The sequence below is a fragment of the Polyodon spathula genome, chromosome 15 (genome assembly GCF_017654505.1).
Source record: "Polyodon spathula isolate WHYD16114869_AA chromosome 15, ASM1765450v1, whole genome shotgun sequence".
Taxonomy (NCBI): Eukaryota; Metazoa; Chordata; class Actinopteri; order Acipenseriformes; family Polyodontidae; genus Polyodon; species Polyodon spathula.
The window spans coordinates 16,732,098-16,876,276 of record NC_054548.1 but is presented as its reverse complement, the minus strand read 5'-3'; the positions used below and the strand labels follow the sequence as shown (position 1 = coordinate 16,876,276).

The window sequence follows — 144,179 nt, the reverse complement described above, 5'->3', positions numbered from 1 at the left end:
AAGTATTAGGTCCTCTGCTCTTCCTAATCTACATTCATGACTTAGATTCTAGTATATTAAGCAAACTTGTTAAATTTACGTGTTAAGTTCTGGTCACCATATTGCTGCTCTAAAAAGAGTGCAAAGAGCTTCCAGAATTATTTCTAGTTTAAAGGCACATATGTAGACAGGCTAAAAGAATTGAATCTATTCAGTCTTGAACAAAGAAGATTACGCAGCGATCTGATTCAAGAATTCTAAATTCTAAAAGGTATTGACAATGTCGACCCAGGGGACTTTTTCAACCTGAAAAAAGAAACAAGGACCAGGGGTCACAAATGGAGATTAGATAAAGGGGCATTCAGAACAGAAAATAGGAGTCACTTTTTTACACAGAGAATTGTGTGAGTCTGGAACCAACTCCCTAGTAATGTTGTTGAAACTGACACCCTGGAATCCTTCAAGAAGCTGACTGATGAGTTTCTGGGATCAGTAAGCTACTAACAACCAAATGAGCAAAATAGGCTGAATGGTCTTCTCTAATTTGTAAAATTTCTTAAGTTCTACTGTCTGTCATTTGACAGATGGTGATATGTTTGACAGATGGTGATATGTTCATACACTGTCACAACAGTGATTAGGGAAGGGTCACAGAGAGAGCTATTTTTGTTGCCAGCCAATCCCCAGTGGTGAAATGAGCTGCCTCACTATCATCATTTTTCTGAGAAGTCCAGACTCTTCTATGGGTTTAGTCATTTCATTAGCTGAAATTTATGATTGTGTGCATTAATTCCTACATTCAGTAGCAGTGGTTTAGCTCATAACACCCAAGGACCACCTTACATTATTTTCCTTCATGTTGGTTTGTATCTACTACAATATGCCTTGCTTTTGTAATAATGTTTAAGCTGCTCAATGTGTAACTCTACTATGTACAGCAGCACTGTAGAAAGTAGCTTGTAAGTAGGAGAGGTGTGGAATTATTCATGTTATCTTTTAAAATCCCTTTAATAATACATCTCCAAACTAGGTATATTACGTGCATAAATTGTTCAGTGAAGCTATTTCTTTAGGGCAGCAGTCAGGCAACCTTTCTTTTCTAATTCACATTACAATGATAAAATGTACTGTATGTAAAATCCCTGGTGTTTTTCACAGTACCAAAAAAACTCCACAGTACAGTAGTACCAGTAGGCCAACATAAAGTAATATTATGAGTAGGAGTTAGACATGTGATCGAGATTACCACTATAGAAACAACCCATAATAGTACTTAGTTGAATATGTTGCTGCTGGCTTCGCACATCTCAAGAACCATTTTTTTCCAAGTAAAACAATGATACTACTGTAGAGTTTTTAACTTTTTTTCTGTTATTGACACTCCTCTGTTAAATTCCAACAGGACCTAGGATTAAATGGGAAAACATGGGTTATTTGCTTTAAATAGTATCAGTTCTGTGTCCTGTGCTGTTGATAAGCCACATCAAGAAGATTTTCCAGGTTGGATCATTCATCCTTTTGATACCAGACCATATGCTGTGTTGCAAAATAAATAGCTGCCTCGTTATCTGATGCCCTTGAGTTGTTCTCGGAGGAACCAGAGGTATTTCAACTTAAAAACTGAAATAGTTCAAACAGTGACAATCTGGTATAGTAGAAAACTGTCAACATTAATTGCAGTCCAGTGGGCAAAAAAGAAGCAATGTCACTTGTGATGAAATGTACACAAGTAAAATCAATGCCAACTAAGGGTTGTGTATGTGAAACCACAGAGTTACCTATACTAGTATACTGTAGATGGGGTACTTTTCTTGGATTAAGGGGTACCCATTATATTAAATTCAGTTGTTATTTATGGCCATATTCAATTAGCTTTTTGCCATAAGCAAAAGGAAATATGTATATAAAAGCAGTACATATAAACAGTTGACCTCTTTTCCTGCAGTCTACTTTAGTATTGGAGGTGAGAATTTAGCCTGACTGGTCTCAGCTTGACCTCCTCTAGCACATGTGAGGCACTTCCTATGGGTCCCCAGCCAAGAATGTCAACTCTGAAATTTAACTGGAATGTGGCTGTGCCTTAATTAAGTGAACCACTGTGGAACCCTACATTTGAAACATTTTGCACGGTTGTCTTTATACAGTAGCGCATTTGTACTGGTATGATTACTGGCAAGTACAGGTTGAATACAACCTATGATACTGGTATGCCAAAATATGATTTTATTTGGTCGGTGTAGTTATTACAAGTCTATTTAGGCATTGAATATTTATTTTCTGTAATGATCAGAGTACAACGTATAAATAAGGAATACCCTTAAAATTGTTACCAATATTGACGCAATAACACAAATGTCTTCTTTGGCAATAGTCCATTGCCAGCTTTTTTGGCAATGGTGAAAATCTGTGATTTATGGCTGTGTTGTTTTCCGATGTCTTGACTTAAACCCATTCTATTTTATGCATCTGTAGTAGGGACAAAGTCTCCTGTTGTATGAAATGACTGATAACTCAGATTGGAAGCAATTCAAGAAGTTTATTACAATGCGTGCAAGGGAAGAGAAGCAGTTACATGAACAAACCGCAGCAGTAACAGGAACACACTCTCTCTTAGCTTTAAGACGAGGTGACCCAATACTTATACATGTTTAGCAGAGCAACATTGAGCAGACTAATACATCACTACACTCTCACACAAATGCAGCAACCTTGAACACATTCTTTCCCTAATCTTTTGCAAGTACAGTTGCATCAAAAGCAAAACAAAGTCACTCTGCACTAGAACATTTTGAGCAAAAGCAATCATCTTGCACTAGAATGTTCTGCCTCAAAAACGTCACCAATCCTCCTTAACCCTGCAAGTGCCAACTTGGGTATTGGCTGCCACTTCACATCCTTTTTGTTTGTAGATGTTTGCGAGAGGGCACTGTTTAAGGTTGGTGGTATGCTTCCTCCTAGAAGGGCAGATTCGACAGTAGGCAGAAACCGTTTGATGACCATATTAGGGGGAGTGCATAGCTGCTCATACACAGAAGGACTCCGTTGCAATCAGCTGTATTTACAGTATAATTGTAAATCTCGAAAAACTACTCACTTCTAAATCTTTTGTAGTCATCTTTGTATTACTTTAGTACAAATACATGTTAATTTGGATTCATATGTTATTTTTTCTGACTTTATGTGAACGAAAAGACACACATTTGCCCATTTTCCCATTGGAAATAGTGATATTTTGAAATATCACTGTCCTGGTCACAAAAACAAAGTTTGTGGGGAATAATAGCCATTTTCTATACTTTTGAGGCATAAGCAATTAGGAAATAACACTTACTACCCAGGAACAATTTTTTATTTTATTTTTTTTGTTACACAGTGTTATTTATTATTTGTGGTACTTTATTAAATATGGATATTTTTCCAGAGATTACTGTTTGGACATTGCCTTTGTATACCACACCACTCATATCCTTGTCACAATGTGCCATTATGATTAAATATCATCTATTTATCATAGTTTTGTTTTTTTGTTTCTTGGGTTCTCTAAAAAATTGAATCAGAAGATGGGGAAGTTACTTTTAAAAAGTAATCCATTACATTTACAAGTAGTTAAAGTAATGTATTACCTTGGAAAAATGTAACTTCAGTAGTTGCAGTTACAGGTAGTTACTTATCAGGAACAGTTTACATTTTCCAGATACATTTTTAATTTAGTTTGGTCAGGCTGCAGCTTGAAATATTATTTGAATATATATATATATCTTTCAGTTTTGTAAAACATTTGCTTAAAAGATTAGGATTAATCTTGAATTCCCTTTGGTATTTCTGTAATTTTATTTTTACACTATCAATATTTTTTAAATCTTGAATTCCTTATTTTCAAGGTAATATTGTATATACCTGTACACCCACCCCTCGTTACATTTCTCCCTCGCTATTCTGCGGATTCGGCTATATTGCGGTGCTCGAGTTGGCTCCCAAGTTTTACAGTCTATATTGCGTATGCCTTAGCTGCAATATACATAGACAATTTCATTTAGAATTATTGTTTGTTTTATTTTGCAGAATAACACAAAGCAAATTAAATAACTACTTGCTGAAGTGGTTTTTATTTTAGCCAACAAGGTGTTCACTTGTTGCAGCAATACACTAGCAAAAGTCACAGGGCAATGATGTTGGCTCCCTAGCAACAAGTATTAAATGTTGAGAATGGGATTATTTCAATGCAGCTGGTTTGGGCATTTGAGGAAGGAGAGAAAGACTGAAGCTGATGAGAAGAAATTACCCTTCGCAGTACGAATTAAAACGGTGGTCTGCTTTTTATACAAAAAATGAGAAAAAGCGGGTTGTGTACAAGACTTATACTGGACCCTGACACATATCATAAAATGAGGGCATGGTTCTGTAGTATTTGTTATTAGCCTATTTGTTATTCTATGGGTCTCTCGCTATATCGTGGCCCTCGATACATAGCAGATTTGTATTGGACCCCGACACTCGCGATATATCAGTGGGTTGTGTATTTGTTTATATGGCTATATGAGAGAACCCCAGTGTAGGGAGGGTTACTGGCAGTCCTGATTACCGTGCTTAGAGCACTGTAGTCAAACTGGAAAATTCTGTTTTGTTATTTTTTTTTTTTTTTTTAATTCTAAAAAAGGTAATCCAAATACATCAATTTTCCACTTTATACCTCATTACACCCTACATTTAATACAACAGGTGTAGCTTGAAACTAGTTAAAAAAAACAAAAAACATGTACCAGTCAAACCAGGGTCATATGTTGACGTTGCCATTTCTAGACACCTGTAAAGAAATATATGCTGCACATATTTTTATTAAATATATTTAATGGTTGTTGTGGTTATACAGAATTAAACTACTGTAAGTCAATAGTATTATTATTATTTTTATTTATGTATTTATTTTACTGTACATCAACCCTACTGTACTGTCTGTGCTAAACTATACTTCTCGGCCCTGTCAGAAGACCCTCCCTCAGTCTAAGCAGCACATTACAGGTTCCTGAAGAACAGCCGAGCAGCTGGAAGAGATACTGTAAGATAATTATTTAGCCGATTAAGCACATCAGCCTGAGAACAATGTAAGCAGTTTCCTTTTATTCAATATGTATGGTATAGAATGTCCCACTTTACATACTAACCAGTACAAGAAATGAAATTGCTTCTTAACTGCATAATACTTTCCAGTGTTTCCATTTCCAGAGCTCTCTGTCTAAACTGCTCAAGGGCAGACATTTCTGTTTTGCACTTGATCACAGCTGCTTGTTCAAGCAACTCACCTTTCTTTAAGAAATGAAAACCAAGGCTTTAAAATTTGAAAAACACAAGAAACACATCACTGTCCCTAAATATAGCTTTTTTTTTTTTTTTTTTTTTTTTCCCAGCATCTTATATATCTAGCCCATTTTGCAACTCTTATGTTTATTTTCTCAGATCCTCTCATGCTTCTTCACAACAGTTAAGGTGAGATATTGGAATCATACCAAGGTGCCTTCATAGTTTGTTAGCTGTTTACTTAACACATATTGCAATGGCAAACAGACTGCCCTATACACTATGCATTGACAACAAACATTTCAAATGTACACTTTTGTTTAGTTCACAGAGATAGGGGAGGTTCTGCACACACAGCTGTGCCAGCGGTTGCTTAAGAGGTATGTAAGGTATGTAAGAGGTAAGATGTATGTGTGCTTACCTGATATAACTGCTGTGCATCGTATATTTAATGGTACACATTATATCATAAAGGGTTATCATGACATACTAAGTTTTTTTTGTTTTTTTTTTTTTTTTTCACAATGTTACTTTAGGTGTTCCATAGCTTTTGCTCTACTGCAAATCTGAAAAAAAAGAAAAAAAACTACAAACGTTTTGCAGATCAAATTAGCAGCAAGAAGCAACCCACAAAATCTGAGTTGTTTATTGTTATTATTATTATTCTTACAGTATTCTTTTTACTGTATGTATAGATATAAGTATTTAATGCAAACTTTGCACTGAAGCAAAAAAAAAAAAAAAAAAAAAAAAAAAAAAAAAAAAAAAGTAAATTCACAGTAAACGCATGGAGAAAGTATCCCGCACAATTACTATACAAGGCAATCGTTTATAATCTCAGTTAGTATTGGTAATATTCCGGTCTGGTTATTCCGGTAACTTGTTGAACAAATATAGTAAATTAAATATGAGCGTCTTAAATATTTTTTGATATTAACTATTATTGATATCCTTATAAAATCGATAAAGCACTTGCTTTTTCCTGTATGTATAATAAGTAACTAATAAGGTATATTACATTTTAGACTATATTTGAAATCTTTAGCGTCTGTATTATAACAAAAAAAAAAAAAAAAAAACTGAAATAGTAGTGTCCAAATTGATCACTGTATTTTTACTTAACAAATTCTCACCGTTTCTATTTTCCAAATCAATACTTTATCACTACAGTATTACTGCGCTTTCTAACCAACAAGAATGAAATGTAACCCAAATTTTGTGATAGAAACCGGAGCGACTGAGGTATTTCACAGCCACTCTCTACGGCAATAAGATTCCAATGTTAAAATATACAATATGTAAAGTACTGAGAAAACAGACATCGGAATTGGTATTGAGAAATTTCACAATGAAAACAAAAATATACTTATTACACTTCCTTTACTACCGGTTCTGCGTTCTCCTTTCTGCCCCATAATGCATTGCAAATGCTGTCTCAGTTAATTGCCGTTTCCGTTGGGTCCTAAAGACCAACTTTTATGTTTCACAAATACATTATTGAGAAATACATGATTTAGTACTGCGGCAATGTGAGGAGGGCATTTCGTCGTCATTAAAAAAGTGAGGGGGGCATGTCCCCCATATAAATTATGCCTATGACTAGAAGACAGAGGTATTATTTTGCAGAGTACAAGTTATTCATTGCAACTGAAGCATATTAATTGTATTTCATATAAGCAAGACAACTGCAAATAAACACATTTATACATAATTAACACAATGGTTTACTTGATGCCATAATTGCTACCAGTGATGTAATAGCCTATTTTCCTCAGAATCCACTTTGTACTGCACATAAAGAATGCATATAAGCCTTATCAAAAACTGTGAAATGATGTGAAAAACCTGAGCTGCGTTCAAAGAAGCCAATTAATGAATCTAATTTAGTGGTCATTGCAGCAGTGGTCATTGGCTTACTTTAATCAACACCTCTGTAAAACAATCTTAACAGAAAAAGTGTTTTATTTAATTCAGTCTCAACTCTGTTGACATGCACCAGTCTTAAACAAAAAATAGTCTCACTGGGCCACAGCATTTGCAGACCTACACATTTCTTCAATAATATTTAAAACCTGTTTCTGCACAGATGGCCTAGCTGAATCTTTTTGTTAAACATCTTAATTAACACACTAATTGCACTGTGTAACACAATTTTTGTTCCTGGGTATTAAGTGTTATTTCCTAATTGCTTATGCCTCAAAAGTATAGAAAATGGCTATTATTCCCCACAGACTTTGTTTTTGTGACCAAGACAGTGATATTTTGAAATATCACTATTTCCAATGAGAAAACGGGAGCTTTTGTGTCTTTTCGTCAGAAAAAAACAACATATGAATCAAAATTAACATGTATTTATACTAAGGTAATACAAAAATGACTACAAAAGATTTAGAAGTGAGTAGTTTTTCGAGATTTGGGATTACTGTAAATGTATAGTATAATACAGCTGCAAACTGAATGACGGGAAACCCTGTGTTGAGGTATTTTCTGACAAAAATATATTTGATCTGAGGACATCAATGGGTTCTTTGCCAGACTTCGAGAAGGATCTTATTTTGTTAGGAAAAATCAGCGCCACTATCAGCAATGACCTAATCAGCACTAATCCTGGACTAGCTAATGTTAACTGAGGTAAGGTAGTCCAAGATATGTATTTCAGAATATGCAAATACCAAGTGAAATGTAAATGTAAATAGTTCAGCTCTTTTAATTTAAAAGCATTTACATTTTTGTTTAAAAAAAAATAGCTACGAATTGTAAAAAAAAAAAAAAAAAAAAAAAAAAAAGAATTTTTCTATGTTTCAATAAATGAAAAATAAATATTTGTATCATATAATTTCTTTGTCATATTTTGCAGAAAGGTATGGGGAGTTATTGGTGAACATTTGGTGTATGTGTCAGAATTCTAACATAATGGTTGCTACGGAAATAGCTGGAAAGTAGGTGTCCCATGTTTCAACTTAATTTTCTCAAAATGGCTTCTTCTGAAGAATTTAAGAACGGTATTTTTCCATACAGGATGTTAATTAAGGTTAGGTGATTGGATTTATTGGTAAGAAATGTTTTAAATGTAGATACTTTACATACCTTTTATATAGTGACATTCCTTTTATGTATCTAATTTTGAATTTTTTTTTTTTTTCACTTTTTACTGAAAAGATTTCTCAAGCGTATTCAAATTGGTTTTGTCTTTGCCTGAGTACAGTAACAGGTAGGTAGGCAGGACCGCTGAAAACTGTACTACAGAGCAATCATGAAAATATTGGATTTCTAATGGCTGCTCTGTATGTCACTCACAGACAAAGCATAGCAACACCTTTTCTTCTAACAGCATTTTAACACAGTATGCAAATGATATACAGCACTGAATATCAGCCTTATCAAAATATCGCTTTTCTGTTTTTGCAAAGCATTGTGTTAGTTGTTATATTTCCAACAATGAATAATGGAACACAACTGAATAAATTCTCTTATATGGTATCCACGTTTTATTATAGCGACATGGTTTCAACTTCGCGTCAATGTTAAACTCTGATTTTCGATCATTAATTGCTACTATTAACTTTAACCTTGTATTCCCTGTATAATATACAGTATATATATATATATATATATATATATATATATATATATATATATATATATATATATATATATATATATAGTATACCACATTTAAGTCATACAAGGCTTCTCTGGTGTCAGTTTCACTCAGGCTGTCATTGCAGTCAATGTTTGGGAGCGGGAGCGGGAATATGCACAAAGGAAACTAATCTGCAACTTATCTGATGGATGAGTCTGGAGAAATCAATAATGCACTGTGATATATGAGTTTCAGGATTTAGGATTTAAACTTAAGTCATTTAAACATAATTTTGTTTGGTATTACTATTCCAACCCTGTTACCATCCTGGAGATAAGACTACAATGTCTTTAGCTGGCAATCGCCTGAATGATCGGTCTTGTAAGTTCATCACGTTTCTAAAACGAATTACAAATTATACTGTCTCATGGCTATATTATGACATGAATGATTGAATTTTGCATGACATGTAGCTTTGCAAGTGCATTGTCCATGATTTTATTTTTAACATGCTTTTGTAAACTGTCCCAAATAATAAAGAGTAGCAAGCAAGTGTATAGATGTTATGTACAAAAAGTCATACAGGTTTTATCCCTGGTTCTTTCTTGCTGTTACACACAGTGACAAATAACAAACGAAGATGTAAATTAGGTACGGGACCTTGTTAAAAAAAAAAAAAAAAAAAAGTGTTATGAGAAAACGTGTGTAAATCGAGTTCTAATGAGACTTGACTGTACAATTAAACCTGTGTGCGCTGACTAACAATTGATTAATATGCAATAAAGTACTAAACAATGCTACAAATAACACCAATGTCTAGTAGAGCGAGATTGAAGGTTGCGTATGAAAAGAACAATTGCTCTCAGATTTTGAAGTGGGTGCAATAAGTAATAAAGTAAATACAATTACAATAATTGCAGACATCAATGTGTATTAAAATGTGAGTAACACCCAGCAAACAAGCCTGTCTAACTGGTGGTGAGAATAAACAACAGCCTGGCATTTCAAATTTAAAGGTGCATGCAGAGTGTCATTATTGTCAACATACATACCAGTGTGTATAAAAACATGTAAGTAAACAGTTTTATTCTATGTTTTTCTTTACAGAAACAATTCAAGCTGCCAATGTGATGGACAGTGTAGCATTCAGTGATGAGGGGAGCAGTGAAAATGGCAGAGAAATTACATTTTAAAATTAAAAGGTGTTGTTGCTAAGGTTTTAAAATAAATAGTCTTACCTGTGCCACTTTCACTGCTCCCTTTATCATTGAATGCTAGCCTGCCCATCACATCTCAATATATTTTATAGAAGCCTAACTTGGATGCAGCAGAGCTATGGTTGGCATGACATTATTCTTTTGTGTCTTCAAGCTGCACCATTGAAGTTCATATAATTGACTATTTTCTTGTAAGCGTCAAACCTAAATGCTAATGACACTTTTTCAATCTAAAATACTAATGGCATTTTTTGATAGATGCAAGTGAAGGGTGAAAAAAATGTTTTACAAGATAGAATGGGATGAAATTAGATATATTTTACCGTAGAGTATGTTGCAAGGTGATTGCTGTGGCTTCATCGTCAGCCTCCAGTAATCACCTAGTAGCTGCTCATTTGCTAAATGAAGTATTTAGAAAAATGGTCTTCTTGTTAAGCTAGCACATTAAATAGTGAAGAACTCTGCCTAAAAATAGCACAAGCGACTGATTTAGAGAATCGGTATCTGAAGCATTCCAGTGGAGAGGTGCCTTTATTTATTTGTAGGGGGAAAGACAGATCCTTCAAGGTATTGGAGGTGTGTGTGTGTGTGTGTGTGTGTGTGTGTGTGTGTTTGTGTGTGTGCGTGTGTGTGAGGTGGATAATTATGATACCCCTCTCATACACAATGACAGAAATATCTCTGGGGAATTGACAGTGTTGTTAAATGAAATGGTGATAATAATGAGCCTCAAAGTTACGGAAAGTGAACTATATGTCATTTTTTATGAATGTTGTTGAATATTTAATTGATGTTAAAGCCCTTTAGCTGGAATGTTAGGAATCAACTTTCTACATTATTTAACACATACTAACTCTGGCATCCCATAGGGCATACTGTAATTCCTAAATCATCCAGAATTAAATGGGCATTCAGAAATCTGCTAAAAAGGATTAATTATTAATTGTTATTGGGACACTTGGTTAAAACTCAAGGGTTTATCCTTGAGTGGTTTTTTTCTCAATAAACAAATAAAGTAAATGAACAAATGCAAAACAATTTTCTATAAAAAAAAAGGATGAAAAGGCTACTATAGTATATTGTTTTCTCATACTGTTGTTGAGTGAGGATCTATATTTGTTCCTTCCAGGACTTATTGGTATGAGGCACAGTGACCCACCATTGTCTCTTAACCCCTGATTATGACCATAATTTCATTGCTTGGTTTAGCTGTCTTGTACAGTATGTGTTTGATAAATGTACACAATTATATACAAAATCTACATTAGGATTAAAACATGATATATTGTAGGTGCTACATTTGCTCTGTTAGGAATACTTGTTTGTACTTGTTAGTCGGCACACCTCTGCTTAGCTGGATAATTTAACAGATCTGCCAATGTTATTATTACAACTGAAACCCTGGTGATACCAGCAGCTGCATCTACATGTGAGGATCAACCAGACACCTATAACGGAGACCCCTGTAAATATTATTAGTAAATCGTGGTAGATTATAAACATTTGGTAACACTTTATATAAGGTGTTGCTTATTAATATATATATTTTTAAAAAATATATAATAGATGTTTAATAAATGTTATATGGTGTTAATAAAGCATTATATATGGTTTATAACCATGTAATAGCCATAGACAGAATTACATTAAACATCCCAAAGTAGAATAGGTGGCTAACCCTAACCCTATTATACTTTGGGATGTTTAAACGTAATTCTGTCTATGGTTATGGCTATAAATAGGCTTGCTACTATTCGATTACAATTTTTTTTTGCCATATTGACTAATTGATTAATAATTTGTTTTTCAGTTCAAGCAGAGTATGGGTGAAATCAATCTTTATGCTTTAAAAGAAACCCAGACTTTTTATGCCATTGAGAAATTCCTTTATCACATTCAACATGCAACAAAACCATGGTTACCGACTTTCTAATTGAAATAACATTTGGTCACAGCGTAGCTATACCTTGTAAAGCTGAAGTTTTATGCGTGCTGTTTAAAATATATATTTTTTCGGAGTAAAACAGGTTTAAAAGGCCTTGCATAGCAAAAGTACATCAGTACTGCATCTCCAGCCAAGCCCCACCCCTTGTTCGCTGTATTTTTCACCTACCTCTTTATAGACATGCATACTGATAAATACTCTCCTGATCACTTGTTTTATCACCAAACTCCTCAATAATCTGATCCAAGTAATTGTCATTTTATTACTATAACATCTCAAAAAGCTCTGCAAATGTCTGTGATATTCTTTGAGCGCTGGATGCAAAAGCAGTTTGTGGTGCAGGGGCTATGTGTATTGCCCAGATAGGCCCCCTTTTTTTCAGCTTCATTCAGCTCCTATCGGTTTCACTTAGCTATTGAAAGGTTTTCTCAGCTTTTTCTGGAGAAAAAATTTCTACAGACCTGTGCTTGAAAGGGTCCGACATCAGACTGGAAATCGAAAATTGTCTGACATAGAACCACAGTGAGTTAATAAGTAGCACCTTAATATAAAGTGTTAACAAACATTTTAATGTAAAGCAATTTGGGTATTGGGTATTGTGCATTGTTTTGATTTAGCTTTGTAAAAAGTAAAAAGCATACATGTGTACAGACCTCAGTTGATGCGACTGGGAAAAATCTCTTGAAACCTTTTTCTTCAATCCATGATGGCACTACCACTACCTCAGCAGCAGGCAAATCAAGATGATGTGGTTGTCATTGTAAGTTAGATCAATACTAACCTCATGGAAATATGAAAAACACAGCATGCTATAACAGTGTGATCCAAACACAGAATCATTTTCAGGGGTTTGGTTGTGTTACCCATTCAAACAGGCATTCACCCTTTTTCCAAGACATTTTTTTTTTATGTCAACATGGCAGCAATATATTGCTCCAACTACACAGAGAATGAGGCATGTTATAAAATTCCTGTTCAATCTTCAGCTTCAGGGAATTTATTGAACTGTTTCATTATTTACCTGAACAGTTGTATGCCATTACTAATTGTGGATTGTGAGGCACCCAATACACCCATCTGGAAAGAGCCACAGGCACAGGCCAAAGCAGCACTAATCATTCCTTTCTCTGATTAGCGGCACATGTTTGTGCTGTATCTTTGTGCTGGAGTATACACAGGTATGGTCTCCCTATCGTATCCGTAACAACCAAGCCCAAAGGGGGTCCGGAAGATCAAGATAGATTATGTGGCTTTAGTCTGTCTCTCTTTATCATCTACCAGGAGTGCCTGAAATGCATTGATATCTGTTGTACTATTTGACACTGCAACTGATTAAGCCTCTATATATTGTGGATACATTTGTTTCCATATTATTTGATTGATTAAGGGTGTTACATGTGCTCTTACTTTTTCTTTAAATTACCACATTGCTCCAGGACCATGAATTATTTTTATTATTTTTTTTTGTTTGCTTTATTGTGGGGTTTTATTTGTTTATACATTATAAAAATAGGCTGTTATAAATTTGTCAGATTCCATAAGTTCTTCAATAGTGGATGGAAGGTAGCACAAAATCAACCCATACCCCACAGCATCTCCCTGAAAGTGTTATCCCATCATCATAACTGGTAAAGGGAACTGTCTCATTTACTTTAATTATACTGTTTGGTTATAAATCTGCTATCTTTAAAGTGTTGGCAAAAGGGAAATGTAAGATGACTACCTTTATTGTTGTAGTTTCTGTTTGTTTAGGTACTGTTAGGGGGTGCGATTATCGGTGGGGCTCTAGTATGATCTTTTTTCATATGTGAAAAGGACCATTTCCTCATGCCTCTTATCAGCTGGTCATTTTTTATTTTTATTTTTATTTTATACATACTGTATGCAGCCACTGCCTTCTAAAAAATACTCAAGAGAGAACTCTGTATAATATTACAATACAATATTAAACTTTACTATTGAAACCTAAATGTTTCCTGACAGAAAAATAATACTTAAAATGTAGCTTAGCTAAAAAATAACTAAATAAATAAATAAAAATGCTTTTTGACCAAATTGTATCCACTATTGGGTTCAAAAGCTGTGTGTTGTGTAGCTGCATCACATTCAAGTATATGCTGACAATTTGCAATCAGAGTTTACACCATAGTAATCAAAGAACAGAGTCAGCTATGCTGAGAGTCATCAATGATCTTTTAGTAAAGGGCTGACAATGGCTGTCTGACCTTGTAGGCTATTTTAGACTTATTTGCTACCTTTGATTCCAAAGGCCATTCCATTTATCTTGACTATGATCAGATATTGGTCTTTCCAACACAGAACTGAAGTAGTTTTAATCTGAGGGCATTCTCAGTTTTGCTGAAGAGCTGAAACTTTAACTGGGAGCTGTTGGGGCAGAAGCAGAAAGGCTACAGTCCTTAGATCCATGCGGGGTGTGTGAAAATGTGTAAGCTCTTGGTGCTGTATACTCAGTAGTTCTTCGATATGATTGTGTGAGGGATGGGCTTGCATGATCTATTGCAGGGGTCACCAGCCCTGGTCCAGGAGAGATGCTGTGGCTGCTGGTTTTCATTTCAACAAATCTCTTGGTTACTTCATTGAACTAATTATTGGCTTAATTTGTCAAGATTAATAGGTGTTCCAGATCTTTAGCCACTGATGATGTAAAGACACCTATAAAACCTGCTGGATAGGGGCTCTCCAGGACCAGGGTTGGAGACCCCTGATCTATTGGGTCTTTTTAAACAGGATTTACTATTGCTCTACGTTACTTAAAAGTTTTGGTCATTTAGGATATGAAATACAGTTGCACTGAATAGCTTAAAATATTGCTGTTAAAACTAGCATTCTTTTACAGTTGTGAACATTTTTACTAACCTGGAAGAGTTTTTGTCCCATGTTTGTTTTTACCCAAATCAGAGAGACACAATTTCTTCAGGGTTACCCAGACTACCAGGCTGTACGTATTTCAAATACAAAAAAGTACATCCAGAAAAAGGACCGATTTTTGGAATTTTAGCAGACCTACGGGTCCATGGTTGATCCTTACATTTATGTGTAGCTCTGCATAGCATGATGTCACCTAGATGCAAACCAATACAATGATTCATAGATGATTTACATGCTGGTGTCAATAAAAATAACATGTTAACCAGAGACTGCCACCTTGGCAGTGAACGAGTATAGAGGGTATTACTGCCATTATGAACATTTCCTTGTATTGGATTAAATTAGGGTGCTTAAAGGGGAACCCAAACACCCATACCTATGTTCACACTAAACTACCTTTTATATCATATAAATACTATATGATGTGTCTTTTTTCAAAGTTTCAATGTAATTTAGTGATTAAATTTATATTTTCTTGAAACTTCTTTTACTTCCGCAATCTCTTACCGTGAGGTCATGACGTGAACAAATCTAATATTCTACTACTATTTGCATTGAAGACAACAATACAATCCGTGATTTACTTTTAACTTGTAGTTCGGTTTTTGCCATATAGCCACTATCAATGTGTTTTAGGTGGATGCAGCAATACAAACCAAGATGGTTTTAATCTGCATAAGTGGCCAAAGAATCCAAAAGTTGCCAGAGCTTGAACAAAATTTGTTCTGCTTACATGAGTCTGGACGAAGCTGAGCAAATTGTCACATTTGTGTTCAGCACACTTTGAGAACCATTGCTTCAACACGTCAGAGATGGCTAGATCCTTTGGTTTCCCTCACAGATTAAGAGAGGATGCTGTACCAACAACAAGAGCCAGGAAAATCAAAAATGTGTAAGCTACTCGATGCAAGAAAGCAAATGGAGACGTATGAGTTTGTCAGGCCACCTACCGATTGCACTCCATCGGATATTTTAGCTTATACGGCAGTAAATGTGTCATATGCCGAAGAAGACGGTGAAAAACAACTGAGTTTCTCATCTTTGTTGACATCATCTCCCAAAATGAAAGGATTTCTGCCAAATGTAAAGTTAGCATTTTAAAAAAATGGGAGAAATTGAGGGTACGTACATTAAGACTGTCAGTTAAGCTTCAAAATAGCAATCGATTAATTGGGCACACAAAATATAATCGTTTTAGTAAATATCGATGACTGCACCACCCTCATACATTTTTGGTGCAATCCTCTTCCTGTGACGTTATTATTTTAATATCATTGCAGTTCAGTAAAAGCTTCTGCACAACAACTGAATGTGAGGGGTAATTACTCCTGGGTAGTGTCAGGAGAAAAAAAAAACACAATATTCTCAATAAGCCTAAAGCAAGTTTAACATATTACAGGGGTGTTACTAAAATATTTATTCCAAACAGATTACAATACTTAATATGTAATCTATATAAAGTAGACATGAGTTTATGAAAAAAATATTTTTATTATTTTTTATTCAGTGACAGCTGCAGCATTATGCAATGCATCTTGTTAATTCTGTACCACCTAAACTTCACTATCTGTGAAACAGCCAATAGAGAAATCCCTGCCTAAAAATAATAATAATAATAATAATAAATAATAATAATAATAATAATAATAATAATAATAATAATAATAATAATAATACATTGATTTACTTACCACAGCATGCATACTCACTAGTTAATCCTTACTCCAAAATTGCATCACTGATCGTTTATTTATTTATTTATTTATTTTTAATGTTATTGAATATTGTTAACTATTCATTATAAACATTTCATTTTGAAACTCCAAAGCAGAGGAAACTATGTCAGTTTTCTTCAATGCACGCAATTTATTTACAGGCTGTTTGCCATGAATACAAGCCTGTCGTCCTGCTGTGGATACAAGGTGGCGCACTTTTTTGTTTTGTTTGTTTATACAGTGAATACACAGAGGGGCGTACTTACAAAGTATTTTCAAATCTGATTCGCTGGTAGGATGGGACCAGCAAATCAGATGTTAGTTAACATGAGCAGGAGAAGAAGACCATGCCCACTGCTGGTCTGGCAGAAATACTGTAAATAGCAAGGCAGGAAGTTTAGCGCAATTTCATTGATAAGCTTAAATAATATTATTAACTACAAAAATGTAATTATTAAAATGTAATTATTGAATCGATTATCCAGTACTTATATCGATGTATATAATGAGGAATGGAATCGACCAAAAAATCAATTTTTTATTTAATCATAGCAGCCCTAACGTACATTCTCTTACAAATTCTGGGCATACATATAGAATATTCCCCTTTCTCTATACATAGCTGACTTTAAAGAGTAACAAAGTAATCCTTGATCTGGGAACTTGTCTGGATGTGTTGTGTTTTGGTTTTGTGGCACCTGCAGTGGGAATGGGATATCATGTAAGCTTGTTACATAAGAGTTACACAACCACATTGTCTTTGTCGTTAACTGTTGTTTTAGAAACAGCTAAAATAATATAACCCATGGTTTTATTTAATATTTAACTTGTTTTCACGATAGTAAATGTAATAATCTAATACAAAAGTGGAAAATATGATTTACATACTCATTGGGGCATTTCTTGGAATTGTCTATGTTGTACTGTTGCCGGTACTGGTAATAAGCTGTATCCAGCACCCTGCGGTTGAGACATACTGGGTTGAAGTCTGGGTGACAGGTTATGCATGTAACCAGAGGGTCATTATTTTTATAGGTCTCTCGACTTTTGTTAATTTCCTGACAACACATGCTCTCCTTTTGTGTACCCATTGCTTGGCAATTACCACAGGAGCACCTGATATAAGGAACGTAAAATACATACCAGTGGAATTAGGCCTTTATTTTTGTTTGTGTTCAGGAATCTGTGCATGGACATTGTTGTGGTTTTGACTCAGTCTAGCGGATTTTGAAGAAACGTTCCTGAACAGCTGATTTTTTATTTATTTATTTTTTAATTATTAGCTAACTTACATTTTTTTAAAGGTATGGTACTCTGCAAAAACCTTACCAGTCAGTAAAAGATTGTCTTGATCGCTGCTATTTTCTGTTTCATCTGCCTCGCTCTCATACGGCTCCAAACGATAGGGCTGTATCAGGCCATCTGAAGATAGTTGCTCCATAAGGCTTGTACATTGTTTCTGAATATAGACACCCCAAATTTGAATCAGAGCTGCTGTCATAGTCTGTCTCTGTCCAGCACTGAAGGTGCTCACTCTATGTCATCACTGGTTAAGGTCACAGGATTTTTTGCTTGGGGCAAAAATACCAGTTTTAATAGTTTTTGAGGATGGGAATGGGTCTTTATTTTATTTTATTTTTATTCTGTCTTTAAATATGGCCCACGTGGCGTGATTAGCAGTATTTTTTTTATAAGATTTGTTTTCTGTTTGGTTTCCGCTTTAAACCAAAGACACAATTACAGAGTTTAACAGTCTAGGCTTAGCAGTGGAATAATGACTCCTTTATTGCTTTGTTTTATGTGGAATAAAAACACAGTTATGAGACAGAACCATAACTTTATAAATAGAAATTATAATGCAATTATTGTTACTGGCAGAGGTATTTCTAAACAATTAGATAAATGCCATACTTTGAAGATTTTTTCAAGGTTACTTATTAAATAATTTTTTTTATAGATGGTCAAATTGTCTTGATAGATGATTTTAAAAGGTACATTAATTTTAAATATATTTTGTGCTTTAGTATAATTAGGTTACAGTTGGTTTAAAAAACCAAACAATGTGTTATTTTGCATTACTAAAATTGTCTCATGATAAAATGACCCAATTTTTATTACATCAATTGTAGCATAAAAAGTATCCAGCTAGGTACGTCAGCCCATGGTCTACCATAAATCATGCCTGCTATGTATTCCCAGGGTGCTGATGGGCCAAAACTAACACAATCCCAAATCCCTACATAAAGACCACAGTGTAACCATGGCTTTCTGTATCAATGGGCATTTGTCCAAATTAGTTGTTTTTCCTCCTTTTTGCTGCTAAGAGTATCCAGGAAGCATTTAAGCAATATCATTGTGAATTTAATTTTTGTAGGCAACATTTTGCTTTCACTAACCTATCCTCTAGTTAGAGTTTACCATTGCAATGGGGGTTATAATTACATATTTGTTAGTCACAGTGAATCTTATGTTTTCTTCTAATGATTAAGGTAAACTTATAACCGAGTAACAGGTGGTACACCACCTTCTACCAAGTGTTTAAGTGCTGTCACTGACTACGCCACTTGAACTGAAGAGCAGCTTGTGAAAGAACCTTAAAACAAATGTATTTGAGTTATTTCAAAAATAATCATTTAGAATGACTGCAAACATGAACAGCATATTACAAAAAATACAAATACAAAAAAAAAAATGAAATTTGAAGCTTCTTGCTCTTTAAGTAAACTGTACTTTATTCTTTAGCTTCATGTTTAATTCCAAAACTAAATTGAATCACACAGCACTGAATGCACATATAATGGAAATGTAATTCATGCTCAAGTGTTGCCAAATGATATGATTTTACAAATTCCATTTATATATATATACATATATATATATATATATATATATATATATATATATATATATATATATATACACACACGTAATTACATGTAGTATATTTAAAAAACAGAAATATATTAATGATGCGAAAGCAGTGTATTCAGCCTTTTCTTCTAAGGGGATGTGTTATGCATATTCTACTTTTCATACAATATTCATAAGGTCAGGTCTTTTTTATGCAGAAGAACGGTTACAATGAGATGACTACTTTCACTGTCGTTGTTTCTCTGCAGTGTATTGTTAGTCTGTCCTTGAAATAATAACAATAATAAAAGAAAAAAAAAACTGTTGTATGTGTATTCTTTAAAAAAGCAAGACTTGGTGTTCACATTCAGTAGAATTAAATTAATGACAAGCTAACAATTGACTCATTGTTTCATGCCATGTGAAATCTGTGAGAACTGAACTAGTCATCATTATTTAGATAACGAATTATGCATTGTACAGGCTTAACAAGGCTGTTATTTTCAACAGCTGGGTGGTAACTGCATTCCTTTTTGTTCATTGTCTAGTATCTGATGAAATATGGGCCAGATGGCCACACTTGTTCTTGGTTTATTCAAAAATATTGCCTTCAAAATGTATTATTGGACAGAGGATTATCAGACACACAGTATTAATTTAAAAAGGGCCCTTGTATGTGGTGAGGGGGAGGGAGGATAACCTCCTCTTAGTATTTTCTGCAGTGATTTCTGTGGTGTTTCATTTGGATTTAAAGGATTTAAACATTTCTTATTCATGAAGGTTGACTCAGAAGTAGTATCAGGCGAATGCCAGATCCCAAAGAAGCCCTGTCTAGCTCTGCAACCATGCACATAAGCACACACAGGGCTTTCTAGTTGCACCCCTCAAAACAAACAACCACCTTAATAAACAAGGTTTAAATAAATCTCCTCAAGACTCAGGTCCCTGTAGAAAAACAACCATACAGCATGCAGTTTGATTTATATTAAAGCTGCTGAATACATCGGTCAGAGTTGAGATTGCTTTGCAAACAAGACTGAAATCCCCCAGGGCTTACTGCCATATAACAACAATATAAGCCTTCAGTACAGAACAACCTAGCAGCTAAGCCTCAGGAAGTGATGAAAAAGGTTCCTTTGAAATGTAAGTTTGCATTACTGTTTGAAACTCCCAAAGGGTAAATACTGTACATCAGTGACAGAGGAAGCTTTCTATGAATGGGGGTGTGAAGCTTCCTCTGTGCTTTTTTAGTGTTCCCACTGAAACACAATTTGTGAGTTAATATTGAAAATAATTAAGCCCCTACATAAATCGCAGTGAGATCTACAAAAAAAATGCAGCTCAATTGCGACCAAAGCACAAAAAAGTTGCAGAAATGATCTTCTAGTATTTTAATTATGATGGTTAAAAAAGCCATACAAAGTGTTTCATTTTCTTATATTTTTAATTAATAATTTATTTCTTTAAAAATGTAGTCGTCGCCAATTTTTTACCCAGGTTTTTCTCCCTAATTTGGTATGCCCAATTATTATCTGTATCCTTGGCTCACTGCTTGCAACCCCCCAGCCGACTCGAGGAATTGAGGCTGGAGCATGTGACCTCCGAAAAGTGCTCCTGCCAATCGGTCATTTTACATGCTGCGGATAGTGCTGGAGGACAACACAGATCTGGAGGCTCCACTGCAGAACCACAGGCACCCTATCAGCCACAGGGGTTGCTGCTGCGTGGTGAGCCATGGATTCCCCTGCCAACCTAAGCCCTCCCTACCTGGGCAGCACTCGGCCAATTGTGCGCTGCCCCATTTGGGAGCCCCATTTTCTTATTTTATAAAAAATACCAATCTGAAATGGTAGAAATGTTAAATAACTAGAATTATTTTTCAATGGCAATTTTTTATAAATGTATAAGTAGAAATGTTTTACAGTAAATCGCTCACACAAAATTTTAAATTCTGTAGACTGACCAGTGCATTTACAGTACTTCACAGTAAATAAATTTAGAACACAAAAGCAAGCCCAGACATGCCTGTATATTTGTCACAGAGTGACTAAAGTGGTGTCTTTTTGGATTATTGAGCATGCATGTTTTTATAAATATTTTCATGGCATGGTAGACAAGGTTATTGTGTGAATTGTATAGTTATTTTTGTTGTTTTCTTCCACTTATGATTTGATTTATTTTATTGTTATATAATTGATTTGACACATGCACAAGGAAAAGACACCCTGCAGTTATTAAACCCAGCTGGACACAATCACAAGCAACTGAGAACGTCCCAGTCCTCCCTTAGGGATTGAACAATTGAAGGTGGTACAGACTCCCATTCCAGTATAAAACAGAGACACACAGATACAAAGAAAAGAAAAACGAGGAAGGTAGAGAGAGCAGAAAGCAGGAGAGTGACACAGCAGCAGCAGAGAGGGACGCAGCGGACACAGACAGACAGATATAACCGGGAGGAACAAAGTAGGAATTTGGATGGGGCAACCACAAGAAAAATGAAGAACCAGATGAAAAGTAAAAAGTAAAATAAAGTGGAGTAAAGACAATGCTTTTGGCAAGTGAAACTATGCACTGACGGAGAAAACACGGAAGCTGAACTGAACGAAACCTACCCAGAGAACAAGAGAGAAAGTGAAAGAGTCGAAGGTCGATCTAATCACCAACTGTGTCTGACGCAAAGGGAAACCAGGACAGCTTAAGTATCCTTTTTCTCATTGACAGTCATTGGGGATAGTTGCAATACTACAAGTTTTTAAATGTTATGATAAGAAACGCTCACCAATAGAGTGCTATTGTTAAATTGCAAGTTGAAGTGAATTATGTTGGTTATATTGTTGTATTACGTTAGTTAGACTCTCCTTGATATTTTAAAATGTCTTTAAAAGGGTTTTATTATTTTAAACTAATTTATTGATATTTTTATTGCCCAGAATTTTTAGTGTAAACCCATTTTAAATACATTTTAAATTAGTCCCTTTTGGTCTTAAATTATAATATACTGACAGTCCAGTTTTTATTATCCTTGATTCACATACAGTTGTGTTTTTACCAATATTAAATTTGTTTTTTAGTGTGAGCAGCTATAATGTTTTAAGGATACATTGATGTTGTTTTTTTTTTTTTTTTTTTTTAATTAAACCTATTATAACTTCCCGATTGTACCTAGTCTCCAACGAGACTAACTATTTTGTGTGGAATTGGTCATACAATGTCGGATGTATTTTAGGACTTATTACATATCTTGGGTTTTGTATTTGTTTTAGTTATTGCTATGCCCTAAAGGAACTATACAAAGACAATATCCCCCTCTAAAACACATCTCCCCATTCTGGAATATAATTGGGTCTGGTCAAAGGACTGGCGTTGACCTTAGGGACTCTCAAAACATATAGTTGCATGGAGCATCAGGTTGGAGGGGGCAGGCACCACATTGGACGGGTCACAAATAAAAAAATAAAAAAACATTGGACAGGTCACCAGACGTCATCCAATGGTGTAGGTTGCTATGGACTTGTTTGTTTTAAAAATAATTTTAAAAAGCATCATTGTCTTGCACTTCTCACTTCATTTAAACATAATTTCACACCAACTACACAACCATCCCTACATAACATTTTCCCTGGCAACCGTCTTGCACTTGGTCGCGAGAGTTTTTGCTTTCGGTGAAATTCGCGTGAGCGTCTGAGCTCGACTTGAAGAAGACAGACAGTAGACTTACAGAAAGGAGAGCTATGCACAATTGGTGGTGTAAAGTTTAACTTAAAAGTAAGTTTATTTGTATTGTATTTATTTTATTGTATTCTGTTAATGTTTGTAGTTGTGGTATGTTACTAGTATACAGAGACAGCCACTAAGTTGATACCATACTATTGGCAATCGACGAACTACAGCCAAATGCTATTCCAGTTCATTCAACACTACTGACAGTAGCTACTGAGTTTAATTAAAAACTGTATGTCCTACCAGTCTTTAGGATGGTCACCTACAAAATATTTGAAGGAGTTTTGTAGTTAGTGACTTTCTTTAGATTGAAATATCTGATACCTTTAACTTATGTTCCAGCATCATGGCATAATTAAATATGCAACAGCGGTTTCACCTGTTTGCATTTTGCATGTGAATTTATGAAATTCCATTCCAGCTGGAGACTAAACAATCACCTTTGTAATCATCATTGTGTCGAGTCACATCAGTTCAGCCCAAAAGTAAACGTTAGCATTAATTATACAAATATGCCCCCATAGAGTATTTTGTGACATTTCGTGAGAGAATTAACATTTTTATGAAAACGTTTTAGAATATTTGTGCAGAAGCGATGCTGCAACTAATGGTAGGGTGTCCTCCTGGCCAATGAACAACGGTAAGGGCCTATATACATCTGTTTAGAGACTTTTTTTTTTACTTTAGGGTTCACCCAATGTTAAAAATTTCGCCGGTGAGATATACTTTGACCTACTTTTACTCAGGCACGATAAGAGACAGTCCTGCTTGCTGGGCAGGGCACCATTCAAAAGACAAGGTTTGGGTCTTTCCAATGAGGTCTTATTTAGTATTTGAGCCTGTCAGTCAACCACCGTAATTTTTTCTGGGCTGTATGACAGACCTGCTTCAGTGTAGTAAACTAACATTCAGGCTAAACCCCTACAAAAGAAGAGAAATGGTGAGAACTGCCTATTTTCCCATTTATATATTAAAAAAAATAAAAAAAAATAAATCTGTCACAAGGCAGTTGTTAGGGTAGGTAGTTATGGTAGCCACAGTCAATATCTTATTGGTTATACCAGTTTTTTTTTTTTTTAATGCATTTCTATGTCTAGTAATGTAAATGGATTTTAATTATGAAACAAGTTCACTGCTTTATTTACTAAAACATTTAAATGGCAACTCTTTTCATTAGATCCTCAAATCCCCAAATATATAATAGTTAGTAAAGCAAAATGTTGCCCTGCCATTCTTTGTGATGTTCAGTGTTCTTACATTTTTTTTTTTTTTTTTTTTTTTTTTTTTTCACACGACTTCCAATTCGTTTTTTTTTTTTGTCTTAATCTGTCAGGCTTGCTGTGACCGCAATCATTAGTTTTTTTTTTTTTTTTTGTGCGTAAGCACTGGGTCAAACATCAAAGTTATATGCTATAATAGGGTTTGGTCAGGAAATAGAGGTTTTCACAGAAGGGTTAACATTTGTAATAAAATAAAAAAAAAAAGGTTTTGAAAAGTATGGAATAAGTTGAGTGGCTTTTGTCTTTTCATGAGTGAGTCACCTTGTATTAATATGTATTGGGATATGCAGCATATTAATTACACTTTGCTTTGTAGTCTGTAATTATGCTTTTTAAATAACCAATTTATTTTGAAACACTGAAATCCTATTGCATTTGAAAACTGAAGTACAAATGATGTGCAATAGACAGTGGACAATGGAACAGAGCAGAATCAGTTTCCTCATCAGATCAACATATCATGTTCTCCCATCACCACAAAACCTAAATCTCTGAGTGGGTGAGGATCCCTCATGTCCTTCATGTTCATCATCTGCAATATTAAGGCACATTTTGACAGGATGTAAGGTGTGTCTTAGCCAAAGATGGTTTACTTGGCTCCATTACCAGGTGCTGCGATGTTTGGCCTTAGCATTGGAAGACAAGCGTAACCTGACCAACAAGTTGCCACCAGTTCCATCAAAGCATTGCACACAAAAGACAATATTCCTCCATCCAGGACAGCAACCACCAAGAAAAGGTGTTAAAACCAAGCCTCACCCAGGACATCTGGAAGCTGCTAGAAACTGGAAAATGCTGGAAGATGTTAGTCAACAGCTTATTTTTCCACCTGAGATAGCCACCAGTAACCTTCGACCAGACATTGTCTTGTGGTCTGGATCAGCACGCCTTGATCATCTGGTTGAGTTAACAGTGCCATGAAAGGATGTTGTGGATGAGGCGTATGAGAAGAAGTGGAACTGCAAGGACGGAGAGTCCAGGTTCATTCAGGTAAGGTGGGTTGTGGAGAATTTATGGCACATCCTACAACCCAGTTTCTCAGAGATGTAGGTTCAGTAGTCAAGAGTTGCGTTGCACAGTGAAGAACTTATCTGAAGTTAACTTAGCAGAAAGGAGCAGCAACTGGCTGTGGTTGAGATGGAAAGATTATTGCTGGGAATCTCAAGCACAATAGAAAGAATGCAATGCTGATATACGAATAAGTAAGCTGGTCTGAGTTGAGTGGGGGACGGAGGAGGGTGATGCAGGGACGCCAGGATCAATGTCGAGCCCTCTTGAGGTGTCGTGGGCTTGTCGACAAAACACAGATGACGGAAGGTGCCCACTTGAAGACCCAGAGATATACCCTAAATAGCTCAATCCAGATGGTTGTCATGCTGATGCGGTGGGGAGACTCCACTGTGGTTGATCCCCGGAGCCAGCGTCACAGCCATTGTGTGTGCTGATGTGCTGGGGAGGTAAAATAAGCTGATCCCTGGAGCTAGCATTACACTTTAGCTATTAACATCAGGCAGAAGGATATCTACATCATCAGATGGAAAGAAACGCAAATGGATGGAGACGCAATTGGAGCACACTAGTTTACTGTAAAGCTAAATTTTAGTTGGTGCTTATCTTGGAGAGAGCCGAGCTCAAATCGTCATGTAGTTTGAACATCTACTCGCAAGTAATGGAAATCTGTGGCTGCCTCATCCAAGCCTGTGGAGCTCGAACAAGCTTCAGAAGGTATTGTCCTTCAATCCCTGTGCCTTCCAATTAAAGGACGACTTCTTTGCCATATGGAGTATAGTGGTATGTCCAAGTTGTTTTATATTATCTACTATGTGTGTTGTGTGAGACAAGAACCAAAAGTCACCAATTGAATAGCACATCTTACACTGCAAAAATCAAGGCATAGGCAAAGTAAGCTACATTTTCAAGAACTGTGGTGTAAACCTTGGTTTTATTGTTAAAATATGCCTACAAAATTTTAACATCAGAAAGAGTAAGGAAAACTCCATCCACTATTTGTGCTTATGCAATTTCACACAGTGCAATTATGTAAGAAATAGGAAGCAAGTGTTTTTGCACTGTAGGAATTTAATTAGCTTCCCAGACCCATAAAATAAGTAGATAAAAATGTTTTAACACATTGAAAAAAAAAAAAAAAAAAAGTATAATGTTAATTTATTTCAATTGACTGAGGTCTGGTAATTGGGCTGATCTTGAAAGCTGTACCTAAAGATTGCTTACAATGCATCATGGGTAGGTACTGAAGATCAAATAGGAGACTGCACATAACTGCATTGGCACGGACATAAATTCAGTACAGTGTACTTGGCCCTCAACGGAAGTACAGTACAACATTATTTTTGAATATGCAATACGATATGAAGCACCAATGTGATTCTGTATCCCAACTATAGTGTTGTTGTGTAGTACCCCCATAGAGACACAGGGGTCTACATATTACAAATATATATATATATATATATATATATATATATATATATATATATATAATATATTTATATTATTACAAAAATGATCATTATTATTCTTTTATTATTATTATTATTATTATTATTATTATTATTATTATTATTATTATTATTATTATTATGTGTTTATTTAGCAGACGCCTTTATCCAAGGCGACTTACAGAGACTAGGGTGTGTGAACTATGCATCAGCTGCAGAGTCTACAACGACATCTCACCCGAAAGACGGAGCACAGGGAGGTTAAGTGACTTGCTCAAGATCACAGTGAGTCAGTGATTGAGCCAGGATCTGAACCGGGAATCTTCTTGTTACAAGCGCTTTTCTTTTACCACCAGACCACAACATCCTTTTATAGTGTATATTTTATTAAAATCTAATATTACTGATCATTTTTAAAATGTATGGCTTCACAAATAAAGTGCATAACTGGCACAAGACTTGCATGGGAAACAATACAATTAAATTCAGATAGATGACTAATATTTGCCAAAGGACTACTGTATGTAAATAACTCTCACACAATGTATATTGTGTAAACCAAAAAAAACCAAAAAAAAAAAAAAAACAGATCAATTCTGCAGTCGACTGGCATATTGAGGCCAAACATTTTGCCCTTCTCCTTTGATGTAGCTCATGTCCTGTATTCATCTCCTCCTTCCATCTCATTTGTAACAGCAGACATCAATGGATTGGTTTGGTGCTCTGAGGAAGGCCGGGTCTTTGTGTTGCAGCAGGCTGATCTATGAGCTGCCAGCTGCATGACGAGAATAATTCATTCCTGACATTGACTTCAACACTGCCATTCAGTATTAATGAAACAGCACAGAAACAAGCAGTCTCTTAATGATCTTTGTAAAGGCTATGGGACAACATAAGGAAGTTAAAACAGTTAATACATACGCTCTTTTTCATGTACTTACAATGTTGCTGAGTATGCATGTGTACGTCAGAGAAAAGTATGTAATATATGTGTGTTATTGCATAATCACGTTGAGTGGTGCAACCATTTATATTGTCAATTTACAAAGCGTTTTACTCCTAATCTGTAATTTACTATTTTGTTACATTACATTACAGTCTTCATGCAGGATGGTGGCAATCTGCATATTGGTAACCAGGTGATATGTAGCTTGCAGAAGCACTTTCAGGACAGAACCATTTCCTTGTGAATGGTCACCTCGTTTTTTTTTTGTTTTTTGTTTTTTAAATGAGGCTGAGTAGCCCAGTGGAGCTCTCAATATGGTTTCTTTTAAAAATATTCATTCACCAAAGTTGTCATCTAAAATAAACACATTTCAGAAGGTTTTCTTGTTGTCAAAAAACAGTCTCCATCTGTATTCCTGTTTTCTAAAAAGTAATAGTTCCCCCTTCCTATGATTTAATAAGCAGTTCCTTCTTTTATTCTTTCACTTAAAAAAACAGTGATTAGACAAACATGGATTGACATTTGATAGTGCAGTTGCAGTTATACTGTGATTAAACAATCAATTTTTATTGTGTTTGTTTTTTCTCTAAAACTGTATTTTCTAAATAACAAGGGGAGAACACTACGGGCATTATTTCAAATGCGCTTGGAGTTTAATGTTTGAGGTCACTACTGTATCCTCCTAAATTGCTTACCACCTCCCCATTACAAATGAGGCCACGGTCTCAATGGGTCAACTTCCTGCATAAATAATAAATAATAAATACAGAAATAATGAATCAGTGACGTGTATCTCATAAATGTCATTTCATTTTTAATAAAGTTTGTGTTTCACTTGATCCCCATTTTTAACACCCAATTAATTGCTTCGCAGATTGAGCAGCATCTTCAAAATCTGTTCGGGAGCTGTGCATTAGCTCAAAGCACGTTTCACAATTTGATTACATTGCTTCACTCAGAGATCGAAGAAGCTTTGTTCTTTGCTTGTTTGGTATTTTTCATTTCGCAATTTGAGCAAAATAATTTGTCCAAAGACCGGAATAACTTTTCATTTTGTTTGTGAATGCTCAAATCGTGAAATAGTTATTTTTATCGGTGATTGACCGAATCCTGACTCTGAGTGTAACATATATCAATACACAGTAGTACTGTACATTTATTAGGAATATATACATTTTGCTGAATTTACAGCTGCTGTTTATTTGGACTGATTGTGCAAAACCTTCTTGTGAATTTCACATTGTTGCAAAATGTTGTTACGGTCTGTTTCTAAGGACTTACTGTAGCCGTAAATAATGTAAAAGGTTAAAACATAAACGTGTCCGTTTATGAAAGCTCGACTTCTGAACATGTGCAGTATAGTAACTTTGGACTTTATTCTTTGAGCTTTTGAACTACTCTTATTTATCATTTTTTGCAGTCATTAAGTATATTATGCTTTATTCGATAAAGCTGGTTTATTACTACATGCATCATTAAAATGAATGCACTTCAGAGGCAGCAGGTGCCTCGTTGGTTCTTATGGCATTAAATTGTTGTTATTTATATTACTAACTGAACAGATGGGCAGAATCACGTGCAACTATGGCCTTGTTCAGTCGCACCCATTCTGTTTGTGGGTCCTACAATAAGTCTAGTAGTGCAGCCAATAAAGAGAAGGGGAAGTAAGGTACTGGATTGAAAAAGCTAAGAAGTTCTTTATCACAGTATGATTATGTGAATTAGCTGTGCTGCACATAATGGGAATAAACTGACAAGCCTGATTCTTCTTAGTAATGGCCCAAAATCACAACATTTTTTTTTTTATTTTTTAGCAAGAACTAAGGACAAAAAAAAAAAAAGTTTTGTAATATTAATAGCCAATTAGAAAAATGCATAGAACATTATTTACAACATGGTTAGCACTTTCAAGCATTGCACCAGTGCTGAGGGGGATATTTTTGAGTGCCAACAGGAGTTCTGAGAAGATATTTTTACAATGGGATTGAAAATGGAACTCTCCTGTTGAGCAAGGCTTATAAAATCAATATGTTTTTGTACAGTCAGTAAATCTAAGGATATAGACCTATAAAAAACATGACAATAAGGAAAGAAGTACAAATCACTTATTTCGATAACAACATTTTAGGTTTGCAAGCAATCACTTATTATAGCTTAAATACAATAAGCAACAATGACAGCACAGCTATTAATAATAAGGGTAATATGTTCTAGAAGGAATTATATACCAATTCTAACTGTTACTTGCTTGATTTTGGACTTAGGGCCAGACCAAATCAAACCCTGATCACTCAAGCAAAAGAGTGTTTATCCCGAAACCAAAACTAGCCATTTCCAATCTGTGAAAGAGGCGTAGAGAAGTTTGCAGAAGTAGGAGGGACCGCTGAAAGAAACATGAAAACAGCTGTTGACCAATCCCCAGCCGGTACCTGTGACATTTTGAAGGGGTGGAAACAAGATGGTAACATGCAAAAAGACAGGCAAAGACAGCCAGGGCAGAAAAAATTATAAAAAAAAAAAAAAAAAAAAAAAAATCTGTGTTGTACTGCTCTTTCGTTTGAATATCAGTTATGCTATTACATACAACTATGACTAATAATAATAATAATAATAATAATAATAATAATAATAATAATAATATAATAATAATAATAATATTATGCTTTTATTTTTATTGTGTAAAATATTGAAAAATACTGATGCTAGTTTGAAAGAAAACACAACCACACACACACACACACACACACACACACACACACACACACACACACTTGCCAATTCCCTTGTTTCTATGACATTTGCATCATCCTGCTGCATTGTTCTGTCACTGTTATGGAAGCGTGCCACATTGTTTTCATGAATTTTGTAAAAATCCATTGTGTTAGCACCTTGCAATGCCAGCATCCTTATGCCCGACTGGAAGTGGAAGAGAAGAATAATTTCAATTAAAAAGAGGAAACTGTTCAATGTATATCCGGCACCGAATGCTGGTAATTAGTATAGTACACACACATACACACACACACACACACACACACACACACACACACACACACACATACAGACACACTGATTTTATGAACTGTTAACATAACTTTCATGAAGTATTTAATCTAAGAGCTGTTTCTGCATCCAGCGCGCAAAGAATATCACAGACATTTGCAGAGCTTTTTGAGATGTTACAGTAATAAAATAATGACTAGATTCACATTATTGATGAGTTTGGTGATAAAACGAGTGATCTGGAGAGGATTTATCGGTATGCACGTCTATAAAGAGGTATGTAAAAAATAAGGCAAACAAAGGGTGGAGCTTGGCTGGAGATACAGTACTGAGTGTCCTTTTGTGATTCACTGCCTTTTAAACCTGTTTTACGCTGAAAAGAAAAATTTAAGCAGCGTGTGTGAAAATAAATTGGACCTGACGCGTCTGACAAGCTCTGAATAAATGGACTGCAAAGGGTTAATTACTTCATCTTGATGCTGAGACAGGCTACCATTATAGGTATTACATAATTTTGTTATCTACACGGATTTATACGTTTCGAGGGTACCTCTTGGCATGCTGACACGGTACAGCCAAAATAAAATTTGTGCTCCCTTGTACTGCAACAGTGGGCGTGTTCTTACATGCCAGGAATTTGAGCTTCATTTAATGTTTCTGTGTAGGCCTACATGTTAAAGTACTTTATGAAATGTTAAAAACTAAATGCTAATATATTTAAAGTGGTTAAAACATTCATATGGTCTTTATTAGTATTTAGTATTAGTTTGTTTGCCTTTGCTAGCCATAAGTTTGGTTGAAATTCAATGTAATGGTGCACTGTGCCTTTAAGAAATGAATAATTTGAATAGAAGTAGGTGATGTCACAGACGACGTGCGAGTATGTCCATGTACTTAAAAAAAAAAAAAAATACAGTAATTGTAGCTTACTACAAAGAAATAAAAGAATATATCTAAAAAGCTTGACCATCACTGAAAGTGACACTGCTCCACGTAAAGCTCTCTGTGAGTAGAAAATAGTTTATTGTTTGTATGTATTGAAGAAATAATACGTATTGCTTTATGAAATATTTAACTCGAACTATAAAAAAAAAAAAAAAAAAAAATAGGCTAAAGAAGAAAACGCTCAGTTTCGTTTAAGGGGCAACAAACACAACATATATTATGATAATAATAGGACTAATACATATAATATAATATAGATAATAATTCCAGCTATTTACTGCAGTCTCAGTTCTTGCTATGAGTACTTTTTAGCTGTTATGGGCTGATGTAAGAAGGTAATTGATACAGATAGTACATTAGAAAATTATATTAATCAAAAACACCCCAGGCCCATTATAAGTGACCTATAATCTTGCCATCAATGTAACATTCCAGGGATCTGAAATCCACAACTATGCAAGTTGATTAGTTAACACACCTTTTGCCTCACTAACATAAGGCATTTCTAGCTAATTTACATACATCATTGACTACTCCACAACAGAACCACAGAACACTGATTTTAATGAGTGTTGGGTGCTGACACTTGTTTCTTGTGGTGTTTTCTGTTTCAGTCATTACACACTGCTGACTATTAGAATACTCAAAAGTTTAAAACACCACTGTGACATCAACTGAGAAACTTTCAGTAGTTCAGCTGCCCCAGATCATGACCCTCCCCCTAGTGAATGTAAGAATTACTACTTTCTCAAAATGCTGTGTTTCTCAGTTTTCCCTGAGTCCGCAGTCAGTCGAGTTCCAACTCACTCTATCTTATATCTCTTACTGTATCACCTTTAGGTATGCATATGGTTTTGTTTGGATTACTCACCACCTCTTTTGCTGCAATAAGAACATATGAAAATCTATGAATGAGAGGAGGCCATAGGCCCATCTAAGCAAGTTCGTGAGATGATGGGTCCTTGTTGAATTGTGTGTAATTTTTTGTTTTTGTTTTAGACATGATTCATTCAGGGTTAGTGCAATGACAGTATTAAAAGTATTACAACAAAAGACAAACAGATACCAAGTACGTACCTAGGCATATAAATGAATATTTAAAAAAAAAAAATCACAAAAAAACCCAACAAACTGGAAGTCTAAAATGGCTTATTAAAGGTACAACAAATTCAAGTGAGAGCATACGATGCTGTGTAAGCAAATCAGTGTTTACCAGAATCTGTTTTGATTATAGTGAGTAAGAGAACGATGCCAAATTTTCCTAAAACAGCAGCCTTCACTAGTAATGGACAGTCTGAGATTTTACATTTTTGAACAAAATATTAAGGAAATTACATGATTACTCAAGTCAAGAATAGGTCAGGTAAAATATATCAAAAGGGAAATCTAGCATAAAGCTGACTAACCACCTGTCACAACATTTCTCACCATTAGACAGAGCTGTTTCGTTGGCACCCATGTAACAGTAATGCTACAATTCAATATATGAAACACAGTTTGTTTACAACCACATAGGGTAGACATAGTTGTTTATGTGTGGTGTCCAATAATTTTGGAAAATGATACACACACACATATGCACACCTTAGTTTCAAGGATTAATTGCCAGACTATTGCACTTGATAATACTGAAAAAAAATGGTAACAGTCAATTAATTATACACAAAATATGCACCCTCCAAACCAGCGCTACACCTTTCATAAAGTTTTATAGATGTATTATATGTACATCACTTTCAGTATTCATTATTATTATATAAGGCTGAGGATTTTTCAACCCATCAGCAGTGTATCAAACTCTATTTAATTACATCTCTAAAACAGACCAACATCCTGTACAACGAATACATATGCATATGTATAAAGATAAAGGATGTCCCATAGGTCAGGTATTATGCATAACAGGGTGTGTTTGACAACCTGAAATCTTGATGCATTTAAATAGGATTTTTTTTTTCCCTTTGATTTACACAACCTACTCAACACTTTGAAGAAACAAGAGCATTTTTATTGTGAAACAAAAAAACTGAAATGTCTTGGTTAGATAGGTATTCACAAGTGTTACCTTTTTACAAGGTAAAAGGAATTAGCATTCCCCAGCATTAGGTTTAGGTTTAAAAGAAAAAAACTGTTTTAGTTAGTGCTTCATGGGAGCTAGGATTTTGTTTCATTGTAAATAATAAAAGTGTGCAAACCATGCTAAAGTATATACACTGACTCAGACTTTCTTGGCACACCGACACAAAAGAGGTGATAGAGCCCCGGGCCATTCTGACTAGAGGGGCTTCACCACAGTGACTAATACTGTTTTTATCAGACTCCTACCTATATCATCACTGCCTGTGCCACAATGTCAACATCAGATTTTTTTTTTTTTTAATTAAATTTGCATTTGTTTTTTCAATGCATAAAAGAAGCAACACAACAAGGGAGAACAATAACAAAAGGAATACAGAACAAAACCCTTTCCCACCTGTCACCGGTTTGCCCCACTGCCTCTCAAAACTAACTAGCAGAATTGTGATGTGTTAGCCAGACAGTATGTTTTTGATATTCACAGCTGTTTCCTCTCCAGAGCTCCATAGTGGATATTTTTTTATTTATTTACCCTGGCAGTCAAAGTTTTCAGCAGAATTATATCAAGAACCATTAATTCCAGTGGAGTGTATGGGAGAGCCAGCATTGAAGAATCAACTTTTTGGCTGCAGTTAAGCCAGCGAGCCAAATTATATGTTGCTTTACAGATTCACAGGTGCTGGAACCATCATTGAGTAAACACAATACTGAATCTAAAGGACGTTCTACCCCAGTCAGACAGGATAGTGTGTCAAACATCCTGGTCCAGAATCTATACACTTCAGGACATTCCCATACAATGTGACGTGCACAGAGTTCACAATATGGATCAGAAGAGAGCTTCATCAGTGTCTCCTATGTGGGGTTATGTATAATCTATGGCAACATTTTCAATGTATTAACTGAAGGCTGGGATTCTTTGATGCAATGAATGTATTATTCCATTAGTGGTTTATCAACACAATCTATTTTTGTTATAGGCTTTCCTACTGTTTTGTAGTTTGTGTATTTTACCCCACCTGGAAATTTGACAAATCACCCCCTTAATGTGGTCTCGAAATTTAAATGCTATATTCATGTTGTATTCAGTGCATTTTTAAACATACGCTGGCAGTGTATAACAGTTAAGTTTATTAAAATAAACTATGATGGGCTACTGTTATATCTATATATATAATGTACAGAATGTCATCATAAATATGGATATTTTGCTTCATTGCATTTAAAAAGAGTGTGACATGATAAAGGACAAAGAGAACTAGGAAAGAAAGGTATAGACAGTATAAGGCTTCAGAAAAGTTTGCACTCACCTCTAAGATAAGGGCTCATCCTCCCCTGGGTGCTCTGCATCTAGTTTAGGAATCAAAGGAGTCACAGATATCCATGAAAAGACCACAGGACTGCATAATACATTTCAAATTTAAAGCTCCATAGTTGTGTGATGACTATAGTACAGTTATGTGAAAAAGCAGTGCTTAGCTTTCATGCGCTGGTCTCAATTCCATTAGTATCTATGTACAGTAAAGGTGATTTAAATAAAAACCCATCAAAGGCACCTCCCCAGTTAGATTTTGTTAACAAGAAGTGTCTTGATTCTAAATGTAAACTTTTTAGATCTGCAAAAAAATAAATTAAACCAATCTAATGCCATAACTATTACTTCATATTTTCTCTTAGGGAGTGTAAGTAGTGACCATTGTAAAAATGCTAATGAAATGATTTACAGAAGTAATACAGGGGTCTTTTTAGTCTCCTGTAAAGTAATATTTTGAATACCTTGTGTTTATTCATATATTGACTGTTACACCATCTGATTTATTTCCTTGCAGTTTAATTACAGTTGTTTATTTGTTTTATTTAGAGAACATCATACTTTAAAGTAAACGGATGCTGTATGCAAATAAAATCAATATTCAATGTGTCAATGCAAAGACATTGTTAAATGGTTTGGTAAATTTTTATTTAGGAAAGCCATATTGAGCTGCACTCAACTCACTTGCAAATGGGTCCTAGTCAACAAATGATTTACATAAAATACAACAATAGTAATAAACATATGAACAAATGAATAAATAAATTAAGATAATACATATATGATATACATTAAAATTACAAATTAAATACACAGGCCAATTTTAAATGAGTAAACAACAGTTTGTTAACATTACAGGCAGAGTTCTCAGATATAATTTCTATAGGTAAGTTATTCCTATCAGCAACAGCAGCAAATGAAAAAATATTTTCCTCCAGCAGCACTTTTAACAGTCGATACACTGAAATATTTTCACATATAAATTCCTGGAATAAACAGTTTAGATAGACAGGTAACTTATTATGTGCCCCTTTAAAAATAATCTGATTCCAGTGGAAGTTTGTATTTGAACAAGTGCACGACTGTTTAGCATAGACTTCTGATGAGACCGTCACTTTGGTCCCTTGAAATTCCTCTTACACTGCAGCTTTCTGTGACCTAGAAAGCAGGCTGCTAAAATCTGCAAATTGAAAGTCCATTAACCACGTAATAAACATGTATATCCCCAGCCAGACTGTGACAGAATCATCAGAAGATAGCTCAGGATCCAATATAACACTGGGATTTTGATGAGAAAGACACCCACCAATATTAATAGTCTAACTTAAGTTATGTATTTAATTGCATTATTTTTTTCATGCAAGTTTGATACACAGTATCAGTAAGTCAGATAGAAAGCAAAGATAGTTTAAGGAGAATTTAGACAGAATTACAGAACATCCACCATCACCATCAAAGGAAATGGAAGAGTATGTGTGCAGATAAAATAACCTAAGGGTGAACAGAATAAGACTGAGGCTAATAATAATAATAATAATAATAATAATAATAATAATAATAATAAATACCATAGCAGACACTGCCAAAATGGCTATCTACTTGACTTTTCTTTTAATTTTACTTTAGTGTTAGGTCAACATTATTAATTGGGGAAAAGTAAGTTCAACCAAGGATATAATAGTGAAATTATAAAAAGGTGAACCTGGAATATGTAGGGGACACATGTTTTGGTCAAATACAGACAATGGTATCTTGTGCTGCTGTAATATCTACAAGAAAAGCATGTTCTGCAAGGAAAGCATGTTCTGCAGTATCTATTTACATTTATGTGTAAATAAAATACTGGATTAAAATCAATGAGGTGACATGCAGGAAGGTTTTAGTAGTGAGGAAGCCACTGCAGCAAAAAAGGTTTTGATGTTTTTGGAGAAACTAAGAACCGATACAGGGAGTTCACCAACCACATGGTGAGTAGGAACTGTATAAAAATGGTAGGTTGTCTTCACCAACTCAATGAAATACAAGAAAAAACTCTACAAAATATAATGAAAAACTAAGAAATACAATGAAAACCTATGAAATACAATGAAAAACTCACCAGGGTGTCACTGGTATTAGGGTTAAAATAAATGTCCTTTACTGAAGGATTGGAAGTTTTGGTTGAATAGTAACTGTAAAGTTTGTTTTCTTCTTTAAAATAATAAATCAGTCTTCTTCTGGTAACTTCAATCAAAAGAGTTTTATTCAGGTACAAAGCAAATCCGAAGACAGTACAGGCCACAATCACAACAGTACTGTAAGCAAACTTACAGGTCTTAGCAGATGGAAACTTGAGCAACAAAGCTGCAGGTAAACCTATAAGTCTCGACAGGTGGTATTCGAGCCCCGAAACAATAGTTACAGACATAAATATACTGGGCAGGTTACTGCCCACTGGCGTTGGAACTCCACCTAAAGCGAGTGGAAATCTCCTACCTTCACCAATGAACAGATACGACCACCCCCCCCTCCCCATTTACTGGAGACACACCAGTAGGCGCCCCCTGTGACTCAGTTCCAAAAGCACAGCGTGCCACTTAGCAGAAGTTTGTGTTTTTAGAACCAGTTTAGGCTGGGTTGCTTGTGGTTTTAATATGATTATAATCAGCTTTTGAAGTAGAAACAACTTATGCATAAACAAGTGTCATCCGGCCAAGATCACAACTACTCTCTGAAAAATCTGTTTCTTATCATGATTTTCAGACATGGAAGCATTTCAGGCTTCTTGCAAAGCTACATAGCCATAAGGGCAGGGTAACACTAGACTGTAGATTTGAAAAGCCTTACGTTAAACACAGGAAAATCACAGAATGTTCAGAGACAGTTACAATGATTTCTCACTTTATCATTTAAAGGGTCACATACAATTATTACAATGTATATAACACCTTATATAACTACAATAGTAATAACCTCACCTCTGATAATCATTTTAAAAGCTGGACTGGTTATCTTTGTTCAACTACTATTGAGAATACAGGTTACCTCAGCAATGTCCATTTTGCAAAAATACAAAACATATCTATATGAGTACAGTAAAAAAATAAATACAATGGTTAAGACTAAAAATAAATTACTTCTCCACTTCTCCGTGAGAAGCTAGCCTCTGTGAGCTCTTCACCACAATGCATTAATCTTGATGTCTTCTGAGCGCTTTTTTTGCACTAGAAGTGGAGAAAAATAGTTTTTTTTTTTAATTATTTGTAATTTGGAGGTTATCAAAGGCTGATAATTATAAATTAAAAGTGATCTTATGTTTTCCTTACCACAAAACCACAAAGCAGCACAAGAGTGCTTCAAATCCATTCTCAGACACATTTAAAGCAGATCTTAAATAATGTACTTATTAATGTTTTGTCAAGGTCAAACACAGAAAAAAAAAGTGTTTGAGGGATAGGAAGGTTTTCTGACAAAGACGTTAACAGAGCCACTATATGTGCACTAATGTGCAAAGACAGAAAAATGTAATGTACACACATTTAAAAATGGGAAATGTCTCAAGGGGGAAAGGGTGAGGGTTGATAAACTGTACTGTACATTGAAAAAGGTTTTTTTTTTTTTTTTTACAAGATAAACTCTGTAACCTCATTTGTTAATTAATCGGAAAAAAATGACTTCCAACAATCTTCCAGCTTCTATTGGAATATGAAAAAGTAATGATGAATAATAACAATAATGCCACAAATCTCTGAAAGGCCAAATTTACAAAGAATATTTTAAACATATCTCTAAAAATAAGGTTAGTGTAGCAATGCTAGAAAAAAAAAAAAAATCACTGCTGCATGACATCTGCAGAGAGTTTAAATTTAAAAAAGAAAATCAGACGTTAAATGTGTTCATGCCCGATACACCAATGTGATGGCATTATCACATAATGCCCTAACATTTATCAAACATGTCATTGATAAAGGCAAAGTTGGGCTAGCTGCACTAAAATAAACTGACAAATTGAATACCATTCAGCATGAGACAACCTAATTTACACATTATCTCATACTTTCATGTACAAGCTTGCACATCTCATGCATTTATAAATGTATAATAATATTCTTTTTTTTTTTTTTTTTAAGATTACTAGTAAAATGTGTCATTGATATGGCACTGCAGGATATGATGATTACATGGTGATCACAGGTTAACAATGTCAGGATATTGGCGTTTTAAATCCCATTCTAACATGAGAGTAACCTGGTTACCTTTATGGATGTCAAAACCAAAATGTAAGCCGGAGAGTGGTTTCCCAGCTGTACAGTTACTGGGAGCTGTCATTGAGTTTGTTTTCTGCTTTCATTTACAACATTACCACACATTAGGATAATTAACTAAAATGTACATGTCCTCTTCTAACTCAGTTACCACTGCCAACTGTGTGTTTATTACGAGTCAAAGGCAAACAAGTGACTTGTATCACTGCACACTCAGTTATCAACAAGCAATAGACACATTTATGCTTTGGTTTGTCACAGATGTTGCTTGACTTTTCTTCTAGATAGGTATTTCTTTTGCAGGCTTCACTGATTCTCACTGTATGTGGTACACAGTTGCTGTCATAGGTGTGCTTTCTTTTGGGCTTCAATTTGAGTGTTAATCTTTTTTTCTGATGAACACACTCTGATTGCTTGGTCCACAGCTGACATGTTGATGCTGTAGATACTGATTTGTGCTTGTGGTTTGTAAGGTCTGTCAGCAAACATAGCAAGCAGAGATATTATTTATTTGCATATAATTGCTAAATTAGGTTTATGTTTTATTATTTTATCTGTGGGCTTTCATAACTTATTTTTTATACATCCTCTATATTCAGTAGTGGGAATAATTAATCATTCATGTGCATTATTTATTTACACCTGGCTCAATAGAGAGAACAAAACAGATATGTATCACATTTGTTATGTTGAATGAACAAATGGTGTATTTTTTACTGGATCAAGATGCTGTTTACTCAGCAGTCAAAGCTTGAACTTTTGACAGAAATATACAGTAGGCTAAGAAATTGCTGTGAACAGCTGTTAAATCTAGTCCTGTGATGTAAGCCCTTTGAGGTTTTTAGAAGTGTTTAATGTTATTGCAATAATATACTGTTAATCTTTTAATTTTCTGTAGAAAACTGCAGTAAATACTGTAAGGTTTTATAGTATTATTTGGCAGTATTTACTTTGGTTACTATAATTTATGGCAGTATTCTACAGTAAATATATTCACTTACTGTGCTATAAATACAGTAAGGTGCTACAGAATTAGAATAATTTACAAAAAAAAAAAAACATAGGCTATGTTTCCATTAGGATATCGAAGCGAATAACCTCTTATGCGCATTTAAATGTCGGCAAAAGTTATGTGCACAATCAACCTAAAAGTCAGGTTTCCATTAAAATCAATTTCTAGCAGATAAACTGGCCGATGTGATGACGTTGTGGGTGGAGCTAAAGCAATTTGCATCGAAAATGGTAAAACGCTAGAAAAATAGTGCTACAGACCATTTCCATGGTTTTCCCTGATGTTACTTTACAAATGTATCTGTGTTTATTATACAATGACATACAACCCCCAGCTAATAACCCCAGTTTAAATGGCAAGTAGCCTATTTATCACTTTCTACCTTTATCAGGCCTAATATATATATATATATATATATATATATATATATATATCTATAGCCCCATGACTTTCATCGTAGCCAGATCAAAAGTAAAACACTTGTTTAAATTATATTTTATAGCAGTGATCTAGGACTTCCTAAGCAACTGTGTTTCAGATTTGCTTAGTCCAAGCCAGGGAAAGCTGAATACTGCATATGGAAAATGTGTAGGCCTACTACATTTTATTTCTAAGGGTCATCTTCATTAAAGAAAATGTATAATTTCATCACAGGTATTAATAAAATTAATGTCATAATAACAAGGAATTTATTTGCAAAACCAAGATCTCATTTGTGTTCACTGCTTGTGACGTAAAGACGTTATTTCCTTTATTAATGTGCAAACTCAAGGTGCAGTATTAAAGACCTGTGTGTTCTCGCGTTTAACATTTCAGTAACATGGTTTTACAAAAACTGAATTTCTGGATGTTTTCGATGTTTTCGTACAAGGCCAAATAATGTTGATGCTATTATTCCAGCTTGCTGCAGCTGTCAGTATTATTGTTCAGAGAGGCAGGTGTACCTGGCAAATGGCACCCATCTCGGAAATGGATGCCTAAGCGTTCCGATGTATTTTGGGAGAACAATATCATTTTGATGATCAACGCTGGTGTGCCCCTTTCAGGATGATCAGAATGCACTAAATTTGAGCTATCTGTTGTTGCAGAACAGTTCAGCCCAAGATCACCCATACCTACTAGAAAGAGAGTTGCTATCACTCTGTATAAATTGGCAAGCTGTGCAGAATATCGAGTTGGGGAGATGCTTGGTGTGAGCAAGACCAGTGTTCATTGTTGTGTTTACACCATCTGCAGAGCTAGCCGTGACCACATGCTGGTAGAATACATATTCCCTGACAATTCTGAGGTGCAAAATATAGCCCACAGGATTGCTCTGTCTTGCCACAGTCCCCAAATTTATGTAGCTGTGGATGGAAACCATATTCCCATGTTATCTCCAGCAGGGACACCAGGAAGTGCACACGACGCAGCTGCTACCAACAACGGAAACTGCAAGTACTAGATGTTGCTTACCAATGCCAGCAGCCAGATGTGCATGCAACAGAAAGTCGACCTGTCCAAGATACTGTCAACACTCTCAACGCATTGCTTAGTTGTGTTCAAGACATGATGGCCAACACTTACATTTTCCCACTGTTGTATTACATATATACAGGACGTTCGGGCTCCTCCCACTGAGGCGCAGGGCGTATGGGCTCCACCTACTCACGTGCTGGACATTCGGGCTCCTCTAACTTGGGTGTTGGCCAGGTCTGGTCTCTCGCCCAGAACCACTCTGCGGCGTCCCCAACCAGATCTTGGTTCCAGTAGGGGCAGTCCTCCCTGTCATGCCTGAACTCGGCACAGGCACAGCACATGGGGGCCCCTTCAGCCATTGCTCCTGTTTTGCTTCCCAGTCCAGGGGTCAAACTGGGTTGGCACCTGGGACCACCACCTCTTAGGCTGCGGCTGCTGCTGCTGTTGCAACTGCTGCTGCTTTTGCTGCTTTTTGCAGCTCTTCCTCTTTCCTCCCATTCTCTTCTTTCCTCACTCCACACGTAATAATAAAATTAAAAAAAAAAAAAAAAAACACTGCAGTACCCTTTCCTGGCCTGAGTCCTGAAGACTGTGGTTGTTCCCACGAGGACACCATGTGTGATAGAAATGGCTTGTGGTGACGTCTGGCCAAAATGCAGGAACCAAACACACAGGCAAGTACTGCAGTGAAAAAGACGCTGCTCGCCGTTTATTTAAACAATACAAAAATAAAATAAAAGGTTTAACAAAAACATTTGCTCACAGAGCACAAAAGAAAAGGTTCAAACAAAAACAAATCACAAGCACAAACCATAGGTCAGGCTGGGCAATCACCTTCAATGTTCCTATATATGTTTTATTTTAGTTTTGTTTCTACTCGCCTCGCTCTCGTTCCTCCTTTCGAACACCCATCCTGTGCCCAGAGCTGGAGGCTTTTATATTAGTGACCATAAATACAATAAATAAATCATAATACACAAATACAAAATAACACAGGTGCGGAGGGGGAGACCCCGCTCTAAAAATAAATAAACAATACATTTAAACAACAGGGCTTTGCACCGCCCACTTTTCATGTGCAGGGCTTTCTACCGCCCTGCTACAAACCCTTAATGAAAAAACTCAAAAGTAAACTCAAGTCTGTAGGCTATTTATCTTACGTTTAGTTACTCTTTTTTCTGTAAAAACATAACATTGCATTGTTTGGATTTCTGACAGAACAGCATTAGTTTGCCTTTTTTTCCCACAAACTCACCAAGACGAATTGTTTACCCCTATATTGCTTCCACTTGAATCAGACTCTTGTGAACAAGGACCACTTGAAACACCCACCACATCCAAACTAGCTCCAAATGAATTGGTACTTAAAGTATCAATGTCTAAGTTTAAAATTTTCATCTCATCTTTCTCCATTGCGACAAAAGATTGTGACCCTGAAGGCAGAATACAATAAAAAATAAATAAAAATTTGATAAAGCTGTCAAAGACTTAGAAAACACTTGGGCTAACTATAGAAACGACTTTCTGAATTGTGTTCTATCCTGACTTTTTAATAGGCCTATTATTTGAATTAAAGTACTTTGTTTAATTTACCTACAATGATCTCATCATCAGGAGATGAAGGAAAGTTTCGACAGATTCCTTCATCTCCTGGATTGGGTTGACCTGGATATTAAATAGCTTAATTAATAAATAACAAAAAGTATGAAATATGAGATAAGAAATTACAAAGAAAAAATTACAAAAACAAAATTACAAAGACAAAATGTGTGAAAAGTGTGCTTACCCCTGGAGGTGTCGATTTTGCTGTTAGAGGACACTATTATTGGACGATGGCCCAACATCTCCTCGAAGAAGCAAAATCTAATGGCTCCACTGTGGCCACTTGTTGAGAGATTCCTTTTTTTCTTTTAGATAGGCCACTTTTAATGATTTCCATTTAACCCTCATTGCTTCCCATGGTTTATAAAATCCCTTTAATGCCATCTCATTTTCAAAATTTTTAAATATTGCTGCATTACGCTGCCATTTCCCGTCAAGCACGCTGGTTACCTCTAATTCCTTTATGAGGTCTAAAAATATATTTCCGCTGTCTCCCAATTGCGCCTGTTGTTACACACCATTCTTCCCATTTGCCAAGAAAAAGTACTGTAACTTTTAGAGGTACAGTGCACTATGGGGGATTCGCTTATTTTATGCGATAAACCTGTTTCCATTTAAGTTTATGTGCATTAAGGCGCCTTAATTCACATTTTCTCAAACTGGCACTTGTCACAAAATGCTAAGGTCTGTAAACACTTATGCAAACTATACCTAGATACAATAACTGTACACTAGTTTTCTGGGCAATAACACACATGGTTGGTCATGTATTACAAAATTGGTCTACTAGTTGCAATCGGAGGGGTTAAAATAAACTATATACTATATTATTGAATACTATAGAGCACTATATGAATCCTACAGTATTTTGTAAGAAAAATATACCTTTCTATTTTGTAAGGCTATAAAGTAAGTTTAAAGGACAATGTTATCAATAGATTCAACAATGCTTCTCTTGTCATACCAAATCATTATTACAATAACTGTTTAATATTATGTATAATAGGCAAAAATAATTCAGCTCCACCCTTTTCTATTAAACACCTACACACACATGCAATACTCCTTGAGACTCAACTGAGGTATATGCTTGGCAAAAGAAAATTGTCCATAGCTTACAGAGCTGTCAGGATTCTTTAATTTTTTTTATCAATAATGCTACTCGTTATCTCTCAAATCAGTTTTGACATTTTTTTTTTTTTTTTTGGTTTGTTTTTTGTACCTTTTGATTTATTACCACAATGGGATTTCCAGTGCAGATTGCTAAAACTAATCTACTGTATTTTTTTGCCGAGTTTCTTTGAAGTCTGTCTGTAGATCACAGGTTATTTATTCCCCCAAGGGACTCAAAACCTTTACAGAAAACCTGGCATGCTAAATCAAAAATGACACTGGTCCCGATGCTAAGGACTTTGAGGGTGAAAAAGCATGTCTGTGAAATCAAAAAAAGGTATGCATGATCAGCACTTCATTGAACATCTCGCCACACGGATCAAAATAAAGTATTGCCTATGTAACTTTCTCCTTATTCTCAAAATATATAATATTAATATTTACAATAATATTTAGGGATGCATACTCCCATAGTAGCATTTAATATCAGCATTCTTAATTTAGTTTTCCATCAGTTCACTTCTTATCTAAATACGGAACAAACAATTTTGAAACAGACTGTAACTGTCAACATGGATTTAAAAAGTTGCAAAAAGAACATGTGCTACTTTGAGTTCATTCATGTGCAGCCAAACAATGTGGCAGAAGGAGGCTGTCAACCAAAGCAAAGTCACACATAGTAGCTTTACTGTAATTTAATGTCGTATTACACAGACAGGTTAATTGATGAGATAATACATATTCTGTAAAACAAAAATTATTTGCATGCGAACCGCAGGAATCTTTAAATGAATGTTCTGGGGGAAGGAGACTCGCCAAACCACCTTGGAGTCTCAGCTGTTGCCAGGCACCACCAGGGCCAATATTTGGCACTGCTTAGAATTTGTAGGTATCCTTGGATTCCACTACAAAAGTACAGAAAAAGAATCTCCTTAACATTTTTACATATATTGTAGCAACCCAGTTTACAAAGTTTAATAATAATAATAATAATAATAATAATAATAATAATAATAATAATAATAATAATAATAATAATAATAATGTGACAGGGATCTTCTGCACTTCTGATTTATATTCTCAGGATTCTTTTCAATACTAAGACATGCCTGTACAGATGAGTGATTCTTCAAATATCTCTTCTCAAGTTAACTGTTTAGCATATATATTGCTTTAGAAGTTACTGTAAGTAATACAGTTCCATTGCAAAAAGAGTATGCAGTCAGCTGGCTGAGATTTTGTGAGTGGTTACCTGCATCTTATTCAGGGGCTATAAATAGGATTTAGTGTTCCTCTCCAGCAACAGAAGGGCTTGCTGTCATGTGCATTGTCCAGTTCTGTAAGGGAATGCTTTGAACCTGAGATTTTATCAGCTGACAGTTTTTTTTTTTTTTTCCATATTGTTTTCCCTGCCATCATACTCTGGTTCTTTGCTTTGTCATGGCACCAATCAATTCCCAAAGATAAAGACTGTGTAGAAAAACTTGCAATTGACTGGCACACTGTACCATAAAACAGTGATGTATCGCTCCTGTTATTCTAGTTTCCATCTATTGAAAGGTTATAAATTCATGCTGCCTATTGTTTGCTTCCTAATTCAACTGGGGACACTTAAACTCAAGTTGAACACAAGAACTATGTTAAATTTTAATCAATCTTCTCCAAACTTCCAACACGAACTCCAAACCTTCTAAAAACCTTTAGGTTTGCATCTGAATACAATTATAAAAACGGTTGATTTTATACATATATTTTATTTACCTATACATTCTAAGCTCTTTTCTATTGAAATGTCTGTTTTATATCTTCATTGCCATGGCAGTCATGAAAACAAGATGGCTTGACCAACATATTGGGTCTACCATTCAATAAGTAAAAAAAAAAAAAAAGTGCTTCTATATGTGTTGCACTGGTTCTAGTCTATGTACAAAAAAACCTGTTCTGCCCCTGTCCTCTGGTTTGATAATGTTTGTCAACAATCACATATCCCTGTATACAACTCATAGTTACAAAATGTTAATAAAACAATCCAATTTTAGCTTCCATTTCCGGGTATAGTATTGTACTATCCAACTGCTAACCCTTCTTTCAAGAAATATAAAGGTAAGACTTTATACCAATTTTAAGTTTATAAATTAGAGATTTTTTTTCTGGATGATTATATTTCAAGATGCTAGTTAATTCCTGTTCATAAGTGCAAAAGTTGAATTGACTTCCAATTATTATTTTTAATAAATATTAATTAAATAACCCTGTTGAAAGAAAATAAAAAGAAAAAAAAAAGAAAAATCTGTGCCTGATTTCTGTTTGTTCTTATCACTGTTATATGAAGAATTTTTCGTGTTGTGTCTATCATTGATGTTGTGAATGGTACAGCTAAAACAGACAGGAATCCCCCTTTGGGTGGTACCACTTTTTATGACGCACTACATGAAAAATAAATTAAGTGCATGACAACATAGAGCATTATGTGGTGATAATGCAGATAACTTTTAAACAACAGCTGGTTGACAAATATTATTTGAACCATCTAAAAAAAAAAAAAAAAAACTTTCTGTATTCATATAGTGGCACCAAAATTAAAACAAAAAATGTTCGTCTTAGTTTATTTATTTGTTTATTTATTTATTATTTTGATGTAATAAATTTGTATTTCAGAAAAACAGACTTGAAAAGTCTCTGTTCTTGACCAGTCTATTTACACATACTGTAAGTACTTTGCATCAGTGTAACATATACCAACCAATTGGTTTATACACAATGCATTTTGATAACATTTTACATTATTGATAATATATTAACGGGTGAGTGGGGAAAAAATACATAATTCAATGTTTATTATGTATCTGAGAATAAACACAGTGCTCCATCGTTGTAACGCTGGTCTCGGGGACACACAATATGAGCGTTATAACCAAAGAGCATTATAAACAGGGAGGGGGGCAGTGTGGGACAACACACATCTGACTAAAATACAAAAAAAAATAACTCACTCTCTATAATGCACATAGAGTGAAGCTGTAACTTGCCATGAAATTAGCCATGCATAAAGCACCAAAAAGATAACAACCTCGTGGATCATTTTAATTAGCAGTTTTTCAACTATAAATAGCCTGGCTAAACGACGGTCGGGAGAAGGAGAACAGGTCAGGCGAGGGGAAGAGGGAATGGGCTAGCCCCAGGTTCGGCTGCCGGTGCAAGGCTGAAGCGAAGCTGAAGCATTTCGTCTCCCGGAGAAAGCTGCAGCTCCTCTCGCAGCAAAAAAGTAAACATATTAGGAAAGATAACTTTGTAATAGGCCTAATATTTATTTAGTTATAAAATGAATGCTGAATAAGACGCCTGTGTTATGAAGTGCCAGCGCAGCTTTTCTTTAGTTCAGATACTGTATCAAAAGGGAGAGACAGAAACGAGTTGGACTGAGAAGTTGTTTACAGTTTGAACAACACCTGTACTGTATTTACTGTAGAAATATTGCATGAATCGCTAGTATAGGAAATTGGGGGGCATGCTGTAGGAGCATATCCGAGGCGCATTATTATCGAGAGCCTTATAGCGAGGGAGCATATATAACCGGATCACATCCGCTCCCTCATCAAAGACTTTGAGTTGTCACGGTCCATCTCAAAGCGGAACCTGCTCTCTCTGCTAGGCCACTTCAATAATCCCTCCTAATTGTGGTCCACTCTGCTCCAACATTGGAAAGGCCTCTTCTTATTCTACCAGGATTTCATTGCTGCCCCAGAATTGTCATTCTTTACAGACGCCTCCTACCTTGGATTCGGGGGCATGTTCAAAAAACAATTGTTCAGCAATGAATGGCCCCCGCCAATCCAGAATCTACCCCCCCAATGGAAGTCCTCAACATTCCTTGAGCTTTACCCAATTGTTGCAGCCGCTCAAGCCAGAAAATCTATTCGATACTTTAGCGACAACTGCGTAACAGTCCATATTATCAATAAAGGCAGAACCTCAGTACATCTTATCATATAACTCCTAGACCGCCTCGTCTGGCTATCAGTTTCAAATAATTTCCTCATTCAAGCTCGCCATATTCCTGGATCCTTTAATAACTACTGATGCTCTTTCTCGCCTGCAGGTAGCCCGGTTCCACCAACTGACGCCCTCCGCCGCTCCCTTCTCCAAGTCCCAGAGTTCCATCAACTGATCTTGGACTGAATTCCTTCTTGTCCACTGCTTGGCGCAGCCCGACAATACATGTCAGTTGCTCTCACTCCATCCACAAACTCCTCCTACTCTTCAGCATGGTCAGTCTTCTCCCTGTTTTTGTGCCCAAAACCAAATCTCTCCCACTTTATTCAACCAGAATTGGATTCTGGCTTTTATTATCTACCCAAGGGACATCCTCCACCTCTCTCCTTCAATCAAGTCCTATATATCCAGCATTTAACACTTCTACTGAATCATGTTTATCCCAGGTCCTACCCTCCTCTCAATCCTAGCTATCCATATTACTCTACGTGGGATCGAGAAACGTCTCCATCCTTCCTTCCCAAACACACTGCCCATCACCTCAGATATTCTCCTTAACCTGATTTACATCCTTCGCCATGACTGTTTCAATCCTGTTGATGATCTTCCTGAGATGTGGAGAATTCACTGTGCCATCCAGTCCCATCTTCCCAGCCTCAGGCATCCGATCCAGCGACGTCTTCGTTGTTAAGAACCAACATTTCCTTCTTCTTCTCCGATCCGCAAAAACTGACCAACTTTCATCCAGTCACAGTATCCAGCTCTCAAAGATCAACTCTCCTCTCTGCCCTTACTTATCTCTGCAGAAGCTCCTATCAACCAGGAAGCCTTCACCGTCCGAACCCCTGTTCTCCAATCTATCCAGAAACATTACTACTAGGCATTGGTTTGCCTCTCACCTCTCCTCCCTCGTCACCAAGGCAGGCCTTCCCTCCCAGTTCTACATACCCCATTCCTTTAGAATCAGAGCAGCAACGTCCGCAGCAAGAGCCCGACTCAGGCAACACGCCATCAAAGTCCTCGGTTGCTAAGTATCACCAGCACTCGACCTCTACATCTGAACCTCTGCAGCAGACATCGTAACTGCCCACCAATCCACAGTGTGCCTTTAGGTCGTCAATACTAACCTCTGTTTGTCTTGTTTGTTTTCCCCACAAGTCTATGTTGTGAAGTGGATGCAGTCTTTTCTTTTCTATCCTCACAGTTGCAGTTCTGCAGGGTCTGGGGCTGGGGGGCCAATTTTTGGGGGGTTAATGAGGCTCACTTTCCATGGCCTCCCTGGGCTACACCCTTCAAGCTGGAGGTTTTGCGTGGGGCAGAGGGGACCCCCGGCCACAAACTCTATCCTGTCGCAGCTTGTGTGCTTTCCCTATTCTAATTTCTAGAGACTCCCTCTCCTTCTCAGCTGTCGACACAAAGTCTGTCTCACAGTCCTTTGATCTATTACTAATCTCTCAATTTCTTTCTTTCTAGCTCCAGGACTCCTGTAAGCTCTGTTCCATGATTCAGAGTCCCTCTAACTTTTTCCTTTCAAGGCTCTCCTTCAGAGGTCCATTCGGTTCTGGTGAGTAGCTCTATGCCCAAGTCGCTCAGCTGCAGCGGCTCTCCGAGAGTCGGGTCCTCTGTCTCCTCAATCCCTTATGGATAGCTTCATTCCCAAGCCACCATGTCAGTGGTTCTCCGCAGAGTGGGGGATTCTATTTATGTGTTTTCAGATCTTAGGTCCCCAGTCCAGCCTTCAGCTATAAGGTTCTCCATCGCCAAGAGCAAGGCTCCTGCTTTATCCCTTTCTCTCCTTTCAAGTATCCTGTTGCTCTCCGAGCTGTCATGAAACACTACACTTGCTGCTCATCATTGCCCTGTGAAATACACAATGTTTTGATTAAAATGCTGTTTTATTTTGACTCCAACATTGTAATAAGCAGCCTTACATTGCATCCTAGTATACAGCAGGTACGTTTATACGTCAGAGGCTCAAACATGAAGTACTTCACTTTGGTTCTCTGTTCACAAACACATTATCACCTGATTCTGTTGGCCAATCAAAGTCTGATTATTGTGGGAAGTGCTGGGGATAGTAACTAGCTTGATCACAAACTAAATTGAAATACTTACACAAAAATGTATTATTTTGATTGGATGAGAAAACATCATTCAGTTTATGAATATTCAAAAGAAAATTAATATTTCGTGGTATACAAAAAGCCAAATAGCAACAGTGGGCCAAATGGAACAGACGATGCATAGATTTGCAAATATTGCTGCATTGAGGTACGTGTTTGCTTTGAGACTAAAAGAACATACTGAAAGTAAGCGACACATTAAACTAAAACAAGAAAGTGAACTGAGAGACAAGCAATTTATTTCTGCTACTTTTACAAGCGCTTTAATATAAGAGAAAGCGCTGAATAACTGTGTTAATGAGTTAATCAGAGCTCTGTGTTTTGCTGTCCATCAGCTAAAATTCTGCCTAATGCTGACAGTCTTAAATATTTGACAGAAAATGATGATGATTTAGTTGGTAAACTTATAGAATGCATTGATGGAAATATCCAGTGTGATTTCTGACACGTCTCCTGATGGCTTGCACTGCCCGGTTCTGTCAATTTTCTTTTTTTTTATTTCAAGGTATGTAAACCTGGCTTGTTTTGTGTTAATGTCATTGTGACGAGGTAAAGCGATCCTGTGCTGTAATCCACCCTCCCAGCCGCCACGGGGCTGTGAGCCAGCCTAGGAGGCCACAATAGAGATGGTGTGACTTTGGGGCGGAAGTCTTTGGGTTGCCATCTTTGTTGAGGGCAACAACACAGAATGTGCCGGAGAGTCCCAGAGTTGGGAGGCGATTAAAACACAGATCACTGATTGGTGTGCCACTGATTAGGAGGCGTTCCGCTGCACATAAAGTGGGCAGTGCCTTGGCTGGTTATTGAAGCTTCAGAGAAGTATGGGAGAGGTGCGGAGGGATTTTTTTTGTTCATTATAAAAACAAATGCTAACTGTGATTTTTCAGCAGACATGAACAAACTGCTTTAAAAGGGAGACAAGCAACCAGGAGGCCGGACATCAGAACGGCCGGGAAGGCAAGAACAGCCACCAACAGCCTGGATAATTTTACTTTGTTGTTTATTTGTTTTGTCTCTCCACATTTCAGTTAGTGTTTCTCCTTTGTTTGGACATTTTTTTTTTGTTTACTGGTTTCTATTGCCAGTAGACAGGAATAAAGAAAAGAAAAGAAACTTTGGAACATCACACCATTGTCTGGATTTCGTTATTTTACACCTCCACCCAATTTGTGACAGTCATGTTCATACCTTCTGCAGATACTATTTTCATCAGCACAGCGATCAAACTTAATCAGAAACAAGAACTGCTGCACACCATGTGTATACTGAGAATTGTTTTCCCCATGTTTAAATTAAAAACTATTTTTACTGATTTTATCCCTATTTTATTATTTGTGAAATAAATAATAAAAAAAAATGTAAAGATAAAAAATGAAAATGTGGAACCCTAAGTATACAGTCCAGTAGTAAAATCAAATTAATGCCAAGTGCACTTTCTTTTTACTTTAGCTGCCAGTAACACAAAATAAATCCTGCTGCTGCATGTACACATTGGTATACAATGCAAATAAAAGATTATTTTAAATTGAAACAAAATGATTTTACTTTAAATTGGCCTAATTAGTAGCCAGTAACACATTGATGCAATTGTAAATGCTGCAATTGCCGGCAGCTTTAGCACATCTCATTATAATATTTGAGAACCCTGATTTGCACCCTATTTTTGCGAATTTATGCTAGAACGCCCATAATTACATAGTCATCTAAGGTTCAACTGCAAAGAAAAACTACTGCCGCAAAGTATTCCCTATAAGTTGGTAATAGCATTGCTCTTGTTTAGTACATTTCATCCTATACTTCCATCTCATTTGCAACTGGTTTGCGACTATTGCGAAAGTTGCAACAATTTAATACATCCACCCCTCAGAGTGATGGCACGCATTAATTATTATTTCCTTTTAAAATCTAGTTAATCAAGTATACTGTCCAAAATTTTGTAGAAATTTAATTATTGTTTGACTTGCATGCACAGATTTTGTAGAATGTTACAAGTAACATGCTACACACACTACCAGTAATGTAAAATGTTAGACACCATAATCAGTAATTAGACACTGTAATCAGTAAGAAAATTTATATTGCAAAAAACATTCCTCAAATTAGTTTATCCACCCAAACTGGAGGTTTTGTGACATTGGGGTTATAATTGGATTCTGGTTGGTAATACCGGTACTGATTGTTTTATACAGCTCAGCCCTCACAAATGAGTAACCCAGTCTAATATCCAGTGTCATGTTTTCATAAAAATAAAGAAAAAGGTAAATTGTAATGGCAAAGCAAATGCTAGTTAACTAGTTAAATGCTAGTTAAGTTTGTATAGAAATAGATAAATAAACTGGTTTGTCTTCTCTAACTTACCTCTCAAGTTTCACTTCAGATTCCTCTGTGTGCTTCTCATTATTTCGGTGCTAATGTAATGGGCAGTGTTCAGTGATCCACTGCCGTTATGGATTTTGACCAATCAGTGAAAGCGGTTAAAACTCAGAACCTGCATTCAAAAGCATTAGCATATTTTAATTAGCATGGCTGTTTTTTTGCATGTGTCTGTGCACAACTAATTGAGTTCCACAGGGACAACACTGTTACCCTCTTCTCTGCAGAGCTTCAGTGCTTCTTCAACCAGACCATGAAGAAAGCATCTCCCAGGGTGCTGCACTTAACTAACCCTGTGATAGGACAAACTCAGGCCAAAAAATGCAAGCCTCAAGGCATTATCCTCCAACAAAAAAGCCTTGTCGTGCAAACAGAAAACAAAACAACAATTTAATTTAACTGCCAAATCATATTCCTCTTTCAAACTCTTTTTGTGTGTCATCGGGAATAAACCACCCGTAGCTGGGGTTTTGTCAACATGGCCACAACACTTCCTAGTAGCTAACTGTAGAATAGCTCAATTCTTAATGTGATAAATTGTGCCAGACAACTTGAATTTTAATAACTTGTATCCCTTTATCATCATGTGCTGCACCTGTGATTCATATTAAATCTTCCCATGCATATTACAATATGGAAGCACATATCAGTAAGCCAAATGTGCACATTTTTTTAATGCAAACCCCATATTAAAACACCTACATAATGTCAAGTCATCTCCTTATATGTAATTAGACCCTTTTGTCCATTCATTTTAGTTAATCAGAAGGAGCCCTATGTTTTTCAAGGCCATTGTGTCAATTTGCAAACAATTTGAATGTTTTTAATTTTAACAATTTTAATACCACAAGGCTCATTGGAGGTGGACGATTGTTTACTGTGGCTTGTAACAAATAAAAAGTATTGAGCATCATTACAGACATTTTACCCACATGTACAATTCATCTTGTCATGACACAGTAAGGAATTAAGTAAATACATTGAGTATACAGTATCCCAGACATCTACATGTCTGTTAGCATAAGACAAATACAATATATAAAATGAAAATTCCATTGTACTGTCATTTTTATTGTGTCCCCGGGGGACTACATGCAGGTAAAATAAAATACAGATAATAAAAAAAGTCTAATGTTACACACACATACAGTATTCATGATTAGAATACACCCCCAGACCCTCTTAAGTCTTGTCTTTATGTGTTCCATTTATTTAAGGTTGTCTGACAATTTATCAAAAGCTATGTGGAGTATGTAGAAGCTTTTCTTCCAATCTCTTTTTTAATGGTCAGTAAAGTTGTACAGCTTCAGTGGACCTGTTTTAATATTTTCTTCATGATTGCATTCAATTCCATAGTATGTTAATTAAACTTCAAACAATCTGCTGTCATGGAAATAGTGAAAGCTAACCCAGGCTGTCAAATTAAGTACAGTGCCGTGTTTTTTAAACAAGCATTAATAATACAACTGCATGGCCTTTTAAACAAGTGTTCCATTGCTATAAGAAACATACTAGCGGTGTGTTAAAGTAACCCTAATTGCAGAGTATATCTGCTAATTATTAATATTAAGACTGAATAAAACAGAATTGTGAAAAAGTATTTTTTTTTTTTTTTTTTAAACATTTTTGCCCAATAAAAGCCATTTAGTTTGATTGTGTAACATACACACCACGTTGTTTTTGAAGGACAGAGGTTTTGATGAGAAATAAAAATATGACTGTGATAGTCACAGTCGCTGTTTGCTAGCTCTAAGCTACTCTGAAAATAGTTTGGAAATAGTAACAAAATGGTTCCAAGAAGACTTGGAAGAGGAACACTTAATAAAAGAATACACACATTTATTATTTTAAAAATAAGTGTTTGTCTCACTATGATGTATTAAGTTTTAATGTCGAAATCGGTGCAATATTACTATCAGTAGTTCCAGGTGAAAAAACACTTTAAAAAACAGTTTTTTTAAACACAGTTAAGGCTGTACAATCCTACTTAATATTATAAGCTTGTGTAACTAGAGCTGCAGCTGCTCAGGGAAGCATTTATATTGACATTGACACTTATAGGCTATAGCACTGTCTACAGGCAGGTTCACTTTACCGTTCTGCAGTGGATGAAAACCATGACACCATCAAAATAATTTAAAGGTGCAGCACATGAATATCATATCGGCAAACCAATTCAGAATTCAAGAAATCTGAAATCTGCATTCTCACATTCTTTCATGTGGGACTAAGTTAAATTAAATGGGAATCAGAGTTATAGTGCACTTTAAATATCCTGTTATTTGTAAGTAAAGGGTAGGGTCTGGCATTTACATAGCTACGCATTTTAAAATAAAATGTACCTTGTGTCTTGCTGAAACAGTATGTTTATAACCAGTTTATATTATTGTTAATTATAAACATTTTGTATAAACACATGTTCACAGAAATAAGGTAGTGCAATTGTATTATTTTAGCCTCATGAAGTTGTAAAAGGCACACAGTACCTTTATTATAATTTCTACTAGTGACAGTATGTCACTCAGGCTTGCATTGGAAGCTGAAAATCTCACCTATATTATTTGTGTTTAAGGAAACCTGTGATGTGTGGTGCTTAGGGAAGAGGGTTGTTGGACACAGTCACAGTCAATGTTTATTGTATTGTATTTTCTTTAATATTCTTTGGTGTGGCTTAACTTTTTCCAGTGTGGTAAACAATGTTAAGTTACTTTAGCCATGGTGGCTAACTAAATGAAATGTTTAAAGGGAAACATAGCTATCCAATAAACACCGCAAAAATACAGGAAATGGTTACTCATTTCACATTCACCTCTTTATGTGCAGTTAGTTATGCAATGACCCTCCTTTCTGACTTGTCTCTAACATTGATTTGTTCTGAATACTTTAAACTGAGTGGCAGCAAACTCCTGCATTTCAATTGGATACTCGGCAAAATAGATTACAATTTAATATGGCAGATTGTTCTTTCTCGCAGGATTTATATTACAGTGAGATAGGGAGGGTTTATAGACTGGTGGGAAATAAAACAGAATTACAAATTGTGGCAACAATTTAAAAAAATGCCTAGACACACACAAAAAAAAAAAAAAACCCAAAAAACAGAAGAACATGTCCATGAAATAAATACAAGTAAATAAATAAATACAGAAAAACAGAAACCCTAGTTGTATTCTATCAGTAACTACAAGAGTAAAATATCAAGACACAGTGCATTACTCGACTAGGCTTCTAACCTTGTTCCTTTTTTTTTTTTTAAAAGGTATGCTACAGTGCATAGTGCTTTAAAATGACCACACTACAAATATATGTTTTTACAGTTTAATATGAATAAACTGATGCAAAAGTATGTGTCATTAAAAGGTTATTGTAATAAACTAAACTTTATTAACATTATCTTTATTAACATGTGTGGCAGGGCAGAAGCCCAGCTGCTGTAAATAGTGTAGGGGTCGGAATGTAAGGGGGAGTGGCCACATGTATAAAAGCAAGGAGAAATCTATTGTTTTTGAGAGGAGTGCTGGTGCATGTGTTTATACTGTGTCAGAACTTAGTCAGAGAAGACAAGTGCCCAACCTGACAGCAAAATTGTGTGGCTTAACCTTTTTATTTTTACCCTTGTGCCTGCAATTATTATTTGAAAGTATGAGTAAAGTCGTTGAAATATATTGACATACTTTAAACTGTAACATAGAGCAGCCTAATTAGTATCCTGCATTCTAAGCATGTTAAGCCTTGTCTTTGTTAACCACTCAGTTATCTGTTGGAAACTGCTCTATTTCAATTAGATTTAATTTGATCAATTAATTGAAATATTTGAATAGTTTATTTCAGTGGGTAAATATTTGAAAACAATTAAATATATTTAACCACTGGTTTAATGGCCTGTTTAGAAGTTATTGAATTGAACATGTTTAGCATTTTCCTTATTAGAAATCCTACTCAACCTAATTGCAAGATTTGGTACGTAATTATATATTTAGGGTAATAGTTAGGTTTTTGTTTTTGATAATACATTAACTATTTTAAAATAACTTACGTATATTTCAATATTTTCAAATAGAGTTTGTCTTCTGCAAAAACAAATAATATTTGACTTTGTACAATTAATATTTTAATATCTAAAAACTAAATTGATTTATTCGAGCATATATATATATATATATATATATATATATATATATATATATATATATATATATATATATATAATATAATTTCAACTATTTGAAATAGTTGGTGTTTACAAATCAAATATCAAATATAACTGTATTTGTCAGAGGTCTGCATGTTACAGATATATTGTGTGATTGTTTCAAGGTGCCTCTATCATTTGCTTGTAGTTGCAGAATTCTTATGGAATGTATCCATTGTAGTCCCTGGAGATTCATTACTTGTTTATTATTAGTTTGGCTTGATGGGAGACACATATTTGATCTGCTTCACTAACTAAAACAGAGTGAATGCACCGACCGTGTTTCATTGTCTTACTTGAATATTCAAAAGGTTACACAATAACTTTGCCCAGGAGCACTGTAAATTAGACCATTACATATTGGATTATTAAGAGAAATATTAAAATAGTACGTGAAAGACAGAGTGGCTTATATATTTGAGCAGGCATCCCCAGGGGTGTAGTATAGACCCTATGACAATTTGGAGTAAATAATTTTAAGAGTCTAGCCCAATATCTGAAATTGTGCTGTCGCTATCATGCAAACAGCTTTATAGCATGAAATACAGTAAACAATGGTTTGACAAGTTATCAGTCTGTATCAATAAATGCATTTTCTTCCTGTCTATAGAAACAACAATGCCTACGTTGCAGCCTTTAAAAGAAAATGACAGCAGTCCGGTAATTTTTTTTTTCTTTTGCCTGAGTTCGAGTTTACAACTTGATTGTTTTTTAAACAATTCAAAACAGTGACATTTCCCAATTTCTTGAGGGTTAGCGTCTTTAAAGCACATTTCTCACCAATGTCCTGAGTGACTGACTGGTAAAATGTAACAGCATCAAAAGGATCAGAGGGGGGATTCCATCCATTCTCCTCTATTAACATTCAACACAGCTCAAATACATCCTGGTCACATGAGTACATACTTTTTGGGACACTTTCTTCTTCAGAAGCTTCAATTTCAATCAGGTCCACAGGAACAAGCTGATCTTGATATCCGTATGTTTGAAGAAGACTGTACAGGAGTGCTGGATTCCACAAGGAAGAATAGCAGATGGGTTTGATCTAATATGGTGGCTATTCCATTCAGAAACAATGTCATCCAAGTCTGCCTGGAAAACATCATACAATTACTTATTTATTGGCAACATGACAAAAACTATTACATGTCCATCCATTGGTCTTAATAGCCCTAAATACTAACAATAATCTTTTAAAACCAGGCCTTCTGACATTTAACATACTTGAAAAGCTAGAAGAAGACTAAAGAGATTTGCATGCATTGATAACCATCAGACTAAAGAGATTTGCATGCATTGCTAACCATCAGTTTTCATAGATTTGATTGACAAAGGATACTTTTTTGTGATCTGAATAGCAGATGCACTGTTGTATAGCTCAATAAAATAGAAGCTACCTCATGGAAATATACACAATACAAAAAAATGCAAAGCTTTCTGTAGGCCCGTATGACAGAGAGCGAATTAATCCTAGTCCGCAATCTCCCTCCCGAACTGTGAGGGCGCTGTATAACAGGAACAGAGTGCCTAGTACTGGCTGGTCTGGCAGTTCATTCCAGGGTCAGTCGGAAGCCAGCCATCCAGGACGGGGGCGGGGACACAATGCCCGAAGTCATCGCCCTAAAGCGATATGCGATGTGTTAGTCATGGATTGGAGGAGACGTGACTGAACTAGCTATCGCAGGAGGCGTGACTAAGGGTATAATTGGGGATGTTATGATGTAATCTGTTCCTTTGATGTAGTTATGAGAATGACAGAGAAAGGAAACCTCTATTTAGAGGTAAAGAGCTGTAATTTGGTGTTAACTACCCTTCCAGTCCCAAAGGAAGTGGTTTCTGCAGGGTGAGGAAGCAAAAAGGTTGAAGTGTTTGAATGTTAGGCTGTGTTTCAGTGTGCATTCTTTTTTTTGTCATTTACTTTCTTATTATTTTTTAAATGCAAAACAAAATACAATATATTTTTATAACATATACTGAGCATCAAAAGAAACATATCACATATATTTGAGCATCAAAAGAAACTTATCACTTATATTTGGATGAAATTCACTAGATGTGATCGAAAAATGACAAACTCTGTTTAAGAGCAGGTGCAGTGACTTTTTAACATGCTGACTAACAATTGACATCACGAAGATGCTGCAAAATGATCTGTCGATCTTAAGCAGGTGTGTGACTCTTGGTCTCCCAGTCCATGGTCTGTCATTGACAGGGTGTGTCTGGTTATAACGTCTCGCCAGGTTTGAAATTACTGGTGTGAGCACCCAAGACGGCGAGCCACAGTATACTGTCCTAGTACAGCCTCCAATGTGCTGATTGCATGAAGGCACTGCTCTCTTGACAGACATGGCATATTGTTTTTTTGTATGTGATTTTATTTATTGTTTTTATTCAAACTTGCAATTCAGTGGCTGAAATCACTCCATATCCAGTGTCCAATCAACTGTCTCACTAATTAGGAGATTAAATGCATATGCTTCAGTCATTGTCACTCAAGCATGTCATCGTCAAGGATGAATGATTGAGTGATTAAAAATAAATCAAAACCATTGTGTCAATGTCCATCATTTATATATATATATATATATATATATATATATATATATATATATATATATATATATATATATATATATACACACACACAATGGGAAGCAATATGAAAAGAAAAAAGAATAAAAAGAAATTAAAAACATACATAAATAAATAAATCAATCAATAAATGAATAACTAGTCTAAAACTGACAAGTTTTCTTATTGTTCACTTCACAGTGGTCAAGAAATTTAAAACACTTGAAATGTAAAAAATTTAAATAGTTACTTTTTCAACATTTAAATTTAGTCATCATCAATGGTTTTTACCCAGGTTTTCTCCCCAATTTGGAATACCCAATTATTATTTATCCTGATTCACTGCTGCAATCCCACAATGACTCAGGAATCGGAGGCTGAAACCACCAGATCTATAGTGCCAGACGACAACAGAGATCTGAATGGTTCCACTGCAGAACCACAGGCGCCCTATCAGCCACAGCTGGTTCACGGTGAACCGTGGATTGCCAATTGCACCGCCCCCTAATAACCCCCAGTCACGGTCGGCAATGACATGCCTGCATTTGAACCTGCATCTCCAGGTTATAGGGCGCATCCCTTTACTAGAAGCGCCCCTTGGTAACTCCCCTTTATCAACACGTTTAATGATTTATATAATGTTTAAATTCTTACTGTATGCTGTGGCTGAATTCCAAACCAAATTGTAACATTTGTCTTTTCCCCTATAACAATAAATATTTTTTTCAAGAATAATAACATCTAACACAGCATGTTTCCAATAGAGAATATCTGGTGGTTCTTCATCTTTTTATTTTTGTACAATCAGGTTTTTTGCTATCAATACTGCTATTAATACCTAATAAAACAATTTTCTTTGTTAAAACCACATCAAATGAATAAAATGCCTGAAATGTAAGAGCTGGTTCCATGCCAAAATGTATGTAATTTAGAGCAATCCCAGAGCATATGTAGCAAGTTTCCAGAGGATCTTCCACATCTCCAACAATTAGAATGATTAGCTCATTTATATCTAAAAAGTCTTTCTGGTGTATAATAGACCCTAGAACTTTTTTTTTTTTTTTAGCTTTACTTTGTTTTATTTTCATAATCTGATACTAGGGCTACCATTGCAGACTCATTATTATTCAGTGACGACCCACGCACGTAACACTTACCCCGTTATACTTCCATATAAAGCACATAAAACATATGCCGATTGAGTTAATACTAAATAGTTCTATTAGACAGAACAGATTATTTTACTCCCTCTCCTTCATGAGTTAATCGATGGGACTAAAACCTAAATTATTATATAAATCAGTCTGATTTAATAATACCTTTATTAGGGTTTTCCTAATAGCTTTTGTACTGCTTCTCTTTCTTATTTCTACTGTAATCTGACTTGTTCCCACACTTCCTTCTCTCTCTCTGTCATGCTGTAAATCCTCCGTTATCCCTCCCCAGCCTCCTAAACACATTAAATTCCGGATTGGTTTTTGGGTTGTGCCATACAGTGCACTGCAAGCAAACTATAAACAAGCCTCCAAATAGGGCTTCTAGTATGTAAAAAAAAATGTAACAAGACTAATATATATATATATATATATATATATATATATATATATATATATATATATATATATATATATATATATATATAAAATCCATGAAAAACTGGAAAAAAAATCATCCCTGACTGTGTTATTGCCCAGTTATACTGTATCAAATTGCTTCCTGTTCCCATCTTGCTTTAGATGCTATCTAGCTACTGTGCTCTTTTATTCTGTACAGGTTTTTTCCCAACCAGGGCCTTACAATCACAGCCACTTATTATTTCAGTGCAACGGCAGATATCTAGATTTTATTGTAGTATTTTTAAGGTCAAGGAACTGCATGCTGTTAAACACAGAACCTGTTTAATCTCTTCTTAGAGCAATAACGTTGTTTCAAGGGAATAAAGATTAAACTGATCATGTTGTTTGAAGTCAAGAACAGTGCTTAGATAATGTATGGTAAAAAAGAAAAATTGCTGGACTTACAACTCAGTAGGGTTAATACCTCAGTAGTGCAGTCTTATTTGGGAATACACTCATTTTGAGATGAGTGCTTAGGACCAGTCTAAAGGCAAATAGTTAAGCTAGCAGGGATGGAAATATAACCAGTTTACAGGCTTTATTAGCAGGAGCTAAAGTTAAGAACAAGACAGGACATGGATGATTTATTTGCATCAGTAGTAACAAAATAGACGTCTTGGAATTTGAAGATGTGAAAGTAGTGTTCTAATAATTAGCAGAATTGTTATTGTGTATGAATACAATTTTAAAATGTGCTTTTAGGTTATATATGGATCACTTAGGAAGTCTTTTAAGCTATTAGAGGAAATCTAACTTGATGTTGGCTGATCTGCCCATTAACTTTCTGTATAATTAAAAACAATATTGACATTTATAGATATGCATATACATCAGTGCATTTATACCACTATATCCACCAATGTATTCACAAATGTTTATTCATTGGTATAAAAACAACACAATATCTGTTTGTATTATACATTGAAGAAAACCTAATACATATGTAAGTGTGTGCTGTTTGATAATCAACCTTGATAAAATGCAATTTGTATGAGAATTTCATATAGTGATTACTCTTGGACTATTTCCAATTGGGTTAAGAATGCTTATATCAGCATAACAACATATCAAGTCAAGACCAGTTGATTAAAAAAGCTGAATATTTTCTCACAGTATAAAATTATAACAACCACATGGATTAGAATTGGTGTTGTATGGGTGTTGATCAAAATTATCTACAAAAGCTAAACAAAAGGAACAATAGGGGTAAATCATTTTAATGAATGAATTGTATGTTCAATAAATAAAACACTGTATTAGAAAATATTGTGATATTTTATTAAAAATGCTGCTGAAAATTGTATACACGGGTCCAGCCATAAATATCATCTATCATCACTTAAGGCAAACAATGCAAACAATAATAAGATAAACAATATAGTTTAATATCCTACATTAAAACCCTGCGTGCCTTTTCAGGTAAAGGATCTAAGGCCAAATTGGGTATCTTTGTTTGAATTTACAAATGTATTTCAATTATCTTCCAATAGACTTTGTTTTAAGCAGATGCATAATTCAAAATCTGGATTCCTGGTTCATTTTAATTTAGTCACTAGCTTATTTTTAATTTCAACCCAAAATATGACTGGCACAATACTTTACATATTGCTAGCATATGACAATTTGAAATACCTAACAAATACATTTCTGTACATATTCAACTAATGCCGTTGCCAAAAACCACTGCCTTTTTTGTATGTCCATTAAGATGCTGGTTACTGCTTAAGCTGAGGCAGTGTTTAGGTTGCTGAAATGGCCTATATTTTAAACTATACTAAGCAGCACATGATGGATCATGAAAAAAAGCAACAAAAAAAAACATAAGGTTTTTAGCCAACCAAATACCTATAAATCAATTCTTCTACTGTACTCATCGCACGTAATCTTGGATAACAAACTGTATTTATTCCCTCATGATCTAACTCTTGTTTATAATAGGGAACAAAGCCTTTCCTGAAATGCAGGTTGTAAGCAATACTTAAACATGCAACAAGTGTAATCAGAAAAGAAGAAAGGTCATATAACACTGAAATAATGTGTATGATCTCTAGGAAATATGTCTTCAAACAAATAAGCAACATTTCAAAGTTTGACTTTTTTTCAACACAATAAAGAGAACCATTGTTTTGACTAAAAAGATGATCTGACCAATATATTTACACACATCACAACTGAAAGCACAAGCTCCCTAAAAGCCATATTTAAACTCAAAACAACAATAAAAGCTTTTTTCTTCTTTCTTCTTTTTTTTTTACTATTTACATTTATTTTTTAAATTTATTTTTATTTTTTTTAATAAAGTTTCTTAAATACAATTCAGGCTGGCAATTTTTCACTTCGCACATAACAAAACCATTTGACTGCATAGGCCTTTCTTTAAGTCAGATTCCATTGGCGTCTCCCTGTAAATGATCTTCACTATTTCACAAGAGAATCCCTTGTTAGACGTCCTTGGCATACAGAGAATGGCACATACAAAGCAGTTAATCACCTTGTAATCACTTGCTACATACATAAATCTACTTTGTGTGTAATTTTGTGTCTCTGTCAGTAATCTGAAGAGTATCAAATGAGTCCGGAGCTCAGTTTATTCCCTTTGTTAAAAAGCAGAAATCCAAACGCAATGTTTCGGGAGTGACATTCACTTTTCACATTTCACAGGTTTTTAAAATTCATCTCTAATCATTTATAGAAGGCGCTGTAACAAAATAATATTTGAACTTCTGTGATGAGTTATTTTGTTCATGTATACTTTTACAGTTCTGGCTGAAAGCCAGCAAGTACCTTGTTTGAACTATACCCGAGTGGTTGAATGGCCGTGGGGTAAGTTGGTACTGTTTTGACCGACACTGAAGGTGTTGAAGGTGTGCAAGGGCTGCATCCCAGCTAAAGTATTTGGAATCATGGTTATGGTGTTAGGTGTCATGAGTGGAATGTCATCAGGCGATCTTCTCAGTGTGAGGGTATAGTCTGGTGGGCAAGTGAGTCTCAGAGTATCGTGAGCCTGCAAAGATTCACATTCATGTTCGTGCTCCAATTGTTTCATCTGCAAGGACATAATCTCTTCATTCTGAATGTGTGCTATGTCGTTTGTCGTGTTCCTCTGAGGGCTGTGACGCCTGTGTGTCTCATGGCGCCGTTTGTCCTTCTTGTAGTACAAAGCTGCAAAAGCCAAGATGTTTAAAAATAGCAAAGATGCCCCCACAGCTATGGTGACACTTAACTCTGTTGAGTAATCACGCTTGTTCTCAATGATGACTGTGGTCTCCTCTGATTTCCGAGTATCCTTAGCTTGTTTTGGGTTGTTGGCTTGGGTCATGCCAGGATGCCTTGTAGTCGAGGGCCATACTTTTCCATGAATTCGTTTAGTATATGCAAATGGAGTCGTATCTTGTGGAGGTACTTTAGTGGTGGTTGACACATACTGAAAAAGTTCATTTAGATTGTGCAGATGCGGCACAAGTTCCAACCAGAAGGCTACCTTTGTGGCTCGGTAATGGTCTCTAACTCTTGGCTTCAGACCAATGTGCAGATACAGTTGATCCTTTGGATTATATTTGGACCATGCTACCTCTTCAAACCGGTTTGGCTTTGTATGGATGAATTTTGTGTCCTGGGGAACAGGTTGGTTCGGGTCACTAAAATAAAACAGAAACGTATGTTGATTATTTAAAAAAAAAATTGTTAATTCTATATCTAAAACAGTACATTCTTAAAATAAAATGTTATTGTTTATCAAATCTTACAGACTGAAGATAGCTGTAATATCTTCTTTTTATATATACATTAAATATGTAGCCTATAACCTTACAAAATAGCCCCAATTCACTGACAAACCCCAATTGATTATAATTATAACAAAGTCACAGCCATATGGGATTCCAAAAAGACATAGGTATAAGAATAATCCCTTGAGCTACTAAGTTGTTAAAGGCCGCCGTTAATTAATCATCAAACTTACATAACAACAAGGAATGTGTGTCAGTGTAGCACACCTTATTATTACACTGACATGTAATATGTTTTGTGCAGGAAATATATAATCTTGCACAGTTTGGGCAAGCTGACTTTGAAGCGAGGTTCTGGTTGCTCAAACTGTATGAAATGATGTCTCTCAAAGTAAGAGAAAACCTACTGTACACACAATGTATTACCTTATTATAAATCACAAAATGAAATCTGTACACAAGTTAATATTTCTGACAAATCATGAACAATGATTGGTTGATTTCTCATATGTGATTTAATGGAGTTAAAAGTACACAGAACCTGTATTTTTACATAGAAAGTTACTAGAAACCAGTGCCTGATGCGCAGTATTAAAGATAAATTGGTGAAGACCATCAGTCTAGGTTTAGGCTACCATCTTCCTCAATAGCATAAGGAAATTCAAATCAGATCAAAGCATTCCACTTTTAATGTCAAAATAGGATAGACTAAAGCCACTGTAGTTAGTACATGGTGCATGGTGAAATACACACCCCTGTAACCTTCACCTAGCTCAAATTAGATTTCATTCCTCCAAGGAATAAATGGCATATGAAAAAAAGATCCATAGGTCAGAATACCCCAAATAGAACATTTGATAAATACATTATTCACCACACACATGTCTGCACTATATAATATGTACAATGTCTTAAACAGAGTATATACAAATCAATAACATTAATCACAGGCCCCCTAAAGTTCAATCTGGCAAGTAACATTATTGATTCTGAATATACAGTTGTCATCCTGCTTCCCGATCCATGATCACCTTCTGGTGTGCTGCATTAGACTAATTCACAATACTCACAATAGTCAATAATGAATATGCATTTCTGGGCTTCTACCCACTTTTATGAAAAAAAAAAAAGATTCTCACTAAAAAAGCATTTTACTTTCAAATAAAAAAAAAAAAAAAAAACAAGCATCTTCACTTGATACTTGTAACCTAATGATAACAACAGAAACTAAAACATCAGCCACAAAATGAGATTACAGGATGTACTGTAGCTACTCATAACAGAATTTACTTTAACAAATATGCCTGTAGTATAAAGTGTTACATCTTTAAATATATCGATACAGCTATGGCCAAACGTTTTGCATCACCCTGTATAATTATCTAATTTAGCTTCATAAAGTCAAATGAAACATGCTGAATAATGTTATGTTAACAAATTGAATTACATACAGCTATGTAGTTTTCCATATACTTAACAGAAAACTGACAACAACTGAAAAATGTGACATTTCCAAATCTAACATGAATTACTGTACTATTTATTATTATGGTTTCCGGTACACTTTTGGGATTTTTTTTCCCCCTTTGATTTCCACAACCTATTCAACACTTTCAATGTGTGAAAAAATGGGGGGGGGGGGGCGACGACAAATCAATTAAAAATAAAAACCTGAAAAGTCAATTAGTTAAGTATTCACCCCTTTGTTATGACACTCCTAAATAAGCTCAGGTGCAACCAACAGTCAATTGGAGAATTCCACAGTATATATTGGAGAATTCAGGAACGGTGAATTAAACTGGGTAGATAATGAGCTGCAAAAAATTAGCGTGTTTCAATGGGGTATGCTTTTTTATTTAATTTTTTAGTCGAGTTAAAGATTAGTTGTCTCGCTCGTTGGTGGAGGATGATTATAAATCTTCACAGAGACAGATTTGTTAAAAGTGTCTACAAACCATGAATTGTTGGTGTTGTCTAGTGATTTAAAATGAGACATTTTGTTTGAGAGAGAGAGAGAGAGAGAGAGAGAGAGATAATTTAATTTTTTATAGATTACATTAACTCTACTGATTTGAAATTTACTGAAGATTTACTGATGATTACGAAAGCACATTTCCTAGACTTGACGGTTTTTAAAGGAGAACACAATATACTTGCAACTACAATATATTGTAAACCTCAAGAAAGAAATTTAGACTAAATTATACTGAAAGAGCATATTTAAGAGCAAAACACAACTTTAACTTTATTTGTAAATAAGGCTAGAACAGACAGCATTCATCATATTTGTTTCTCTGCTGAATATAACTCAAATGCGAGTGTAATTAAAAACATCATTCTTAAACACTGGCACATCTTGGAAAGTGACAAACAACTTAACACCTTTACCACAGCGCCCCCTATGATCACTTTTAGATGAGCACAGAGCCTCAGAGACAGAGTAATACATACAGTATATTCTACATATGTAAATAAAAATTGGCTACCCATTGTGGCCATTGCGTGCACTGTGCCAATAATATGGACACAAAAGCCTTCCATCACCCCCATACCGGTACTAAATATAGAATAAGAGGTTTTATTACTTGTAGTACGAAACATGTTGTCTACATGCTAAAATGCCCATGTGGTCTTGTATATATTAGCCAGACAAAAAGAACTTTTAAAATACGAATAGCTCTACTTAAAGCAGCCATTCGTAATAGAAATATGGATTATGCCATTGCCCGACACTATATTACAGCCAACCATGGTTCAGTATCTTCTTTGAAATTTTATGGTATAGAGACGATCAGTCTTTCAAATAAAGGCGGGGATCTGATAAATAAGTTACAACGTTGTGAGTGCTATTGGATACATACATTAGATACAATAGTCGAGGGAGCTTAATGAAGTACTTTATGGAGAAGTTTAGCCCTGTTTCTTTAGCCATTATCTGTGTCTGTATTATTATTATTGAAGGAATTTCTAAAACTATGGTTTTGTCTACATTAAATTGTTAGGAGTATCTTTCCCTTTTCTGTATTGGTTTTATAAATGTAAAACAATTCTAACTAAATTAAGAACACCTGTTAAAATATAATAATATACATACAGGGTGTAAGTTCACTGTTGTTTTGATTTTTTAAAATCAATGTTTTTTGCCATGTGGAGGCTTGTAGACATAATGGTACATATAACCAATATGTTTACTTAAAACAACATCTATAAACAGACATTTACCTGTATATCCGTATCTGTATTAAATTGCTGAAATAGCATAAATGTGTGTAATTAATTAAATACATCTTTTTAGTACCTGTGTACACAAGCCTCCCCAGAATGCTCTGAGGAAGACGCTGGCAGCGTCGAAACGTCAGTACTGTTGTACAGACATTAACATCTGTCTCTTTATCTGAACCAATTCATTAAATATACATTGCAAAGTTACCAAGTGTGCTCTCTTTCTCCTTCCCAGGGGAGTGTCTCCTTCAGTGAAGTCACCAAGGGTAAGCAGTCTGTTTTGATCTATTCTCCTGCTGTGATTGAGCACCTGCGATTGTTTGAAGTTTACCTGCTGAACCATGGAGGCACACTTGTGTACACACACACACACACACACACACACACACACACACACACACACACTACCGGTCAAAAGTTTTAGTTTCCAGTTTTTATTGAAATTTACTCAGTTTAATGTCTCAGTGTACTCTGAAATTAAATCATTGGACAAATAAACAATTGGAGATAAAAAAAGAAATAATGGAATCATTTTGTTTAACAAAATTTAATCTAAATTTTTGACTCATCAAAGCAGCCACCTTTTGCAGATATAACAGCCGAACACACTCGTGGCATTCTTTCTACAATGGAAACCAAATATTGTTCGGAAAGTTTTTCCCAACACTGTTGCAGAAGTTCCCACAAATGTGTTGCACTTGTAGATTGCTTTGCTTTCACCCTTCTGTCCAGTTCATCCCAAACCAGCTCGATGGGGTTTAAGTCTGGTGACTGTGCTGACCATTCCATGATTTGAAGCCTACCGTCTTGTTCTTTTTTTATAAGGTAGTTCTGACATAGCCTGGAGGTATGTTTTGGGTCATTATCTTGCTGTAGGATGAACCCCTGACCAACTAGGCGTATACCAGTGGGTATTGCATGGCGCTGCAAAATGCTGTGGTAGCCGTTTGGCTCAGGGTACCACTCACTCTGTGCAAGTTGCCGACTCTGGATCCAGCAAAAGAGCCCCAGACCATCACGCTTCCTCCTCCATGTTTGACAGTTGTTGAACACACCAAGGAACCATCCTTTCGCCTACACAACGGCATAAAAAAACCCTGCATGATGAACAAAAGATTTCAAATCTTGTCCACTGGCGGTGCTTCATGGCCCAGGCAAGCCTCTTTTTCTTATTTTGCCATCTTAGCAATGGCTTTCTTACTGCCACACAACCTGTCAAACCTGCAGCTCGAATTCTTCTCTTCACAGTTGAAACTGAGACTTGCTTACTTCGACCAGTGTTAAGCTGTGCTTGAAGCTGTTGTCCTGTGAGCCGCCTATCACGCAAGCTGTTGACTCTCAAAAACTTGTCTTCTGATTCTGTTGTGGCTTTGGGTCTGCCAGACCTCTTCCTGTCAGAGTTTCCTCCAGTTTCCAAGTGCCTTTTGATGGTGTAGGAAACTGTACTCACTGACACCTTGGCTTTCTTTGCAATTTCTCTAAAGGAAAGACCTACACTTTTAAGGGTTATAATGGTATGTCTGTCTTCCTTTGTTAATTGCCTTTTTCTCACCATTATGATAGCAATATACTACTTCCTGCAGTACAATACTGTCTAAATAATGCTTAAGAGGGTGTAGTAACACAGTCTGTTCCAACACTGTTTTATACAGACAGAGGGTTTGTAAGTAATCAACAAAAGTTGGAACACCTGTAGGAATTGTTAGCATCAACTTTCAAGGCTTAATTTACTTCCATTGCTGCAGAACAGCTGTAAGTTGTTAACCCATTAATTGTTCCCTGAAAAAGGCCTTTTGTATAACTCTGAAATGTACATTATTTTTCAGTTTTTGGTAACCTAAACTTTTTTTTTTAACCTCTCGCAGTTTACCGCTTACCTTTGTACCATTTCAGGTTATTCACTGGACTTGAACTGCTTTAATTTCAACAAAAACTGGAAATGGTGGTGTTCTAAAACTTTTGACCGGTAGTGTATATACATATATTTAAAAAGGGATTACATCATTTTTAAAAACAACAACAAAAAAAAGATATATATGCATGTCATGGTTGAGATTACAATCCAGTAAGAATTGAAATTCCAAATTTCCAGTCTGAGCTTCAACTGGTACAAACAGAAAATCTCTACCAGTAAAGATGCTAAATTGAGTTTGTATCAGTATAAGCTCAAACCCTGGAAAGCATGTTTCCATAGATGCACACATTTAGAAGGAAACCCTTTATACATTGGAGTGTAGCAAAATCTTGTCTTGCAATTAATAGCACTACAGGAATTGGGTCTGTTGCTATCATGTTGACCTAAGGCAACAATACATTTTCAGTGAACTGTTTAGTTACATATTATACCATTTAATATTTTTAATGGTAATACTTAACTTTTATGTGTCTTTGTGGCAGTGTGCCCCGCCTATTTTGCATATTTTTGTGTTATATGTTGCATGTAGTTTGTTAATGTTGGTGTATTGTAGTTGGTACACTGGATATAATATGGGATATGTGCACATGTGTTTAAAATGTATATTTGTATTTAGGCCCAAGGATTGCACTGCACTTCACGTGCAGATAAAATGTAATAATATGTGAGCACAGGGAATTATACTAAATAAATTCACGTGCAGTTGTACCGAGACTCCAACTGAATGACTGATTAGCAATCGAGTCTCGGTACAGCTGCATAAAAGCAGCATGTTGTCACTTATTTGTGGTTGTGTATTCGGGAAGTGGAGAACGAGTGAGAGAGAGGAGACTATATTTAAAAAGAAACCAATTGCTACAAGTACTAGAAGGCCAGCAATCTGCTTGTGTGTTTAGTGTTCGTCCACTTGTTTTGTCTGTATGTTTTGTTTGTATATTTATTTTGGCCGCAAGTGCCGTGTCCTGTATTGGTGTGCTGTGTTTATACAAACCTTTTATTTTCTGACTGTTTAATTATTAAACTGTGCATCAGCGCCATCATCATTTCACCCGTCCTGTCTCTGTTTTTCATTTCCTGGTCTGTGACATCACCACGCATCTGCGCACTGCAACCACTCTCTCACAGTCTTTAACTACAATGCAATTACACTGTAAGCGAACAAATGATCACATAGCAATTGCATTATAAATACAAAACCATATGTGTAAATCCCGAAATCAATCAAAAATAAAAACGGCACTGTACAGTGTAAGATTCGATAGAGACAGAGGTTAAATTAACTCTAGGTCTAGTTGTAAAATGTCAACCTGATAATCAGCCACGGATTGTATAAATCAGCTATAACAGTTATCATAGGCTACTTGAAAATATCAGAATTTAGTATAATAGTATGTACAAGTTCTTATCCAGACCGACATACAGAAGTGAGTTCCTGTAATTTCTTATTTTAAAATGTTTTTTCAACCTTGAGAAGACGTTGAAACCACAGTGTCTGTCCTCTACATGCAAATGTTGCACCTAAGTGCACAACAGCTTGACGCCCCAGTCTGCAATTCTAATAATCTCTGCATCACTTTAACTGGAAGAAAAAAGCAAGCTGAAAAACTGTCTGTCTTGCCTACTGGTAGGCTAATTCTGGAAATCACAGGTCAATATATCTGTTTTTCCCTTCAAGGGAAATTCAAATCTGAATATTTTGCAAATCACTAATAAGGTTACAGATAAAAGACAGGTATGTCAACATGGCAGACATATAATTTATAAAAGAAACATCTTTGGGTTTTTCAGTTATCACTCATGTATTCCAAGGTTGCAGTTTGACATCTCTCCTTGAGACACCCTGTGAATTCACAGCAACAGAACGTTTCAAAAGAAAGGCGTGCATAATTTGCCTTTAATGTCAAATATGTAACTTGTTACAGAACTCTAATACTGTAAATGATATAATTGGAAATACTCCTGGGGATGGGAACACTGTGTGAGATATACAACATTTAAATAATTTCTGTTTCAACTCTGCCGATGGCAAGTTGGTGACTAGAACCTTTTTTTTACTAAAACACCTTAGGCTGCATGGGATGTACTGAATCACACACCTTTTCAGGTGTTTGAATGCACTTGGCTGTCTGTCTGTATGTCAGACATTTCTACTTGTGCATTCTGGGAAAGATTATCACATGGACCTACTTTTACATATTAGTTCTAATGTTGTATTTACAGCAATAGGTGGATGAATAACTTATTTTAAATGATCAAAAAATAACTTTTTAAAGCATTTTCTTATATATATATATATATATATATATATATATATATATATATATATATATATATATATATTAAACAACAAGACCTCTTTGTAGACTCATGCCTCTTTGGCAAAAAGGTTTTAAATTATTGTTTAAGATGCTGTATTTTACAATTGGGAAAGTGATTTCTGATAATGTAGAGGTCACTGAAATCTAAAACATGGAATAATGTAGAAATCATTTTTAAGGTTTGATTAAAATCGCAGATTTAAAAACAACTGAATAAATACAATACTGATATGGGTGCAAATCGGGCCTGAAAGAACAGTGAATGTGAATATGAATCTTTACAGATTTACGTTTGCCGTTTTTCACATGCAGAACCTAAGCAAGGGACCAACAGACCAGTAGGGGTTGCTGAAACTCACAGAGTAAAACTATCTCCGGTCAACTATACTCCTTAACCCTAACCCTATACTCCCTAACCCTGCAGGAGAACAAAGACCAATGCAGCTTCCCTGCCAAGATCGTCAACTTGGCACAAACAGGATTTGAAACACACTGGCATTGCTCACCCTGCACTCCAAGCAGAAGTACTTTTATTAGATAAGCTACAGGGAACACTGTCTGCCCTAATCCACAGAAGAGAACCCTTTACTTTTCAAGCAGTCAGTTCATAGGAAATTGTGAAGAGGCCATAAACAGGATTTGAAATTAATCCACGTTGAAGCATAGTCTGTCGAAAATTAAAGTAAAGATCCACCTAGTAAAATAACAAATAAATAAATCACATTAATTGATTTACTATTAAAAAAAAAAAAAAAAAAAAAACATTTTTATTGTTGTTTATTTTAAATAATAGGTATCAGTAGAAAAGACTACTGATAATATAAGAAAAAAATGGGCAAAATCATGTTGGTTAATGCTGACTAAACAACATAAAAATATAAGACTCTTGCAAAGTCATCTCTTTGCAGATGTCCTTGAAACCAGTCCAACATGCAAAATAACTGCACTGATCTCCCTACTAATCTAAATATGGAAACACAACAGGAAAAGCTATGCCAACATAGACAATAAACGATAACTGATTTCACAAAGCAAGATTAATAATGATCAGCGATAATCGTTCTATGACAGTGCAGATTTGCAATCAAAATGATTGTAAAAAACATAGTTTAGAAAACAAATAAATATTATAGGGAAGGTGTTAGTCACTGGGGTTGCAGCGATGCAACGGTTATACTGTCAGATCGCGATACAGAAATTGTTTTCATTTTTATCATGTGTCAAATCAATTACCGTGATATCACAAGATAATGGCCCAGATAATGTTAGTAAGTCAGATATATGCAGCATCATATAACATTCCACACTTGGAAACCTTCCTTACTTGTCAAAAAAATATCAAAGGCTTATGGTCGAGTGTAGTTCCCATCAGAGGAAAAGATTTGCGTGTTATGTGACATGTAGGACAAGGCCCATGGGAGTGACAAGCGTGTGGCGTGTGGTTTCAACTGAGGGACTGCTGTGATAGCAGCGATATATGTTTCTTCCCAGTAAAACATTCAGTATCTATATTTTTATGTTGATATAACTGAGTTTGACTCCTGACTGCAGACAGTGTTCTCTTCTTTATCTTTTTTAATTCAACACCATTCAATGAAATTAAAATGTATTTAGTGTTACAGTCCACTTACTGTTTGGACATGTGCTATTGTACTCCTTTTGGAAGTTGACAAGAATACAATTCTGTGAAATAAATATGTTCTTTGTTCTATACATTTCTATTGTTGATATTGCTATAACTGCTCCTTTCTTTATATAAAAAATAACCTAAAAGAAGGATTCTACATCCAGACATGATAATATCGGGGCATCGTCATTTTCTGTTCCGCTTGTATTGTGATGAGAAAAATTTGCACCGCTGCAAACCTATTTGTCACACAACAAAGATATTAAAATTGCTAAAGTGCTAGAAAGATTAAGACCCATCAGTCAGCAGAAGAGCAATCATGTGTTTAAATGTTTATAGTTGTGTTTATAACTGGGGTCGTGCTTGCAGACAGCATCCCATGACAAGCTCCTTGGCTTTAGATTTTGGAGGGGCGATGATCGTTGAAAATTCTAAACAGACCTTGGGCAGATAGTTAAACATGTGTATGATAAAAGATCCAGTAAAGGCCCACATTCACAAGATGGCTTAACTTTGCAATGTAAATAACTCCATTATCTCTCAATAAGGGACCTGAGATAGGAGCATGAACATTCTAATGTATAAAAAACTTATTATAAGTTGTACATGAAATACTATAATGTTATCTTGACACAAACTTCACAAAAATACTCATGTATCTGTGAGAAACACTAATACATTAAATCAACTGACTTTGTCTATATCTTTTTAAGTGCTTAAGAGCTGATGCACACTTAGATTGCTAAGCCAAGTTTTTCTTTCCACCATCATACAACCATCCACCTAAGACATAGTTTCCTAAGCTTATTTTAGTATTGCTATACTTTATGAAAGTAACATGTAACTTACCCAGTTTTGGCAAAGTTTGTCCAGTAGGTCATAACCACAGCACTCAGCATGACATCATTCTTGGAGAAGTTGCAGTTGAAGAGATCTGTAGGCCCAATCATGGGGATGCCAAACACATAAGGAACTTCATCTCCATGAGCTGAATCAGCCCAACTGGGCTTCATGTCGCTCTGACAATGGTGATAAAAAGCATAGAAATATGTCGGTGAGCCATACTGAGCATGAAGATCTGCTGTGGCAACTGCAGGAGCCACCCATTGGTGATCTGTGAACAAAGCGACCAGAGTCTTCCTGCGTGTTTCAGGGTTCTCTTTATCTGCCCAGTCGGTGTACATGAATTTGATGGTTTCCCGAAGGGTATCTTTTCCTTCTGGATAGCCGTACAAATGATCGACAAAGTCAGACACCGCAAAATCAAAGTCATTCGCCGACACCCCATCCTCGCTGTCCACAATGCCATCAACAAATTTAAATCCTTCTCCCTGGTTCACCCCAAGCATGATGTCATAATTAAGGAATTCCCCCTGCTCCATTAAAATCTGTGGGTCATCTGGTATTACATCCCCATCGATGACGGGCCCAAAGGCGATGTGGTATTTTGCTGGAGTAATGTATTGCTCTATGAGCTCTTTGTAGTTCTTGTTTCGCAGGCACTCAACCAAATCAATAGTATCTAGCATGTTGCAGCCAACTTTTTCTGCTAACATCCTGGTGTACTTGGCAGGCTGGTAGTTAACCGCCCAGCTTGACAATGCAGTCCCACTCTGTATTATTGCTTTCTGGAAAAGATCTGATGGAATAAATAAAAATTAGGATATGAAAAGTGTGGCATTTCACAAGAATACAGTTAGTCTAAAAGAATTTGGTCTGCTATTTTATTTTTATAAAATAGTTAGCACAAAGCCAAAAAAACCTGTTGTATTTTATGTTCAAGTAATTTCCCACTTGAGATAACTTTGAAATATTAAAAACATGCACAAGAGCAATCTGATCAAAATCTTTCTGCAATAGTTATAAAATCATTATTTGTAACAATGCTGATGCTCAGATTTATTGGCAATAAGGGCACAGGAAACAGCATCTTTGTTTTCGTGGCTATTACAACCACAGGATTCAATAATGGATAGTTTGGTTACATTCCCAAGCTGATTTACGGCTGGGCTGTGTGAATAAAAAATATATCACTACCTTTCAACACAGGTCACTGCATAGGTAACTTAATGGGTTTGTTTTTAAGCATTACACAGTGTTCTGTAGCAAGTAATATGCAAACCTCTCAGCTATACTGAAAGATCCAGACGCGGCAGAATTCTTGTGAGCATTTGGTAAATCTTCAATACTGGTTGACATACAAAAACTGGTGGATGGAATTTGTTCTTGCTTTTGAGATTGACATTATTTTTTGTACAGTGTATAGTTACTCATGCTCTGGGGTTTCTAATCACACTGAAGACTGACCCCCACAAGGGACTATTGTATATTGACAGTTTATACGATTATGAAAAAAACATGGGAAAACTAACCTTAACGAGACATCCCCTCACTGTCTCCCATTTTGTGTCAGAACTAGTAGGAGGACCCTTTAGCAGACTTTAACCTGCAGATGCTTACATGATGAATCATTTAAGTTTGACAGTATGAGTCAGATAGGCTGGGGGTCTCTTATCTCCATGTGTATATAAAATTATGTTTGTCCACATTCTAATGCAAGTCCTTTGTTTTAAAAGATTGTGTTTTTGTTATATGATGGTACATTTTATATGTGCATTTTGGTGATCAGTACTGTGTCTAAACAGCTGGTTCAAGATTTAAAAGCTGCTTGTAAAGATTGTTTTTTCTCTCTCAGATCAAAGAATTGTTGGACGTATATACTTTGGGTCTTAGATGGGCCAGCTAAGTCTCTTTGTTTTATTTTTTGAAGTATATTGAATAAACACTTAGTATTATACACCCAGAAACATAAAAAACAAGTACGTTTATGACTGTCCAAAGACTTGTTGGAGGGTACTCAAGAGTAAAACATTTCAAATGCTGCATACCGTAGTTTTTGGATAGAGCCGTGCATTGGTGTAAAATGCACTCCGATGCATTCCTCACACTTTGTCATTCCTGTAATCAGTTTGTTGTATTACACACGCCTATGGATAATGCTCTCTGTTTTAGCAACTCCTTTTTGGTTCTTAACACTTCATTCCTTTGCATAGTTCACATAGATTCAAGCAGCATACATCCGGCTACTACTGTAACTCTGCTTCAGTGCAAGAAAAAGCATATCAAGTTCGAAGACTGCAATGCACTACGGAGCACTTTTTTAGATTTCTAGATCAACGAAATATGTTAGAAAAATATTTAGCTTAATCCTATATGAAATGAATAGCAAGGCTAGGTTCAATTTCAATGTGACACCTCCTTCGTTTGTCATATCTCACGTCTCTCCCTGCATGGCTTCAGGTACCGGTAACATTAAATCGTACTTCTAGTTGAACGTGAATTTCACAATTAGAATAAGCGAATGGGTTAAGATTGTCCTTTTTCATATCACATAGCTCTTCTTAAAAACTTGTTTTGAAAATTGCTTGTAAGATAATAAAATAACGCATTTAAAAAAATTATTTCATTGCAAGATCGTCCAATTTATTTGGATTTTACATTAAGATCAGGTCATGTAATCAAAACACTTATTTCTGATTAAACCATTATATTTTAAACTGTCATGTGACCATTTTTATTTATGATTGGAAAAGAATGTCTCAACAGTCATGTCAACAGTTGTATCTTAATGCATAAGGATATAATCAAACTTAAAATAAATTAAACTTTGACTTAATCTGAAACATAGTTGATGTATTTTATGTTAAGTTTTAAAAAAAAATAACACCAACTGTTATACATAACACTCACTATAAAGCTTCTAACATTTGCAAACTTTAAGGCTGCATCAAGTTTTTTTTAAAACAAAAAATGTATCCCAACATATGCATGTTCAAACCGTGTTGATATTTTATTTGTACCATAATAAAAACAGTACCTTGTCGTCAGTTATTAGAGTATACTGTGTAAAAGTCAGTGCAACAATATGGAAGACTAGAGACAACTAGGGTTCAAGGTTGGTGTTATAGCCAGATTTATTTTGTGAGAAAATCCTAGCAAGTTTGTGACTAAAAACACCCTAGCACTGAAAAAACCGCCTTTGGTCTTATAGTATCCCACAATCTATAGACACATTTTTGACTGATTACCTAGGAAACAAAGATAATTTGTTTGTAAACATTCACTAATACATACTTCTTGAAATATATTTTAGGTGATGCATTTTAATTTAACATATCTTATTTTCTGTAAAATAAACTTATACTGTAACCTAGTGTTACAACTGTGATGCAAAGGACAGCAATTGTAAATTATACTGTGTTCCACTCTCATGCGCTTTTCTGGAAGACTGTCAATTTCAATAGTATTAAAGTTTAGTGGCGTCTCCTCCTGCTTTCATTTCAACTGTGCTCTGGCCACATGAACATGGGCACAGGACTGTACGTGTGCACCCGTACGGGAAACATGCCAAATATAAAAAAAAAACATATTATAAATAACATGTTTTGATGCATTCCATGTACCCCTCTTCAACTTCCTTAATAATATGTAAATATGTTTGAAGAGCTGGCTATCAGTCATACATGAATGATGTTTTTCTTGCCATTGCTATTTAATTCAGCAGGCCTTTTTGAGTGGGTGGTAAAATAATGTTGGGCTCACAGTTGCCAATAAAGTCATCAAATTTTTAGAAAACTAAATCAACAAGCATATTAAAATGGACTCTATAAAAGGTTTAATCTATAGAGCACATACTCTGTGGACAAGACATTCTCAAGGTGAAAAAAAGAAAGAAAAAAACCTTGTCAATTACACTAGTTCCATAGTCTATAGGCAGCAATGACCTAACATCTAGTCCCTCTGATAATCTGTCATGCTTCAAATTGACATGGCTTGAATTTATTAGTAGTTTTTAGGAGGTAACATTGATCTCAAATCAATTTCCATGGTCACCACCTGTGACATTTGTATCCTCTGTGTTTGTGTTGTTTACAGTACTTGTATTACGATTCCTTCCAATTCAACTGCAAGGTGTGTCACTGTATAAGTGTCCCAGTAACATTATCAAGCAAAATGTCTGCTGCTATGTACCACAGTACCTCCAAAACTAATTAACTGTAAATATATTTTCAGTGAACCTTGATACACATGTTGTGCTTTGATCTCTTTGTTGAAAATGTTATAATAAAACAAAACAAATTTACCTTCTGAATAATGAGACAGTGTCAGCAGACTAACACACGATGCCCCAGCTCCAGATCCAAATATTGTTACTCTCTTGGGATCCCCTTTAAAAGTTTGAATATTTTCTTTGATCCATCTCAGAGCCTGGATTTGGTCAAGCAATCCATAGTTTCCTTTAGCAGCTTGGTCACCTGTGCTTAGAAAACCTAGACAAGGCAAACAATACAATGAAACATAAATAGGAAAAACATGTACAGACACACATCCTCCGCTGCAACTCTATCTATCATACAGTACATGATAATATAATGGAATGCATATTGTTTGACAAATACAGCAGTGCATTAGTATTGAAATCATAAAGTGTCTTCATATCTGTAAATATTTCCTGTACAACTATTAGTCAATATCTTCACAAGGTGAGAGTAATAATTTGTTATGAAAATGAGAATGTATTTTCCATTGCAATAATATCACTGTAAAAATAAAATGAAGCATAAGCAAGGATTATTTTTTTTTACTAACTTTCAGCTACGAATCTTATTTTTCAACGTACATTATGTGTGTGTGTGTGTGTGAACTTGTGCTAAGGAATGCCCATGGTTTACTTCTGCAATTTTAATTGTGTTTCTGCTATCAGTATAGCTGTTTTTAAAAACATACAAAAAGACTAAATAAACAATAATTCCTGTGTGCAATTACTTTATGATTACATTGCATACAATATTGGTTCCCTTTCAATTCGAAGACGACCACCACCAGATAGGTATGGGATATTCCTGCCCTTCGGGTAGGTATTGCTCAGCTCTCTATACCAGAGCTGCCGAAAGGGACCTTCCTGGGATGACGCCACCATGGCCCTTGAGAGGGACGTGGCCTGTAGTGGCTGTGAGGCCTTTGAGCCTCGGCTGAAAGAAGCCTGTTTAGAGAGAGCCAGGAGGACGAGCTCTGCATCCTCCACGGCCGGAACGTCAGCAGCTCTGGGTGCCCCAGACGACATGTCCCAGGGATCCCTGCTTGATATTGCTAATGCGCATGCTGCTTGCAGTCGCTCCCCATCTCTGCAGGCGAGATGGGTGAATCTGCATGGGGTAGGTCGACTTGAACTGTCACCAGAACAGTACCAGTCCCACAGCCCCACTAGGTGACCTAAGGCATCGCCTACAGGGCACATCAGCAGAGAACCGAGCCAAATCGGCAGTCAGAGGGAACGCAGGTTGTGGTCAGTCCACAAACCAGCTTTACAGAAGGCGTTTTCAGGGCCACCTGTAAGCGAGCCATTCATCTCGTAGACCCTATCTCCCACAGAGAGGGTTACTACTTGAGGTACTTTCTGGTACCCAAGAAAGACGACAGCTTTTGCCCCATCTTAAGACTTGAAACTCCTGAACGGGTTTTTGAAAGAATGAAGGTTCCGAATGCTGACGCACCATCACATCCTCCAGTCCATCCGGCTGGGCGACTGGTTCACCACCATAGACTGTCCCGTCTACAGTGGTGTTCCCATTCGTCCAGACAACAGGAAGCATCTGCGCTTTTCCTTTCTAGGAAGCATGTACGAGTTTGCTGTGCTGCCATTCGGCCTCTCCCTGGCTCCGGCTGGACTCCACTACGATGTGCACATACCTGTCGGATGACAGAGTCGCAGCTATCCAGGGTTGCCTCTCCCTGTTTCGACAGGGATCGCAGGTCACCCTCAGATCATGCCAGAAACTACTGGGTCTGATGGCCGCGGCCATCTCAGCCATTCCTCTGGGTTTGCTTTGCATGCGCCTGCTACAAGCGTGGCTCAATCTGTTTCACCTCAATGCCAAACGCGACAGACACCGCCGCCTGACTGTGTCTTACACGTGCTCAGCAGCCATACACTGGTGGAGGGTTCCCAGCGGGTAAGTGAGCTGCAGGTGCTGTCTGTGCACAGCTCCTGCATGCATATTTGGGAAACCCTGCTTTCGTCCCCAAGGTGATTACAGCCTTCCACATTAACCAATCAGATTTCCAATCTGTGGAACTGGAGTCCTTTCATCCACCCCATCTGCTTCAATGGAGGATGAGAGATTAAATACCCTTTGCCCAGTGCGGGCATTGAGAGGCTACGTGCATACGACAAGAGCACTGCGTCAGTCCAACCAGCTCTTTGTCTGCCATGGAACACGGACCCCAGGACAGCCCCTCTCTAAGCAGCGTCTGTTTCACTGGATTGTGGACAGTCTCGACTGCGTACAATGGTGCTGGCTTGCCCCCTCTGGGTAGGGTAGCCGGACCCTCCACTAGAAGGTTGGCTACATCTTGGGCCCTTTTCAAAGGTGCCTCGATGTCTGACATTTGTACTATGGCTAGCTGGGCTACGTCGCATATTTTCACTAGGTTCTACCAAAATAATGTGGTAGACCCTGCCTTGCAAGACCCTGCCCCGCAAGGGTCCTTGAGGGTGTAAGTTTACACCGCTAACCCCTGGGTTAGACAGTGTTGTGCGTCCCTCATTTGCTGCCGTTCCTTCTCTCTCGCGACGGCTTTGGTATAGGTTATCCCATAGCTATCTGGTGGTGGTCGTCTTCGAATTGAAAAGGAACGTTAGGTTACTTACCGTAACCCTGGTTCCCTGAAAGAGAAGATGACCACCACCTACAAGGTCGCTTCGGTTGCCCTCACGGGTTAGACAGAAAAAGAGGAGGATCTTCCTGTGAGTGATGGTTTTATTCCCTTAGTGGGCGGGACTGAGTACGTCATCCCAGGAAGGGGCCTTTCGGCAGCTATGGTATAGAGAGCTCAGCGATACCTACCCGAAGGGCAGGAATATCCCATACCTAGCAGGTGGTGGTCGTCTTCTCTTTCAGGGAGCCAGGGTTATGGTAAGTAACCTAACGTTATCTTCATCACAGTTGTTGTTTTCTTTGTTATTTGCCTCTAGAAGGATCATCATTAAAATGTAATGCTAGGATTCATAATATGATATCAAGAAAACATGCAAAGCAAAACACTCAGTAATTATCTAGTTAAAATTGTACAGATAGAGTATACATGCACAGGTACAATATAAAAACCATTGATCTTTGTGTTGACTTTTTTTAAAAGAATACATAATGCCCACTTTTCACACTCAACCTTCTTGGGGAAAGGTTTGAAATGAACTGCTTCTGATCCTCAGCATACACATGAACCCAAACAGGGTGAAGATTTTTCTGAGCTCATTTAATCTCCTTGACAAATTACCAGAACATTTTATTAAGCATTAAACATATAAATCCCTGCAATCTGGATTCTGGGAATTTGAAGTAAATTATCCTTTACTAAGTAGAAAAAATGGCTTCTATGTAACACTTGCAAGGAGTTTAAGTCTAACATATAAGATGCCACACAGAAATTCTCAATTTTAAACTTTCCATGTTGGGTTATTTTGCTTCAGTATTAGGTTGCTTTCCGTAATACATAATCATGGAGCAAAAAAACAAAAAAACATAGAATCACAATTGGTTCATAAAAAGATACCAAAAGAGAAATTTCAAAAAAGGCTGTGGATATGTTCAGCAGCCATTGGAAATAGTTTTAGAACAGAAGGCAGTCAAATTGTACATTATTAAACTTAACCCAACCTTATTCCTAACATTGGCCCTGCAGTAACATTACTCTAAACTTTACCAAACAACTCATGACCGTGAAACCTTCAGTTTCACATTTCTGACAATGTCTGGATCCCAAATACGTCAACATTGATGACTATCGGACAATCCGGTTATATGCAAGGCAAAAATGCACAACAAAGACTTTATTGTGCTTTTATTATGCATACCCTATAATTTTCTAAAAGCATAATAGTTACATCTTCTGAAACATTTATTAGTGTTTGGCACAAATTAGGTGATTAGCTTAGTCCCCAGTCAACCTAGGAAACTGGTCTTTGGAGTATTGATATTAGGGATTTTTAAACACAAATTAGAGGATTTGTAGAATATATTTGCAATTCCAATGTGGAACAAGAACATAGTGTTTAATCAAAAGCTGCAAGTAGACATTGGATCAGGATGCGTACCACTGGCACCTCGAGCAGTTCCTGAGGAAACTGGCAGAGTTGCTGGAGACAAAACATATGGGGAAAAAACAAGTCCCGAGGCTCTTGTAGAAAATAGATCCTGTTTGTCATTGAGGATTGAAGAGAGCTAAAGACAGCTGGTCAGGAGATTACAGCCTGCTCTCAGCAGGCACACACTGGCAGTGGAGTAGGAGCCTTAACAGCAGACTCCAGCTCCCTGCTATCATTGTTGAAATGGCACTGTGTCTGCAGGCTGTGGAATGAAGTGCATAGAAACAGAAGCTCTGACTAGACTCGCTACTGGAAGAAGCACTGGTCTATAAACCTGGTATTGGAAAGCAAACGTTTGCAAAATAAAAAAAAAAAAAAGTTTTAAACATTCAAAAAATGTATGCCAAATACCTTTGCCCTTTTAGTCACTCAATATCTCTGTTTAGCAGGAGTTACTGTTTTGTAAAAAGGAGCGCAAATGCTGTGAGGATACTACCTATTATTTCCATACATTTTTGGAGGTTAGCTGCATATGGTAACATAAGTTAATGTCAAACAAAAAGAGGCTTGACTAGTGAACTGTACTGTAGCGTGAATGATAGATTTCAGCTCTATGTTATTTATATGGATTTATATGCCTAAAGGAAATTAACACTACTTCTGGAAATAATGTGTACAGTTTGTTCTTGATGCTGTCACATTTAGCCAAAATGCTATAAATCCTATCAACTGTGCCACCAATCCAGTTTAATTTACACATCACAGCCCACCAGCACTGGTAACATCCTGTAATCTCTCCAATCATTTTTGTAATTTTTTTAATTGCTTCCCACCCACCTCGTCTTCAAAAGTTTGTGACTCATGAGTGCAATAAGTTGCGTTAGAAACTGAAAGATTAATTTGCTACATGAGCTAACGGTTGCGTGGACCAGCATGTATTTACTGGATTCGAGGACGACCCAAGCCCCAAGCCATTATTTGTAGGGAGGTTTTGTTAAACAGAACTCTTAAACCTGCAAATTTGAGATGCCATTTCTCTACAAGCATTCAGAATGTGAAAAATGCATTCAACAAAAGAAACAGGAACTTTACCATCAGCAACTTTCAATGTGCAAAAAATGACAACATTCCATGTTGACCTGATAGCAAAGATCCAATCCCAGGAATCTCATTAAGTTAGGTACATACTTTCTACATGCACTTACACATATACACATAAAAAGTAGTTTCGAAAATAAGTGTCCCAGTAAAGAAAAAGGTTGGGAACCACCATTTAAATTCATTCATTTAATCTTTTTTTTTTCAGTTATAATTAAGTAGTGCTTCTGTTTGTTTCTTCGAAATGTATTGTACCTTGCTCCGAAATTAAAGTATGTCTGAATTGTTTCCATTTTATTAAATACATACATTTCATATGTACAGAACGATATACAATTATTTTGTTGGTAATTTATTTAAGTTTAGCAAATTAAGTTGATGGAATGCGCTTGATTTTTGTCTACCTTTCTGTAAGTAACCTTTAATGAAGTTAAACAAAAAAAAAAAAAAAAAGATTTCTATAGTGTTCATACACTCCCTACGTCAAACATGTTAGACTCACTTAGGTCCTTATAGCCGCTTCTTAAAGGTAGCACACAACATAACAAACTGATGTGTTTTTTGCCATTTTACATAATGGTATACAGTTATCTTTCTAGAATTTGTTACAAGGAAATCGGTGGGAAATAGAGGCTCTTGCACAGAAAACAAATGCTGTTAAAAAAAAAAAAAAGTTGGAAATTCAAGTAAATATCCAATTTAAACAAAAAAATAAAGTATGTTATTTCTCCCACACAGGACAGTGAATATATAAACATGAGTCCTTGTGCTGATAAAAAAAGCACAACAACCACGCCTTTGGTTCACTGGCATGAACTTAATACAGATTGCTAACGGTTGAAAAGTTAATTAACACATGCATGTAAGCAAAACAGTATGCATTAGACCAGCAAGGGAAGGTTGACTAAAAAAGTTGGTTAAGGTTGTTTAAAACTTGACTTATGATGCACACAGACAAGCCAGTGATTCTGACATCCCTGACACATGTATTTGTCATTGTTACAGGCTTCATTTTCACTCTAAGACATGATGCAGTGAACTGCAGTGTTACATATATGTACACAAAAAGAAAATACAGTCCATGTGTCAACCTAACTTTTCTGTACCAATGCCAGTTGCTAGAATCAAGGGTTGCAAACAGATGCAAAAAAAGTCACATTTATTAAACTGGAGTTTTGGAAAACAATGAGAAATTGTGAGCTCTTATTAATAATTTATTACTGCCTGTTTGGTTAACCATTTAAAAAAATGGTATTATATATAGATATATATATCAAGACTACTATATATGGTTCTGAAGACTACCACCACACATGTTAGGAATCCGGATGGTAGTCTTTACATCATGAAATACCATCATGGTATAGTGTATCCTAGTGACTCAGCCCTAGTACACAGGTACAATATTCGTGCGTTCAGGCATTAATAGCAAGTCACACTGCAATAAAAGGGTTGAATATTCCTGTGAGAGGCAAGTGATTCTCTAGCCACCACTGAAAAAAACTGGATAATTTTTTACCCAGCTGATCTTCCACAAGATGGATGCTGTAGTTTTTTGGGGAGCAAATATCCTCTGGGCTGTTCCGTACCACAGATACTAAAGGCACATGTACATTATCAATTGCACCTGACATTTCAGTTTGACCAGCTGTTGCTGCTGTACTGTAGCTGGTTAGGAAAGATGTGTTCTTGTGTCCTCTAAAACAAAGCAGCTATTATACCAGACCGTGCCTCGCTGAGGGATCATTGGCTGATCCCCACACAGTGGCCTGAAGGACCTGGCAGTATAGAAATGAAGGGCTGCAGCTGTGGCTTTTTTGGAGCCTAGGAAAAGATGGAAAAATGTCCTGTTTACAGAAATGAAATAAGTCATAGAGACTAGGACATGCACCTGGAGGACTGTGGGTATTTTGTATTTTTTAATAAACTACATTTTACATAAGGACAAAGGTACATCCAACTGTACATAATAAAGCTGTCATTCTTTTGTGGCTTTTTGATAACATAAATCACAAGAGTGTCACCAAAAGCCTGAGCTGTAATGTTTTATTTGTTACAGTAGCTGTAAACAATTTGATAACCTTCTCTAGTTTTCTACAATTTATCACATTTATAAAAACAAAATTTAAAAAGTGCAACACAACATTTTTATTTTATGTTGTTTTGTTATAACTGATATTATTTTTTAAAACTAGAATTTTTGAAATCTCAGGGAAAAAAAGAAAAATGAGCACATGTTTCCATTCTCACATGATAAAAAGATTCTATTTAAGGCTTGGTACCATTGTGTGCACAATTCATGGGTAAAATGCCAGCTACATGCCTACTGTGAATGACTGTTTCTCTGGCTTTAGTTACAAGGTTTAGCAGTTTATGAAGGAAAGCCATTGTGAGGTAACAACAGTCCCCAGGTGGACAGAGTACTGTGACAAAGACTGAGAAGCAAGTTCTGAGCCAACTCTACACACTGACACCAACAGCTGTCAGAGACTGTGGACTGAGCCAAACATTACATAGGGCAGAGTGATGCGTAACAGGTCTTGTCTTACAGCCAGTAGTAGCATGGCTCAGCTGAAATGGGGAAAGAATAAAGATGCAAATGGAAGGACTGTCATCCATTTAATTATTGTTGGATTTAGGGCCTTGGTAGCACATTATTGATTGAGAATCACAAACAGAATTTTGTATTACTATTTTTAACAACATATAAGGACTCTGATTGTGAGGAATCACAGGATCCACATCATCATCTAGGTTTTTGCAATTAAATGAGATTTCTGAAGGCTGCTGGAAAATCTATCAAGTACAGTGAATATAACTGCATTAAAAGACACCCAAGTAATTTATAATAACAATAGGTTTCATTGTCTGGGCTAAATATAAAAGTTATCTAGGGTCCTGTTTTAAAAATGAGACTAAACCCCTTTCAAAAACAGTTTAATAAACTTCAAACTTGAATCAATTAATCAAAACAAGTTCTAAAAAAAAACAGTATTTAACATAACATTCTTTATAAACAGCCCATAAAGTTTTATGAATATGGTACATGATGCTTCAGTTACAACTGTATTATTAAACCGGTGTTGTCCAATAGAAAATCGCTGACTAGCCACAGGTATGGCTACGACAACACTGCTTTAGCCACATACACTAATTGTAGTAGAATATGCCCTACATACACTTACACAACACAGGTAAATGTACTTCAACACTGTAAAAGAAAGTGTTATATACCACAAACCTGGTGTTCATACACAGGCAAGTTAGTGTTAATATCAAATAACAACACAATAATTTGTGTTTTTTTTTTTAACGCTAGGCTGTTAGTAGTAAAATCAACAAGCAACACTACAATAATGTTTAAATGCAGCGGTCCAGATAAGATGCGTATCTGCCGTTTTTACACATAAAACAAAAAACAAAATATGCACTAAATTTTAAGTTAATACGTAAAAATACCCACAGGTTGTCTGCCTCTGCTCCCGCCTCCCCCTAAAACAACTACATCTCCCAGAATACAATGTCTTCAGTTACTAGGAAATTGTACACAAGAAAAACCAACCCAACGAACATTACCCAGTCTCTGGCTAGCCCTCTTGTCTTTGCAGCCAATCACAGTAAGAATAAGAAAAATTCGAAGCTACACAAGTTGAAGCGTAAACACCACAGTCCAGCTATAAATCCAACTGGAACCATCATCAGAGGCAACTGCTAAAGAAAGGTGCCTATAATATTAAACTAACTGTTTTATAACTTATTAATGTATTTCCTTGTTTTATTTACCTGTATGGCTTTATATTTAAGTTTTAACCTGTTCGCTTGTGCACATCCTTCTTTAACACATACCAAAGATTCTCAATTGGATTTAGATCAGCACTTTGACGAGGCCATTCCATAACCTTGCTTTTATTCTTCTTTAACCATTCTGAAGTACATTTTGATGTGTGCTTTGGACCGTTGTTGTGTTGGAACGTCCAGTTGCGCTTTAAACTTAAAAAGTTTTGTAGGTTTCAGATGATTGGCCGATATATTTTGGTATGCTATGCAATCCATTTTACCATGTATTGGAACTAAATTGTTGCCATTAGAAGAAAAACAGACTCATAGAAGGATATTACCACATCCATGCTTGACAGTAGGCATAGCGTTCTTTTCTTTGTACGCCTCACAAGACTTTCTCCAAATGTAACGACTATCAGTGTGACCAAATAGCTCGATTTTTGTTTCATCACTCCACAAAACCTATAACCAGATATCATATCCGTCATTCAAATGCCTTTTTGCAAACTTTAAGTGATTGCCCTTGTGACATTTTCCTAAAAGTGACCACTGAGACCTTTAACATTCAATACTTGACCAACGGTTGAAATGGTCAAGTACTTTGCCACACGTGATGTCAGGATGGGATGGATCATGCTTCACTAGCTGCACTGCTGGAGGTACTAGACAGCAGATAGGAGGTTGAGGAAAGATGGAGAGAGGAACAGTACATGGCACTGATCGAGAGGGTCGGGCTGACGATACCGCCCATTGTACCAGTTGGACCGGTGATGATGGCCCCAAAGGCAAGGGCGCAGAAAATGATGGCAAAGGATGACCCAGAAGCTTACCTGGTCGCCTTTGAGTGTGTCATAGCCCAAGGAATTCTGGGCAAGCCAGCTGGGACCCTGTCTGATCGGGGAGGCTCAGCCAGCCTACCAGGCCATGACAGATGCCGAAGCCAGCCAGTACAACCTGGTAAAGCAAGCCATTCTGCGCCGTCTGAACATCACAGGGGAAACACACCGAGTACTGCTCCGGGAGTACCAGAGATCCCCGGAGACACACGCCAGGATTGTTGCGCAGTTGTGTGACCACATGGTGCGCTGGCTCAACCCCGCCCAGAAAATGAGATTGGAGATGGGCGAGGCTATCATGGTAGAGCAGTTCTGTCATGTGGTCAGCACCAAAATCCCCCAGCATGGATACGGCACCACAACCCCAACAACCTGGAAGATGCTGCGGAACTAGCGGAGGACTTCAAGGACTCCCTGGTTTCCATCCAGGCCAGCCTAGTCACTGCTCCAGCACAACGGAACAGCCGAGCACCACCTCCTCTCTCTGCTCCACCATTACCAGGACTGAGACCTCCCCAATGGGCAAACTTGCCTCCCCTCCATGGTTGGCCCCCAGCTGGGGTAGAGTTGCTGCTCCTGCCCCATTGCCATACCAGCAAAAGGACAAATATTTAGCCTCTGCTCCCTCCTTCCCCTCTACCTGTTTTAGCACTATCCTTTTTGTAGCAAGGCAACCACAACTGAATACAATATTCTAGATGAGGTCTTACTAATGCATTGTAAAGTTGTAACATTATTTCCCTTGATTAAAATTCAATACTTCTCATTATATATCCAAGCATTTTGTTGGCCTTTTAATAGCTTCCCCACATTGTTTAGATGAAGACATTTCTGAGTAAACATAAACTCCTAGGTCTTTTTCATAGATTCCTTCTTCAATTTCAGTACCTCCCATTTGGTATTTGTGACTGTGAATGGGTGATATCAGACCAGAAACAAGAACGAACACAGAACTCGGAAATGGTGAATAATTAATAATTACTGGTAATAATTAAACAGACAGAAAATAAAAGGTCTGTAACAAAAACACTGACACCAAAACAAGACATTGCACTTGAGCCAAAATAAATACACAAACAAAACGTACTAACACTAAACAGAGAGACAAACAGTGGACAAACACTAAACAAGTGCTGTGCTGGTGTTTCCAGCATGTTGTAGCAATTGCTTATAAATCTCTTCTTTTTTTCACCCGTTCTCCACTTACAAACACACAACCCTGAGTGAGTGAAAACATGCTGCTTTGTACCAAGAGTTGATTGCTAATCAATCATTCAACTGGAGTCTCGGTACAACTGCACATGAATTAATGAAGTGCAATTCCCTGTGCTCACATATTATTACATTTTACCTGCACGTGAAGTGCTGTGCAATCCTTGTGCCTAAATACAAATACACATTTTAAACACTTGTGCTAGTAACCCACATTATATCCCATGTACCAATGACTATACACCAACATTAACACACAACACGTAACATATAACACAGAAATAAACACGGGGCGGGGCAACATTGCCACAGTAATGGACATCTGTATTGCCTGTGTGCAGTACCTTACACTTTTCTGTATTAAATGTAATTTGCCATGTGTCTGCCGAGTTCTAAATACTGTCTATATAATTTTGAACAACCTTTGCTACTGCAACAATGTTTGCCACTCTGCTTCCTAAAGCAATTTATCAAGGCACTGACTAGAGGAGAGGCAAGCCTTGATTTAGTCTTTTCAAACAACGAAGACAGAATAACTAAAAGAGAGGTCAGAGAACCATTGGCAAATTCAGATCTGGTCTCATTTGAAGTGTTTTTTAAAACCCCAAAAGTACTGACATTTTTAAAAGGCAAACTATGAAGGAATGAAACATTGCTGCTGATGATGATGATGTCAGACATGGTCCGACATTGGACGGGAAAGGGAAAATTGTAATGTTGGCCCTGGTCTACCTAGGACTGCAAAGGGCCAAATCAAGGCATGCCTCTCTTCTAGTCGGTGCCTTGACAAATTGGGTTAGGAAGAAGTAATTTGTCATTACTACCATTTCAATTTTGTCTGTCATGCTCCCCACATTTTATATTGGGGAAGTTGAAATCCCCAATTAATATGGCTTCTTCTTTGCTGCATGCATTTTTAATGCCATTGAATAACAGATCATTTTGATCTGTACCTGAATTTGGCAGTCTATAGCATGCGCCTATTATTATGCCCTTTGAATTAGTGGAAATTATTCTGACCCATATTGATCCTGCATTGTTTTTTCTTCTAGATTTAAAACCTAGGCTCCAAGAGTATTTTTAATGTATAGCACTACCCCTCTGCCTCTTCTGTCCTGCCTATTCAGTACATAGGAAAGACAGGCAAATTGTGTCCTTTTGTCTTTACTTAGTGGCTGGTGTTCACTAAATGCTTCAACAGATGTTGGAAATACTGAGGTCTTTTTATGGCTATTGACTTTATAATGCAGCTTAAATACTGTGTACTGGTTTTCACTTATTGAATATATTTTAATGAATATATATTTTTAATTAGTTCTATTAAAGGTGTACATACATTTAATGTACATGTGACAATACTTTTGTCATGAACACATATTTGAAGTGCTTTTATTTTATTTTTTTTATAAAGATGGTTGAACTACCAGCAATTGTGTGTTTCGGTCTTTGTCATATTACTTAGGGCTAATGATCACTAAATGCTTATATGTAACATGTTTTCTTGAATTAGCTTGTAGCAAGTGTAGGTGCCAATACTTTTGTCTGGGACCGTATAATCCAGTGCCACACTCAGCCGATCAACACTGTAGAGCAGCCAACTAGGCAGAAAAAAAACGAATAGTGAAGACATCTTGGGCCATAGGTTAATTGTTGAAAGCCATGTTGGTAAAGGCAGGCTTCACTTTTCAACAGTTGCCTCAATGGATCATAGTGAGAAAACTGACTTTTTTTTCCAACATCAGTTGACCATGTAAACATTATTAAAAGACTATCAATGCACTATTGTCCTGCAAACACCCTACAGTACTAAACAATATAGTACTACTATAATATTTAATTAGAACTATGGTTATAATATTAATTTATAATACGAAAGACAGAAAGATGATATGGGAGCAGAAAACAGGTTTGGTGGATGCATACAATTGACATACCAGAGCTGAAGATATTTGAAACCAACAATTTTCACAGTTTTGTCGAAAAGGTTTTGTTGAATTGATTAACCCTTTGAGTTGTACAAACATACCAGTACGTTCTACAACTTTAAACTTGAATTACTGAGCCTACAAAACCCCTGATCATATAATATTGTAAAATTAGGTGTAACACCTTTTATTGGCTAAAATGGCTGTGCAAAAGCAACCAAAACAAAGTGGACACACCATCCAGGATACACTGAACACTGTTTAAATAAGAATGTATGGTAATCAATTTAAGACAGTACCAGTTACAAGACAATGACTTGGCAAGTGGATTGTATGATTAACATACACCACTGGGTTTAGGTTAACTTTCCAGTTGCTGACTGTTTATTGGTACTCTAATAAAAAATGTACTTATATCATATCAAATTTGCTGATTGTAATATGGAAACAGCTCAGTAGGCTTGATATCTATTGTACAGCCCTTTCTTGTTTGTTTTTAAATTACTTGCATATCACCTTATTTTTTTCCCTAACATGCTCTTCCTTAATAGTTCAATAGATACTCAAATGCTTGGAAATCTTCTTGTATCCTTTTCCAGCTTTATGATAATAATCATTTTCTGCATTTTATTTTTTTTTTTACTATTTGCTACCTCAAGTACTGGATCATTTATTGTTCTGTCACTTTCACGTCAATCTTGTTCCGTCTTCCTGAAGCTGCTGCTGTGTATTTTAAAATTTGAAGTTGTTTCATTTTCATAACCTTGGCCTTACTTGAAAGATCTAACTTTTTGATGTGTGTAGATCTGGTCTTGGGGTATTGACATTGCTGTCGGTGTCAAATGGGAAGGTGGTAAAGAAAAGACTGTTGTACAGTCCCATTTTTATTTACATTTTTTTCTGTTCAACTGCTATTTGTGAATCACAATTTAGAGCTTGTATGAACTGGAAAGCATTTTCTTTTTTCTTTTTATTTTTGTTGTGTAGCCTATATTTTAAAATCGCAATACTCTTTTTTGACTTTAGCAACAATAGTCTATTGAAACATGTATAGTCCCTAACATGATCAGCTAATCCCTTAGCAACAGACCTGGCAATCTATGAAGCCTTTAGTTTTCTTTTTGTTATTGCAAGCACTTAAGTCTGAGTGCCACAATGTAAGATAAGAGTATTTAGGATTATAATTTGATAAAAGCTTAAGAGTCTACATTGGTTTAAGTATACACTTTGAAGCAAAAAAAAAAAAAAAAAAAAAAAAAAAGGTTTTATCGGGTTATGGGCTCCATTTTACTTGAAATGGGAGAAAATATAGCTTAAGGTGGACATTTTCTTTTACAGAATATAGTAATTTATCAAAGCCTTCAAAAAAATATTCCCTTTGGTGTACACTATTCCTACTTGAAAGAGTATCCACCTAACTAGAACCAGATTATGATAGTCCCTGATGTAATTACTGTGCTGTCTAAAAAGAATTCAAAAGAGTGTGTGACAGTGACTCAGGACCATGATCTGAAGATCACTTGGACCAAAACCTGGGCTGCATTCAATAGGCAGAGCGCTCTGCCATGGCGCTACGTAACATAAGTTAGCTCTTATTGCACATTGTGTTACAAACAGAGAATTTTCAGGATGATGGAAAACACAGCACTAGCGTTGTTTTTGGATGAATTTATTCAAGCTTGCGCACAATAGGTACGTAGGTACAATAAGTTATAAGCAAGCACCATACATTTAAAATAAAATTACCGGTACATTTCATTAACCACATTAAAGAAATTAAAACAGCGATGTCAACATGCTACGTGCTAAATCTGAGTCGGTGATAACAACTATCATATTCGATTTTTTTATTTTTTATTTTTTTTTCCTGGGTTGGGAAATAATGTTAGCGATTTAATAAAGGTAACAAGAAGATAACAAAATGTGAATCTTGATGAGCAGAGTACAGTAGCTTGTAATTCCAGTCTAACTTTGTTTAAAAAAAAAAAAAAAAGTATTAAATATAAAAGTATATACTTTGGCTGTCGTAGTGTCGTTCTAACCTTTGTTTCACTGGAAAGACACAGTCATCTGACATATACCAGCGTGCTGACTAGACAGATTTGCTTGAGTTGTCAGGGGTGTTACACAGGGCAAACCTTGCTGGATTTGGTCACAAGCAATGTTTACGTGTACGTCACCCCAGAAATCACTCAAGCATTATCAATGAAAAATATTGATCCCTCTAAACGTGTTTTACCGGGATGATCTGTGAGCAGAATCTCGATTGAGAAACCACTGTTTGATTAAAGCACAGAACGTTATCTTGTTATAGAGTAAAAAAATTGGATTGCCTGTCGGGCAAGCAGCCAAAAAAACACGTTGTGCGACAGATTTTTTTGGTTGTCCCGGAACGTCGGGCTAGCGATTTTGCGAGCCCTGGAATGCAAATGGAATGCACCCATGAGTACAATTAATTTAAAGGATAGAAAAAAAGAAAAAATGCAATTTGTTGTGAAAATTTTAATTGTTACATAAGATTCTAGGCAGGGCATCATTGAGCCCTCAGCTGATTTAATCAAAACACAGACTCATGTATGACATAAAAACAACATCTCTTTCAACATCTCTGCAGACCCTTAAAGAGGTCCAGGAAGCACTATTTCACCCAGTGGTACACTGTTAATGTGGTCTAGAAATATCCACTCAACACAAAAGGCCGGTCCCAGTCTTAAGTATGCCCCAATATATAATTGTGTATGTCTTATATCCATATGAGACACATTCATTAATTAGATCAAGTAGGGTTGTCGACACACAACAGAGTAAGACCAGTAAAGAGTATTTAGTCAGAACTTGCAGTATTTGTTTACTCATTTACATGGTTTTACAGTATCTAATATCCAGTATTACGCTTTTTGTCATACCATGGTTGGCTGTTGAAGATTTACTGTACTGCACAAGCTATCCATCATGGTATTGTTCAAAACATCAGATAAACTGATGAAGAATATTCAAAACTGCATGTATATTTCATGTGTTATAACATGCTCTTTGGTGACTTATGTGATCAGAGAATATGAAATGCAACATCTATGCTCTTCAATCCATCTGCTTATTGTGATGCTGAACAAAACTCACTATGTATAATGTATAGATGCTTAGAGACCCCTTTAGGACATTCATTTCTCAAAAGCGATTGCTTATTTAAGCAACATTTTGGTGTAGGCATGCTATAAATTATTATTTGATCCCTAACAACAGATACAACCCTCCTATTCCTTTCCATTCTATGTTCTACCCTTAAGTACGTAACACCACACTATATTAATGCAAATCACCCAATTACACTGTTTAATTTAAATTGCTGAGGAGAACATATTTAGATTGGTTTCAGGGGCTATTGCACTTCTTGTGTGAGTACAGTATGGGTAAATTACAGTATGGATTAGTAATTTCATTTAACAAAATATTCCCTCTTTTGATTTAAATGCAGTGGTATGTGAAAATCTAACTACAAGGCTTTCACATTTTTTATAACATTCCTCAGTGGTGCCTCCTGCACGATAAGTCACTTGTTTCCATGCAGAAGTAAAGTATTTCTGGCCAATGAAAAGGTATTTAGAAAAAAAAAAATTTCACCCAATTCACACATTTCAGATCACGAGAATCCTTGCAAGAAATCTGCTTGACTGAAAGGGTTATTAATGTTCTTAATACGCAGCATTTGTTCAGCACCCTCATCCCACCCATCCCTGTAATAAGCAGCCTTATTTGTCTATTGTGCCCTTTAGACGGGTAAGCATTTACTGCACCACTGTTTTAAATTAGTGTCATAAAAAAATAAAATAAATTATATATAATTGGCCTGCGAGCATTGAGACCTTCAATACTCGACCTGTGGTTGAAATGGAAATCCCAGTCCCATTTGCAGCCAATTCAGTTTGAATATCTTTGGTAGTCAATCTCGGATTGTTATTAACCTTCCTCACAATTCTTCTACTTGTTCTTGTTGAAAAAACCGTCTTTCTTCCGGACCGAGGGAGTTTTGTGACAGTACTATGAGTCTTGTACTTCTTGACAATAGAAACAACATTTGAAATTGGGATACTCAAATGCTTGGAAATCTTCTTGTATCCTTTTCCAGCTTTATGATAATAATCATTTTCTGCATAAGATCTTCAGATAGCTCTTTACTTTTTCCCATATTGACTTCACGGGACGAGAGCTGGGGCTGGAGTGAAAGGTTGTTACTTGGAGAGGTAGTTTGAGGATTGGCCTCAGGGGATAGGATAGGAAAGAGGTGCCCAACCCGTGGGAGCCTTCTTGGCTGAAGAGGGGACGGCCTCGAAAGCTGGCTGTTCAGCAACCTCAAGAACCAGAAAACACGTAAGACAGGTTGGCTTGGCGGAGCCCACAACAGGCTCTGTGGAGCGGTAGTCATGTAGGAGGAATAGACTCTTGTGCTGAAGAACCTAGAAAAGGAATGCCAGAAGAGGGAGCTAGAAATGGAGCCCAGTCTCAGTTAAAGGAAGATAAAGAGCAGGAGCTGCTAAAGAATAGAGTGTGTGTGTGGCCGGGGGTCCCCTCTACCCCCCCCCCCCCCCCCCGGTGAGTTGCAGTTGTGTGTATGTAGGATTCTACAGCTGAGGAGGACCAGCACCCTAGGCTCTTCATTAAGTGCTGGTTAATGGTGGCTTTTGCTGCTGAGGTGGCTGCTCCAATTCTAAAGGAGTGAGGAGGGTAGAACTGAGGAGAAAGGCCTGCTTTGAAGATGAGAGACAAGGTGAGTTGAGAACCAATGCCTTGTAACTACTGCACGGGAGGAGGTGATGAATAGCGGATCCTTCATAAGGAAAGGTTTATTGCTGTATCTGGACATGGAGGTGTAAGGACACAATGGAGAACTGATCTTCGACAGTTGTATAAATTAATCCTGATGAAGCTGATCTGTCTTCGTGATGCAGAACATAATTAGGAAATGAGAACCTGGAACTAAGGAGATGTCGTTGTAACAGATGCCAAGAGAAGGAAAGTTGGAAAAAGAAGGGACTGTATATTCGGAGCATCTCAGGAATCCAAAGAAAGCAGTTAAGCACATGATTTCCATGAGGAGATCATCAAAGGGGTTGAAACAGCCATTTCACAAGATTGACACAAGTGAGAGCAGAATATCTGAAGCCGATATGGAGAAGTAGGAGTGGAGCTCTTAGATATGCCGCTGTGCGTCAGAAGGATTGCTGGAATGGCCAGAAGAATCGGAGAGGATACTGACATAAGACGGTAATAGAACTGGATTCCGAAGATGTACGACTTGCTTGTAGAAGCGGAGAGGAGTAGAATGGCTCATGCGTGGACGATAAAGGCTAGGATCCAGTCTTGATTAAATGGAACTAACTGAATTTGTTTTTTGCGCAAAAAGAGGAGAAAGAAGACCAGCCTGTAGCTGACTGAAGAAGGCTAAAGAGAGGAGAGCTCACAGGAATACTATGTGCTGGTATTGTTGAACTTGGAGAGGCGCTGCAGCTGCTATGGGAACCAACTGCTGAAATCTGGAATGTAACAGGCTTGAATGAAGAAACGAAAAGACACTGATATCCAACTGAGGCAATGTAGTAACTGCATTATGAGGGGAGAGGAAGATCTTCCTTTATTGATGATATGGACTGTAGATATATTTGTGCTGAAGAACATGACAGATTTTATTGACCATTGGTAGCCCCAGATATGAGCAGCTGCAACAATAGGATATAGTTCCAGAACAGCTATAGCTTTGAGGTGCGGAGAAAGATCTGAATTTCGGGGGGCCATTCACTAAAGAGCCATTCGGTCCCTAGGTAACCCCCGAATCCTAAGAATGAATAAAACGACTGAAATCATGAGGAGCTGAAATCAGGCCTTCATAGAATAAGGACAGCCCGTTCCAGTGACGAATTAAAGTAGCTCACATATTGATGTGGGAGCCAAGATGTTTTGCTGTGGTTGATAGATGCAGAAGATATGACATGGAAGTCCTGCCCTGTGGAATGATGAGGATAGCATTGTTAAAATGCCAGCAATGGGATAGGAGGTTGCAGTTTGTGATGGAAGATGAAACTTGAAAGGTGTTGATTAGAAGGCGAACGCGGTCTAGTTTGGATGGAGGAAGACGAACTTCGAATTTCAAAGTGTCAGGAGTAATGCCGAAGAATTCGATGGGACACCGGTCCCAATAAGGATTTCAGCTTAGAAACTGCTTGAGCTGGAGGGTCTGATGGAGGAGATATAAGCAGGAAGTCATAGAGGAGATGCAGAAGGAATGGAACATGGCAAAAGTTGAGAAGTAACCAGTAGAGGGCTTCGGAGAGAGAGTCGAAAATCTTTGGGCTACTGCAGGTGGGCTACTGCAGCAGTCAAATGTGTTGTGTTGTGAAGAAGAAGTTGTGTTGCCAGCAGATCCTGAAAAGGTGGAAAAAAAAGAGTGAATGGCATTTCGAAAAAAAACAGGGCAGATGATCTTTGAATGGATGTCGTCACAAAAACTGAAGATATGAAGACATGTACAAGTTTTTATAGGCAGGCATCGTTATTGAAGGTGTTGCATATTTGTCTAGGTCCAGAAAAGGAGATGGGAAGCCCATATTGATCCCTGGCTGTAGAGCGATCTGGAGCAGCAGTAGAATGAATTGGTTTAGGAGCTGGTGGAATGGAGAGGAATGAGTTGGCTTGAATGAGGAAGTGAAGTGATAGCGGTCTTGAGACACAAGGAGGTGAAATGCACAGTTGAGGCGCAAGCTGCACAAGCATTAGCGCGAAGACCACCGCGTCAGAGCTGGACCAGTCGACAATGTGGTTATCCGTGGCTAAAACGGAGGCTGCTTTGGCAGAAAATGCTTTGTGATATTCAAAGAACATTGTTCCTTGTCTTTGTTTTCATGAAATTTCTACCAATTATAAATTTCCATTGGGGTATGTAAACTTTTGACTACAACTGTGTGTATATATATATATATATATATATATATATATATATATATATATATATATATATATATGTATGTATGCATCGAAAATACATTTTTATTGGCATATATAAATGTTATATATAAAAACAAGAAAAACATGTTGATGATTTCACTAAACACCTTTGAAAAGCATACAGAATTAATTATTTGCAACACTGATTTGACAAATGTAATTAATAGGAAGTCTGACACACAATCTCGTGACGGCCACAGTAAGCAATCTGAAAAAAAAATTGTGGCAGTAATGTACAGTGTGCTTCCAGGACATATAATTTCTTTCCCTTGATGGAAGTCATCATTTGAAATTGAGAAAGATGAAAATTGATGACTTGTCTCAGCTGCTAACCATTACCACCTGCAGATATTTACTGAAGTTTCAGCTAGCATCCATCCACAAAAAACAACCAGAGCCAAAGGCTTTCATGACATAAAAGCTGTGAATGTCTATGTCACATTGGAAGCCAAATAGATGAAAATCATCAGGAATGAGCTACAACCCAGTATGGATTAAATTTACGTTTTATGAAACTGTCCCATATTATATTTGCTGCAAAGGCAGGAAAGACTCCATAAAATGGAATTGTGATCAAATAAATGTTTTAGATCAGATGTCTACATAGATGGGTTGGTAAGAAGAAAACAGTTCTCCTGGTAGGTAGGATTACAGCAGTCCAACCACATGTTTGCCACAATTACACCCCTGAGAGCACAGCGTTTATGACCTTCTGTATGAGGTTTTGTACATTTCTTTTACCCTCTATTTTTTTTTGCACACTTGTATTGTGTGTGTGTGTGTGTGTACTACCACCTGTTAGGATGCTTTCCCTACTCTGCTATTAGTACATGATATCGAAAGGGCTCTTGATTCCATACAGATTTTAAAATGTTGACAGTGCACTTGCTTTCCTAAAATGTAGCCTACAACAAACACTTTTCTTTTGAGCCTACAAATTCTGATTTTTTTGCAAAATAAGGTAACACAATTTCCACTGTTGTCCCTGTAAATCAAATATTGATTTCATACTTGCAATGAACCATGACTATGTATGTTATATATTTAGAATTTACAGTACATTATATTGTCTCTGCCTTGACTGTCTACACTGAAATCCTGGTCTCACAGTTACCGGTAATTATTTGTTTATTTTTTTAATATGTTCTGGGGGTAATAAGATTAGCCATAATATCTATAGAAGCATTTGTTGACAACATTCTCTTAATAAACACTCATAAAAACAAACTGAAAGAGTCAGCTCTTTGGACATATAGCAGAGTAATTAAGCAACAGTGAATCAGAGAATGAAGACGAAGAAAAACACTTACAAGTATTTTCAATATTCAATGAGGTTACCCAGTTAAAATTCAAATAGGTTTTTTTGGCACAGTAATTTGGTTTAATCCACTCAGGCAGCTCTTGGCTCATGAATTACTGTCATTGTTAAAATTACTAAATAAAAGCTGGACTATAATAAATAAATAAATAAAAAAGTCTAATCCCTTTTAATATTGGATAGCTTTGCTGGTTGGTTTAAAAGGGGAGGTTCTATACATTTTGACATTCCAATATGTTGAGGATAATGATAATACATAGGACACTGTCAGTGCACTTTATGCAGTAGAGGTGTTTGCATGGTCCAGGGACCCTGGTGGTCAGAATAGTTAAGGGAAAGATACAATATCATTGCAGGAGTGGTGGTGGGGAAGGTAGAAGCATTTTTAAGGGTTAAACATAATGAAAATACTGTTTAAAAATATTACTAAGTGGGACTAGATCAGATAATAAAAGGAAATGCCTTACATTACCATACTATGTGTTCATCAAATAAAGTTGGTATTTATGTAACACCTACTCGTGAGTCAGTACCTCTTGCCAACGGCAAATCTATTTGGAAAACACAAGCAAATGTCAAAATGTCTGTTATGTTTGACAGACATATGACATCATACAAAATTGTCAAATTGAGCACTTTATTCACTAACTGTGGTGCATTAGAGACAATTATTGACAAAATGTTATCCAAGTGGTCACATGGGACTTTGCAATTCTCTAGTAAAAGCACAATAGTGTGCAATGTAGCATCATAATATATAGGGCAAAAATCATTCCATGCTGTAATGATATTATGTTTCAGGTAATTTAATTAAGCGCACAATTGGAATACAAAACCAATATTGTTTAAAGCAGGGATAATCCTTTGGAATAAAACAAACAGCGCAATGTACACTCCTCAAGCCCTTATGACAACACTGACCTTTAATCAAGGCAACATGCCTGGTATTAACTTGGATGCTTGAATCACTATTTTTTGCTGAACTCAAGAAGTTCAATTCAGCCTGCTTAAAGTTCTTCAAAAGAAGCAGAACAATTGCTTAATTTTCAAAAGGCACATACTGAAAGTCAACTGGTTACACAGGAGTCTTTTTACATGACATTGTTTTGTTTATTATATTAATTTTTTTAAATTTATTTTTGTATTCTTTATCTGAAACAAAAACACATTGGAAATGTGAACCAAAGTTATCAAAAGTGCCCAGCCATTTAAAGTGGAGACATCAAAAACACAAGCCAAGTTTCAAGAAACCATTGGGGCAACCTTACCCACACAAAGCAAATAGGCACTGTAAAACCGATGGGGGCCAAGGTTGCCCTGATTGTTTCTTCTAACTTATATCAAAAACCCAGCTCAGTCGCACCCACAGTTTCTCATTCAAGTTCAGTGCAGGATTGTCGCCAGTCCCCAGGCTCATGCACCCTTTTCTAATATAACCTCCCGTCATTTCCCATCGTTTCTTGCTGCTGTCCGGCTTATCATCAACCAGTCACACCCATGCTCTGCAACCCCCAAAACAAAAACACACATTCTCCCCACTCAATCACTCTTCCGCCTTCCCATGCCAAGTAATGGCGTGATCTGTTTCCCTTACAATACATGTAACAGGCAACAAGTCCTGCAACAAAGCAATTGTCCGGGTCGTTACAATATATTTGTTTAATTTGAAAGTAAAAATATATGAAAGCATGATGACTTTTTGTACAAAAATCTTCACTAATATACAACTGAACAAGAACTGTTGAGTATTTATTTTTGTTTCATACAGTATTAAATGGCAGTCTTTATATGATAGTGACATATAAATCTGTCTGCAAATAAATGAAGTCTGCATGAGACCGGGGACTTGGAGAAGATTCATCTTCCAGCAGGACAATGACCCCAAACATGCAGCCAAAGCCACACTGCAGTGGCTTAAAAACAAAAAGGTCAATGTCCTGGAGAATATGTGGAAACAGTTGAAAATTGCTGTTCATCAAAGGTCCCCATCCAACTTGGCAGAGCTTGAGTATTTTTTCAAAAAAGAATGGGCAAAAATTGCAGTGTCCAGATGTGCAAAGGTGCCTCTACCAAATATTGACTCAAGGGGGTGAATACTTATGGAATCAATGATTTTCTGTTTTGTATTTGTAATTAATTTAGAACAATTTGTAGATTTTATTTTTCACTATGACATTATGGACTTTTTTGTGTTGATCAGTGGCAAAAACTCCTAATTAAATCCATTCTGATTCCATGCTGTAACACAATAAAATGTGGAAAAGTCCAAGGGGGGTGAATACTTTTGAGAGCCACTGTATATTTTCATGTTGACAAAACAAGTTAATTGATCTGATGTCCTATAATTAGGGCTTATGTTTTTCAGGTTTTTTCAATTGTATTTTTCAGTGCTTATTTTTACCTATTTTCGAGTTTAATGTAAATCGTTTTTTTGTTTTTTTTTTTCCCCCTGAGGTTTTCGTTTTTGATATACGGTATGAAATTTGTGTTTCCGGTTACTTTCCAAAATGCATTTTTCCATTTATTTATTTAGTCTGTCAAAATATGTATAGTAGTAACTCAACAGTAGTTGCACACTTAAGTTGTACCTTCTTACCTGTCTTCCACAACAAAATCCCTATGGTTACGGGCACATTCTTCTGGGGTTTTTGCGTGTAGGCATTTTTTTACATTTCAACCGGAATTCTGTTTTAAATACTCCGTATCTTAACTGTAATACAGCTTTAACCCTTTGCCGCCGGACCGTTTTAATTTCATGCGTTTTTGACCGATGACGCGCCCTGTGTTCACTGATGTCTCACAGCAATAATAAGCCATGTGGTAATCAAACCAGTCTTTCTGAAGCTTGTTACTGAGTAAACCTAGGCCCTAGAAACAACAACAACAACAACAACAACAACAACAACAACAACAAAAAAAAAAAAAAAAAAAAACGTTTCCCTCTGTGTATTTTTAATGAGACACTTCAAGAAAGTCGTGTACAGGAAATTAGATCGGCAGCGCTGACTTTGAAGCCGAGTTACACAGGAAGTTCAAGATATGCCATGTAAACACAGCAGGAAGACAACGCAGACATCTCATCTACAGCTGTTTTTGAAGGTAATTCTCATGAACTTGTAATTCAATACGTGTTTCGATTCAATATGTAATATTGAATTTTTTTGTGTTATATATATATATATATATATATATATATATATATATATATATATATATATATTTTTTTTTTTTTTTTTTTTTTTTTTATTATTTTATTTAGAGTATTTTTCCCTATCAATGGTGTTTACGGACGAGCTGCCTCTGTTTGCTGCCTCTGTTTGTTTGACGGTGACGGTACATTATTTGCTTGCACTGACTGCAATAAGGTTATTGCATTTTACATGCAAAATTGCTTTGTATTTTCTTTGTATTACATGTATTGCTTTATCATCATAGAGTTATTTTTTTCTATCGACTGTTTTTTTTTTCTTCTGCTGAATATATACTTTGTCTTCATTTTTTACTTTCCGTGGTTGCCACATGTGGGCTACGTTATTCTGCTTTACATAAAACAGCTTGTTTGCATACTTGTTTTTATTTTTTGTGGTTGTATTTAACTTTTTTCTATAACGTTTGCATATAATAATATAGTAATACGATTAGTGTTTACTGCATGCTTATTTATTTTACAGTGTATGCTGAAAATAAAAATAATGTGATTGTCACTGACTTCAGTAAATGTAAGAAATACTTTAAAATAATAATAATAATAATAATAATAATAATAATAATAATAATAATAAAATACAAAAAAAAAAAAAAAAAAAAAAAATTTTCACTTGTATGTATTAGTATATTTTCAGTGTAAAAGGTTTTGCATCAGACTTGACAAAATACTTATGATATTTTGTTTAGTCCGGCCAACTTCCATAAGATGGCGCTGTTTGGGGCATTTTTACACACAGACTATGGTTCGGACAAACCCTTGTAGCTTGTCAACAGTAAACAATATTTGAAAACTGTGTTTTTATTTGAAATCCTCATAAAATTTCACAACAGTAATATCCAGAGAAGTTTTTTTTTTTTTTCTATCTAACTTGGAAAATGGTCAATATTAGCAGTTATTAAAAAAAAAAAAAAATAAAAAAAAAAAAAAGTTTTTTTTTTTTATGGGGGGCGTGGCTTACATATATTTTTATATTCCACTAATTAACAAATTATATCATTGGAAACACCTACTTCAGACCTTTCTACTAATGTAGTGTTTTTAAATTCTGATTTAAGGTTACCAAACAACAGGCAATAAAACACAACATATTCATGTGCATGTCCAAATACGGGAATTCGGATTAGGCGGTAAAGGGTTAAATCCCGCTAACAAGCCTCCATTCTGATAATCTCGTTTTAAATCTCATAAATGGAGTCTCCAATAGAAATATAGGAATGTGCTGTACTGAGTAGTTGGGGCAGGTTTAAAGTATTCAGAAAGAATCAATGACAGATGCAAGTCAGGAAGGTGGGACATTATCCAGCAGCACTGGGAAATGTATTTATTCCTATTTTTGTAGTAGGTTTTATTTTTTAATGGGAAAGGGTAAAGTCAACGTGAATTTATTAACCATTTCCACAGTTTTTCCGGTGTTTATTGTCTATCCACCAATTTAATTTTTTTTGTATCTGGTGTGTTTTATCCTGGTTTATCGGTTAAAACCAAAAATTAGAAGCCCTACCTATAATATACATGTGTGGATAAAAGTGCCTGGGGTCAGCAAAAAAATAGATTGGGAGAAAAAGGAGAAGGACATTTTTACCTTGCTTTGGTGGCTTATTTCTCTTACCGTATGACAGGTATTGACTTTTGTTTCTACATTTCACCTAAGAGTGTTGGGAACTACAAATTAAAGGTGAAATGATTATTTTGGCTGATTTACTTTTGCTGCGCCAATACCCTGAAAACACATAAACTATCCTTGCTGTATAGAGAGTCTGGCAGTTCTCACACTTCGTTGATAACATGGCACGAGGAACTACAAGCCCACTCAATTTCAAAAAGTTAATAAAGCTCAAGTTAAGGTTCTATTTGTACGATCTTAATACTGCAGTTGTAGCATTAACCATTTATCATCTTCTTTTTCCAATCATGGTTTGGTGGCATTGTCTTTTAGGGGGAGGTGACCCTATGAGCCACTTCCTATTTACTGCACTAGACTACATGATGTCATCACGTTTTCGCCAGTCGGCCAACATTGCAGATAGCTGTCAGCACCCACAGATAAGGTCTCCGGCCAAATTCATTATTCATCATTAATTTGTCTGTTCATTGCAATTTAAATTATCCACATTGCAGATTCTCCGTACTGAATACAGGACATAACTGAGTGAACAAAACAGAGTTACAGTAGCCTTTATTGTCCCATGTTTAAGCAAAAAGGAACTGACTGAATTCTCAGATGGGTATTATGCTGAAGCAACTATCACTGCTCTGTTGAAAACTTAGCAGATGTGTATTTTGTAATCTGATCTGTTCCTTTTAAATGCAATAGATAAAATCTAAGCAGAGGTGGGTATGAGTGCTTGACAGACCTTGAGGCAAAACCATGCTTAATAGTGCAGTGCCAAGGTTAAGAAGTGATTTAGGTAGCAAGCACATAGTGATTAACCTGGAATGTTATATCAAGATCCATGAACTGAAGAAAAAATCCCTTGTATTTGACAAGAACGTTTAGCTACATTTAGTCTTAAAATGTACTAATGAGTTCTTAGTACAGTAGATCTGCTAAACCTGTCAGAATAATTTGCTTCAAAATGTTTAAAAAGACTGCTTTGATGCCCCTCAGGACCACGTAACTGAAAGTTCAACATACTGTACAAGGTAGTAATATCAAATGTGTATTATTACAGGGCTTTCACTTACAAACTGATAGATCTAATATAGATCTACACACAACCAAGAAAACAATCATGGTACCTACCTAATTATATAGTGCCCAATTTTCAAAAGTGAAAAATGATTCAAAATGTATGTGTTGGCAAATGGTAAAGAATTAATGAACTCGTTAGAACAGCTAAGATTGTAAGAAAAGTTCCCTTTCAATTCGAAGACGACCACCAACAGCATTAGGTGTGGGATATGCCTGCCTATTGGTAGCTATTTCCTAAGCTCTCTATACCAGAGCTGCCGATAGGCCCCTTCCTGGGATGACACCCTCGGTCCCGTCTACTGAGGGATTAAAAAAATCATACTGTGGAAGCCAGTTCTCTCTTTGCTTCTCAAGACAGTAAGATTAGACCCTCTGTGATGGTATCTGCGAGTACTGTGAAAAAAAGCTTTGAGTCTACTGCAGTTCCTTGCCGTTCAGACTGAAAGCTGGCTTTTTCACTTTCATGAAATCAGTGACTCCTGATTTAGCCTTTTTCTTTCTTTCTTCCTCAACAACCTGTCCACGTTTGCATTGCAAGCTGCTGCTGTGGTACATTAGTCGACTGCCAGTATTGATTTAAAGGAGTGAGTGCTCTGTCTTACCCCCACTGTCGAGCGACTCAGCTGGCTGCCAAGTGGCAGTTTTAGCCAAGTGTTCACCGTATATAGTAATATATATATAGATACTATATATATATATATATATATATATATATATATATATATATATATTTGTTATTGTTGTTGACTAAATACCCTTGCTGACACATCTGCAGGGCGCACACGGTATCCTGCTTGTCTGCGTTGTGCAGCAGCTAGGTAAAAAAAAAAAAAAAAAAAAAACAAACAGCACAGCAGGCTATATTTTTTCCAGACCCACTGTAGGTAGACCTCGCCAGCTGCCCCGGCCCGTCTTCCTTGGTGTGTCAGGCCTTCGAAAAATAAAGTGCACTCAGAGCATGTGGTACTCGGGACATAGCACGTCCATGCACACGGTGCTCGTGCACCTGGTGCGTTCGGTGCTTAGTACACTCGGTGTGCACGGTGCTCAGTATAGATCACCTGGTACACACGGTACTCAGTGCACACGGTGCTAGGTGCGCATGGTGCTTAGTGCACTCAGTGCATTCACTGTTCGGTGCCCTCGATACAATCGCATCCCAGTGAGCAAAGTACCCGTTGGTGCTCGGTACACGCAGCGCTAGCTCCTCTCGGTGTGCATAGCACTCTGGTGCATACGGACCAATTTGGTGCACACAGTTTCCATTCCATGCCTGCATATCCTGCAAGGCGAATATACCACCCAACAACAAACACCTGCTTTGCGTGTGGTGCTTGGGGTTACAACATGCCACAGAGGCCATGGGCAGAGAGGACTTCTTCAACTTGTACACAGCCTTTCACCCCAGGGTGCATCGTAATAGGCGCAGAAGGGCCATGGGGCTAGACGCTCAGTCTCCCACGGCATAACCATCAGCAGCCCTCTGGGCCTCATCCTGCTCGAAGAGGAAGTGGCCGCTTTGCTGTGCAAGCGAACCATTCGTCTTGTGGACCCCACCTCCTGAGGAGAGGAGTTCCACTCAAGATATTTTGCCCCATCTTAGACCTAAGATTCCTCAACAAGTTCTTGAAGGAAAGGACGTTCCAGTTGCTGACTCACCATCACATTCTTCAGTCAGGGATCGAAGGTCCCTTGGTGCGGTTCCAAAAACTGTTGGGTCTGATGACCGCAGCATCAGCCATCGAGCGAGGTCTATTACGCGTGCGCCTACTTCAAGCGTGGCTCAATGCGTTCTACTTACAAACCAAGCACGACAGACACCATTGGCTGACACTGTCTCACACATGCTCCGCGGCCTTACGATGGTGAACGATGCTCTCTCACCTGCACGGGGGCGTGCCGATGGGAGTGGTAACAACAGACGCCTCCAACTTGGGTTGGGGCGGTCTGGGAAGGCAGAGGAGTCCGCTGCACCTGGTCAGGCCATTGGACAGCCCTGTACATAAATATTCTGGCGCTGCAGGCTGTTTTCATGGCTCTCCATCACTTTCTTCCAGTGTTGCACAGAAAACATGTGCTGGTCCAAACAGACAACACATCAATGGTAGTGTATGTCAACCACCAGGGCGACCTCAAGTCCCCGGGGATCGCCTTCCGGCTCCTAATTTGGGCACAACGGAACCTGTTGTCCCTAGTGGCGACGGATCTTCCTGGACTGGCAAACTGGGCAGCAGACCTCTTGTCGAGGGAGGGTGCGCATCCATCAGAGTGATGACTCCATCCGCAGGGTATTCTTTCTACCGCTTACATTGTTTGACTATTTATCCCTCTGTAGGTGGGACACAGGGCGTCATCCCATGAAGGGGCCTATCGGCAGCTCTGGTATAGAGAGCTCAGAAAATACCTACCAATAGGCAGGCATATCCCATACCTAATGTTGGTGGTTGTTTTCTTTTTCAGGGAACCAGGCTTATGGTAAGTAACCTAATGTTATCCATCGCTACCTGGTTGAAGTTATTATTATTCTTGACTACATGCACCAATTTGATTTAAAATTGTTAATGGCCTCCTTCAGGACACTAGCCCTTATACCTCACTTGCAAAGACCTTCACGATCTGTAACTAGCAAGCTGTCAGCCACTGGCACAACCATCACTGCCTGGTTAAAATCTTTGCAGAATATCTGAACATCTTACCTTTCAAGCGGTCAACATTTTAACTTGATGTTGTTACTTTAGGTCCTGCGAGATTTGTTCTTGTTCTGTTCATCCCGGTAAATATGCCGACACGTAACCCTTGTTTTAACAATAGGGATATGTTATTTTGTATTATAGTAATATAGTTTTCCCTTTGCATAAAACACTAGGTGTTCCTTATTCATTGCAATGTTGTCACAAGCCAAGGGTTTTTGTGCCTCAGTTGCTTACTAAAAGACAGCTCTTGTATAATTGTTCACTCTGTAGAACAGGTTGGCAGGATCGCTGTACAATACATTGACACCGCCTGTTATTTCTCCATTTCCATAAAACTCCATTAGTAATGTTTGGTGTTTTCGAGTATGCCCCAGTATCATCCCACATGAATGTGTTTTCTGAAAACAAGAACTGAACAAGTCTGTAACAAAAAAAATCACGCCCAAATCATCTTGGATCCACTCGACTCCTTTACAATCACAAGACTAAAGCACCCAAGTTCAACCGCTCTATAAGAATCATCAACTGGGGATGGACAGCTCATACAGCTGTGACTAAAACATTTGCATCAATTAACAACTTTTGCTTTACAAAGTTCATAAAGAATAAAACCTGCTAAATAATATCACGTTAAAATATGGAATTGCATACCGCTTTCTAGTTTTCTATAAACTGACAAGAACTTCTAAATCTAACATGAAATAATGTACTATTCATTTTGTAGTTTATTTGATTACATGATGTTAAATAATCTTAATAATATTCATGTAGTTATTTATTTATTTATTTATTTATTTTTTAAATTATGTCTAAATCCTAAAAGTTTAGGGCGATGCAAAATTTTTGGGCAAAGCTGTATACTATGAATCACCCAGCATCAGCAATGGAGTGTGAGTGAAACGTGTGTGTCAGCTCCACTGTTAAAGTCACTGACAGCAACACATTAACATTCCCACATGATACCAACCCAAACAGGATACATTTCTTATAACAAGACTTTGCACTTTTCCACAGGAAGGAAGGGGCACCTCTCTTTCAGTTCAAATCTATTTTTGCACCTCTAATATGTAGCATATAAGTTTAGACTGATTGGGAAATAGCCAAACCTAAATCAGAGAGAGCAGTATAGCATCTCTTAAGATACTATAAACTCAAGAGCTAAAAAAATGTATTACTGTCAGCTACTCCCATATGTTTGTCTAGGTTGTTAACATTAACATTAATAATGAAAATATGTTGTGCTTACTGCACTGGAGCAGTCTACTTGTATTATTGGATATTTAAAAAGGAGTGAACTAGGTAGAACAACATTTAAAAAAAAAAAAAAAAAGAAATGTAACACAAGCCAGAATATGTTTTCAATCTTTACCTCACATGAAACCAAAACTAAAACACATTGAATAGTTTACCAGGGTAACTACATAAAAAAAAAAAAAACACATCCATAAAAAACTATAATTGAGTTATACATCAAGTTATATTCCTAAGATGCTTAAGGGCTATCAAATTATTATGTTAATAGGCAGAACTGGATAGAAGCAGGGTCTTTAGGGGCTCCTGCCCAGGGCCTCAGATTTCGAGGGGCCCCAAAAATATTTATAATTTCGATTACAATAAACAAAAATAGATACGTAGCATGTGACTGTATGGATCTGAACAACAAGCTATATTCAGTTGAAGCAGAGACTGCCTGATCATATGACTTGATCTGAGATCAAGTCATGTGAGTTTTATTAGTTGTGAAAAACAGAAAGCACAGCAATTAAAATGTCTTGCGAAAGAAGATATGTTAAACAAAACACCAAAACTGACAAGCTATTTCAATAAAATACCAAAAAATGTATGCAGAGGAATCAGTACATTTGAGAAAAATCAACATGAGGAAATGACAATGCCGATGGAATACAATGTGAGTTAATGGCAAGCCTTCACTTTTTAATTTAATAGCTGGCGGTATGTGAGGGTGGCGTTATAATGCGGGACAACTGTAGTTTTCCTTATACTTAACAAAAAACTGCCAAATGTGACATTTCAAAATCTAACTGCTATGATGGCTTCCAGTATAGCCATAGCTGTATATTCTACAATATATGTACAACTGCTCATATGCACATAATGGTAAACTGTTCTGTATTTTTTATTTTTTTTTAAACTTTAAATGACTCATCTTAATATTTAAAAAAAAATAAAAAAATCATTTCTAGATCTGAACATCTTTAGATTTGGCTTTAATCTAAAACGTTGCCAAGGTTTTTAATATTTGTTTATTACTGTCGAAGCATAGTGCTTATTACTAAATGTGAGGAATGTTTTAATAACAACTGTAAAGATAATAGTTTATTTATTTATTTATTTTGCTTTATAAGATCCTGTCCGTTTTAAACATCCCATTCAGTTTAGTGCAGGTGGTTTGCACATTTATAAGAACTACTTGCAAACCTACTAGTACAAGCGCATTGCACAAAAACACTCAACATGTTAAATCAGTGAATAACCCCTACATTGTTTACTTTGGATGAGCTTTCATTGAAAAGAACAGCTGGAAAAATCTAAGTCATTTTCCTAAAGTAGTTTTTAGAATCTTAAAACTTGTTTTGTGTTATCCATTGTGTTTTATGTTTATATTATGCTAAATTAATGATTTACTTTACTGTGGGGAGCTCTGAATTTAAAGCTTGGTGAAATTTTCACTTCACTACAATCATCTTTGCAATACCCATAAATACGCACTGGAGCATGCATAAAAAAAGCCTACATTTCCAATTGCAGCACATTAAAAATACATACAACAACTTACCTAAAACACCAAGCCGGTAGTTCAGGGTTATCACAATGACATTTCCATAACTTGCAAGAATGCTTCCATCAATCATGTTTCCAGTGCCTTCCATGTAGGACCCCCCATGAATGTACACCATAACTGGCTTCAAGCCATTTTCATCATGGATATCTGAGAAAAAGAAACAGAAAAAACTCAACAGCAATGCAAAAAACATATATTTTAGTTAATGTGTTTCATAAACATATTTAATGTTTATTTTGTGGAAAAAAATGTATCTGTATGTGTGTGTGTCTGTGATTTAATGAAAATGTTGTTTTGAATGGTCCTTTGTATGCTGTATATTATACTACTAGCTAATTAACACAACAACAATGAATGTGTTTGCCATTATTAATTGTGTAACATTTATTGTATCCTGTTTCCAATTTGTGACTAACATGAATAAACAAATATGCTAGTATTGCAGATGCTGATGACAGTAAGTGTCTATGCAGCATATGATGCCTCATACACTGAATGTTCTTCTGTTCACTGTAGTTCGATGCTGGAAGTGCTCACTGTCAGCCCCAATAGCCCAGAGTGTTTGCTCCAATTTCTAAAACAGAATAGCACAGATGACATAACGTATGGATTTGCATAATAATAAACTTTTAAGATAAAGCAAGGTCCCGTTATTCATTTTTTTTGAAGAGAAGCCATTTCTCCAATGAATATTACATTTATTAAAAAGGGTTCAAGTAGATCAACTCTATATATGTGTATGTGTGTATATATATATATATATATATATATATATATATATATATATATATATATATATATATATATATATATATACACACAGTACAGTATTTCTGAAGGCACTTTTAAACCAGGGATTTCCAGGTACCTGAACAGTTTTTGTAATTCAGGACAATTTAAAAAGTAGGCTTACCAGATACCCGTCCGTCTTGTTCGTGCACTCTGAGATTATTTCCGAATAGTCTTTAGTATTTTTGTGATAATTTGTCATTGTTGTCTGCTTAATCTTTTACGTAGAATCTTAACTGGGGACTCTTTGGTTTAAAATTGGCTGTGGTAATGAAAGATCACAAGACAACATTGTTTTGTTTTTTTTTAACTGGGGTCTTCCAGACTGTTTCCTTTTTTTATATCTCACCACAGATGCTCATTCCTGGGGATACCAGAGGAACAAAGGACTGGCAACAACGAGGGGAGACATGGAAAACTGCCCTGAAAGGACTTTGGGGGGAACTCCCTAATAAAGCCTCTCCCTGGGACAATAACTCTTTGGACTGCATCGGGCCTGTTTTGATTTATTTTGTTATTTTTTGTTCAGTTTTCCTGTAAATGGAAAATAAACCTTGTCTCTGTTCCCTGCAAAACCTGTGCATCTGTTTTATTCTGTGCCACCATTTACAATGCTCCTTGTTGCATTCACAACAGGTTACTCGTCCAGAACTTGATACACAGTAATTATTACTTCACTTATAAATTAGTTACTTTTTGAGTTAAAAAAACAACACTATTTATTGAAACTCCCTCTGGATTTAGGCTGATGATAGGTTTAGTTAACGTGGGAGTTAGGTGAATTTATTCCCAAGTTTCCCTCTGGTGCGAAGGTGAACGGGGCCTTATTTGAGTGTGTTCTTATTACTGTATTAAAGTCTTGTGTGAAAACAGTATAAAACTATGTTTCCACTGCACAATTTTGCCTTTCCCAGGTGCATACTCACATGTGTTCTTGTTGAGCACAGTGCCCCAGAGCCTATACATCGTTTCCATAGGCAGTAGGGCTAGAAATCTGTGCATTCATTTTAACAGTGTGTTCATGGAGAATGGTCTCAAAAACAGGATTTGTGGCAGTGGAAACGTAGCTTTTGTTTCCTCATCACCACAGTGCCACACTTTTGGTATGAGGGTAGAAAGACATGCTATCAGAGAGAGAGAGAGGCACCAAGACTTTTCATTCATTTTGCTTAAAAGCTCCGTTGAATTTGCTTCCTTGTTCATTCATTATTCCTAATTGACAACTTCCATTATTAAATTAAATTTGCTTTTCTAATTTGGCTAATTGCCTGATTTGTGTAAGAATGCTAATACAAATCTTAAACCTATTTATTTTTTCCAGACTTCTTTGGATTTTTTTTTAGAAAAAAAGAAACTCATTTTGTTGATCAATTTTAGAAATTGATCACTGTTTCCTTGTGATGAAGAACCTTTGACATGGACTCAGCAGACAATTTAAGAGCAGAACCACTCCAGTCAGATGCCTGATAAGGTTACCTCGGCTTCGTCTGCATTTATTTGCTAAAGCTTCTTTTTATTCTCAAGAAAGAAAATTAAAAAACTAATCAGTTTGGCAATTTTTAGGCAAATGGGAACTACCGCCCAGTAGTATAAAATGTGCCTGGGCAAAAGTCATGTAAGCTGAGGATTCCTTTGCCCTAATTGTTGTAAATCTGTCAACTTTATCAAAACAGAGGAGACAGGAGCATGCCGATGTGCTGAATTGACACTTTTGAATAGATGAGTGTGACAATTCAGCTGTCTAAATTCATTTTTTAATGTTTGTTCATTTATTTAACACTTTACAAATTGTTTAAGTAATCTAATTCCAAAATTAAGATAAGGAAGATATAATTTTCTGTAAACTACCATTTTTTCACATGAACCAGTATGGTTTCAGAGTAGCCCATTATTTTTTAATTGTATTGGGAAATTTTATTTTTGAGTTTCAATTAGCAATATCCTAGTTAATCTTGTATTATAAACAAACTTCATCCCAGCACAAAAGGCTCTGGGGACGTGTTTTTAATCACAACTACCTAAACTCCCTGCTAGAATATGTGCATATTTTGCATTGCTCAGCACTTTGCCAACAAACCAGCTAACTGCTTTTCAAATATTAAAAAAAAAATGGGCGAAAGGTGGGCTCTTTCGTAACGGCCTACTGTGAACAGAATACTGGCTCTGAAAAAGTGTTATAAATGTGTTATAATAGGTCAGCACATGTGCTGGCAATTGCTCCTTCACAATCTTCCTCCATTTTGTTTTGACACAATTCCACTGTACTTTCAGGTACCATGAGAACATTTCTGAAATTACTTTCATCAGTTTTAATCACATTGCAATGAACAAGGAACATCTAGTTTTTCATGCAAAGAGACAAGCTCTTGATATTACTATAATACAAAATAACATATATCCCTATTGTCATGCTTCACAGGGGTAAGTAAAAAGAAAAAGGGCTAAAAAACTTTCTTTTTTTAAAGGGAAAAAAATTAAACACATGCATAGATTCAATTCCCCTTTTTCACTTTCTTGTGCTGCAAAGGGAATTCAATTGTAAATAAATGTATTATGTTGCTTACTTCACACACTTAGACATAACCTTTAACTTATCTCACAAGGGAACTGTAGTCATATATATGCTAATTTCTTGCAAGAAAAAAAGTGGCTTGAAAAATTATAATAAAATAAAGAAATCAGGAGGTGCACATAAGTATGCACAAAAAAAAGATTCACAAAAAATCAAAAGGTATATTTTCATGCACCAGAATCGAGCTTTTTTTCTTTTTTTAAAAGAAAAAATACCTTCATCTTCACCACGATCATTATTGGTTATATCATCTGCTTGTTTCTTTGTGTTGGCTCCTAAGGTCAACAGGAGAAGAGTAAAGGGAAAAAAAAAGAGATTTCAAAAACAGCCGGTTTTCTCCCCCCGCAAAAAAAAACATCTGTTAAAAAAAAAAAAAAAAAAAAAAAAAAAGTTTTCAAATTTAAAAAATATGATTCAGAAAAAAAAAAAAAGTTTGTCTGCAAAACATAAAGATCCAACGTGAACTAATGAACTTGCATGGCTTTATTTAAAAGGAAGGAACTTGATCATTATCAAAAAAGAAAAAAGATGTTAAGTTTTGGCATCTAAAAAAATTATAAATGTTCATATATTTTTTTAAGTGACTTACCAGCTAATTGTGAATGATATAACACAATTATATTTAATTAATTTTGTGTTCTTCAAGTTTTTAAAAACAAAGGACCAGATATTCAAAAGGGCAGTTGCAGTGGAAAACAAAAAAAAACAAAAAACTAGTATGTTGTCTTTTCCTTCAAGCAATACAAATAACTGTACAGGTCCACCTACACAGGATTTTCAAATACTATGATTTTTTTTATTTTTTTTTTTTTTCTGCAAATCGCAGTGTTGAGGATGACTTAATTGCATGTGATTTTCTTCACTTAACTAATTTGAAAATACAATTTAAAAAGTCCATTAAAGACATCAGTATGAGGGTCTTAGTAGTAGAGGACAACATTTCAAAAGCGTTTAGTTTGTAGATGTATATAAACACATTTTTCTTGTTCCCAAGCTGATCCCTGTAGTCTTTGAAATTATGATCCAGACATAACTGGACATTCAGATGCATATGATTAGACTGCATCGAAACATTCAATGAAATCACTATCAGATCCAGATGATTACTATATGGGTTTGGAATAACATATTGCCACAGGAACCCCAAAAAGGAGTCATACTTATATTGGGTTTAAAAATGAATTGTATTTCCATAGATGATATTATTATTAAGCTGTGTGTTAACTAACACCAATTGTTGTAATGTTTCATAACTATATCTAAAGCATCAGATGATCCATTAACTGTCCATCATGAAGAAGCAGAAACAATGTGTGTGTATTCATACCTGGAGCACAGCAATATTAGCAATATTAACTCAACCCTTTTGAATTTAAGGGACTTTTATTCACAACACAAGCACAGTTGTGTAAATGTGCAAGATAAGTAATAGCAGATAGATAATTTACCAGCACTGGGAAAACCTGTGCAGACCAGCAAGGCATGGCAGTTAGACACATTTATCATTGTCAAACTGATTAATTGGCCCTTGCATTATTTGTTCTGAAGTTGTGCGATAACATTTTCTTAAAGAGATTGGCAACAAGATTAAAGACAATAAGAATGTGTCTGTCTGTCTCAGTAAGATGATGATTCTTCAATGTGTCACTTGAATTTGATGCATTTTCACCCATGGAACGATGGCAAACTAGCAGTGGCAGTTGGCAGTGGCCAACCCCCTCCAGGTGTTCAATGCTAAGAACAGGTATTTCCAAACTCTAGAAAGGTTTAGTATGATGACAGGGTAATGACTTCAGAAATCTAGAAAAAAAAGGAGAAAACAAACTCCCACGCTGGGTGCCAACAGTCACTGTAAACATAGACAGAGTCTTTGTACAGTGTATCTTCTACATATTAAGAAGTTTTTTTTTTTTTTTTTTTCTGAGCTATAACACCTGGAAATAAATATATTATATTATATATATATAGATATATAGATATATCTATATATATATATATATAATATAACACACACACACACACACACACACACACACACACACACACACACACACACACATTTTAATGAGCAACATCTCCAACAACAGCTGTGGTACCCCAAATACGATTCAGTTCCAACCACTGCAGAACGACTGAGTGGGACATTTGTTTCTGCAGTGCCGCATTCATTATAGAGGCAAGTTCTTCACCACTGTATGTTTAGTGTATTAGAATGTTCATTGGACATGTAATATGGTGGAATAAAAGTAATATATTCTTCCAACATAACATATTTATCTGTTGCTTAAATGGCAACTTTTTTTCTTGTTTTTTTTTTTTTTTTTTTTTTTTTTTTTCAAATAGTCCATCAGTAAACCTTGTTAGGTAGCTGGATTTCTGTTTCAGCTTGCAAGTTGGTGTACTACATTTCCCAAATGCACTGTCCATGGTCCTGAAAACTAACATCAACCTCAAAGACGAAATCAGTAAACCGCTCTAATGTAGGTGATTGAGACAGCAATTGAATCTGGAATGGAAACACTACACTACTTAGTTAAATGATCACTTTGGCCAAATCAAAATAAATCATTCCACATTCACTGTATATGTATTATATGTACACTGAAAAAATATATATTACATTGTGCCATGTTATGAGAAAATAAACAATACTGTAATGTACTGTGAAGTAATTTGGCTTTTCTGACTCACTGCTGTTTGTATAATTTTTTTTAAAGTAATACTGAACATGTGCGTTTGAATTGATGATAAGATGGTGGATTGAGGTTGAGTCTTTCATTCAATTGTATTGTATTGTATGAGGAGTGATTCATTTTTTGCACTTTTGTCAACATTTTAGGTTTACAAAATATGACACTGTTTTGGTAATAGCATCTGCTATCTCCACCCAAAGCATGTTATCCTTAAGCCTGACTTTACCATTTACGTTGTCATCAAATTGTGAACCCATTGGATTTGAAAAGGTCAAATAGTTTCACAAGTACCTGCCATTGTGAGGGTTTTAAAATATATTTTTTTTTTTTTATAGAGAAAAGGGAATGACAAGAATCTTAACCACAGTCTACCAGGAGTCTGGTCAAGAAAAAAAAACAAAACAAGCAAAAAAACAGACAATCCGTGTTTGATGTGCAGCACATCAAAAGACATTAAATAAATAATATGGAAAATAGCAATACACAATGGCCTACCTAATTAATTCTCTATTTTCCAGAAATAATATTTTAAAAAATACAAAGGTATTTAAATGTAATCATTGACTTGGTAATCTCAGGGAACAGTACACTTCATCAGAACGTGGCAAAGCTGCAACTTTGCAAGATTGGATTAGCAGTTGTTTTGTACTTCAGTAAATTATCATACACGGGGCAATTCATGGCCTGGTACGGTGGCAGCTGGTGATCAAGTGGCCAGAGGTTTATGCAGAGGTGGTGCACTGCTGCTAGTGGTTGACTTTCAGTGCATCCTTACAGAAAAGGATTATTATCCAAAACCATATATATTTCACAACTTGTATTTTTCATTTCATGTCTCTACTTTCAACACAGTGTAATTCAGTATTTGTCATACACTATATTTGTGTGTGTGAATGTTCCCATTTCCAAAAAAAAAAAAAAATGTGCTCATGAGGTTAAACTGTACACAGGTGATGCAATATGCCAGTTTACTGAACACCCTAAAACCAGGAACTTTTCCCAAAACATTGAGGGTGAAAGAGTGAAAATAAAAACAAGGGAAAAAAACTAAATATGACTCACCATCTTCAGTGGGGACATAGATGTTTAAGTAAAGGCAGTCTTCATTTTGGTCTTGCACATAGTTTACCACTGTATCCAAACTGGCTGTAAACCAGACTGGCAACATGTCATTAAGTAAAAAACGGTCTTCCAGGTACTGGGGACAGACGGCGGCAAACTGAGTGGCATTCCTGATGCCAGTCCATGAAGAAGGGGGCTCGGGAGGCTGGAACCTTCTTTCCCCAGTTGGTGGAGAGGCGTAAGGAACTCCAAGATATTGTTCCACTGGACCAAGGATCTCATTGGGTAAGGGTGTTTTTAAACCCCGCAATTTTCCATAATGTGTTGTTATTATTGAATACTGTGCTTGGCAGTTGATAGAAGTAAATCTCACAGCCAGAGTGGTTATCCAAAAAATCAAGTTTACATTTACCATCACACAGAAAGGTGTGAAAGAGAAAGGTAGCCATATAATTCCCTTTGGCCTAGACATTGTCTAAAATAACATTTGTAGGTTATGGTCTTCCACAGCCAAAATAATGATATTGTTTAAGCTATAACTTAGCAGGGTTTAATGACTGCCACAAAGAGCACCCATGGATAAAACCTCTCTTCAGCAGTAGAAGCCATCCCAGTGCACAGATTTCATACTGCAAGCAGTTCCACCTTCCAGTTGATGAGAAGATAGAAGTCACACAAGTGCAATTACTTCCCAGAATTGATTAAAGCCAGATCGATCAGCCTGTGGGTGAGAGAAAGCAGACAGTTTAAATTAATGATTTACCGGGGATACACAGTTAAGAACATTAACTCTTTGCTGCATCTTCATTTCGCACTGCATCACTGACAGAGATACGGACATCTCAACAATCACTACCAGTAAGATGCATCACAAACACCTCAGTTGGAGTCTCTAGTATCATAATCATGTTTTTAGTCTCAACAGCAACTTGCTTGATGCAAAAACACATAGACAGTATGTGTGGGTGGCTTACTATTTTACTTCAATCCTCAATTCTACCATGGTGAAAGCATTTTTGTTATTGTCTTTGTGTCTAGGAGGCATATGTATTCTTTTGGAAGCTAGAGAACAGCATGTGGCCAGGGAAATTACACAATGATTTGTCTTGCCCTCTTTACCTATAATTCAATTTCTACAAAAACAACCCACTTTATTACTAACATTAGCTTGATCTCTCTAATCCTCGAAGAGCTAACACTGCAATTATTGAAGTGTAATTGAAGTGTAAGGCTTGAAAAAATAACAGTTATTCTACCTATTCTATCATATGTTGTTTTTTTTTTTTTTTTTTTTTTTTTCTTTAGCATGAATGCTTCAACTGTCACTGGAAGAAAGAATGATTTGTTGTTTTTCCTGAAGCCAAAACACTACATCACTTAAACAAACAAGGCAATGTAATGACTCATCCAGTTTTATGTATTTAAATGTAAGTCTTCAGAACATAATTTAATTGAAAGGGTTTATATGGGACATATGGGTGTCAGCTGTTTTAGTTTAGTTTTCTTCTACTAAAGCCCCTTTCACACTGGCACTCTTACCCGTTTGCGTCTTGATAAAACCCATCTCTGCACTTCTAAAGTGTTACAGTATTGTGGCTATTATATGTTATATTTGTCTGTGTATAAATTGTAATTGTAATTATAATTAAGCATTACTATAACTTATATTGTAAGTACAACTATGTTTACCATGAACATGTTCGCTACAGATAGTTCTTGAGATCCATTTTGGCAGCTGACGATGTACAGCAGCCAGACACTTTTCTCATCTATCTAGGCTTAAAGTTTAAACGCTGCTTTGGCAAATCAAAAAATGACAGCCACTTCTCTTTCATATAGTCGTGCTAGTGGCTTTCCACAACCACACAGCTCCTTGTCAGTGTACGGTTGTTACAATTAAAAGCACGTCAATTACAAATGGAAACACTGTCTGACAGCTGTTTGCTTTCAGCGGCTCCGAGGCTATGTGCGTGTGCACCAACTTACCCGGATGTCCACGCAACCCTATTAAAAGATTAATTAAATATCATCAAACAGACAGCAAAAAATACTGTCTTTTATTTCAAAGACAAAGAAAGTTACACCAATATATCTAAGCAGCAGCAGAAGAACACAGTGTAAATTTTAACCCCACTTTGCCTTTGGAGTTTTCGTGTTCTGAATGTGTTCAACCAAAAGTTCACATAAGATTTCAGCCATCATGGTGCCAACAGTTCAACTGGTTAGTTAACTAATCTGGGGTCATGTACTGAAGTTATTCTAAGCAGGCATAGTAACGAAATTACTATTCACTGTTACCTATTCTAAAGTTTGTTTTAGACTGCCTTTTTTAAACAGTAGTTTTTTTTTTTTTTTTTTTTTTTTTTTTTTTTTCTATGCAGAAAAACAAATCTGGAAAAGTATTGCATATATATATATAAACATACTTAGGGATGCACATTATTGTTTACATTAAAAATGTATACATTAATATTATATTATTTTAAACAATAGTTTTTTTTTTTTATATTTAATAAACTTTTTTTCTGGCAACCATGAATTAAAACATAGGAGCCTACTGGAGCCTAAATTAAAAAGCTTACTTCGAGCACTGAACAGCCACACGTGTTAAGGATTTACTTCTGCAAAGAAACTTTTCTGTTTACCCATATTTTTGCTGCTTGAGACACCCCAAGAGTTATACTGCAGCAGGGATGAAGAAACATTTTCTCTAATCAACATTTGCGTTGACGGTTCAGTCCAAAGAAGCTTAGATGGAAGCGTCCATAACAAACTGCTTCCGGGGCATTGGTATGCGTATTGTGTGCTTGCTTCTGTCATCCAGGTCAACCCTGCTTTGTCAAAAGCACTGTGAAATCATGTAGCCAACCCGCATGACACCGGGTCCTGCCCGGGTAGGTTGTGACCCGGGTAGAGAATGCCAGTGTGAAAGGGGCTTAAGTGTATAGCCCATTAAAAAACGACAGGCTATTAAAATCAAAAGTACATCTGGAGAAATGTCAGGGTTCTCACCAGGAATTTTTCACAGCATGGTGATGGGAGGAGCGGGGGAGCAGGGGTGGGGCTGGGAAAGAAATGGAGATCCTCGCAACCCCCTGCAGGCGAGGCAGGACAAGTCATGCACATGCTTACGCTGCGTGGAAGTAGTTGTCAGGATAATATTCTATATCCATGGCTGTCAGTAGGTAGATGCAGAGTCTGCGTCATAGGATGACGTACTCCCTAGCAACGCATGGACGCCATTCCAACCCAAAAAAGGTTGAGAACCCCTGGACTAAGGAACTAATAAGGTTTCTCACTGAAGTTGTTTACATTTCATTCTAATGAAACACATTGCTTCTGAACAGTAATATCCCCTTGCTTTGCACCAATGGGACCATTTGCTCATTTAATCTGATCAATTGCAGTTTCTCAGAAACAGTTTCGTGCTGCTTCAGCAAACTTAATTACTGTGTTTTCCTGAAAGGATAATTTACTTCTTAACCCTATAATGTCACAGTAAATTAAGATAATTTTAATATATACAGTAGTTACTTGAGAAAATGACACGATATGATGGTACTAGCTGATACAGGTCTGACATTAAGGTTAGCCACATGTTTTCAACAGATTAGTAGTCAACCTGTGTATTTTCTAGTATTCAGTGTGATAAAACACACATTTTATTATCCTAAAAATGCCCACGTAATGTAGTTGCTTGAATTCTGTTGTTTATACACAACATATTAACTTATCCCATGTTCATTTAATTGTATGTCAGCCAGTCACATAAAAGTATACATTGTTCATGCTTTTCAACACCACACTTCAGGATTTTTATATAAAATATTAATGCCAAAAATACAACACATTTACACAAAAACAGCTAGTACCTAACATTCAAAATCAATGTTAAGCATAACTTGGACTTTTTAAGAATGCTGGTATTATATGCATTTGTGTTTACTCCTGAATCAGATTATTGTTCTTTACTGCCACTATCTGTGCTACCATTCAATATTAACTTCTGGAAATGTACTACATGGTTTGACTCTGTACATTTAACAGCATATGTTAACAAAAATAAAATGGGCTCCTTTAATCTATGACATCATTGTCTCATTCCTGGACCTCTTGGTATTTTAGCCATTAAAATAATGATGGTAGTCATTTGTTAGCAGGCACTTCCATTAACAGAGTTGTCATAATTATTCTGGAGAGAAGAGCTTTTACCTGGCTCTCATCTTCTGGTATTGATTTATATAACATAAACCTACAGTATGCATAGTATCTATGTGTGTTACTATACAGGGATTCTGTTTTTCGTTTTTTATTAATTTCATTTTTTTTCTGTGCTTATTTTGAGCTATTTTCGTGTTTTATGTATAAAAAAATATATTTTTTTTTTTCCAGGGCTTTCGCTTTTTATATACTGTATTATTGAAAAAAAATTGCAGATTCCTCTGCAGCTTTAATAATTGTATTCATTTTTTTACATTCTCGTAGCCTTCTACAGCCACTGGCAGCACACAGTACAGATGACCATCTGTGTTTTCCACAATTCCCGAATTGAGTTAATCAGCTCTAGACATGTTTGATTAATTAAAGGATATGCATGCTGGATAGATGTTTTACAGTTAGTTTGTGTTGAACATGGAAAATGAAGAATTAACACAATATAAGATGCAAATACTTAGTTATTGTGAAAATATATAGTTTTGTGCACTCTGTTAGTTTTGCAGAAAAAGTGGCAGAGAAGGTATAAGAAACTGATAACAACAAGATTGCATGAAATATGTGCTGACGGCAGAAATCAGCCAAACCCACAAGTCTGTGCATAAAACAATTCAAGAGCATGTTTCCATACATCTTGAATCTGCTTGCTCTGTAATGGGAAAACAATTATCTGCATATACTGAATAAATCACACTAATATTTGAAGAATGTGCATTTCTTTGCATCTAGATCACATCAAGAAACAACTACTCACTACTTCATCATCATCATCATCAGTCTGGTTAAAAACTTTTTGCTTTTTTAAAGAATAAATTCATAAAAATGAAACCACAGACCACAGCAGCATGGTTTTGGCACTAGGCACAATCAACATTGCCAGACGGAAGGAGGCTGAGGATGGAACTGCATTGGTTTCAGTAAATTATTAAAAAGTGGTCTGTGGATTTTGTCATAGTGGGTGAACAGGTCAATTATCGATAAAACCCATCTCTGCACTTCTAAAGTGTTTCAGTATTGTGGTTACTATACTGTATATTTGTCTGTGTATAAATTATAATTGTAATTATAATGTGTTAGTTTGAGCTACTGGGGGTATTTTGCATGTTTTTATGAAACAGCAGCTACAATACCAGTCGTGTACGTTAGTAGGGTTATTCAAAATACAATTGACCTCTTATTATTGTACGTTTGCGCATTTAACAACATTGATGATTTTATTTAGACAAACAATTGTGCTAAGTATAGGTGGTTAAAGGTTTTATGGTGCTTTGCGTTCTATGTGAAATATTTTTCCTATTTTTTTTTTAATGTATTAGTGAACAACCCTTTTTTTATTTGAAAACAATAAAAATTACTTATTTTGTAACACATTATTATGCTAAACTCTTAGCCTTTCAAGATACGTTTCTGTAATATTAAGCAAATTATGCTGAGTTTATTGATTTTGAAATGGAGCATATATGTGTGAGTATCCAGTGGTCTTAAAGATTTTATCTCAGTTGCATTACCTGGGACTGTTTTCCTTTGTAACTGCTATGTTTTAAGGCCAGAAGCAAGCTCTCTATGTCAAATATCAAATTAAATGCCACAAAAGTTAATTTCATATGGTTAAGGTATCTGCAAAAAAAAAAAAAAAACTATCAGGGAGTTTCACTGTTGAAAAAAAATTAAAAACACTCAGGCTGCCATCAGTAAAATTGTAAATACACAGTTAAATGCATTATTTTGTTTTGTGGTATCCATTACTGTTGGCATTTAAAAGGCAGGATCACAAAAATAATAATAAAAAAAGTTATAATCCTCTCTACCTAGAACTACCAGAGCAATCTTTTTACACCTTTTTATTTTTAATATAACCTACAATATTCTATTTTATTTGTATATACAAGCCTGTTATCTCACTGGACATGGTGTTTTGTACAAGGAATGCACTGAAGGTAGCCATAGCACTTCAGTAGAAACATTTTGATCAGAAAGCTGCACAGCAGCAGGCTGTAGCAAGTCAACCTGGATTCTGTGCTGCACTTAATGAGACATCCAAGAGAAAACATGTTACTTTCATTTTAAATTAAAAACTACTTTTATTTTTACAGTTGTGTATATATGTACATATACCTGTTTATACACTAGTTTATTTTGAAATGTTTATTTTATTATAGTTTTTCATTTTTTTAAGTAGTGCTTTATATGTGGTAAGTTAGAAAATAAACCTATTAATTGTTCATTTCAATACAGTGTTTCAGGTTTGCAGTTGTTTGATATGATGTGCTTCAACATTTCAGTTGTATCTGATAGTTTGTCTTTCATTTTAATATTGATGTTGTTTAAACTGTAACCGTCATAATGACTGCCTGCGGCGGTATCGCTTTGACGGTTTTAGTATTAATGGGGCAAGCATGATCACATTATTGTGCATCTCAATATTGTATTTTTAATAGAATTTCTTTTTATTATTTTTACTTGTAGATTGCTAATCTCCTGTAAAATAAATTTGGTTAAATCAAACTGTCTCCAACTGTCAGAACTAATGACTCGAATTGACTCTAGCCAGATAGGTGACTCGACTCGACTCGAGCTTGGCATATCAAAGACTCGACTTGACTCGAGTCTTTACCCCCCTGTGACTCGACTTGGCTCGAGTCCCATTTTTTACAACACTGAGTTGGGGTGGGTTTGAAGTATTCAGAATGAATCAATGATAGATACAAGTCAGGAAGGAGGGGCATTGCCCATCTGCTCGGGGATTATTTTTTTATTTTTTTTAATGGGAAATTAGGGGGAGGTGACATTAGCGAAACAGCCACATAAGAAGACCAACTAATTTATTTGTATTTTTGCAATTCCTTCCTAGTCAATTGCAGTGATTATTTTGTAGAAAGTCTGGTTTAGATTATAAATGTATATCAATGACTTCCATGTAATGTAGAATTAAATAATTAAGTACTGGGCCTGAGTTAAATCAGTATATTGCAGCCGTTTTAAATGTAAACTACAATGATTGTGGCACTTAACCTACCAATTTACCTATTTATCAACCACATTTTTGAAAGGTAACTCTATATATAAATAGAATATTCTGTGTTTGGAGATGGTTCTGGCTGACAACTCTCGCTCTTCGGATCTCCCTTGCTTATGGGCGTCGGACCATTCTTTCGGTCTTGCTTGTTTGCTCAGATATGGAGTCGCCGATCGAGGCTTTCCTTCCATCTGACTGGGAAGGCAGCCCTTTGCATTCCTGTGAAATATCACTGCAGCTAAGTAAAAGCTTGTGCACAAAAAGTATTGTAAGGAATAGCCTGCAAGCAAGCTCTTAAAAGTGCTGTTTGACAAGGGCAAACAAGAGCACTATGTTCCTGATGACAGGAGCACAATGTTCCCGATGCTATGCGAAGCTCTTTCAGTCGGGTCGATCTACTCCAGCTGCCTGGACCGCTTGTCTCGGCGCCCCAGCGCTGCAGAGTCTAGCCCAGCCCTTTGCCTCCGAGCGCTGTATGATGACCCGCTCGTCTCTAAGGACGCCTCCGCCCAGCCTGCCATCCTTTCCAGGTCTCAGGGTCATCCGACCAGCCTTCAGTCACCAAGGTTTCCGATCATGAGACTGGGACTTGCTTTCCTATCCACTTTTTCCCCTTCAAGTAAATAGCGCTTATTGAGCCTCCTACAAATCATGCTCTGTAAAAAAAATACACGTTTCACCGACACTCCGTGAAATACCAGTGAAACTACCAGGGAAGCAGGTAAGGAAAATAAAGAAATAAAGAAATAAATATGGAGGTATAACTGTACAATGTGCTCATACTGTAATTGAGCGAACATTTGGAATCCTTAAAATGTGATTCCGATGACTGGATGTCTCTGGGGGAACACTACAGTACACTCCTCAGAGCGTTAGCAATATCATCGTGGCTGGTTGCGTTTTACATAACATAGCTCTCTGTAATGGATGCGATGTTGAACTTACAGAGGAAAGATTACAGGGTTTGAGGGAAGCAGATACTGAACTTGAAGCCCCAGTGGTGGAGGTTGCAGATGCCAGGCAGGTCAGACAAAGTCTTATAAAATACTTTTTTTTTTTTTTGTAAGTATTCAATAAGTTTAAATGTAAAAATTTCTCTCCAACAGTTTCTAATTATTTCTGCTTGCTTCTTTGCATCTAATTTTCTTTTTCAAAATTTTGCAACATTAACTGAAATAAAGAAACCTCACACACACACATTCACACACAAAATACCTCATTAATAAAACTGTTTGCTCAATAGTTTGATTTATACCAGAATTTTGGTATTTTCGAAGGCAATTCGTCTAATCCAATCAATGATCTCACTTGCTTTGAAGACTTGTTTAATTATGTATATATTTGAATAATGATATCACAGACTTTCATTTATTGTTGAATAGACATGGATTTATAGCAATGATGATGAAAATGTTCCTGGTTAGAACCCATTTATGAATGATCCAGTAAAGTATTGGGACACCCTGTACGACAAATGTACAAATATACATTGTACATCAACTGAACAGCTTCGTAATGGTCAATAATTTCTGAACTTTAAAAACTATTACCGGCCTCATAGGTTCTAAATGTTCTTCGTTCTGCATACTACCTTACTGGTGCTGTAAACCCCTGGATGTGCCCTGCGCCAGGATGCAGGTTAGCTGAAGAAGCACAGCTGGAGTGCACTCACAAGGTGAGCATGCGTTCCACAGGAAGGCCCCCAGGCTGTGGCACATTCTGCCTTCATCTATCAGAGACTTTCAATCCGTATGAACCTGTTTCTTATTTTCAAATTTTAAAACAAGCTATTGTTTCATGAAAGTGCAATGGTTCGAATCAGAAATATAATATATCAGTGTTGGAACTGAAGTACAGTCCATCTAAAAAATACCCTTAAGAATATATAATTGTTAGCAGTAAGACTGCTAGTTTTAAAACTAGCTAGTATTCGCACCAGCAACAGTACTTCAGTGTCGCTGGTGCTCACCAGCGTTCTGTGCTACATGGGCTCTGCTATATTATTCACACGGTAACACAGGCTCGAAGCAAAACTAGTCTATAAAAATGGTTTACAATTCTCAAATCTAGATATGCAATTATTAAAGAAAGGTTATCAGTACTTGTGACGGAAACAGTTCTGGTGATGAATCTTCCTCCCGACCTGTGAGGGCGCTAAAGAACGAGAGGAGAAGTATCTGGAAGGGCTGGCCTGACAGTTCGTTTCCGGGTCAGGGAAGCACGACTCTGTTGTAAGACCGTATTGATTTGAAAGGTAAACGAGAGGCAGCTGCAAGTAATAAGGCAGCTGCAACCGTTTACCTAGATATCATGCGGGATTACATATAGGGGCCAGGGTAACGCTGATCTTTTCCTTCGTTTGGGTAACGTGAGGAGAGAAGGACTGAGAGAGGAGCTCTGCACATTTGAATATCACCAAGGACTGGTGACCGTGCCTTTGTTTGTGTGTGAGTCTGTACTGTGTTCACCATCCCCGCACTTTACACATTGTTGTGTACTGCCGGAGATTTATTATTTGACAGTCGCCAGACCTGGAAACAGCACAAATAAACACTTGTTCGAATCACTGTTGTCTGTTCATCACTCCTGCATCGAAACACCGCTATACCTGTTCCCCTTACCAACCACTTTGCCACAGTACTCTATACAGTACAAGTAATCATTTTTTGAGTAAATGTCTATTTTATATATAAAAACGTAAACAAAACAGATAAATAGCCACCTCCCAGTCCATTGGCTTAAGTCAATAAACTCTAATCAGACTAAATAAAGACATACACAGATTTCATGTCTTTTTTTTTTTATCTGACGGTGCTACACGTGTCACTGGTCTTCAAGTTGAATGGGTTTCGGGTGTTATAAGAGACATTGGTACTGATACAAAGTGTTTTCATTTTACAGTATACTTTTTCTTTACATATTGCTATGGGATGCATCAATAACTCATGAAATTAGAAAAGTAAATATGTTACAGATTATACAGAACTAAACAACGTATTTTATTTTCAGCATTGAGAATGTCAGTCAGTTTGGGTGATTATGGTCTTGGGGAATTAAAGCATTCAAAGTCTATTATAAGGTGTCTGGCTTGAGTACATAACCCTGTCAGATGTGGGGATTGAAATGGCTCAGCGCATAAATGCTTTACAAACATTGCTTGAGTGCACCTGAGCTGATCTGTGACATAAGAATAGCTGCAATCTGAAATGGGAGAATAATATTGATCCATGTGTCCTAGAACCAGTTTGTTTGTGCTTTGCTATCTACTACTCTTTAAACTACATGTCTGGTCTGCAATAAGTGTGTAACCTAACGTCAGGTCCCTATAGAATTCAGTCACCTGATAGTGCTTCGCTGCATTTGTGTAAAAGATAGATTTGATAGACAAACTGCACTGCTTTTTAAATTGAGCTTGTATGCATTTCTACCATCCAGGTGCACTGTTATTATTAGCATCGAACAACTACAGTAACACGTGAGACTATTGACTTGTAGTTTTTTTTTTTTTTTTTTTTTTTATCCAGTGTGGTCATAACTTAAACATGTACACATAAAGGGTGTATTGTATGCAATCAATATGAACAGTAACTGCACTAAAACAACCAGTGCTAGTCTATAGATATACAATACCCAAAATAACAGATACAAAAAAATACTTAAAAGGTCCACGTGTGATGGTTGTCAACCCTTCGTGTAGGTATTGTAGATCACTGTAGATATCAAAGAACAAACAGTGGAATAGGGAGTGCACAGTTCTCATCAGACATGTATAATGGCTGAGCCTGTTTAGTACTTAGATGTGGGGTTCCAAGGAAAATCAGGTATTTCAGTTAGTTGTGCTGTGTTGTTGGCTCAGTATGGGGCACTGTTTTCTGTTGCACGGCTCAACTTATGCCCCAGCACGGTGTTAGGGAGCACTGTGTTATAAGAGGTGCCATTAATGAATCAGTAAACAGAGATACAGTTTACTACATTAAAATTTTCATTGACAAATTCTGTTTCTAGTATTTTGAAGTCATCGTACCGTCATCGTACTACAGTTTTCTACAGTTTGGTAATGCACATTGATGGTGGTTTTGTGGTTGGGGGCGGTGGCAGGGGAGGGAGTGGGGGCGTGGGCTGGACGGACAGACTTGGCCAGTGACAGTTTGGTACAATTAACATTGTTTCATGGATCAAAATGTATAAAATTCAAGGGACAAATAAAAATTGGTCATATTACTGTAATTAAAAAAATAAACTGAATTTAATTAGTAATAGTGGTAGCATTTTGGCCCAACTTTAGCACAGCACATTAAATAATGTATTTTGTGCTATGTAGGTATCTTAACTGAAATGTTTAACAAATAATTACATTTAACCATCCATGGAAAAAAAAAAAAAAAAAAAAAAAAACATAGATGACCAGAAGAACGCTCCAGTTGCATCCATTGTAAACCCTGATGGCAAGGATTAGGTAAGATTAGGTCAAATGAAACATTAGCACAGCCCCTCCTTAATTATCAGAAAATGACACCCACATGTATGGCAATTGGTTTGTTGTAAACCCTTGTCAAAATAAAAAAGGACAGGGTCAAGTGATTGTTTTTTTTTTTTTTTTTTTTTTAAAGAACAACAGTGCAACAATGATAGTGTGCTACCTCTATTTCTGTTCTAAATGTAGCCATTCTTCATTAAAAGAAAACAGAGTGTTAGTCCCAATCACAAGCAATTAAAATCTGGCCTGCTGCCCGACTAATTCTTAGAATAACAAGCCATACTTCCCATCTTGCTCCTCAAGTCACCACTTTTAAAATTCACAATTATTGTATTGCCCTTTCAAATTTGAAACCTCATTTCAATCGCCATAACCCATGCCTTTACGTAGACCAGTTATGTAGGTCAGCTGACTAACATACAACATGGTACTGGAAGAGGCACGCTCTGTTTATAGAGCCACCTCTGGGTAGGTTAGAGCTATTTAACCAGGTAGAATTCTCCCGGATCTCTGAATAAATAATTCCCTTACAAGAAAGCAACTTGTAGATTATTTATGTTTGCAAACAAGGTTTGCTTATAGTAATAGCACTCCAAAATAAAGATTTCCAGGTGGACCTCATTAAAATTCAGCACCAATCATACAAGCAATCAACATGAAGATCTTTTTTTTTGTATGTATGCAGATTGCTATTCCATTTAAGATGTTTTTTTTTTTTTTTAAATCTACGTAGATCATACAGTATTTGCTCAGAACAATTTAGACATCTATTCAATTTTGCTTAAAACAATATAAGGACAATGAAGTAGTGTAGCAATGTAGCATGTATATGGTTACAACAGCAGTATACCACCTTCCACCTATGAATAACCAATATTCACATCTGGATGTAGTAGAATTCTGTAACTTGCACCAGTTATTAAAATGAGAACATTGTGCATCAGATATAATGCATTCACAAGACATCAAGGATGGATTACTGTTTACATATTAGTTGGCAGTTGGCAATCTTAAATAGGCATAATAATATCCCTACTGTTATTATTATGTATGTATTTTTTAAGACTGATGATGTGGGTGGGTAGGCATTACTCATGCATCATGTGTTGAGTGCATTAAAACAACAACTCGTGTGTGGGGTTGTATGAGTAATTCCTCATACTGCATTCTTTACGAAGAAAATGTCCAATGTTCTGCCACGCAACAATTTAACCAGTTTACAAACCTTAAAAAGAGCTTAAATAGGTGCACACACTACCACCTTGTGGCTCCATTGTGAACTTGCTAGTGTTGAATACATTGAAGTAATGTGTTTTTAAATTATCAATATGTTGCTTATGTGAAAAAAAGGACAACGTTAGGATATATTGTATTTTGTTTTACATGACTACATTTCGTTTAACCATGCTCCAGAGCCAACTTGATACATTCCTGTTTTGTTGGTCATTGCAATGCAACCACCTTACTGTATTACAGTATGGCTACTCCATGATCCTTATATAACAAAATATCACATTAAGATAGTATTAGTAAACGTACAGTAGTATATATTACAACTAGATATCCGTTTATGATTAGGCGTGTAAATGCAATGAAGTCTTGATTAATATGTCGATCACTGCATGTAACGGTTACAGTTTATCCACAGTGCAGGTATGGGTTATATTTTATACAGCATGCTGAGTCCTGAAGCAGGTTGTATTGACCTCAGAAATATGCAAACGGAATGCAGATGGCAAACGGAAAGTGATGTGGTGTTTCAAGTTTAAGCATCTGCAGATTGTGTGCTGTCCTGGTACATGTATTATATATATATATATAATTATAATATTTACTTCATTTTACTAGGGCTATTTAAAAAAGCATAATAATAATAATAATAATAATAATAATAATAATAATAATAATAATAATAATTTTTTTTTAAAAAAATGTGCACAACCAGTAGGTTAAACAGTAAAACCAAAAATAATTACTGCGTTGTGTGGTATTTAATTTAAAACAGTAGAAGTCTTGGTTGCTACAGAAAAACGCAAACACGTTACATGTTTGGTTATACCCAAGGTAGTCACAGAAAAAAAATATCCAAATTCTCTTTTTGGAGATAAATTGACGACGATACGAATTGTTGGTTTATCAGAAAAAAAAAAGATACTAAGATACATTACACAGCTTTGAACTAGAATATTCAGCCAGCATCCCACGTACATTATTCACTAACTAGAATGCTTAACAAATGGCATTTTATTTCAAATGTCTGCAGTAGGTCATGTCAAAAACATATACGCATACTAATTTAAAATACCGAATTGTGACATTGAAAAAAATGACATGACACAGGTACATCGGTTGGCATTCTAGCACACACAACACACATATATATATATATAATATATATATAGCTATATTTAATATATATATATATATATATATATATATATATATATATATATATATATATATATATATTATATATAATATTGACAATCCTGTGCCATGTATTGAACTAATACAAGAACGTTTTCTGAGCTTCTCGAAATATTACGTGTTGTCTAGAGAAGCTTTTCCTCCTTGCTTTTTTGTCTATACTTTGTATAAATATCTCGCACATAACAGGGCATGCATGTCTGCATCAACGATGAAAGCAAAAATAAAGATACAGATATAATTCTGCATCATTAAACTAAGGAAAAGATCATGTTACAATTTTCTACAAATGCACCTTCAACCAAAGCACTGAAAGCAAGCTAAAATCAGATTTTGCAACTCACCTCAGTATATCTGCCACATCTAACTCGTTCTATGTACAGCCCGGGACTCCAGACGAAAAAAAACGAATATCACAACGAAAATCTAAAACTCAAGACTCTTGTCCTCTAAAATCCAATACAATCTCCCAGTCAAAAATAATTGAAAAGAACAGCTTATTTTTGCTTGTAAATTATCTACATTCCAGTAGGAAATTCATTAATTCACTGCAGGGGAATTGCAAGTTGTATGGGTCTCTGTCTGCCTTCATAGAGACAACGAGGCTGTTCTGCAAAGAGAGATTGAAGGAGAGAGACCCTAGCTATACCAGCCACTCTCTCTGTCTCCCTTTGCTATTGGATCAAACTGAATGAAATTTACAAAGCCAGCAACCAATAGATTGCTGCACTCCGCTCCATCACTATTATACCTAGACCAGGAACAGTATCCACCACCTTTATGCGGGAAGCTACAAAACGCTGCATTTTTCGCAGACAGGTATGTTTGTGATGTGTGCGTTAAATTACAACGCGCATTTTAATTACGCCGGTGGTGTGCTTTGTTTTCTTTTTTCTTTGTAAAGATATTTTTGCTTGCGATATATTTTACTCAGCTGCAAGATATGGTACACCTAACAGCCAATATAATTCTGCATTGTGTTTGTCACTAAAGAGAACCCTGTCCAACATATGTGGTATTTGGAAACCCATTTTCGCAAATATGTTATATAGAACATGATTATGTCCCACGTATTTTATTTAACTTTTTAATTTATTGTTGTAGGCAGTGGACTACATAATGACAAATTTAAAGCAACCAGCAGACATGCTAAAATGTTTTTTTTTTTTTTTTTTTTTTTTTTGTACTATTACTAAAAGTACAACCACCCACTCTATAATTGTCAATTACTAAGTAGTTCGTGCTTTGTTATTCTGATCCATGCACAAGTGGTTATAGTCTTTTGTAAGAGGAATAATGACATTTAAGAGCATATGATAACCTTTATATTGCGTGACAGGAATATTTATTTTATTTATTTATTTTTATTAAGGAGAAAGGGGTATTGTATATTGCTGGTAACATTTCAGGAATGCTGTTTGCATGACGTGTGAGAGACAGCCCATCTCTATCTATAACTATAGAGAGAGAGTATATTTTCTATCTCTATATGTTATCTCAATATATAGAGAGAGTTTCCTTGAACAAAATGACACTGTAAGCTCCACCTGGTTTATACAGTACAAGACAGGCTGAAACATTGGCAGATATAATATTCCAGCTGTAATCTTGTTTGTACATGTATTTTTTATATAGCTAATTAAACTTCTGAATGTTGAGAAAATGTATGATGTTAAAATGATTTTTTTTTTTTTGTTTTAATAAACCATTGCTCTTTCTTTTAATAAACCATTGTTCGTTGTTGTGTTGCTTGAAACTAAAAACACATTTGGTGAGCGTAATTAGATACTACTGTATTTAACCGAGTCAGCCTCAAAAGTTCCTAAAAACTCCAAGATGTTATTACGCCATTAGCCTTCTAGACCCTCTGGATAATTCACTTTTGATGGTCTTTTTTGGCCTCATAGAGGCTTGCACGTAGAAAATAAATTGTGCTAATAACAATATTCTTTGAGAATATATCGCTCTTCAGCACCTTACTAACAAGATGCAGGGTGTTGGAGGACATTTTAATTATCTAGACATTTGTGGTAGGCTGTAATACTGATCCACTTTGAATGTGACAACGCAATTTTCTTTTGTTGCTTTAATACTTTCTTTAGACCATGAAAAAAAATCGACCTATCTTCTCTTCCTCCATATCTAGAAACATTTGACTGGTTCTATAGATCATATAAATGATGTAAGTAACTTTTGTGGCATTGTCAAATCTTATAAACTGCAGCTTACTAATATGTTGTGCCTTTGTCTGTAACATCCAATTGTGTTTGTGTCTGAACAGAAAAGCAGCAACACTCCAATGCGAAAACTCAATTTGATTGAAGGCTCTTATCTGTGGAAAACATTCACCTCCTTGACATTGTTTAGAACTACAGTGTCAATAAGTTCTGTCTTTTTTACAAAAGGAATGCATGTAATGTTATGCTATGGCTTCATTTTTTAATCTGGTTATTTATTTAACATTTTTACTCGTCAGATGTTTGTTTGAAATAAAAGTGCATTCTCAAAATAATATTTTAATTTATTCCTGAAAACTGTTGCTCACCTGCCAACTCACCCCCCCCCCCCCCCCCTTGCCCCCCCCCCCCCCCCCCCCCCATTTTTAGAAAGGCCTCAGTGCCGTTGATGTGATAGCTTATGGAGATGTGGTTTACTGAAACAGGATTAAACAAATATGAAAATTAGATTAAACCCCTTTTAGGTAGCCAATATAATAACCAATGAGTGTGGGAATGCATAACTTACAGGAACAAAGTAATGATTTATGACTTACCTCACAAATTGGTTCTTATTGTAAGCTATTATCATCTGGAAAGACATTAGGCATTTATAGGAATATAGAACAACTAGGCATATGGCTTTTAGTGCCCAGATTTTCCCACACAGGTCTCTTGCTCGCAAAATACTTTGGTATCCCTGAACAGACCATTGCCTTAAATATATGAAAACAAATTTTACTCCAAAACATGCTTCTGCAATGGTGACTGCCAAGACATGTACAACATTCTATGTGCAAATGTGTTCATATATTTAATGAGGTAGAGGTTGGGAGAATTACGTTTCCTACACCCAATCTTTTAGTTTCAGGGCTGGTAACACATTAATTTCAACCACCTGTGTATATTTAAATAATAATCATCCCAAAAGGGTAGTAACCATTAAAAACATTTTCTTGTCTCTTATTAGCACATCAGAATTTCCACACGTCCCTTACCAGTTTCATGAAGATCTCTTTAACTAAGGCTAGGTTTGAGGCTTACAATGGGTACTAATAGCAGAAGAGACTGCACAGTATACTGCGGAGGCATTCAAAAGTTCAATAAAATCTAGCAAAAATTATAGACTTAATTAAAATGGAACTTTGTGTTATTGTTCCGCTGTTAAACTCAAATATTAAAAAAGATCCTTCACCAAATATTTATATTTTTTAATCACTGCTGGAAATATCTTTTCTTTACAACATCTCAATCAATTGTTTTTCACTGCCAGACTTGGACATAAAAGATTATATTGAGAAGGTTTGCTATATTATAGTGCACATGACCTGTCTTAAACATCTCTTAATGATGTTGCTAAAACAATATTGGAAAAATCATATAATGCAAACAAACTTTTACTCTAAACCGTAATGCTTATGTTTAAGTGATGCGCTGGATATTGGTTTTGGTTCACATCCAATCAAATTATCTCCCTTAAATCAATGGTTTTGAAGCCATCAAAGTTTCTTCTCTGAAGTAGTTTCTCGTGACTTGCGGTCTGACATGGAATGACAAAGGTAAATTCCCTATTTCATGCCGAATTAATTTCTAATTTCTTATCAATTTTCCAGTTAGACCACCACAATATATTCTGGCTTTATGGTGCATACACTTTGTACAACAGAGATCTGGTTCCATTGGGCTAGCAGTGATAAAAAAAAAAGGAAATGTCTATAAAATTGATAGGCATTGTTTCTGGTCAGAAATAGAAGTTTTCTGACATATATGACTTTACTCCCTTTTTGGAATTTTTGGGGGGCACAGTAAAACCCATTTCAAGAAACATATCTCCATCAATATTTTAACATGTTCCTAATATACAATGTCTTACTTGTTTAGTAATATAGTATGTTTGTTCTGTATGATTCTACCATGCTAAGGGTTGCCTGGCAGTGAGTGAGGTAGGGAAGTAGCATTGCACAGTGTACTGAAGCCTGTGCATTTCTGACATGCTTGCCAACCTCACTTCTTCAAAATCCTAATCAATCTTTACTGGAAAAGTTAATAAGTAAGGCAAATAATGAACTAAACAGAAGCAACAATGGATACATTTACACAGTACACATACTGGGATATTAAACAGGTACTATTTATGTGTTTATGACAAACTATTGTTGTTAACGATGCACGATTTTAACAATTATCTTCATTATGGCTTTCTCCAGATGGAATGGATAAAAATGCAAAAAACAAAAACAAAACTATGGTATAAAACATGGAGTACAATGAAGAAACATAGATATGCGGAATATGAATTCATAGATTAATATTTGAATTCCCTGGTACTCCATAGCCTCAGTGGTATCTGTGATGGAGCCTGTTCCATCCCTTGAAAATGTATATATTGACAGAGACAATAACAAAATGAAACCCTGTGTATTTGTTTATATGTCTGGGTAAATTAGTATAAGTTTAGGTAAAGTGTTTGTTAAAACTGTTTTTTTTCTATGTTCAAAGTTTATTGCTTGTGCCAATGAGGTGTTTTACAAAGGAACAATAATTATTGTGAACTTAATAAAAAAAACACCACACTTTTGAAACTCAATCAACTGTCTCTGAGTTCCTGCAAATATTCCACCAGATCCTGACTTAAGTGGAGGGGGAGGTGCATCAGAATCAAAGTAGTCTGAGGGAGGAACAATATGTGGTTTTAAGAGGGCTCCTTTATAAAAAGCCAGACTATAGTTTACAGTTGGTAGTACCAAAAAGCTTAAGACAAACCATTTTAGAGTTGGGACATACCGTACCATGGGCGGGACACCTGGGGAAACATAAGACCTTGGCACGGATTGTAAACAGATTTTATTGGCCAAGATTATATACAGAGGTGAGCCAGTATATCAAGACCTGTCCTGAGTGCCAATTGTCATGTGTAGGAGGGAGGCCAGGGAAAGCACCCTTGTTATCTCTTCCTGTAGTTGAAGTCCCCTTTGAACGGATTGTGATGGATGTAGTAGGACCACTAGCGAGAAGTAGAACTGGTAACAGAGTTATTCTTCTTGTTCTCTAGAGTAGGTATCCCTAATGAGATACTTACGGACCAGTGCACCAACTTTAGGTCCAAACTGTTAAAGAAGGTTTACCAGTTGCTATAAAAACCACACCTTACCACCCCCAGACAGATGGGCTGGTGGAACACTTTAACAGATCTCTAAAAAGTATGCTGAGCAAGTTTGTTACCAACAGAGGCACTGATTGGGACCAGTGGATTCCTTATTTGGTGTTTGCATAACACGAAGTGCCTCAGGCTTCAACCGGATTCTCACACAATGAATTATTGTATGGCAGGCAAGTGAAAGGTCCTCTTGATGTCTTGAAGGAAGGATGGGAATCCAGGGAACCAGAAAACCTGAACATAGCGAGCTATGTCTTAAATATAAGAGATAAGCTGGAGAAGGTGTCTACATTGGCGAGACAAAATTTAGAAGTAGCCCAAGGCCAGCAAAAGACATGGTATGACATGTTAGCCCAGTCACGGGGCAGCAAGTGTTACTTCTGTTAAAAGCAAAGGGCAGTAAACTGTTAATGAAGTGGCAGGGACTCTATGAAGTGTTAAATAAAAAGGGTCCAGTGACATATGAAATTAAAATGCCAGATTGCCAAAAGCAGAAACAAACATTTCATGTGAATCTTTTGAAAGACTAGCACCCAAGGCATAGCACGGAGAGTCTCCAGCTGTTCCTCAGGGAGGTGGAGGATGAGGAGGAGGAAGAAGAGCTATACTTCCCATGAGAGAAACAGAAGGTGGACTGGGACCTGAGGCACTTGTCGGGGAAACAGCAAGAAGAGCTTAGTTCTTGACTCAAACCGGACCTGTTTCAAGAAAAAAACAGGAGTGCCTGAAAAACTTTTACCGGTTTTAAGGCGGAATTGGACTTGATGATCTCATTGAGGGTTATTGAAGAGTTCCACAATGAATGGAGTAGTCCCATTCTGCTGTTGACAAAGAAAGATGGAACCTTGTGGTTTTGTCTGGACTTCCGTAAAGTGAATGCTATTAGTACTTTTGATCCTTACCCGATGCCACTTATCGATGAGATGGTGGAGAAACTAGGGAAGGAATAATGGATCACTACCATAGACCTGTGTAGAGGTTATTGGCAGGTGCCCATGGATCCAGCAGTTAAGGAAATAACTGCTTTCCGGACTTCGTTTGGACACTACCAGTTTACAGTAATGTTGTTTGGATTGCATGGGGCTCCTGCAACTTACCGGCACTTGATGGATCAAGTGCTGAGAGGAATGGAGGGTTTCTCGGCGGCATATCTTGATGATATCATCATATATAGCCAGAGCTGGGAGGAGCAACTATATCATCTTCAGTCTGTTCTTAAGAAGCTACAACACGTGGGATTAATTGCCAATCAAAATAAATGTGTTTTTGCCAAACAAGAAACCAACTACTTAGGGTATCATCTGGGTAATGGGGTTCTTCATCCACAGATGGGGAAGGTTCAAGCAATTTTGCAATGTGCAGTTCCCACCATTAAGAAAAAGGTTCGCTCTTTCTTGGGTTTGGCGGAATGGTACTGTCGGTTTATTCCGAGGTTCTCAGAGATAGCGGCTCCACTAATGGACCTGACCAAGAAAACTAGGGTCAAATGGACTGAGGACTGTGAGAAAGCTTTTTTATTACTGAAGGAAGCTATGAGTCAGGAACCGGTTTTGCAAAGCCCTGATTTTGAACAGTCCTTTATTGTTCAAACTGATGCATCTGGAGTAGGGTTGGGGGCTGTGCTACTCCAAGGTGAAGTGGGAAGCGTACGACCTGTGCTCTATATAAGCAGAAAGTTGTTTCCAAGGGAAACAAAGTATTCAACAGTAGAAAAAGAATGTCTTGGTATTAAGTGGGCCCTGGACTCGCTCAGATACTATTTTCTGGGAAGATGCTTTGTGTTGGAGACTGATCATAGAGCTTTACAGTGGCTGGGTAGAATGAAGGACACAAATGCTCGAATTACTAGATGATGGAGAAAAAAAATAAATGACACTTTGGAGTGGAAAGCTATAGAAAAATCAGTCCCATTGTTATCAAAGAGCAGGAAAATTCAAATTAAATACATATATGAAAATCTAGATCCTTTTCCAAATGATCAGAACATATACTTTATTTTGCTTTTCCTCTTCTTGAAAAGTATTTCAAGAAGTATCCAGTATTTAAAGAGCAATCCCTTTTATCTGAGTAATATTTAGACACATCAGTGTTACATTTAGCTCTCACATGTCCAACCCTATAAAATCTTGACTTTGGTGACGGTTAAACTCGTGTGACGCATATCTGATTATTTCATTTTGGCCTGTTCCAACCCTTATCCATTTTTCAGGGAACACAAAGAAGATACAATATCAAAAATACACATCTCAAAGGACTGTGTTTTAAAATAAGTAGGCTTCCATTTAAATCTGTTGTATCGGTTTTGTTGGTACAGTACTATATTTTCAACAGAAGCATTTTCATTAAGAATGATATGATTCTGAAAATATCACTTGCCAAAAAAGATGACTGTAATATAGCACATACTTTAAAATCTGGTAAGTATTGTAGCAGGACGTAAAATTCCCCATTAATGACCCAACTCAAAATTAAATCAAAATGTTATCCATCCACAGAACTGTGTAAAACATAAAAGGCAATGCAATTTAGCAAAAGATTACAAAAAAAAAAAAAAACAGTTTCCAGAATTAAAACAGTATCCAAAGTCAGTATTCAAAATTTGCAGAATATAATGCCACAATTCACTTACAATTGAAAATGCACAAAAACAACTAAAAATCACAGATTTAAAAAAGTCCATCACAGTATTAAAATTGTTTAATGATTAACTGTTATAATACCGTAGCATGTCTCTTTGCTTTGTTTTTGGTTGCATTTTCGTCAGGTGAAACTGGAGGAAGAGCTATGTAATTGCACAGACTGATTTGGCATGCAGAGAAAAAAAAAACAGGCTGTGACAGATATTAAAATAAATTGCAACATTGAAGAGATGGACTTTGTATCAAAGAAATTGGTGACAGTAGGAAATCGCATGTGACAGGTAAGTGCATTAATTTGTTACAGATATATATATATATATATATATATATATATATATATATATATATATATATATATATATATATATATATAATGGGATTGATTTTATTCTTAGTATAAGGGAGTGAGGAAGTGTAAAATAAATCAGAAATGTGTTTGTAATGTTGGTAAGTTTCTGATTTCATTGAAAAAACAGCAGCCATGTAGAAGAAAACGTTCTTCACACAGTGCTGGCTCTAGGATTTACTTGGACCTGGTGCAAGACAGTGAAGTAGACAAATGTCGTTTAAAGTAAATTTCAACCTTTTTAATAAGATGTCAATTAAGGAATGGCTAATCAAAACATCCTGGAAAATACAGGCACCTCTGAGATGTCTACAGTTGCTATAATTAATACAGAGAGAAGTACAGTCTGACAAACTGAAAAACCTACCCTCAGTATTACGACAAGTAGTGCTAGACATGGGACCGTTACCCAACAGCGAATTGGTTTAATTAAAATAGAAGGATCTGAAAACAAACAACTTGGGCAATTAATGTTTTTCGAGACTGGTTAAAGGAAAATAACAAAAACACAAATTTTGAGGAAAACACTTGCCAGAGTTTAAATGAATATTTCAGAGAATTTTATACAACCGTCAAAAATAAAGAGGAAATATTTAAATCAATTACAAAGGAAAAGTAGTTATATAAGTGTTATGTGTGTTGTACAGTGCTTTTAAATACATTGACTTATTATTAGGTTTGGGTTAGGGTTAGGGTCATCACGAGCATTAAGTTCTGTGTGAGGAAGTGTTCCCTACTTTCTCTCCTAAGTCTCCAGTTAATTTCCAGCTATGTCCTCTGATCCCACTTCCTGTGCTAACGCTCACATTTGTACCATTAAAGTATTACTGATCGGTTTAAAACACAACATTGTTTTTATATTTGTATTAACATATTGCTGGTCGTAAATCTGTTTTTACTAACTATTTTAATTTCACATTGATTATGCTTCTGGTCTTGTCATCAAAATGTTTTCTGAATTATTAAAGTTGGATGCTAAAATGTCATATAATTGGTTCCTGACTCCTCTCCCAAAGATTAGCATTTTGATTGGTTCATTTGCCCTACTTACTTGCTCTGACACAGGTTGAATATACATAAGAATAGGTTGTATTAACTCTGTGTAAAGAAGTGTTCTCTACCCTATCAACCCTGTCCTAAGTCTGTCTATTAATTACAAACCATGTCCTCTGATTGACTCCTGTACACAAAGCATGACAAAATGTATTTCACCATTTCCTAGTGTACATTCACCTTGAGATCAAGGGATTTAAAATTTTCTGTATAAGCTTGTAGATCTAAATACCAAGTGGATATATTTTATCCATTGCAATCTGATTACAAGTGTTGACTACAGCACGAAGCTAAATATAGTCACAACCTCACAAGACCTTATCAAGGCATATCAAATATGTCATTATTGGTATTATTGCTGTTGCAAACTGCAACTTTCTACAGCAGCAAATCAAAATGTGTCTTTATTATTCAAATATAATATTGAAGACTTGCCAATCACTTTTCTAATCTGTGACATACAATTTAGAGTATAAGTAGAAAAACATTTTGTCAAAAGCATGGCAGAAAACTGAATGCTTTATACTCAGTGTAAGATTATTTATAAATGCATCATAAAGAGTGGTTATTCAGTGTATCTGGACATATATAAATGAACACTGTAATCGTGTCTAGATTTTTATAAAATCACATGTTCTAACTGCAACCTAAATGGGTAATTTTTATACTCCCATATACATATACATTCTTATACATATATAAGAAACCCTGACCCACAAGTAGATGGGAGCTACTGTAAATCAAGGTCAGTATATTAGGTCCAGAAGCAAAAATGAGTAGCTTTTTGCTTACAAATTAACCACTGCTGCACACCCTTTACAGAAAGAAATGTTTTAAATACTTCTGTTTTCTGTTGGTATGAGTCAGATTTGTGTTTTTTGATTTGTATTTGTGTTTTTTTGATTTGTATTTGTGTTTTTTGATTTGTATTTGTGTTTTGCACTTCAGGCCACCGTAGATTTAGAGGACAGATCTCAAACCCCAGTGCACTACAGTGGCCAATTCAAAAATAGCTTTGAAACAGGCTTAAAGTTATACATGTAAAAAGCCATCAGGATTTAACAATGAAAAGAACAATTAAAGTACATTATTTAAACAGTTTAGCAACATGTGGAGGCGTATAATGCTATATTTTTATATGCCAGTCAGCTTGAGTTAAACCACTGAAATATACTTACATTGGTAGGAGCATGTGGTATGCACAAGGAGCAACGAGAAACAACATTACTCCAGTGGTGAGATCCCATTAGCCCAGCCAGCGCCTGGGAAGGTCATTTGAAACTGGGACAAAACCATGATTTTCTCAAATGATTCGGGATGCCAGGTCAGCCTTTCTAAAAGTGGGCTTAATTAAAACTGTTACTTTTAAAACGTGGTCAGAGTTCATTATACTATTGCATTACAGTGCTTATCGCAAAGTTATTTTACATGTACTGCATATTGCATCTATTGATGAAGGAATCACATAGGTTAGCTTTTTTTTCCAT

The 144,179-nt window shown here is 36.2% G+C and overlaps 1 protein-coding gene across 2 annotated transcripts; it reads right to left on the bottom strand.

The window, feature by feature from the left end:
* Positions 1-62,680: 62,680 nt before the first annotated feature.
* LOC121328136 (neuroligin-4, X-linked) lies at positions 62,681-133,879 on the bottom strand. Of its 2 annotated transcripts, XM_041272648.1 has the most exons (7): positions 133,626-133,879; positions 119,147-119,867; positions 115,607-115,666; positions 112,025-112,177; positions 79,469-79,654; positions 75,174-75,963; positions 62,681-65,152 (listed from the first exon to the last, which is right to left on the bottom strand). In XM_041272648.1, the coding sequence occupies exons 2-7, from the start codon at positions 119,616-119,618 to the stop codon at positions 64,309-64,311; spliced, it is 2,505 nt and encodes an 834-aa protein (XP_041128582.1). In that variant the 5' UTR covers positions 119,619-119,867; positions 133,626-133,879; the 3' UTR covers positions 62,681-64,308. The 2 variants fall into 2 exon arrangements, with proteins under 2 accessions (XP_041128582.1, XP_041128583.1); XM_041272649.1 differs by lacking the exon at positions 115,607-115,666.
* Between the last annotated feature and the right edge of the window lie 10,300 nt (positions 133,880-144,179).

Excerpts from the sequence above, each read along its gene's own strand:
- LOC121328136 (XM_041272648.1), bottom strand. The coding sequence starts at position 119,618 with ATGTCTAGGCCAAAGGGAATTATATGGCTACCTTTCTCTTTCACACCT. Across the intron at positions 112,178-115,606 it reads TGATCGTGGTGAAGATGAAG|ATATCCATGATGAAAATGGC; the intron begins GTATTTTTTCTT and ends TCTTTTTCTCAG. Across the intron at positions 75,964-79,468 it reads ACTGTCTCATTATTCAGAAG|ATCTTTTCCAGAAAGCAATA; the intron begins GTAAATTTGTTT and ends TTATTCCATCAG.